At 33.4% G+C, this 144,179-nt stretch overlaps 2 protein-coding genes and 1 non-coding gene across 3 annotated transcripts; 1 reads left to right on the forward strand and 2 right to left on the reverse strand.

The window, feature by feature from the left end:
• Window positions 1-22,601: 22,601 nt before the first annotated feature.
• On the reverse strand, window positions 22,602-115,543 carry LOC127122094 (uncharacterized). The gene is made up of 2 exons (XM_051052499.1): window positions 113,669-115,543; window positions 22,602-22,760 (listed from the first exon to the last, which is right to left on the reverse strand). Exons 1-2 carry the CDS (start codon window positions 115,541-115,543, stop codon window positions 22,602-22,604), a joined length of 2,034 nt encoding a protein of 677 aa, XP_050908456.1.
• Window positions 39,520-39,626, forward strand: LOC127125088 (small nucleolar RNA R71). Its single transcript, XR_007804549.1, has one exon. It is a non-coding gene; the product is annotated as a small nucleolar RNA R71 (small nucleolar RNA).
• Window positions 115,544-115,645: 102 nt separating the features above from the next.
• Window positions 115,646-116,482, reverse strand: LOC127122095 (uncharacterized). Its single transcript, XM_051052500.1, has one exon. It carries the CDS (start codon window positions 116,480-116,482, stop codon window positions 115,646-115,648), a length of 837 nt encoding a protein of 278 aa, XP_050908457.1.
• Window positions 116,483-144,179: the final 27,697 nt, after the last annotated feature.

Raw genomic sequence — 144,179 nt, forward strand, 5'->3', positions numbered from 1 at the left:
CCCTGGCTGAAAAGATTCGTGCGATGGAATGTCAAAATTCCCTTGGGTTTGATGTGACCAATATGGGGTTGGTTGAAGGTTTGAGAATCCAATACAAGTTCAAAGCACCGTCCTTCGACAAGTACAATGGTACTTCTTGCCCTCGCACTCACATGCAGGCTTACTATCGGAAGATCTCTGCGTATACTGACGACGAAAAGATGTGGATGTACTTTTTCCAAGATAGTCTATCTGGGGCTTCTTTGGACTGGTACATGGAATTGAAGAGAGATTCGATCCGCTGTTGGAGGGATCTGGGAGAGGCCTTCTTGAGGCAGTACAAGCATAACATGGACATGGCGCCTAGCCGGACTCAGCTGCAGAGTCTATGTCAGAAATCTAATGAGAGCTTCAAGGAGTACGCCTAGAGGTGGCGTGAACTGGCTGCGAGAGTTCAACCCCCTATGCTGGAGAGGGAGTTGACAGATATGTTTATCGGCACACTTCAAGGAGTATTCATGGACCGGATGGGAAGCTGCCCATTCAGTAGCTTTTTCTGATGTTGTCATATGTGGAGAGAGAACTGAGAGTTTGATCAAGGTTGGAAATATCAATGATGCTAGTTCCTCGTCTTCCAAGAAACCTTTCTCTGGGGCACCTCGCCGAAGAGAGGGTGAGACTAATGCTGTTCAACACCGACGGGTTCAGAACAGAAATCAGTACCGTCAGGTTGCTGCAGTGACCATTCCTGCACCTCAACAACGTCAACCTCCGCAACAACCGAGAGTACAACAACAACAACAACAGCAACAACGTCCGTATCAGCCGAGGCAACGGATGCCTGATAGACGTTTTGATCCCTTGCCAATGACCTACGCTGAGTTACTGCCTGAGTTGCTCAGACTAGGATTTGTTAAATTGAGAACTATGGCTCCGCCAACAATATTGCCTCCTGGGTACGATGCCAATGCCCGTTGTGATTTTCACTCTGGGGCACCAGGACACCATACTGAGAAGTGTTGGGCTTTCCAGCACAAAGTCCAAGATTTGATCGATGCCAAGACGATCAACTTCGCTCCAGTGCCTAACGTCGTGAACAATCCTATGCCTCAGCATGGTGGGCATAGGGTGAACTGTGTTGAAGGGGTTGAAGCTGAAGATCTGGTTGTCAGGATTGATGAGATTCAGACTTCTCTGCTTGTGGTAAAGGGCCGTTTGTTGAGTGGTGGTGTGCACCCGGGCTGTGATGAAGATTTTTTGGGCTGTGCTGAAGAAGATAATGGTTGTGATCAGTTGCGGGCTGGTATTCAGAAGCTGATAGACGAGGGTTGTGTCCAGTTTGTTCGGGCTGATAATAGAGATCGTGGGGCAGTGTCAATTGTCACCATATATTTCAAACCATCTGAAGGACGTGGGCCGAGGACTGTTGGTAGTGCGCCTACAACAAGTGGTAATCCAGTTACCATATCTGCACCAGTTACTGCTAGTAATCCAACAACGATCGTCACTCCGGTCAAAAGGGCTGTGGATAGCAGGGTCGTGCCCTTGAAATATGATAATGCCTACCGTAGCAATAGAAGGGTTGAGAATCGGGTCAGGCCATCGAATCAAGCGCCTGTGACAATTGGTGTCCTAGTTAGTAGAACTCCTGTGGTTGTGAGTCTCGTCGTGGACAATGTTGGTGGTCCAGGAGGTTTTACCCGAGGTGGACGACTGTTTGCTCCTCAACCATTGAGAGATGCTAATGCTGAGGCTTCTGCTAAGTCGAAGGGCAAACAGGCTGTGGTTGACGAGGAACCGGCTCAGAAGGATGTGCCTGGGGGTTCGTTTGAAAAGGACGTGGAAGAATTCATGAGAATCATAAAGAAGAGTGACTACAAGATCGTAGATCAACTCAACCAAACTCCATCCAAAATTTCAATTCTCTTTTTGCTGTTGTTCTCTGAGGCACATCGCAACGCTTTGCTGAAGATGTTGAATATGGCGTATGTACCTCAAGAGATTTCCGTCAACTAACTGGAGGGCGTGATTGCCAATGTGAGTACCAGACACGGCTTGGGGTTCACTGATCTTGATTTGACGCTTGAAGGGCGAAACCATAACAAGGCCTTGCATATCACGATGGAGTGCAAGGGGGCTGTGTTGTCACACGTGTTGGTCGACACCGGTTCTTCTCTGAATGTCTTGCTGAAGCAAATCCTGAAGAAGATATCTGTTGAAGGGGTTGTGCTTACTCCTAGTGACCTGATAGTTCGTGCATTCGACGGATCCAAACGTTCTGTGTTTGGAGAAGTCACTTTGCCTGTGAAGATAGGTCCGGAGGTGTTCGACATTATCTTCTATGTCATGGACATTCAGCCAGCCTACAGTTGTTTGTTGGGGCGTCCATGGATTCATGCAGCAGGGGCAGTCTCGTCGACTCTCCACCAGAAGCTCAAGTATGTCTGGAACGGTCAGATTGTGACCGTGTGTGGCGAAGAGGATATCTTGGTGAGTCACCTATCCTCGTTCAAGTATGTCGAGGTGGATGGCGAGATCCACGAAACTTTGTGCCAGGAATTTGAGACTGTGGCTCTTGAGAAGGTGGCATATGCTGATCAGAGGAAGCCAGGTGCTTCGATCGCTTCATACAAGCAGGCTAAAGAGGTTGTTGACTCTGGCAAGGCTGAAGGCTGGGGCAAGATGGTGGATTTGCCTGTCAAAGAAGACAAGTTCGGTATTGGCTATCAACCGTTGCAAGCAGAGCAGGGTGGTCAAGCAGGTCCGAGTACCTTTACCAGCGCTGGGCTGATGAATCACGGTGACGTCTTTGCAGCTGATGTTGAAGATGGTGACAGTGATTGTGATCTCGACTGCTGGGTTCGCCCTAGTGCACCAGGGGAAGTGATCAGCAATTGGACAACAGAGGATGTAGTCCAAGTTACTCTTCAAACAGAGTAATTTTCTTTTGTTTTTTTTCATTCTGCACAAAACCCTACGTTCTGCCCAAGGCATAGTGGTTCATTATAGGCCACATCATGTTTTACAAATGATTATCATCAATAAAGGACGTTTTGCAAACAATTTTGTGATCCATGTCTTTCTATTTTTGTTTTTTCATTTTTCAAAAAAAAACAAAAAAACAAAAAAAAAACAAAAAAATGGCAATGTTTTTGTTTTTGTGACTTTATTGAACTCTTTTTCTAAAACAAAGCATTAAACATGCAGAAGTGATATCACGACATCTACTATGAACAGTTCTGTTATGGCTCAGCATGATTTCAATAATCCCATATACCAAGCTGAAGAGGAGAGTGAGGAAGACAGTGAACTCTCTAAAGAATTGGTTAGATTGTTGAAGCAAGAGGAAAGGGTCATCCAACCTCATCAGGAGGAGTTGGAGATTGTGAATCTTGGTACTGAGGACGCCAGAAGAGATATCAAGATCGGGGTTGCTTTGAAGACAGAGGTCAAGAGCAGGTTGATCGAGATGCTGAGAGAGTTTGTGGAGATATTCGCCTGGTCTTATCAAGATATGCCTGGGTTGGATACCGACATTGTGGTGCATATACTACCTCTCAGAGATGATTGTCCTTCGGTTAAACAGATGCTTCGGAGAACGAGTCCTGATATGGCAGTAAAGATCAAGGAAGAGGTTCAAAAGCAGTTTGATGCGGGTTTCTTGTCAGTGACAACGTACCCACCGTGGGTGGCCAACATCGTTCCAGTGTCGAAGAAGGATGGCAAAGTCAGAATGTGTGTCGATTACCGGGATTTGAACAGGGCGAGCCCGAAAGATGATTTTCCATTACCTCACATTGATGTATTGGTTAATAATACGGCTCAATCCTCGGTATTCTCTTTCATCGATGGTTTCTCGGGCTATAACCAGATCAAGATGGCGCTAGAGGACATAGAAAAGACGACATTCATTACACCTTGGGGCACGTTCTGCTATAAGGTGATGCCATTTGGGCTGAAGAATGCCGGTGCTACCTATCAGAGGGCTATGACGACTCTCTTTCATGACATGATGCACAAAGAGATTGAAGTGTACGTGGATGACATGATTGCGAAGTCACAGACAGAAGAGGAGCACCTGGTTAATTTGAAGAAGTTGTTTGACAGGTTGGTAAAGTTCAAATTGAGGCTGAATCCGAACAAGTGTACGTTTGGTGTGAGATCTAGGAAGCTGTTAGGCTTCATTGTCAGCGAGAAAGGGATTGAGGTTGATCCAGCAAAAGTCAAAGCTATTCAAGAGATGCCTGAACCGAAAACAGAAAAGCAGGTTCGTGGGTTTTTAGGGAGATTGAACTACATTGCAAGGTTTGTATCTCACCTAACTGCCACTTGTGAACCGATATTCAAATTGTTGAGAAAGAATCAAGCAATCAGGTGGAACGATGATTGTCAGAAAGCTTTTGACAAGATAAAAGAGTATTTGCAGAAACCTCCAATCCTGATTCCTCCAGTTCCAGGGAGACCATTGATAATGTACCTGTCAGTGACTGAGAACTCGATGGGGTGTGTATTGGGACAGCATGACGAGTCTGGTCGAAAAGAGTATGCCATATACTACCTTAGCAAAAAGTTTACCGACTGTGAAATCAAATATTCACAGCTTGAGAAAACTTTTTGTGCTTTGGCCTGGGCTGCTCGCCGACTGAGGCAGTATATGTTGAACCATACTACCTTATTGATTTCTAAGATGGATCCAGTAAAGTACATCTTTGAGAAGCCGGCTCTCACCGGACGTGTTGCCTGTTGGCAGATGATTTTAACTGAGTATGATATTCAGTACACGTCGTAGAAGGCCATCAAAGGTAGTGTTCTGTCAGACTATCTCGCCGAACAACCGATAGACGATTATCAGCCTATGATGTTTGAATTCCCTGATGAAGACATCATGTATCTTAAGATGAAGGATTGTGAAGAGCCTCTTGTCGAGGAAGTACCGGATCCTGATGACAAGTGGACATTGATGTTTGATGGGGCTGTGAATGTGAATGGTAACGGTGTTGGTGCAGTGCTGATCAATCCTAAAGGTGCTCATATACCTTTTTTTGCCAGATTGACTTTTGACGTCACCAACAACGAAGCTGAGTATGAGGCTTGTATCATGGGGATAGAAGAAGCCATTGATTTGAGAATCAAAACGCTTGACATTTTTGGAGATTCCGCTCTAGTGATCAATCAGATCAATGGAGATTGGAATACGAACCAGCCACATTTGATTCCATATAGAGATTACACCAGAAGAATACTGACATTCTTCAAGAAGGTGAAGTTGTATCATGTCCCCCGGGATGAGAATCAGATGACTGATGCCTTGGCTACTTTGTCTTCTATGATCAAAGTTCATTGGTGGAATCATGTGCCATATGTTGCGGTGAATCGACTCGAGAGGCCTGCGTATGTGTTTGCAGCCGAGTCTGTTGTGATTGATGAGAAGCCGTGATACTATGATATCAAGAACTTCCTCAAAAGCCAGGAGTATCCTGAAGGTGCGTCGAAGAATGACAAGAAAACCCTAAGAAGGCTAGCTGGAAGCTTTTACTTGAATCAGGATGATGTGCTGTATAAGAGAAACTTTGACATGGTTCTGCTCAGATGCGTGGATAGACACGAAGTAGACATGTTAATGCAAGAAGTGCATGAGGGTTCGTTTGGTACCCATGCTGGTGGTCATGCAATGTCGAAGAAGTTGTTGAGAGCCGGTTATTACTGGATGACTATGGAGTCCGATTGTTTCAAGTACGCTCGGAAGTGCCATAGGTGTCAAATTTATGCTGATAAGGTGCATGTACCACCAAGCCCACTGAATGTCATGAATTCGCCTTGGCCGTTTGCCATGTGGGGGGTTGATATGATTGGGAAGATTGAGCCTACTGCTTCGAATGGACATCGCTTCATCTTGGTTGCGATTGATTACTTCACCAAGTGGGTGGAAGCAGCTTCCTATGCTAATGTTACCAAACAAGTGGTTGCCCGGTTCATCAAGAAAGAAATCATCTGTCGTTATGGAGTTCCTAAGAGAATCATCACTGACAATGGTTCGAATCTCAATAACAAGATGATGAAAGAGCTTTGTAGAGATTTCAAGATTGAACATCACAATTCTTCTCCTTACAAACCGAAGATGAATGGTGCTATAGAGGCGGCAAACAAGAATATCAAGAAGATTGTGCAGAAGATGGTCGTGACGTACAAGGACTGGCATGAGATGTTGCCTTTCGCTTTGCATGGGTACCGTACCTCCGTACGTACATCGACCGGGGCAACCCCGTACTCCCTTGTGTATGGTATGGAAGCAGTCCTACCTGTCGAAGTGGAGATCCCTTCTCTGAGAGTGTTGTTAGATGTCAAGCTGGACGAAGCCGAGTGGATTCGAACAAGGTTTAACGAGGTGAGCCTTATCGAAGAGAGACGGCTAGCAGTTGTGTGCCATGGGCAGTTGTATCAGAGAAGGATGAAAAGAGCCTTTGATCAGAAAGTGCGTCCTCGGAGCTATCAGACTGGTGATCTAGTTCTGAAGAGGATCCTTCCTCCCGGTACAGATAACAGGGGTAAGTGGACTCCTAATTATGAAGGTCCATATGTTGTGAAGAAGGTTTTCTCCGGTGGAGCCTTGATGCTTACAACTATGGGTGGTGAGGATTTTCCGTCCCCTGTTAACTCAGATGTAGTCAAAAAATACTTCGCATAAATTGACCCGCTGGACAAAAAGAATAAAAGAGTCCAGGCTAAAAAGGGCATCCCGGCGAACCAAAAAACAGAAAGAAAAGGTTCGGGCAAAAATTAGGGATAAAATGAAAAGAATTTGTACACCCGGTAAGTCGAAAACCCGCAAGGGCGGCTTAGGCAAAAATGGGTATCCCGGTGGATTGAAAACCCGAAAGGGCGATCCAGCCAAAAGAGGGACTAAAGCGAAGACTACAGTATGAGTTATCTGTACTTCATCGCGCTTCGTCGTCTGCCATCTTGAAAGATGTGATCGGTCCAGTCATTCTTCTCAGAAAGCAAGGAGTTGGGAGGAAAAGCTGATGATCTGTGGGTTATAACAGAATTGGGAAATAGTGGATGCCGTGTTCACATTGCCATCAGGATAGATTTTTCCTTTTGTGCGCAATTACCTCTTTCTAGGAATTGCTTCCCATGTATTCGCCTTTTCAGGCACATTTTCAATCAATAAAAGTCGTTATTCAGATAAATAGCTCTCTTGTTTTTATTTTACTGTTTGTTTGCAAAAACGTCCGAATTTTTGATAAACATTGCATATAAAAACATGAAGGCTTAACAATAACTTGCAGAAAGATGAAACATTTGAAAATCATTTTGAATGTTGAGGACACTTGAGCGTATCTTGTCCATGTATCCCCTGGGGGCATTTTGTTGTGCTGTTTACAGGTTGTTATCTGTGAGGATGTTTCCCAGCAGATGTTTCTAAGCATGTTGAGAGCTATCAGAGTTATGTTCCCCTACAGAGATGTCTGTGGATGGTGCCTTCTTTCCTCAGCGGATCTAAGGATTGCCTATCCCCAGCAGGTCTGGAAGTTGGTTATTCCCCAGCAGACATTTCCCCAGTTGAGTTCCCCATTGAGTTGGAAGGATGTTGTATTCCCGGCAGAGTTGCCCGTGGAGCGTTGTTCCCCAGCAGTCGGGTTTGAAGTATTGATATCCCCAGCGTGGTCGTGAGCGCTCATTCCCAGCAAGGTTGTGGATTTCTTTCCCCAGCACAGAGTCTGGTATATTACTTTCCACCAGAGTTATGCTCTTCCTCAGCAGAGTTGGTGTGTTATCCCCAACAGAATTGCTTTCCCTAGCAGATCTCCCTAGCAGAGATTGGTGTTGATAATTTTCCTCAGCGAGCCCCCGAGTGGAGCGGGTTCAAAGAAATTTATCTCCAGCAGCTATCCTACCTGTGGATTGGATGAGTTCCCCGTAGCGGAATGATGTTTGCATCCCCCAGCTGAGTCTATCCTACCTGTGGATTGGAAGGGTCGTCCCTAGCGGAGTAGCATTTATTTCCCAAAGCAGAGTTTATCTTACTTGTGGATTGGTTGGCTCTCCCCAGTGAAGTCGCCTGGTTATCCCTAGCAAATTGCTTTGTTACTCCCCAGCGAGTGGCTTCATTACTCCCTAGAGAGTTGCTTTGTCTTTCCCCAGTGGAGTAATATTAATGGTTCCTCAGCGCGGTTGCTGTTGGGTAGTCCTCAGCAAGTGGTGTTAGTTGCTTCCCAAGCGGAGTCCCCGAGTGGATTGGGTCCTTTGAAGGATGTCCCCAGCGAAATCTATCCTTTTCCCCAGCAACAGTGTTATTTCTCCAGCATGAGTGAGAAGTCTGTGAGCATCTCTCCGCAGAGTATTCCTCAATCAGAGTCTCCCCACAGAGTTGGAGTATCTAATCTTTGGGCTCCCTAGCCGGAGTTCATCATTTTGCATTTTGCATATAGTGATCATTCCATCTTCAAAATGCGTAGCATTTCCATTTACATGGAGCATTACGCCATAGAAAAATTCAAACATATGCATTCATGTGTTCAAAACCGTTCAGACTATATCCCCGACAGAGGCGGATCTTTGTTCAAACATCTGTACGGCACGTTTACTACAGTTGCTCCTGACAGCATTCAGGATTGATACTCCCCAGAGAGGTTTATTTCCTCATCTGTTGGTGACAGGAAAGATTGTTTCTCCCTAGTGAGATCCCCAGCAAGTGTGTTAGCCTTGCCCTGACATATGTAGATGTCATCTTGTGATACTGGTCAGTGTCATGTCAGCACCCGGGTGTGTTGTTTCTTTGGTGTCGGTAAACACCATCTTTCGGTGTCGGTAAACATCGAGTCACATTCCCCAATCATTCATTAATGTCTGGTCGTCTTTCTTTGGTGTCAGTAAACACCATCTTTCGGTGTCGGTAAACATGGAGTCGTATTTCCCAATCATTCGTTAATGTCTGGTCGTCTTTCTTTGGTGTCGGTAAACACCATCTTTCGGTGTCGGTAAACATCGAGTCTCACCCCAGTCATCGGTTAATGTTTGGTCTTCTTTTGATGTCGGTAAACATCATCTTTCGATGTTCGTAACGTCGTCCTCTTTCCCTAGTGAAGAGCATTCCTCCTCTCCGTTGGTGTCGATAAACGTCGAGTTTTTCCCAATTGTCCGTTGACGGTTGGTTGTGTTCATTTTCCCCAGAAGATTCACCTCTTCGTTGGTGTCGATAAACGTCGAGTTTTTCCTATGCGTCCGATGACGTATAGTTGCTTGTTCCCCACAGATCATTCGTTAATGACTGTTGATTCCCCTCAGAGTTACCTCTCCGTTGGTTTCGATAAACGTCGAGTTTTTCCTATTCGTCCGATGACGTCTAGTTGTACCCTTCCCCATGCAGAGTTACCTCTTCGTTGGTTTCGATAAACGTTGAGTTTTTCTCATTCGTCCCTTGATGTCTGATTGTATATCCTATTCCCCAGTCATTCGTTAATGTCTGGTTGCTTCCCGACCCAGAATCCCCAGTAGAGTCGTCGGTGGACGTCCTATTTGGTTTCCGGTTGATGTATCCCTTCCTTAGTGAAGAGTTCTCCGTCTCCGTTGGTGTCGATAAACGTCGAGCTTCTCCCGTTCGTCCATTGACGTCTGGTCGAGTTTTCTCCTTCTCCGTTGGTGTCGATAAACGTCGAGCTTCTCCCTTTCGTCCGTTGACGTCTGGTCAAGTCTTCCTATTCATCCGTTGATGTCTGGTTACCTCTCCGTTGGTCTTGGTAAACGTCGAGTTTTTCCTGGTCGTCCCCAGTAGAGTTACCTCTCCGTTGGTTTTGGTAAACGATGAGTTTTTCCCCCTACGTCCGTTGACGTATGGTTGTATCTCTTCCAGTCATTCATTAATGTCTGGTTACCTCTCCGTTGGTCTCGGTAAACGTTGAGTTTTTCCTAGTTGTCCGTTGGCATCTAGTTGTGATTTCTGTTCTCGTTCGTCGTCTTCCGATGTCTGGATGTGATTGTATCCTTGGAAGAGAAAACATCAAAATCTCCAGTAATAAATAAGCAGCAGATCCCAGTGGATGTTTCCGTTGGTGGATCCCTGCATTGTGCAAATTTCTACGGTTCTTCGGTATTCAATCCCTGTTTACCCTGAAAGTCTGACAACCATTGCTCTCATCCGTTCGGGTTCCTAGTTGATTGAATAGGGGCAGCTGTAGCACCTCAAATTTGCACCTACCATTTTGTACATTCATTTTCATATTAGGTCATTAACATTACATTGTCCATTGCCTAACATTGCATTGTCCACTGCATAGCATTGCATTATCCATTTGCCCAAGTGCAAGTCATCAGACAAGATTAGGTCAACTGGTTAGGAGAATCAGTCAAGCAAGCAAGCATGTGCAATTTCTATTGAAGCAAAGCCCTATAGTTGGTTCAACAAGTTCATATGATCTGGGGATCATTTTGAAGTGTTCTGGCCAAGGATTGGATGATCAAAGCTCAACAGTCAAGCTGAATTTCATCTGAAGGTGGGAGATGGTTTGAAAGGCCTCATTCATGTCCATACAAGTCTCATTTGACATTTCAAAGATCAACATTGAGGAATTTGAGGTCAGAGGAAAAGTTTCCAAAAATAGTAAGTGACCTGTAATTTCAAACTGCCAAAAATGGAAAGGTCTTCTCCTCAAATTTACATCATCATACAAGCTTCAAATGAAATTTTGTCCAACATGAAAGTTGAATATATTGCTCTCACCTTTCCAAAAAGTCCAAGAACATCCATTTCTCATGTGTGGTTGGCAAGTTATGATCAAATCATTGTCAAGGAATTTTGAACTTCAACAAGGCATAACTTTTGCATCAAATGGCCAATTCATGTGGTTCTTTTTGGAGCAATTTTCTCTTGATCCCTACTATCATAATCATGCATCATATTTCACAAATTATCATCACAAAAAAATGGCATTTTCCGTGTGATTTGAATTTGAATTTGGAGGGAAAAAGGTGAATTTGAAAATTAAGCATTTTGCACACTTCCAAGCTTCACATTTGGCTACTACATGATATTTGGAGTGTGTTTGGCTCATTTTTCGTGCATTGTAGCAAGGCATTTCATGCATGCAAGGTTACTTTGGCCATTTAGCATAAAAACTCATTTCACTAATTACCAAGGCATTTGGCTAATTGTGATTAGCATCTTCATTAATCCATGGTATATATTACAAATCCTAACAGAATTGGTGATTAACATTCATTCATCTCAGATCTAGATCGAAAATTGCAAATTCTCTCAACTTTTTCTCTCCATTGTTCTGGGAATTTTTCCATAGACCTTGCCTAGTTCTTCATTGTGCCATCATCCACAAGCAATATTGAAGGTGGTGGAAGCAAGCATTCAAGGTTTTCATGCTGTTTCAAGGACTGTTACATCAAGCTCCATCAATGGCAGTTGCATTTTTGAGCTACATCAAGCATCATTGAGCATTGGATCTTCACTCATTCATCTACTGGAGTTTTGAGGATCATCTGTTTCAACATTCCAAAGCCAGAAAACCACGATTACACTACTGCTCTTCAAACCAGGTCAGAATTCGATGCTCTTGATTCATGTAATTGTGATGTGCATTCTGTAGATCTTGCATCCATGAGTATTCTGAGCTTTGTACTTTTGATTTTCGTTGAGAAACAAGAAAGATATGCTGATTTTAAGTTTGTTGTTCAAAACTTATTTCGACCGATCCTTCCATGTTAGTAAGAATTAGAGGAAATAGATGCTGGATTGATGATGTAGGCTAAGAGATGAATCGAATGGTGTATCGTTTGTGTATTTCTGTGACCAAAAGTTCATGATGATGATGAACATGATGAATGCGTGAAGAACCCTAACATTTCCAATTTCCAGATGCGTTAGATCTTGCTGAGTTCATTTTGCATGATTTTCATTGTTTTTGTCCCATGCCACCAATAGAAGCACGCCACCTCACTTAATGAAATGGCGCGTTTCATTAAGTGAGCGCTGAATTTGAAAACACACGGAGTTCGATCCTCCGCTCCAGCATCTCATATATTGGCTTTGCATTTTTTCTTCATTAAGCTTCACATGTTCACATGCCATTGTTCATGTTTTTTTATTTTTTCCTTACATTAGAAAATTCATATCTCAATGATGGTTTGTCCAATTGATGTGAGATTTTTTGTGCCATGATTCTTGCCATGTCTACTATTTTATGGTGATTTTTTCAAAAATTGTGCACGCCTGGATTTTAAAATTGCTTAGGGAATGTTCACACATGTCATTTGTTGCACCTTGCTTGCCATTTCTTTTATGAAATCATGATGCTTAATCCAATGGAATTTAAATTTTGTATGCGTAAACTAGACACCTTTAGGAGCATTTTGGTATAGTGTTTGTGATTTTTGCATTCCTGGTTTGGGAGATATGATCTGATCATTGGAGGTGTGAAAATGTGTGTCACACCATTTCTTGTCCAACTTGTGGATTTTCATTACCATGCCATATGAACTCAAAATGATCTAAATTTTTGCATGTGGACTCTTCTGGAGGTTAAGTTTGATCATGAATGTTTGTGGATTTTTTGAGTGCATTTCCAATTTGTTTGAGAATTTCCTTTCTGTTTGACCAATTGTGGAGCTTTTGTGAGTCATGATCTTATTGGATTTGTGAAATTCTTGTTGTTTATTGGATGGACCTGAAATTTTACACATGTATTTTAGACATCTTGAAGTGTGCCATGGCTTTGGTTTGATGTCCATATCATGTTTGGTTTCTGTTTTGTGCTTGCTTGAAGTTGATACATGATTTGGTGCCTTGTATGAGCTTGTTTGAACATGTTTTGACTTTTGGAATTTAATTGACTTGCTTCCCTTGGTCCAAATGACTTGAAATTTGGTGTGTGGATCATGTTATGAATGCTGTTTAGCCATGAATTGTTTGGGGATTTATTGAATTGTTTGTGAGTTGATTTGAATTGAATCATTCTGTTTGCTTCTCTGAGCTTCAAATTGCATGCTTTGTACTCTTTGCCTCATGAAATGATCTTGGTGAATGATATGAACATGAGACCACTTGGATTTGTTTCTTATTTGATTGATCTTGGTTTTTGATAATTTTCATGTTCTGTTTTGGTTTATTGCTCCCATTTTGACCCTAGGCCATGTCCTAGTGGTTAGTGCTTAATGTTTGAGCTTTGTTTCAGGTCAAAGAGCACAATTGCTTATACTTGATGATGTGCACTCAATTGGAGTTGGTTTATGGGTTGTTTATGACTAACCTTGAGTTTGTTTTGTAGGCTCTGAGACTTGTACTTAGGCCTTATGTACAGTTAACTGTTGACCATTGTCTGTTTGGCTTCTGTTTGAGTTGTGTACTGATTGTGCTGGATTGTTTTCAGGTACCTTAGTTGCTATAGTTCCTTTGTGAACTTGCTTTTTCTTTGCTTGCTAGCTTGAGCATTGAGGTATAATGACTCTAACTCCATGTAGTCTAGAAGACCTGGCCTGTTACTTGGCCAGGCACCTGTCTGAAGTCCTCCTTAAGAGGCAATGCTTGTGCTTGTTTATTTTTGTCCCCAAGTAGGAAAAGACCTTTGATAAGGCAATTGGCAGAACACAAGAGATGTGTAATCCATCTCCTGCTATTCAGTTGAGTCATCCCTTTGCTCACACCACTGTGTTGATGCATTGTGGATAGTAACCCAAGATCCTTGTACAATTGTACAGTTGAGTCAGTGTCATAAGTGTAGAAGGGTTCCGACTTTCTGGACCCACACTTCATTGTCTAAAGCTCTCCCAGGCCAGGGATAAGAGCTGTGAAGTCTCATCTTCACTCACCTTTCATCTGCTTCACCCTAACTCTCAATGTTATGGTTAAAAGCTAACATCACCCTGATACAGTTGGCTTGCTTCTGCAGCCTAACCCTTGTTTGAGCCCCACTTTGTGTGTATATAGTGTGTGCTATCTGTGATTGTTTTGTTGTGCCTGTTTTGATTAGGATAGCTTGCTCCCTGTGCAAGTTAGATAGCAACCTTGACTTAGGGATGATTTGCATGATAACATCTAGGCCCGAGTTAGTCTCCCTAGTTGTGTCTCCCTCTGTTATTTGGTTAGGCTAGTCATGTGTCCCTTCGTAGGGGAACTACGTCGCCCTGATCCTCATACCAGATGAGGTACGTAGGTAGGAGATGAGCTGATCTCTCCGGGCGCCCGTTTTTGTTTTGTCTTTGTGTGTGTCAGGAGATGGATGTAAGCCCAGTGATTGGCATTCCGTATCCTCTTGTTGTGTGCTTGGATTCCGGTATAAGTCCATCAAGTGGCATCTGGTTTCCAGTGTGGGTGTGTTTTGGTTCGGAATCTGATGTAAGTCCAGCGATTGGCATTCGGATTCCACGTTTGCCTGTGTCTGTTGTGTTTGTGTGTGTTAGCCGAGCTTCGGATGCTCTGATTCTTCTTAGTCCAAGAAGATACGTATGCATAGGATGTGATATCCTAGCGAGCATGTGTTGTTTCCCCAGTCCGAACTACTTCGACTCTGATGTCTATGCTTGATAGACTAAGTAGGCCCAGGATGCGATATCCTGCCGAGTTAGTTTCTGTTTGTTTTCTTGTGTCTCTTTCAGCCAGTGTGTTTGTTTATGAGCAGTGTTTTAGCAACCATTTTCCTTCCTTTTGTGCGTGGATCCCGTCGAGTACGACGGATGCGTAGGGGTGCTAATACCTTCCCTTCGCATAACCGACTCCCGATCCCATTCTCTTTGGTCGCGAGACCATGTCTTTCCCAGGTTTATTCTGAGCGTTTCCTTTCCCTCTTTTGGGATAAATAACGCACGGTGGCGGCTCTGTTGTTTTGTTTTCCCGCCGGTTTTTCGCGTAATGCGACATTCACATAGAGCATCTGAAGAGAACTTCAGTTTAGGTACACCTCTGACTAACTCGAGTTTATTTAGCTGAGATAGTTTTCTCATGCTAATGTGGCCCAAGCGTCTATGCCATACCCATTGCTCTTCGGGAACAGACATCAGACATTTTACATTTTGTTCTTTTAAATCAGAAAGATTAATTTTATAAATATTGTTTTTCCTCTTGCCTGTGAATAGGACAGAACCATTGTTTTGATTTATGGCTTTACATGTTTTTTGATTAAAGATTACATCATAACCGTTATCACTTAATTGACTTATGGATAACAAATTATGCATTAATCCTTCTACGTAAAGGACATCAGATATAGAGGGAAGAGTACCATTACCAATAGTTCCGGAGCCTCTGATCCTTCCTTTCTGATCTCCTCTGAAGCCTACGAATCCAGCGTCTTTAAGTTCCAGGCTTTGGAACATAGACTTTCTTCCCGTCATGTGTCGCGAGCCTCCAGAGTCCAGGTACCATGACTGGTGTTTAAACTTTGCTGCATAGGATATCTGCAACATAAACAATCTTATCTTTTGGTACCCAGAGTCTCTTGGGTCCTTTCTGATTAGTTTTCCCAGAGTTTCTTATAACTTTGGGTTTTCTAGCATTTTCAAATTCTTGTTCTTGTGTGTGTGTATAGTGATATGAAAATGGAGATTTAAGTTGATCACCAGTAGAAGTTTTATCTTCCTTAGGATCATACCCAATTCCTTTTCTATTATTCTGACTGACTCCATAAATCATGGATGCCATTACACTCCTTCCTATCCCATTTTTCAGAAATTATTGAAAGGCTTCTTCATATTTATAAATTATCGTAATTGAAGTCTGTGGAGCTTGAGATAACGCTTCTTCCAGTTCTAAACGATTTTTATTTGCTGCATCTCTTTGTAATGTTAAAGATCTGATTTCATCTTCTCGTTTTAGAATTGTCATCTCAAGTTTGCCACATTCTTCAAATGTTTCTTTAAGACAACCTTTTATATCTTAAAACTTTCGTTTTAATTTCTGATATGAGCTAAGAGTTTCTGACAAGCATGATTCTAGATCAGATCGAGAGAGTTCAGAAAATACCTCTTCAGATTTTTCATCTGAACTGTTCCTGGATGTGGTAGCCATGAATGCCACATTGGCCTGTTCATCAGAGTCAGATTCTGATGAGTCAGATTCGCTATCATCCCAGGTAGCCATTAATCCTTTCTTTGTCCTGAAGGTATTTTTCTTGAAACTTTCTTTTCTGGAAATGTCTTTCTTTAGCTTGGGGCATTCATTTCTGTAGTGACCTGTTTCTTTACATTCATAACAAGTAATATCTTTGTTAGTTTTACCTTTTGAGGTTGATTCTGATCGATCCCCTCTGGGTCTTGGTCTTCTGAAGTTGTTGTTCCTCTTTTTCCAGAGTTGTTTAACTCTTCTGGTTAGGAGGGACAATTCTTCTTCATCATCAGAATCTTCCGGTTCAGAGTCATCAGCATCTTCTGTTTCGGCCTGGAATGCTTTGGTTCTGTCAGATTTGCGTCTTTCAGATCTGGACTTTAATGCTACAGACTTGTTCTTCTTCTGAGGCTCATCTTCCTCTAGTTCTATCTCATGGCTTATGAGGGAACTGACAAGCTCTTCAAGGCTGATATTGTTCAAATCCTTAGACAACTTCAGAGCAGTGACCATGGGTCTCCACTTCTTTGGCAAGCTTCTGACTATCTTTTTGACGTGGTCTGCAGTTGTGTACCCTTTGTCTAGAACTTTGAGACCTGCAATAAGAGTTTGGAATCTAGAGAACATTACCTCTATGGCTTCGTCATCCTCCATTTTGAAAGCTTCATATTTCTGGATAAGCGCCAGAGCCTTTGTCTCTTTGACTTGAGAGTTTCCTTCATGAGTCATCCTCAGAGAGTCAAGTATGTCCTTGGTTGTTTCTCTGTTGGTGATCTTTTCATACTCGTTGTAAGATATAGCATTGAGAAGTATGGTTCTGGCCTTGTGATGATTTTTGAAAACACGCTTCTGATCATCTGACATCTTACTTCTGGGAACTTCAACTCCATCCTCTGTGACAGGAGGTTTGTATCCATCTGTGACAATGTCCCAGAGATCAGCATCATAGCCTAGAAAGAAGCTCTCAATCCTATCTTTCCAGTAGTCGAATTTTTCTCATCAAAGACAGGAGGCTTAGCATTGTAACTGTCTCTTTCATTTGTGTGGGCCATGGTTTTTCTCATTCTGGATCTCTCTACACTATTAAGTGTTTGATTAGAAAATCAATAACAGAGCCGAAGCTCTGATACCAATTGAAGGTGAGAAAAACAAGAAATGGGGGTTTGAATTATTTTGGAAAATAAGCGCTTTTTCAAACAAAGACCACACAAGGAATTTATACTGGTTCGCTTATAACACAAAGCTACTCCAGTCCACCCGGCCAAGGTGATTTCGCCTTCAACACGGACTTAATCCACTAATCTTGAAAGATTGTTTACAACCAACGTCTAAGAGAAGGATCTCTTAGTACTCTCAAGTATACAGACTGCGCAGATTCACTTGAGGAAATAAAGCAATAGATAAAAAAAGACTTTATAATCTAGAGTGCTTCTAGGATAAAGCAAATATTACAACAGTAAGAACAAAAGAATGTTTCACATTCTAAGCAAGAGCTTCGTGAAAGATTGAGAGAGAGAGGAAAAAGTTTATGTGCGTTCGGTGTCTCTCAATGTTGTTTGCTGTCCTTTATATAGAGGTGAAAGGACCGTTGAACTTGATGGCAGATAATGTAGTCTTGATTAGGAATTAATGCCATAACTTCTGTTGTTTCTTGCCAAAACAACTTTGTCTCCCTGAATAACTTCTTTCCAATAATAGATTCTTTCCACTTGGATTTGAAGTTGCCGTTACTCATTCTGAATAAGGAAATCCATTATTAGAGTCTGAGTTGCTCTGTTAATCCGAGATTCTTAGAGAGGTGACTTTAGAGCTTCTGATAGTCTGATATCCCGTTGCTCAGAGTCAGAACTTCTAGAGCGCGCTTCTTCTTCAGATGCTTCTGATATTCTGATCCGCGGTTGCTTTGACTTCAGAACTTCTAGAGCGCGTTTCCACTTCAGATGCTTCTGATCTTCTGGAAATTTGTATATGATTGGATTCTGTATCTGATGACGTCATCAGATTCCTTTCTTCTTGTTTAGAATCCTGCACATTTTAGAACTTTTCGTTATAGTGCTATTTATGGTTTCATCCTTTGTTATCATCAAAATCCTGGAATCTATTTGTAGAACTATTTTTGTTCTTACATATGGTGCTAAAACAGATACTGATGTTTCGCAAAGTTCTCCCAAGTCACCGTATCCTTACTCAAAACATGTCCTTAAAACCTGAAAACTTTCGGAATAACACTATTTTCTTTTGCAATTTTTTTTTCCGGTGGGGCTAAAGATCTACTGTATTTGGTGACTCGTCAGACTCATGCATTATACTAAAAAGCAAAATAAACAACTACAAGGAAATAAACTATCTAAAAACAGCAAAGAAAAAGCGATAAAGGAAAATAAAGAAACTGTAGAATAGTGTCAGCGGTCCTCACCTCTCGAAGGTTACCTATAATGGAACCTTGAGTGGCTTCAATTAGAGCCATGTGTCTATGGTGGTAGTTTTGTTGACGGGATTGTGTATCTGTGATCGTTTGCAGAGACTGTAGAACAGTGTCATAGGACCTGTCTGTCCTCCAGTGCGATTCTCGCATGAAGTTAATGTTATCCGTCATTTGTTGCTGGATGGTAGATAGTAGGTCGTCACGCCTTTGCTCTCTAGCCATGTGGTCACGCCACATCTCCTTTGTAATATAGAAGCCAGGAGTGGTACCTGTAGAAGAAGAAGATGGTGCAGTGTGTGGTGGTGAAGGATGATGGGGGGACACATGTGGTACGGGAGATCTCTCTCTACGATCATATTCATCATTAGTGTCATGTCCCGCCTCATCAGGAATGTTAGGAGGAAGAGGACCTAAAACAGGTGGAGCGTCTAAATCGTAGGTCCAATTCCTTTCATCTCGTACATCTGTACGTCTAGTGCACGGTAATACAACAGATGGGATGGCTAAACCATGAACCATAAGCACATAGCCTCCTTCTCTCCTCGAGCGGCACAATTTCATGTCTCTCAGAAATTTTAGGTTAATTGTGCGAGGAGGTAAGGGGTCTAGGGTAGCCATCTCATCTTTCAGGTTAAGTGCCCGAGCAATAGATGTAATCAATCCACCAAAAGAAATCGGTCCCGCTTTATTCACAGTTAAAATCATTTGAGCAAGCATGAATGGGACCGAATTAATACGTCTATTTGTGAGACTTCCTTGTAATAATAGAAGCTCTCTAGCATTAACCTTATTTGGATTCTCCCGGCCAAATTTAGTGCATGCCAACAGATATCTAAAAACTCTGATGGCCGGGTTATGGATAGTTGAGGCAAGAACTCCTTCAAAAGAGTTTATGGAAGTGTTTGATAAACCCTCACAGAAGGAAAATACCTCAACAGACCATTCGGAATCCAAATGGGCCTCACAAATAGTACCGTCCCCATGAGGGATTCCTAACAAGATGGCTAGTTCTTCGGTACTGAATTGGTATTCAACAGCAAACATTCTAAATTTGACAGTACCAACTGTGCTAGCAATGTTAGGGTTGACAATATAAATTAAGGAACTCAAAAATTCAATTGTCAACCGCTCATAGGTAGGTTCTTTATTGGAAAAGAAATTATGCAAACCTAAATTATCTAATAAATAAAATATGTTATGATAGATACCTAAAGTGTAGAGACAGTCTTCGTTAACATACCTTGTCGGAGGATTTCCCAATTTTGCAACCGTTCAATAATTTTTCTTTGTCGATCCCCCGGTTTCCCTCCTCGAAGAATGAATCCATTAAGCTCCATTTGAATGCTCTTGAAAAGTGATGAAGAAGATGAAGTGGTTTGTGAAAAGGTTGGATTTTTATAAAATTCGACGGATGAAATCAAAAATGGAAAGTGGAATACTGATTTGTGTGGTGTGGTGGTTAGAAAAGTATGAGCTTTTTGTGGGTTCAAGGATGTTTTTCCAAGGTGAAAAAATGGGTTTGGGAGGTTGTAAGTTGCAAAAATGGTGAAGAAAGGGGTTCTGCCCCGACCATTTATAGGCGCTGTGGCGGGCGCCAAAGATCCTATGGCGGGTGCCACAAGGCAAAATCTGGCTGGGCCAGATTTTGGTCCTTTGGTTTGGGCTTCTCTTGTCTTTTGGCTTTGAGGGGTCTGGATAGCATTTGTCTTGTGATTCTCCTAGTAACTTTGACTTGCATAATTTTTATAAAAGTAAAAACAAAAAGTGAAACTGAAACAAAAACAAAAACAAAAATTAAATATGTAGGTGTTTAATTGGCTGCATTGTATGGTAAAACACTAGCTGGATTCTAATGTCATGACTGATGTCATGACATGGTGTGAAGGTGTTTGTGTAACTGCATTGTAGGTTAGAATATCTAACTGTACTCTGATGTCTTGACTAATGTCATGACATACGTGAGTAGTTTACTGCAGGATTAGCTAATACAGGATTTGTTGAATGCCAAATTGGATGTGGTGACATTCATCCCTGTCAGCAGATACTGAGGAATAGAACATTTGGTGTTCTGTTAGAACACAGTATTTATTTCCAGTCTGGTTATCAAGGAAATACCAGACCTGGCATAAGGCCTACTGTCTGAATATCAAACTGGATGTTATGACATTCATCATTGACAGCATATACTGAACAATAGACAGAGTGGTGTTCTGCTACACTTCAGTATGTTTCTTAGTCTGTTCTTCAAGAGGAAAACAGAACTGACTTAAGGCTAAATGTGTAAATGTCAAATTGGATGTTTTGACATTTATTAATGTAAGTTGTTACTGTAGAATGGATAGTTTGGTCCTGTACAGTTCAGCAAATTTTGTACACTCTGTTTTCAGGAAAAACAGACTTAGCATATGGTCCTTGATGTCAAGCTGAATGTTGTGACATTCATTCCTGACAGCATATGGTATATTGTAGGTTGTTTAGTTTTCTGTTTCATCTTTTTCTCAGGCTATTCTTCAGGGATTCAACAGCTGAGAGAAAATCCAGGAAATCAACAACAAAGCTACATTTAATGAACCTAACAAATAGCCTATTTGTTAGTAACCTAGATGTGGAATTTAGTGGAACTCGCGTGACCTTAAATTCAAGAGAATACAAGTGCAAAGGCCCAAGTACTGCAATATAAAAGGAAGTCGTTCCTTCATTCAGAACTGGGGATTTTGAGGCTTGAAGATTTAGTGTGTCCATCATACTTCACTGCTGTATTTTTGTGAGTCTTGTATTAGACATATCTTGTAAGCCAAGCCATTATCACGTAGATGATTGCATTGGCATAAGGTGATCATTGAGTTGTAAGTGTTGTGTCGCTCAAAGCTTTTAAGCGTGAGTGTTGTGTATCTTGATTAAAGCTGTTAAGCACAATCAAGAGTTGTTTGAAGTGTGACTTCAAAATTGTCTTTAATATTGATTAAAGGTAGTGTCATACCCCAATTTTGTCCGGGCATATTTAAATTTTCACAGAATTAATTTCATTTTTATTTTTGCATCATATACATACCATTGCATACATTGCATCATGAATAATACCTAAAATGTCAGTCAAAATGAATTTATTTGAGAATACAGACAAATCGGTTGAATCGTTAAAATTTGAGGAAAGACTGTATTTTTTAATAAGTATATTTTGTCCTGACAATTTTAGTATGACCAGTTCAATTTTTTTGAACAAATTTGTACTCGATTTCTATTTTTAATGGGTCATTATTTTTTGTTTAGATATTTAATTAAAATAATTAGATTGTGTTTAAATTAAATATTAGTTAATTTTTTATGATTTATTATTTAAGCAAATAATAATTATAAAAAAATTGTGTGCATTGGATTCCCTTCTTACACAAAAAAACAAAATAATAAAAAAGAGGAATCCAAAGGAGATCCACTCCCACCGGTCTGCAACGTCTCTCTCCACTCACTCTCCACTCACAACAACTTCACACGCACCTCACATTCTCTCACAAAAAAAAAATCTCTCAGAATCTTTCAAATACCTCTCTTTCATCCACTCAGTAGCGGACTCCCTCATTTTATCACCTCACAACTCACTCTCTAAAACTACTTTCAATATCACCCTCTTGACACCTCTCACTCTCGACATCTCTCTCTCACAATTCCCCCATTCACTCTCAGCTCACACAAAAAACCCTACCGCCGCCGCTCTCACTCACATCTCTCTCTCACAAATCCTTCACTCCACTTCAAAAACCCTAGCCGTCACTCTCGTTCATCACCTTCTTCGAACCTTCCATCTTCTTCAATCACCGCCGTCACAAATCCCCTTCATTCGCCGGTTCTTCCCCCGTTTCCACCATCACCCAATCGCTCCTCAAACGACCAATCTCCCACCAATAACCCTCTATTTCCGCCGCTACCGTATCAAAATTCACATTTTCGAATCAAACTCTGTTTTTCCGCTTCCAAATATGTGAAGCTTGTGCTGCTTTATGTCGGATTTGTCTGTTTTTTTTTATGCAGGTTATGCGCTTGTTTCAATTGGAATTGGATTTTGGTTGATTGTGGTATCGAAGGGTTCCATTCGGTTCTTGGTTAAAACGCAGATTGACGACACGAACCGGCAACCATACCGACGAGATTCGTGATTCAGATTAGAGCTGAAGCGGAGTTGAACACAGAGCCAAAGTTTAAGCACGATTCGGGGTCATCGGTTCCTAAGAAAAGGGCGAGCTGACGCTGTAGATACGGTTGGATTTTCCTTTGAACTTCATCTCTTGATTCGGTTTTAATGGTTGGTTTATTCTGCTGCATTTCGATATGAGTATATTAAATGTATTTTGGTGTTTGATAATTCATCTGGTCGCGAACTGGTTTGAGGTTCTGATTGATTTCCTTTCTATGAGAGTATGTCCACTGTTAGGATGTTTATGATTATTTCCATATGATTACAGGATGTGCTTTCGATATTATGAGTTTTAATTCATTTCGATTTTGTTTCATGAGACTAGGTTGGATTTTTTAAAACTAGGAATCATTTTTATTCATGTTAGATTTGTGAATGCAACATATGAGTGAACGCATGATTGGGTGATGTTTCGATTTCGATTTTCCATTTGATTGAGATTATGAAGTTTGTGGTATAAGTGTTATTTCTGTTATTATGCTTTATCATGACCGGGGTAGTATGTGTATGTTTGCTGGATTGTAAAAAAGGGGTTGTTTCCTTGCATATTCTATTTTAAAATCTGGGTCTGTAATTTGTTAAGTTTAGATATCAATATTTGGTTTTTTTAGCATTAGGCCCATTAAGAAATTTTTATGTTTGTTATCCATCTTTTAAACCCGACTAATTAAATGGATTCAGCAATCCCATGCCGACATTCCACCAAATTCCATAAATCAATAATATGATATATCACCGAGTTATGATTTTGCGAATAATATCAATAATTGTTATCTCGCTCAAATCGGTTCCGTGCTCATATTCATAATTCATCGTCATACACCGATTAAATCATCGTTAATACCCATGTGTCTTTTCTTCTCTTTGAACTTAATTAATTGATTAAAATCTTTAATTAGTTTAATTTTTATTAATCGATTTTAATTAACTTAATTATTTAATTTAATTAAATAATTTTGATAATTAATTTTAATTAATTTAATTAATTAATTTAATAAAATTTTAATAAATTAATTTTGTTAAAAAGGAATTTGATTAACTACTTCCAATCATAAACTTCACATTATTTCAAACAAAATTATTTCATGTCATCATCATTTTGTAAACCATTTCCAATTTTATTTCAATTTCAATTCATCATCCAACACAAACCAATTTCAAAAAACACAAATCACAATTCTCGATCTAAATATCGAGCCCATTTTCAAAATACACCCTTGTAAGTCGATTGCTCTTAGCATCGCCATCTACCTCACATAGCTTACTCTTGGGCTTTCTTACAATGAAACCTACTTGGTTATTGATTAATCGAGTAGATGAAATAATACACTAAAACAAAATTCATTTCCTTCATAAGCACAAATTCAAATCATTTTTTCAAACCATCCAACTTCAAAAGTTTTTTCTCTTGAACATAAACTTGGGATGAAAAGGAGATAGGAAGCGTACGCTTCATTATTTCTCAAGTACTCGAATAATTGGCGTACGCCATATTGCGCGAGTTCTTGTCACCCGATTAAACTTAATTCACACAATTTCAAATCATTTTTCAAATCAAATATAACTTCTAAAGAATTTTCGCTTTTAAAATAAATTTGGGATGAAAAGGAGATAGGAAGCGTACGCTTCACTATTTCTCAAGCACTTGAACAATTGGCGCACGCCATATTGCGTGAGTTCTTGTCACCCGATTGAACCCTAATAATCATACAATTTCAAATCAAATTTTCAAATTAATATAATTTCTAAACTCAAATCAATTTTCAAACCATTCAATTTCAAAAGAATTTTCTCTTTCAAACATAAACTTGGGTCGAAAAGGAGATAGGAAGCGTACGCTTCACTATTTCTCAAGCACTTGAATAATTGGCGTACGCCATATTGCGCAAGTTCTTGTCATCCGATTAACACTTCAAATCATAATATTTCAAAACATTTCTACAAATTCCAAATCCTTGTAATTCCATATTTCAGATGAAAAGAGGATAGGAGGCGTACGCCTCGCTATCTTTCGATTATTCGAATAATTGGCGTACGCCACATTGCTCGAATCTTCGTCATCAAATCAAAACCTACCAATTCAAATACAAACTATTTTCACAAATCCAATGCGACATCTCAAGACATATCTTTTACAATTTAAACCTCGGATGATAAAAGATGAGAGGCGTACGCCTCGCCATCTCTCGATTATTTGAATGATTGGCGTACGCCATATTGCACAAATTATCGACTTCCGATTAAAATACGCTAAATAAACTTGGATAAGGGAATAGGAGGCGCACGCCTCATTACTCCTTGAATAAGCAAGTAGGGGGCGTACGCCACACTACCGTGCATATTCAACATCCGCAAACAAACTTTCGATAAATAATTCGAACGAAAAGGGACTAGAAGGCGAACGCCTTATTACTCCTCGAAAGAATTGGACGATTGGTGTACACCACATTGCTCAATCTTTCGTCGTTCTTCCAAAACACCTTAACAAATCAACCTAACTTCTCGCCCCCGAGCGATCGAAACCAATCAAACCCAAACACATCAATTCAACTCGTCACCCCGCGTGACCAAAACCTTCCAAAAGAACACTGTTAATCCTTTCTAATGCGCATAACAAACCAGTGCTAGAGCCTCCCCCGAGAGTATACATGCCAGCGTTTAGCCGTTAGAACGCCGACCTACACAGTCGTTCATCCAATTAAAACACACCCGAAACCGTAGTTGCCCGAACTACGAATGCTCTGATTTCCTTATTATACCATAAGGATACGTAGGCAGGAGATTGCTGTATCTTCGCGAGCACACTAATAAAAAACCTCCCCTTTTCCCTCCTGAGGTCTTCATCCATATTTATTATCAATTTTAAATTACTCAAAGAAAACAAACAACATTAACTAACATTCAAATAGCAAATTAGACTAAAAGGTTCCCGTTGAGTACAACGGACGTGAGGGGTGCTAATACCTTCCCCTCGCGTAATCGACTCCCGAACCCGAATACGGTTGCGACGACCATTATTCTATTTTTCTTAAAGGTTTTATCGATATTTTCCTATTCCTTCATTGGGATAAATAAAGTTCGGTGGCGACTCTGTTCGAACTAAATTTTTCCGCGACCATCGCGAGGAATCGTATTTTTCGAGATGCGACAGGTAGTAATCACTGAGGTGATTGAGGGGGAGTGAGTAGGAACTCTGGTCTTAGTGTAAGATTGAAATTGCATTGGGTAGGGATTAAGTGAAGAGTTGTAAACGGGTGAGTTTAGCTTTGAATTAATACTACTAATAGTGGATTTCCTCCCTGGCTTGGTAGCCCCTAGACGTAGGTCATGTTGGACTGAACTGGGTAAACAATTACTTGTGTTATTTACTGTATTTACTTTTAAGTTCTGCATAATTCTTGTCTGTGAAGAATTGGATGTGATAACAACCCGTGTGACATCTAAAGTCTGGTAACTAGAATTTCAATTGGTATCAGAGCAGGCACCCTGCCTGTTAATTTCTGGGTGAGATCTAGGGAAGTTACTTTCTAGTACCATGGATAAGGATATAGGACACTCAAATAGACCACCCATGTTGGATGGCTCCAACTATGATGACTGGAAGCCTCGTATGATAGCCTTCTTAAGGTCTCTAGATAGCAAAGTCTGGAGAGCTATCAACAAAGGATGGGAACATCCAACGAAGACAAGTGAAGATGGAGTCAGTGTGCAAATTCCTGAAGAAGAGTGGGACAAGGAGCAAGAGGCATTAGCCCTTGGAAATTCTAAGGCCTTGAATGCATTGTTCAATGGAATCAGTAAGAACATCTTTAGGCTGGTGCACCACTGTGAGCTAGCTAAGGAAGTTTGGGATACCCTCAAGATAACCCATGAAGGTACTTCCAAGGTGAAGATGTCCAAACTTCAGATGCTGACCACCAAGTTTGAAAATCTGAGGATGAGAGAGGATGAGACTATTCATGACTTTCACATGAATATTCTTGAAATTGCAAACACCTCTGGTGGACTAGGTGAGAAAATGGCTGAAGAGAAACTTGTAAGAAAGATTCTCAGGTCCTTGCCTAAGAGATTTGCTATGAAGGTCACATCCATAGAGGAGGCTCAAGACATCTGCAATATGAAGGTGGATGAGCTCATTGGTTCTCTCCAAACCTTTGAAATGGGCTTGTGTGAGAATGCTGAAAAGAAGAACAAAAGCGTAGCTTTTGTATCCAATGCTGAAGAGGAGTCAGAAGCAGGATATACTGGAGTTGATGAAAGCATCTCAGAAGCCATAGCCATGCTTGGGAGACAATTCAACAAGTTCGTAAAGAAGATTGATCAAAGGGGTAGACCTAATGTCAAGAACATCTCTTCTGACATCAGGAAAAGATCAACTTCTGAAGAAAAGGTAAACCAAGGCAAGGGAATCCAGTGTCATGGTTGTGAAGGGTATGGACACATTAGAGCTGAATGCCCTACTTACCTCAAGATGCAAAAGAAGGGGCTAGCTATCACATGGTCTGAGGGAGATTCTGAAAGTGAATCTGAAGGAGAATCTGCTAAACATGTCACTGCACTAACAGGTGTTTGTGCCACTGATGATGACTCAAGTGCAGATGAACTGACCTTTGATGAACTTGTTGCAGCTTATAAGAAGCTATGTGTCACCAGTGCAGAAGTGCGTGTACAAGGAGAAAAGCAGAAGAAACTCATCAAGGAGCTGGAAGATGAGAGACAGAAGCATCTGAAGGTCATAGAGGGTCTAAATGGTGAGATAATCATGCTGACCTCCAAGCTGGATCAAATGACTAAATCCATCAGAATGTTGAATAAAGGAACTGACACCTTGGAAGAGATCCTAAAGGTGGGACAGAAGTCTGGAGCCACATCTGGTTTAGGCTTTGTGAAAAAATCCTCAGCTGAACTCAAATGCCCAAGGCTAAAGTTCAGAAATTCAAGTGGAGGTCACATCCAAAGTCTCAACATCGGGGAACCAGGATGAATAATCATCAGAAGAGGAAATTCCAGAAATGGAGATGTCACCACTGTGGTAGGCTTGGGCATATAAAAGCCTTCTGCTACAGGCTTCATGGTTACCCTAACTAAGCCCCTCATGTCAGGCCTAAGCATAAGACATATAAGCACTATGTCCCCATCAAGAAGCGACAATGGTATGCTAGGTTAGCTCACACAGCTCTAAGGGCTTCTACCAGAGAAGACTGGTATTTTGACAGTGGATGCTCAAGACATATGACTGGTATGGAAAATCTATTGGTGGATATTCAACCTCACACTACCAGCTATGTAACCTTTGGTGATGGTGCCAAAGGAAAAATAAAAGGTGTGGGTAAGTTGGACTGCTCTGGAGTTCCAAAAGTGAATAACGTGCTGTTAGTAAGAGGACTAACTGCAAACCTCATCAGCATAAGCCAGCTATGTGATCAAGGGTTCTATGTTCAGTTTACTAAGGAGCTATGTATTGTGACAAATGGTGACAATCAGGAAGTTATGAGAGGATCTAGGTCCAAAGATAACTGTTATCTGTGGGAACCTAAAGTCTCTAACTTCTCCACAATATGCTCCTCAGCCAAGGAAGAACAGGAGGTGAAGTTGTGGCAAGACGCCTTGGACATCTCCACTTACGGGGAATGAAGAAGATCATATCCAAGGAAGCAGTCAGAGGAATTCCAAAGCTGCTTATTGATGAAGGAAGAGTCTGTGGAGAATGCCAGGTGGGCAAGCAAACCAAGATGTCACATCCGAAGCTGGGACATCCTACAACTTCCAGAGTTCTAGAACTGCTGCACATGGACTTAATGGGACCTATGCAGGTTGAAAGTCTGGGTGGGAAGAGGTATGCTTACGTGGTGGTTGATGACCATTCCAAATACACGTGGATAAGCTTTATCAGAGAGAATTCAGATACATTTGATGTCTTCAAAGACCTGCATCAGACTCCAAAGGGAAAAGGACAGTTGTGTTGTCCGAATTAGGAGTGATCATGGTACGGAGTTCAAGAATTCCAAGTTTGATGAGTTTTGCTCGTCTGAAGGAATAAGTCATGAGTTCTCCTCCCCTATAACTCCTCAGCAGAATGGGATAGTTGAAAGGAAAAATAGAACTATTCAAGAATCTGCCAGAGCTATGATTCATGCAAAGAAGCTCCCTATGCACTTTTGGGCTGAAGCTATGAATACCGCGTGCTATGTCCACAACAGAGTCACCTTGAGAAAAGGAACCTCCTCCACTTTGTATGAAATATGGAAAGGCAGAAAACCCACTGTGAAGTACTTTCATATCTTTGGATGTAAATGCTACATTCTCACAGATCGTGAATAAAGAAGGAAACTGGATCCCAAAAGTGATGAGGGTATATTTCTAGGATACTCCACTAACAGCAGAGCGTACAGAGTGTTCAACTACAGGACCAATGTCCTGATGGAATCCATAAATGTTATTGTGGATGATAAAGAGGAAGGAATCGATGTCATAGAGGATGTTGAAACATTCCTTGACATTTCAACAGACGTTCCAGGTAAGTCTGAAGAAGTACAGGAACCTCCTCCTAAATGTGAAGTAGATGCAACCACCAAAATGTCATCTATCAGAATTCAGAAAGACCACCCTAAGGATCTTATCATAGGGGATCCCAATAGTGGTGTGACTACCAGGTCAAGGGGAATAAGTTCAAATTCCTGTTTTGTATCCAAGGTAGAACCAAAGAATGTGAAAGAAGCCCTGACTGACGAATACTGGATCAATGCCATGCAAGAGGAACTTGAGCAATTTAAAAGGAATGAAGTATGGGAGCTAGTTCCAAGACCTGAAGGGACCAACATCATTGGTACCAAATGGATCTACAAAAACAAGTCTGATGAGAAAGGAGTAATTACTAGGAATAAAGCAAGACTAGTAGCTCAAGGATACACTCAAGTTGAAGGGGTTGATTTTGATGAGACGTTTGCTTCTGTGGCTAGGCTTGAGTCCATCATATTGCTGTTAGGTGTAGCATGCATTCTGAAGTTTAAACTGTTCCAAATGGATGTGAAGAGTGCATTCTTGAATGGCTACTTGAATGAAGAAGTCTATGTGGAACAACCTAAAGGGTTCTGTGATCATAACCAACCTAAGCATGTATACAAGTTGAGGAAAGCCTTGTATGGGTTGAAGCAAGCACCTAGAGCATGGTATGAAAGGTTGACTGAAATTCTGGCCTCAAATGGATACAGAAAAGGTGGGATAGATAAAACCTTGTTTGTGAAGGATGAAGACGGCAAAATCATGATTGCTCAAATCTATGTGGATGATATAGTCTTTGGTGGTATGTCAGAACAAATGGTAACACATTTTGTTCAACAAATGCAATCTGAGTTTGAAATGAGTCTGGTTGGGGAACTGACTTATTTTCTTGGAATGCAAGTCAACCAAATGGAGGACTCTATGTTTCTCTCCCAAAGCAAGTATGCAAAAAACATAGTTAAGAAGTTTGGTATGGATAATGCTAGGCACAAGAGGACTCCTGCACCTACTCATCTAAAGTTAACCAAAGATGATGGAGGGCCTAGTGTTGATCAATGCTTGTACAGAAGCATGATAGGCAGTCTACTATACCTAACTGCAAGTAGACCTGACATTTCTTATGCAGTTGGAGTGTGTGCTAGATACCAAGCAGAGCCTAAAGTGAGCCACTTGAATCAAGTCAAAAGGATTCTCAAGTACATCAATGGGACTTGTGACTATGGGATGCTGTACTCACATGGGTCTGAACCTGTCCTATCTGGGTACTGTGATGCTGACTGGGCTGGGAGTGCTGATGACAGAAAAAGCACATCAGGAGGATGTTTCTTCTTGGGAGACAATTTCATATCTTGGTTCAGCAAGAAGCAGAGTTGTGTGTCTCTGTCCACTATAGAGGCTGAATACATAGCTGCTGGAAGCAGTTGTTCCCAACTGGTTTGGATGAAACAGATGCTCACTGAGTACAATGTCACTCAAAATGTCATGACATTGTTCTGTGATAATCTCAGTGCCATCAATATTTCCAAGAATCCCATCCAACACAGCAGGACCAAACATATTGACATTAGACATCACTTCATCAGAGATCTGGTGGAAGACAAGGTGGTTACCTTGGAACATGTAGCCATTGAACTTCAACTGGCTGACATATTTACAAAGGCTCTGGATGCTACTCAGTTTGAAAACTTAAGGGGCAAACTGGGAATATGTCTCTCTGAGAACTTATAACAACCAATGATGTTTGGGATGTATTGTTTAATATATCTGCCTATTAAACAATTGGAACTATGCTCTGATTGGTCAACAGATCATAGCTATGCCACTTGTAACAAGTGTGGCAACAAGAGGGTAAGGAGATACCCGAACGTGAGGCGGCCTATGCACCTGCAGGAGTTCAAGGACGCTGTTCATGCAAGAGTGGTTCTGGATGTCAGAAACAAAGTCATGGCATCTGATATGGTTGTACCTACTGTTAAGCTAAAGTGGGTGATTACTTGATCAAAGCTTTGAAGCAAGATCAAGTGGGTGCTAACTTGGTTGAAACTGTGAAGTAAAACCAAGTCTGTAACTCTGTCATTTTTTTTTAATTCTGTTTATGTTGTTGGTTTGTAATTTAAAGTGTTGCTTTGGCAACATTTTTGACAAAAAGAGGGAGTAACAGATAATACCCCAGGACAACAGGTTTTTTCTTAAAACAGATATTCATGACAGATTCAAGATTCCCTCCCCTGCAGCTGATGTGTGATGAAGTTTTTATTTAACTTCTGTATGTGTGCTGCAATTAGAAGTTTTTATTTAACTTCTGTATGTGTGCTGTTATGTGAAGTTTTTATTTAACTTCCATGTGTGTGAGTGTACTGCCACTCTGATTGTATTAGCTAGGTTTATTTCCTGCTAGATGTGTGATTTCCGCTGCTATGAACTCTGTTGTGGGGATCAAAGTGTTTTAGCCAAAAATTTGCCAAAGAGGGAGTTTGTAGGTGTTTAATTGGCTGCATTGTATGGTAAAACACTAGCTGAATTCTAATGTCTTGACTGATGTCATGACATGGTGTGAAGGTGTTTGTGTAACTGCATTGTAGGTTAGAATATCTAACTGTACTCTGATGTCTTGACTAATGTCATGACATACGTGAGTAGTTTACTGCAGGATTAGCTAATACAGGATTTGTTGAATTTCAAATTGGATGTGGTGACATTCATCCCTGTCAGCAGATACTGAGGAATAGAACAGTTGGTGTTCTGTTAGAACTCAGTATTTATTTCCAGTCTGGTTATCAAGGAAATACCAGACCTGGCATAAGGCCTACTGTCTCAATGTCAAACTGGATGTTATGACATTCATCATTGACAGCATATACTGAACAAAAGACAGAGTGGTGTTCTGCTACACTTCAGTATGTTTCTTAGTCTTTTCTTCAAGAGGAAAACAGAACTGACTTAAGCCTAAATGTGTAAATGTCAAATTGGATGCTTTGACATTTATTAATGTAAGCTTTTACTGTAGAATGGACAGTTTGGTCCTGTACAGTTCAACAAATTTTGTACAATCTGTTTTCAGGAAAAACAGACTTAGCATATGGTCCTTTATGTCAATCTGAATGTTGTGACATTCATTCCTGACAGCATACGCTATATTGTAGGTTGTTTAGTTTTCTGTTTCAGCTTTTTCTCAGGCTATTCTTCAGGGATTCAACAGCTGAGAGAAAATCCAGGAAATCAACAACCAAGCTACATTTAATGAACCTAACAAATAGCCTATTTGTTAGTAACCTAGATGTGGAATTTAGTGGAACTCGCGTGACCTTAAATTCAAGAGAATACAAGTGCAAAGGCCCAAGTACTGCAATATAAAAGGAAGTCGTTCCTTCATTCAAAACTGGGGATTTTGAGGCTTGAGGATTTAGTGTGTCCATCATACTTCACTGCTGTATTTTTGTGAGTCTTGTATTAGACATATCTTGTAAGCCAAGCCATTATCACGTAGATGATTGCATTGGCATAGGGTGTTCATTGAGTTGTAAGTGTTGTGTCGCTCAAAGCTTTTAAGCGTGAGTGATGTGTATCTTGATTAAAGCTGTTAAGCACAATCAAGAGTTCTTTGAAGTGTGACTTCAAAATTGTCTTTAATATTGATTAAAGGTAGTAATCACTGAGGTGATTGAGGGGGAGTGAGTAGGAACTCTGGTCTTAATATAAGATTGAAATTGCATTGGGTAGGGATTAAGTGAAGAGTTGTAAACGGGTGAGTTTAGCTTTGAATTAATACTACTAATAGTGGATTTCCTCCCTGGCTTGGTAGCCCCCAGACGTAGGTCATGTTGGACTGAACTGGGTAAACAATTACTTGTGTTATTTACTGCACTTACTTTTAAGTTCTGCATAATTCTTGTCTGTGCAGAATTGGATGTCATAACAACCTGTGTGACATCTAAAGTATGGTAACTAGAATTTCAAAATATAAATAAATAAATAACTAAAAAATTAAAATGCAAATAAAATAAATATAAAACATATATAGATAAAAATAGAAATACTAATGTATAGATGTATATTATATAATATTCCAAATGCGATAATATAAGATGAGTTATGTAAATACCAGAAATATAAAAAAAATGAGATAAAATGGTGAGATCATGTAGTGGGGATGTCATCTTCCTGAGTGGAACCACGAAGCATGGCTACTTCTTGCTTGAGCTCTGCGATCTCCTGATATAGAAAGTCAACTTCAGTGGCGTGGGTGAAATCAGACACTCCCATCTGTAAAGTAAGGTCAGCCACCTCCTGTCTAAGCGCTGCGATCTCTCTACGACACACAACAATCTGAGAGCGGATGTCGGGTGTCTGCAATGAAAGATTATTAGAGAAAACAGTGATTCTGGGAGATGGTGGTGTATGTGTGTATTCAGCAATGGGTGGCGATCTCGGCTCCTCAACGATCTCTCCCTGGCCCTCTTGAGCATAACTCTAATTCGCTGGATCATGCACACTGGTCATCATAGGGTCTGGCAGTGTGAAGTAATGGATGGCCTCGTTGTCGACTAGCAATCAGAACTGACATGGGTGGAAAGAGGCTCTCCTCATCAATTCTCTGGTCAAACAAAAATTGATGTCCATGGTCGTGTACCCACAGTAGTTCCGAAGATGTAACAACTTGCGAGACAGGCCCAAAGCGACAGCAATCTGCGTGATGATTCCGCCAACATGGATGACTCCTTCGGTAGATCTAGAGATACCGATGAGACTGTATAACAAGAAATTCCCACATGCTACTGGGCGAGACTGGGATGCACAAAATAGTAGGAAGATCTCCTCTTCACTCAGTAGTGTCTCTGCATCCGACCTTCCCGAGAAGGAATGTGCTAATATCATCTGAAAGTATCTGAAGGCGGGGTTATGTATGACATGAGACAGCTGCATAGATGGATCCTGGCTTCCGCCACCTGATATGTCACTCCAAAACTTCTCAACCTCCTTACCCAGGAAATATCACATAGGTGTCTCCGGGATAGCATCAGGAGTAGTCTGGAAACCCAATAAGTCGCCGAACTCTTTCTGGATGAAAGAGTACTCAACTCCGAAAAGCCTGAAAGCAGCATACCCATCTGGTCCAAAATATGGGTCATAGTCGAATGAACTCAGGAACTCCAAAGTCAGGTTCCTATATGTGTTACTCAAATCATCAGCAAACTCGTCCCAGTGAAGCTGGTGGCTAAGGAATCGGATACTAGGTTCGATACCCAGTGCCTCCATACATTGCTGGTCAGGATAACGTGTGGGTGCCATAGGGCGCTGATACAAAGCGATGTAACGCTCCCTCTGAGCATTATCTCTATAGGCCACATGCATGTCATCAAAATCCTGCATCCTGGTAAAAGTTAAGAAAGTGATCCTGAAAATACAAACCATTCAAATCTTAGTCTTAATGCAAAATATGATAAAATAAAATAAAATAAAAATAAAAATAAATGTGAAAAAGTGAAATGAAAGAAAAACCATGGGTTGCCTCCCACGCAACGATTGTTTAACGTCATTAGCTTGACGATTAGAATTTATACACCTGTAGTAGTAGGAATTGGTGGATCAGTCAGGATGTGGGTCGAGTAGTATGCTAGAATGTCTCCTCCTTCGTAGAGCTTCAGTCTTTGTCCATTCACAATGAATGGACTACAGGTATCGTTCTTGATTTCTACGGCTCCAGATCTTAGAATCTTGGATACTTCGAAAGGACCAGTCCATCTTGAACGTAGCTTTCCAGGGAAGAGTCGTAACCTAGTGTTGAAAAGGAGAACACAATCGCCTATATTGAAGTTTTTCTTTACTATTCTTTTGTCGTGATAGGCTTTTGTCCTCTCTTTATATATTTTTGCATTTTCATAAGCAGATTTCCTAAGCTCTTCTAATTTATAAATGTCTAGGGTACGCTTTTCTCTAGCGGCTAGGTAGTCTAAATTCAAAGTTTTAATGGCTCAATAGGCCTTATGCTCTAACTCGAATGGTATGTGACATGATTTTCCATAAACTAGTTGATAAGGAGTAATTCCTATAGGGGTTTTTAAAGCGGTTCTATAGGCCCATAATGCTTCTTGAAGATTTTGAGACCAGTCTCTCCTAGAAATAGAAACAGTTTTCTCTAGGATTTTTTTTATCTCCCTATTAGATACTTCTACTTGGCCACTAGTCTGTGGGTGGTACGGTGTTGCTACTCTATGCCTAACTCCATATTTTCTTAAAAGTTTGTCAAATATTCTCGATATAAAGTGTGATCCTCCATCGCTTATGACTAAACGTGGTGTTCCAAATCTAGGGAATATATAGTTTTTAAAGAGTTTGATTACGACCCTAGCGTCGTTTGTCGGTGTGGCTATAGCTTCAATCCACTTAGACACATAGTCTACAGCTACTAAGATATACTTATTTCCTAAGGATGGTGGAAAAGGTCCCATGAAATCTATACCCCATACGTCAAAAAGTTCTACTTCCTGAATGTTTCTTAAGGGCATTTCATCACGTCTTGAAATGTTTCCAGTGCATTGGCATCTATCACACTTGACAATGCAAGCATAAACATCACGCCACATGGTAGGCCAGAATAGGCCAGCTTGAAGAATCTTGGCGTATGTCTTAGAGGTGCTCGCGTGTCCACCATAAGGTGTAGAATGACAATGCTTGATAATACTATTTACCTCTTCTTCTGGAACGCAACGGCGAAAAATGCCATCTTTACCCCTTTTGAAAAGGAGCGGTTCGTCCCAATAGAAGTTTCTCACATCGTGGAAGAATTTCTTCTTGCGGTGGTAGTCTAGATCAGGGGGTATTATATCAGCAACTAGGTAATTAACGAAATCTACATACCAGGGTACGTTACTTATTGCTAAGGAATTTTGGGAATGCTCATAAGGATCTTGGTTATTATCTTCAATGGTTTCTACTCTAGCGATCAGTCTATCATAGGCGAAATCATCATTTATGGGTATTAGTTCAGGTTTTAGATGTTCTAGCCTAGAAAGGTGATCGACTACTACATTTTCAGTGCCTTTTTTGTCTCTTATATTTAAATCAAATTCTTTTAGTAATAGAATCCATCGGAGTAATCTAGGCTTGGTATCTTTTTTACTTAATAGGTAACGAATGGCAGCATGATCGGTGTAAACAATAATTTTTGCTCCTACTAGATAAGATCTAAATTTGTCTATAGCGAAAACTACAGCGAGTAATTCTTTTTCAGTTGTTGCGTAGTTAAGTTGGGCAGCATCTAGGGTTCTACTGGCATAATAAATGGCATGTAATTTTTTATCTTTTCTTTGTCCTAGAATGGCTCCAACTGCGTGATCACTAGCATCGCACATTATCTCAAACGGTTCTGACCAAATAGGTGGTTTCATAATGGGTGCAAATACTAATGCTTGCTTTAAAAGATTAAATGCGTCATTACATTTTTCATCAAAAATGAATTCAACATCTTTCATTGAAAGTCCAGTTAAAGGTTTAGTTATTTTGGAGAAATCCTTAATGAAACGCCAGTAAAATCCAACGTGTCCAAGAAAGTTTCAGACTTCTCTGATGGTTTTAGGGGGTTTTAGGTTTTCTATAACTTCTATTTAAGCTTTATCTACCTCTATACCTTTTTCAGAAACTATATGTCCTAAAACTATTCCTTCGGTTACTATGAAATGACATTTTTCCCAATTTAGCACGAGGTTCACCTCCATGCATCTCTCCGGGATTTTCTCAAGGTTAGAAAGACAATTGTGGAAATCAAATCCGCAAACCGAGAAATCATCCATAAACACTTCCATGATACCATCTAGGTAATCTGTAAAGATTGATATCATGCAGCATTGGAAAGTAGCTGGGGCATTACAGAGGCCGAACGACATTCGTCTGTAGGCAAAAGTTCCATAAGGGCATGTAAAGGTAGTTTTTTCTTGATCTTCGGGGTGGATAGGTATTTGGAAGAATCCAGAGTATCCATCTAGATAGCAGAAGTAAGAGTGTTTGGCTAGACGCTCCAACATTTGGTCTATAAATGGTAAAGGGAAATGATCCTTCCTAGTTGCTTTATTTAATTTTCTATAATCTATACACATCCGCCATCCTCCTTCTAAACGTTTTGCTACATGTTTGCCTTTATCGTTTTGCACGACTGTGATGCCTCCCTTTTTAGGTACTACATGCACAAGGCTCACCCACTTACTATCCGAGATCTGGTAGATTATACCTGCCTCAAGTAACTTAAGAACTTCCTTCTTAACTACATCACTCATTATAGGGTTTATTCTTCTCTGATGTTCCCTATAGGGTTTTGAATCTTCTTCGAGCGAAATATGATGCATGCATACGGATGGGCTTATAGCTATCAGGTCAGAGATATTATATCCTAAGGCTGAGGGATATCTTCGTAAAACGTCTAAAACTTGGTTCGTCTCCTCTTGGCTCAAGGTAGCACTAACTATAACTGAACGATTCATCTTTTCATCGAGGAACTCGTATCTCAGGTTCTTAGGTAGTTACTTAAGTTCTAAGGTTGGTTTCTTAAGGCATGGCATAGGATCTGGGGTAAGGGATAAACATTCGTAAAGGTTATCATCGATGTAAGGTTTCTTAAAGTCATTATCTTCCCTTATGAGAGTTTATAGTAACTTAATTGTTTTTATAATTTCGTTTTGTTCTAATTCTCTAACACATTCATCAATGATATCTAAGGCATAACACGAGTCTCCCATCACAGGTGCCATAAGAATTTTCGAAAGTATAAATTCTATTTTCTCGTCACCTACCTCAAATGTCAACTTTCCTTTATTGACATCTATTATGGCTCCTGCAGTCGATAAGAAGGGTCTACCTAGAAGGATTGGTATATCATTGTCCTCTTTGATGTCCATGACAACAAAATCAGTAGGGATAAATAACTGACCTGTCCTAATAGGAACATCTTCTAAAATGCCTATCGGATATTTAACAGATCTATCGGCTAACTGAAGTGACATCTTAGTGGGCTGTAATTCTCCTATGTTTAACCTCTCACAAACCGCTAAAGGCATTAAGCTTACACTAGCTCCTAAGTCCAGAAAAGCTTTTTGGATGAGATGATTACCCAAAAGGAAAGGAATGGAGAAATTTCCAGGATCCTTATCTTTCTTTGCTAATTTGTCCTCGGAAATAGCCTTACATTCCAATGGTTTCGGATCGTCAAGTCTATGTTTGTTGGTAAGGATCGTCAAGTCAACGTTTGTTGGTAAGCCTACTTTTGTTGGTTTCGGATCGTCAAGTCTACGTTTGTTGGTTAGGGATTTCTACATGAAGTTTTTCTATAACTTCAATAAATTTTTGATATTGTTTATTGATCTGGTGTTGCTTGAGTCTTTGCGGATATGGTATAGGTGGTTTATATGGCAGGGGTGGTACGTAAGTTTTATCTTTAGGTTCTTCTCCTTTATCTCGACTTTCCTGGTTTTCCGATTCCTCTGGTTCCTTTACTTCATCCGGGGGTTTGGTACATTCCTTAGAAGTTTTGGGTTCACTCAATCTAGGGTTCGGTGGCTCATCATAAGCGTTCCCACTTCGTAGGGTAATGGCATTGGCTTGTCCTCTCGGATTTTGTTGAGGTTGTCCAGGGAATTGTCCTCCAGGTGTAGTCTGAGGGGCTTGGTTTAAAGCTACCTGAGAGATATGGGTTTCAAGCATCTTGGTATGAGTAACTATTTGGTCCACCTTGGTTCCTAACTGAGTAATCAATTCGTTAACATGAATGTTTTGGTTCATGAACTCCTTGTTTTGTTGGGTTTGAGCGGTGATAAAATTTTCCATAATTTTCTCAAGGCTCGGCTTTGATGGTACAGGTTGCATATGTTGATTTGATCTTGGGGCTTGATAACTAGGTCTCGGGGGTGCATATTTTGAATAGGGTTATTGTTTTTATAGGAGAAGTTCGGGTGATTCCTCCATCCAGGGTTATAGGTATTCGAATATGGGTTCCCTTGGGTGTAGTTCACTTGCTCAGAGTGGGTTTCGTTTAATAGACTGCATTCTGCAGATTGGTGTCCTTTGGTTTCACATATCTCACAATCCGACAAAACTGCGGCTACAGTATTCGGGTTTACACACATATGCTCGACTTTGAGGGCTAAGGCGTCCATTCTAGCTTGCATCATGTCTATAGAGCTTAGTTCATGCACTCCTCCTTGGGCTTCCTTCTTCTCAACTGTCGCTCGTTCGACTCCCCATGATTGATGGTTTTGAGCCATATCTTCGATGAGGGCACTAGCTTCAGAATAAGGTTTGTTCATCAGAGCACCGCCTGCGGCAGCGTCGATGGTCATCTTTGTGTTGTAATGAAGTCCATTATAGAAGGTTTGAATGATTAACCAATTTTTTAAGCCATGATGTGGGCATGCTCGTAACAACTCTTTATATCTCTCCCAAGCTTCGAACAACGATTCTCCTTGGTTTTGGGTAAATCTAGTTATATGGTTTCGAAGAACGGCGGTTTTACTCGAACCGGGGTTTTGAGGAAATATTTTTAAATGTTGGTTTGGGTTCTCGGTATAGAGATCGGCGTATTGTCTATGTTGCACTAGTTGCAATAGGGATGGTTTAAGTTCAAAATTATTAGTTGGGATGGTTGGGTTTACTATACTAGAACTAGGTTCTTCATTAGATGGTTGAGCGTAGTCCTTAAGAGGTCTTTGGTTTTGATCTGCAGCCATATCTCTCTTAATTCTATGAAAGAATAAACGTGCGCGAGCGTAACGTTCAGGTTCTGCCAGAGGGTATACTAAGCTTAAACTTCCGGTGCTACGAGTTCTTCGCATTGACCGGCGGGAAATAGCCTAAGTCTAAACGATATAACAACAGGAAAATGAAATTTGATGAAATTGGTCCACGACAACGGCGCCAAAAACTTGATGCGTGCTTTTCGCAAGTATACGAACGCGTCAGAGTAATATAAAAGATTGTCGAATCCACAAAGACCAAATGTCAATCTATGGTTATCTATTGTTATGGTGTTTATCAAAGGCAGTCAAAATAGGTGTTTTTGTAGTGTGCAATTTAAAAGTAAAAGTTGAAATAAAGATTAATTAATAAAGACAGGGTCGAATGTAAATCACGTAATTAATTGATAATCCAAGTACTTGCTAGTAGAGCTACTTATGGGCAGTGTTTCCTACTTTGAAAAGAACTAATTTAACAGGAACTGTCGCTTTCGCGTATTCAGAACCGAGTTGTACTCCCTAATCAAACCCTCTTATTGTCACTTATAAAAAGGCGCGCATTGCGTTAGAGTAGTAAACCTATTTTTAAGAAATATAGTATCTTAACTAAGTTGAAAAGTATTATAACCTGGATATCTTAACCAAAAGAGGTTTTCACGAACCAGACACTAAACTTATAAACGCGTCCGAAAATAGTTTTAAAATCTCTTTTCTTCTTTATGTTAAAATCTCCTAATGAACTAAACAAAGCGCTTTCGCTGTTTTTGAAATAGTTAAAAACAACAAAGTTTAAAAAGACGTTGGACGACTTTCGATCTTACCCAACGGAATTGAAGTGCGGGAAAACTTAAATTGAAAGTTAAAATAGCCCTTAATTATTTCTATGAACAGTTGTACGGATTACTGGTTCAATTACGATCCTTACATTCTAACCTTATAAATTTAGCTAGACATGGTAAAGTAAAAGTGCATTAAAGTAAAATAAAAGTAGTGCGAGTGCGGGAGATAAATAAAAGTAAAAGCGAGTGCAAGGAAACAAATAAAGTAAAAGCGAGTGCAAGGAAATAAATAAAGTAAAAGCGAGTGCAAGGAAATAAATAAAGTAAAAGCGAGTGCGAGGAAATAAATAAAGTAAAAGCGAGTGCGAAGAAATAAATAACGTAAAAGCGAGTGCGAGGAAATAAATAAAGTAAAAGCGAGTGCGGAAAATAAATAAAGTAAAAGCGAGTGCGGAAAATAAATAAAGTAAAAGCGAGTGCGGAAAATAAATAAGATAAAGACAAGTATTAAAAACCTGCTCCAATCGGAAGGTTGAATAAATTGCAATGCGGAAATGAAAATGGAGGCAGGATTAACTTCCTTCCAAAGTGATCCAAACTCGATTGCAGACTTTATCACAGACTCTATTACACGATCGTGGTAACACTCCAATGCGAAGCGATTACCAGTTTATAAAACTGAATATATGCCTAAGTGAAACAAAGTTGCTTCTGAGTTTTCCTATGCTCTAAGTTTGGATGGTTGTAAAAGTCAATTCGAGTTTCTATTTATAAGCAAGTAAAAAGATGGAAATGACTTGGATGCCCTTCAACTTGAAAATGGAGGGAAACTGTTTTCCTCTTGTGGCGCCCGCCACAAGGCCATGGCGCCCGCCACAAGGCCAAAGTGAGGCGCCTTAGTGGATGAAGTGGAGAACGTGGGAGTTGAGGGAAGTTGAGCTTGGACACGTCATGACTTGGTCTGTGGCGCCCGCCATTGGGTAGGCCATAAGAAAAAATGCTGAATTTTAGGGTTTTTGGCTCTTTTTCGCTCCTTTTCTCGATTGGGGCTCCGATTAAAGTAAAAACCTGAAAACAGAGAAAAGCATAGCAATAACACAACAAAATGATCATAAAACAACTAGAATGCATGTGAAATCGGAGTCGAAAATACGGTAAATTTCAGTGTGATCAACGACATCTCAACCCATTAATTGTTGCATTATAGCTAATTATTTCCTATATAAAAGCTACAACAAATAGCAGATTTTCTAAGGAACATTTACCTTGACGAATTCTTTCATCGACGTAAAATTTGTTCTCTTAGGTGCATTTCTTTAATTTTATTTTTTTAAGCTACTTTTTTCCTCAATCGATGTTACCATCTATGGGTAAAGGTCCCTGAGGGACAGACTTCGAATCTCGATGTAAACAATTTTATGTTTTATTCATTATAAAAGTGGTGTCTTCCCTTTATTTTTATTTTTAAATTAAAACTAAAAAACTTATCGCATCAGTCGTATTTAACTTCCATGAGAAAATGTCCCTCAGAGAGACACTTTGAAGCATGTCCTTGAGGGACATTTCCCCATGGTTATTAAACACGTTCAAGGTGAAAAGTTATCATACTCCTTTTTTATTTATATTAAAACAAATTACATATATAACCAAACCTTATCTCCCTTCAGAACAAAACACGCCCCTAATAAAACCCTATCTCCATAAACGTTCAAAAAACCATTTCTTCAGTATCATCTGTCATGTCTTCTCCAACTCGTACTGAACAAGGAAAATAATTACGAAACTTATAAAAAGGAAACACAAAACTCATTTCTTTGACTTTATCATCACATTTTCGGTATGTAAAACATTCCAACCATTTATGTTATTATAATGTTGTTGTTGTTTTATGTTCAAACTATTTTTCCTTTAGGGTTTTTTGTTGTTCTTGTTATTTAGACCCTAAACCCCATATGTTTAATTTTGTTATTACCGTTAATATTGACATTGAAGTTTTTATGTTATTGTTGTTTCTAAGATGAGATTAAAGGTTATATGTTGTTGTTTTTGCTGAGATATGTAAAGGTTTTAGCGTTCTTTTTTATGTTGTTATGATGATATTATAGGTATTTGTTTTTATTATTTAGATTGAAGGTTTTATTTTGTTGTTGAGATTAAAGGTTTAATATAGTTGTTGTCCACTTCAGCATTTTGTTAGAAAAATATGTTTTAGTTCTAGAACGATCAAAAGATTAAATTTGGAAGAAGATTGTTAATCCAATTTAATTTGGAAAATATTTTATTAAATCATAATCCATAATGGTTGAACAATATTTAATTGCGTATGATTTTATTAAAATATTTGGATTTTATTTAATCATAGAAGATTTGATTGGATTTTCTATGCAAAAAAGATTTAATTAGATATGTTTTGAAGGAATATTTGGTTATGTTTTATTTAATTCAAGATTGTGTTGAAATTGATCTCATGTGAATTTTGGAGGATCATGGGTATTCAAGATGAAAACCTTACAAGGCTTTGTAGTTGTACTTTTGTTCTATATAAAGAGGAAATCTCCTTTGTGAAGACTCCGAACTTTATAGAAATATCTACTCTATAGGAGATGTTTTAGTTGAGTCTTTTATTCATTGTAATACTCTATTTTTGAGTTTCTTTCCTATATTAATGAATAGAGTATTTGACTTGCAATTTTTTGTCATCATTCTTATACTTTTGTAACTATCCAAGCAATTGGAAGAATGTTTAACTGGAAGTGAGAGGTGTCTCAAATTTAGGGGGAGCCCTGATAGGATCTTCACGGGAGGTATTGGGAAAGCATCACTGGATGAAGTGAGTTCAAATAAGACCAATTTTACTTCTGACTATTAGGAGTAGAGTTATTTCTATAATGATTCTTAAATATAAATTCACAAGTAGTATTAGGAAAAGCAACAGTCAATTAGGAGAGTTCAAACCAGACCAATTTTTACTTCTGACTATTAAGACTGTATTTTCTTTCTTAGGTTAACACCCTCCAAATATAGGTAATTTTGCAACAAACATTGTTACAATTTCAAGTGTCATTTATATTTTTCATTTATTCAGTCTATTCAGCCTATAACTTATCATAAACATTATTACAATATTTTGTATGGCATCTTGTCATATGAGGAACACAATTTTAGTGTTTGTGTTTTCATATAAACAAATGGAAGATATTTGTACTCAACCCCATCCCAAATAAGACTTCTATTTTATAATAATTGAGTTAGGAGTTTTAAATCAATCATGCATGGATTAATCTGTTAAGTACTTCTTCTGCTTATTCTTCTTCTTCCCTTTCTCACTATGATATTTTTGTTCTTTGTGTTATTTATATCTTTTTCTTCTTCTATTTTCTCATTTTTGAAAATGACAAAGTACTCAATTTCTTTTCATATATATCTTGAATTAATTAGATTATAATCTCTTTATTTATAAGCGGGAGTTAACTTTTCCATTCATTTTCATCTATATCATTATGTTTACCAGCTGCATGAGAGATGAGTTACCGTCATCAAAAATGGAAAGAATGTGGTTCTATGTGTTGTGCATGATAAAGTCTTCTAAAGTTTTTAGTAATGAAAATTGGGCAAGAAAATGTTAAATCACAAGTATCAATAGCTAAGAAGCAAGCACAAAGCAAAGATTCCAAGTTTCTCGATAAAGAGCTGAAAAGAGTCAAATCAATCAAATAGAAGGAGCTGACGATGTGAAATCTTGTTACATCTGGAGCTTAGTATTTTTATATTGTATTTGATCAGATACATGTAAATTAAGCTATAGGTTGTCTTGAAGTGATATGGCGATGTACACACTGGCTACTTTTTTTAAACTCTTCTAAAAAAACAAACCTCGAAAGTGGGTAAACAATAGAGAAGCAATTCTGATCAATTAGAAATGCTAAACTCATTGTCTAATTGGTTATATATTTCATCTAATTAATTAAGAAGCAAATTTGGATCTTAATTGGTTAGGAAAGCCTTTAATCGATTACGATATGTAACAAATTAGGGTTTATTTTTCTAGATTAGTCTAATGGATTAGCTTTTAGTTTTTGATCATTCAGACAACATCTTAACCCATTAATTGTTGCATTATAACTAATTATTTCCTATATAAAAGCTACAACAAATAGAAGATTTTCTAAGGAACATTTACCTTGACGAATTCTTTCATCGACGTAAAATTTGTTCTCTTAGGTCCATTTCTTTAATTTTATTTTTTTAAGCTACTATTTTCCTCAATCGATGTTACCATCTATGGGTAAAGGTCCCTGAGGGACAGACTTCGAATCTCGATGTAAACAATTTTATGTTTTATTCATTATAAAAGTGGTGTCTTCCCTTTATTTGTATTTTTATTTTTCTATTAAAACTGAAAAACTTATCACATCAGTCATATTTAACTTCCATGAGAAAATGTCCCTCAGAGAGACGCTTTGAAGCATGTCCCTGAGGGACATTTCCCCATGGTTAATAAACATGTTCAAGGTGAAAATTTATCATACTCCTTTTTTATTTATATTAAAACAAATTACATATATAACCGAACCTTATCTCCCTCCAGAACAAAACACGCCCCTAACAAAACCCTATCTCCATAAATATTCAAATAACCATTTCTTCAGTATCCTCCGTCATGTCTTCTCCAACTCGTACTGAACAAGGAAAATAATTACGAAACTTATAAAAAGGAATCACAAAACTCATTTCTTTGACTTTATCGTCACATTTTCGGTATGTAAAACATTCCAACCATTTATGTTATTATAATGTTGTTGTTGTTTTATGTTCAAACTACTTTTCCTTTAGGGTTTCTTGTTGTTCTTGTTATTTAGACCCTAAACCCCATATGTTTAATTTTTTTGTTACCGTTAATATTGACATTGAAGTTCTTATGTTATTAATGTTTCTAAGATGAGATTAAAGGTTATATGTCGTTGTTTTTGCTGAGATATGTAAATGTTTTAGCGTTCTTTTTTATGTTGTTATGATGATATTATAGGTTATTTGCTTTTATTATTTAGATTGAAGGTTTTATTTTGTTGTTGAGATTAAAGGTTTAATATAGTTGTTGTCCACTTCATCATTTTGTTAGAGAAATATGTTTTAGTTCTAGTACGATCAAAAGATTACATTTGGAAGAAGTTTGTTAATCCAATTTAACTTGGAATAAGATTTTATTAAATCATAATCCATAATGGTTTCACAATATTTAATTGCGTATGATTTTATTAAAATATTTGGATTTGATTTAATCATAGAATATTTGATTGGATTTTCTATGCAGAAAAGATTTAATTAGATATGTTTTGAAGGAATATTTGGTTATGTTTTATTTAATTCAAGATTGTGCTGAAATTGATGTCATGTGAATTTTTGAGGATCATGGATATTCAAGATGAAAACCTTACAAGGCTTTGTAGTTGTACTTTTGTTCTATATAAAGAGGAAATCTCATTTGTGAAGACTCCGAACTTTATAGAAATATCTACTCTATAGGAGATTTTTTAGTTGAGTCTTTTATTCGTTGTAATACTCTATTTTTGAGTTTCTTTCCTATATTAAAGAATAGACTATTTGACTTGCAATTTTTTGTCATCATTCTTATGCTTTTGTAACTATCCAAGGACTTGGAAGAATGTTTAACTGGAAGTGAGAGGTCTCTCAAATTTAGGGGGAGCCCTTATAGGATCTTCACGGGAGGTATTGGGAAAGCATCAATGGATGAAGTGAGTTCAAATAAGACCAATTTTACTTCTGACTATTAGGAGTAGAGTTATTTCTATAATGATTCTTAAATATAAATTCACAAGTAGTATTAGGAAAAGCAGCATTGAACTAGGAGAGTTCAAACCAGACCAATTTTTACTTCTGACTATTAAGACTATATTTTCTTTTTTGGGTTAACACCCTCCAAATATAGGTGATTTTTTAACAAACATTGTTACCATTTCAAGTGTTATTTATAGTTTTCATTTATTGAGTCTATTCATCCTATAACTTGTCATACACGTTATTACAATATTTTGTATGGCATCTTGTCATATGAGGAACACAATTTTAGTGTTTGTGTTTTCATCTAAACACATAGAAGATATTTGTACTCAAACCCATCCCAAATAAGACTTCTATTTTATAATAATTGAGTTAGGAGTTTTAAATCAATCATGCATGTATTAATCTATTAAGTACTTCTTCTCGTTATTCTTCTTCTTCCCTTTCTCACTATGATATTTTTGTTCTTTGTGTTATTTATATCTTTTTCTTCTTCTATTTTCTCATTTTCGAAAATGACAAAGTACTCAATTTCTTTTCATATATATCTTGAATTAATTAGATTATAATCTCTTTATCTATAAGCAGGAGTTAACTTTTCCATTCATTTTCATCTATATCATTATGTTTACCACCTGCATGAGAGATGAGTTTCCGTCATCAAAAATGGAAAGAATGTGGTTCTATGTGTTGTGCATGATAAAGTCTTCTAAAGTTTTTAATAATGAAAATTGGGCAAGAAAAAGTTAAATCACAAGTATCAATAGCTAAGAAGCAAGCACAAAGCAAAGATTCCAAGTTTCTCGATAAAGAACTCAAAAGAGTCAAATCAATCAAATAGAAGGAGCTAAAGATGTAAAATCTTGTGTCATCTGGAGCTTAGTATTTTTATATTGTATTTGATCAGATACATGTAAATTAAGCTATAGGTTGTCTTGAAGTGATATGGCGATGTACACACTAACTACTTTTTTTAAACTCTTCTAAAAAAACAAACCTCGAAAGTGGTTAAACAATAGAGAAGCAATTCTGATCAATTAGAAATGCTAAACTCATTGTCTAATTGGTTATATATTTCATCTAATTAATTAAGAAGCAAATTTGGATCTTAATTGTTTAGGAAAGCCTTTAATCGATTAAGATATGTAACAAATTAGGGTTTATTTTTCTAGATTAGTCTAATGGATTAGCTTTTAGTTTTTAATCATTCAGACAACATCTAAACCCATTAACTGTTGCATTATAGCTAAATACTTCCTATATAAAAGCTACAACAAATAGGAGATTTTCTAAGGAACATTTACCTTGACGAATTCTTTCATCGACGTAAAATTTGTTCTCTTAGGTCCATTTCTTTAATTTTATTTTTTTTAAGCTACTTTTTTCTTCAATCGATGTTACCATCTATGAGTGAAGGTCCCTGAGGGACAGACTTCGAATCTCGATGTAAACAATTTTATGTTTTATTCATTATAAAAGTGGTGTCTTCCCTTTATTTGTATTTTTATTTTTCTATTAAAACTGAAAAACTTATCACATCAGTCGTATTTAACTTCCATGAGAAAATGTCCCTCAGAGAGACGCTTTGAAGCATGTCCTTGAGGGACATTTCCCCATGGTTATTAAACACGTTCAAGGTGAAAAGTTATCATACTACTTTTTTATTTATATTAAAACAAATTACATATTTAACCGAACCTTATCTCCCTCCAAAACAAAACACGCCCCTAACAAAACCCTATCTCCATAAATATTCAAATAACCATTTCTTCAGTATCCTCCGTCATGTCTTCTCCAACTCGTACTGAACAAGGAAAATAATTACAAAACTTATAAAAAGGAAACACAAAACTCATTTCTTTGACTTTATCATCACATTTTCGGTATGTAAAACATTCCAACCATTTATGTTATTATAATGTTGTTGTTGTTTTATTTTCAAACAGTTTTTCCTTTAGGGTTTTTTGTTGTTCTTGTTATTTAGACCCTAAATCCCATATGTTTAATTTTTTTATTACCGTTAATATTGACATTGAAGTGTTTATGTTATTGTTGTTTCTAAGATGTGATTAAAGGTTATATGTTGTTGTTTTTGCTGAGATATGTAAATGTTTTAGCGTTCTTTTTTATGTTGTTATGATGATATTATAGGTTATTTGTTTTTATTATTTAGATTGAAGGTTTTATTTTGTTGTTGAGATTAAAGGTTTAATATAGTTGTTGTCCACTTCATCATTTTCTTAGAAAAATAGGTTTTAGTTCTAGTACGATCAAAAGATTACATTTGGAAGAAGTTTGTTAATCCAATTTAACTTGGAAAAAGATTTTATTAAATCATAATCCATAATGGTTTCACAATATTTAATTGCATATGATTTTATTAAAATATTTGGATTTGATTTAATCATAGAAGATTTGATTGGATTTTCTATACAGAAAAGATTTAATTAGATATGTTTTGAAGGAATATTTGGTTATGTTTTATTTAATTCAAGATTGTGCTGAAATTGATCTCATGTTAATTTTGGAGGATCATGGGTACTCAAGATGAAAACCTTACAAGGCTTTATAGTTGTACTTTTGTTCTATATAAAGAGGAAATCTCCTTTGTGAAGACTCCGAACTTTATAGAAATATCTACTCTATAGAAGATTTTTTAGTTGAGTCTTTTATTCGTTGTAATACTCTATTTTTGAGTTTCTTTCCTATATTAAAGAATAGACTATTTGACTTGCAATTTTTTGTCATCATTCTTATGCTTTTGTAACTATCAAGCACTTGGAAGAATGTTTAACTGGAAGTGAGAGGTCTCTCAAAGTTAGGGGGAGCCCTGATAGGATCTTCACGGGAGGTATTGGGAAAGCATCAATGGATGAAGTGAGTTCAAATAAGACCAATTTTACTTCTGACTATTAGGAGTAGAGTTATTTCTATAATGATTCTTAAATATAAATTCACAAGTAGTATTAGGAAAAGCAGCATTGAACTAGGAGAGTTCAAACCAGACCAATTTTTACTTCTGACTATTAAGACTCTATTTTATTTTTTGGGTTAACACACTCCAAATATAGGTGATTTTTTAACAAACATTGTTACCATTTCAAGTGTTATTTATATTTTTCATTTATTGAGTCTATTCAGCCTATAACTTGTCATACACGTTATTACAATATTTTGTATGGCATCTTGTCATATGAGGAACACAATTTTAGTGTTTGTGTTTTCATCTAACACATGGAAGATATTTGTACTCAACCCCATCCCAAATAAGACTTCTATTTTATAATAATTGAGTTACGAGTTTTAAATCAATCATGCGTGGATTAATCTATTAAGTACTTCTTCTCCTTCTTCTTCTACTTCCCTTTCTCACTATGATATTTGTTTTCTTTGTGTTATTTATATCTTTTTCTTCTTCTATTTTCTCGTTTTCGAAAATGACAAAGTACTCAATTTCTTTTCATATATATCTTGAATTAATAAGATTATAATCTCTTTATCTATAAGCAGGAGTTAACTTTTCCATTCATTTTCATCTATATCGTTATGTTTACCACCTGCATGAGAGATGAGTTGCCGTCACCAAAAATGGAAAGAATGTGGTTCTATGTGTTGTGAATGATAAAGTCTTCTAAAGCTTTTAATAATGAAAATTGGGCAAGAAAAAGTTAAATCACAAGTATCAATAGCTAAGAAGCAAGCACAAAGCAAAGATTCCAAGTTTCTCGATAAAGAGCTCAAAAGAGTCAAATCAATCAAATAGAAGGAGCTAAAGATGTAAAATCTTGTGTCATCTGGAGCTTAGTATTTTTATATTGTATTTGATCAGATACATGTAAATTAAGCTATAGGTTGTCTTAAACTGATATGGCGATGTACACACTAACTACTTTTTTTAAACTCTTCTAAAAAAACAAACCTCGAAAGTGGTTAAACAATAGAGAAGCAATTCTGATCAATTAGAAATGCTAAACTCATTGTCTAATTGGTTATATATTTCATCTAATTAATTAAGAAGCAAATTTGGATCTTAATTGTTTAGGAAAGCCTTTAATGGATTAAGATATGTAACAAATTAGGGTTTATTTTTCTAGATTAGTCTAATGGATTAGCTTTTAGTTTTTAATCATTCAGACAACATCTAAACCCATTAACTGTTGCATTATAGCTAAATACTTCCTATATAAAAGCTACAACAAATAGGAGATTTTCTAAGAAACATTTACCTTGACGAATTCTTTCATCGACATAAAATTTGTTCTCTTAGGTCCATTTCTTTAATTTTATTTTTTTTAAGCTACTTTTTTCTTCAATCGATGTTACCATCTATGGGTGAAGGTCCCTGAGGGACAGACTTCGAATCTCGATGTATACAATTTTATGTTTTATTCATTATAAAAGTGGTGTCTTCCCTTTATTTTTATTTTTATTTTTCTATTAAAACTGAAAAACATATCACATCAGTCGTATTTAACTTCCATGAGAAAATGTCCCTTAGAGAGACGCTTTGAAGCATGTCCTTGAGGAACATTTCCCCATGGTTATTAAACACGTTCAAGGTGAAAAGTTATCATACTACTTTTTTATTTATATTAAAACAAATTACATATATAACCGAACCATATCTCCCTTCAGAACAAAACACGCCACTAACAAAACCCTATCTCCAGAAATATTCAAAGAACCATTTCTTCAGTATCCTCCGTCATGTCTTCTCCAACTCGTACTGAACAAGGAAAATAATTACAAAACTTATAAAAAGGAAACACAAAACTCATTTCTTTGACTTTATCATCACATTTTGGGTATGTAAAACATTCCAACCATTTATGTTATTATAATGTTGTTGTTGTTTTATTTTCAAACAGTTTTTCCTTTAGGGTTTTTTGTTGTTCTTGTTATTTAGACCCTAAATCCCATATGTTTAATTTTTTTATCACCGTTAATATTGACATTGAAGTGTTTATGTTATTGTTGTTTCTAAGATGTGATTAAAGGTTATATGTTGTTGTTTTTGCTGAGATATGTAAATGTTTTAGCGTTCTTTTTTATGTTGTTATGATGATATTATAGGTTATTTGTTTTTATTATTTAGATTGAAGGTTTTATTTTGTTTTTGAGATTAAAGGTTTAATATAGTTGTTGTCCACTTCATCATTTTCTTAGAAAAATATGTTTTAGTTCTAGTACGATCAAAAGATTACATTTGGAAGAAGTATGTTAATCCAATTTAACTTGGAAAAAGATTGTATTAAATCATAATCCATAATGGTTTCACAATATTTAATTGCATATGATTTTATTAAAATATATGGATTTGATTTAATCATAGAAGATTTAATTGGATTTTCTATGCAGAAAATTAATTTATTAGGTATTTTTGAAGGAATATTTGGTTATGTTTTATTTAATTCAAGATTGTGCTGAAATTGATCTCATGTGAATTTTGGAGGATCATGGGTACTCAAGATGAAAACCTTACAAGGCTTTATAGTTGTACTTTTGTTCTATATAAAGAGGAAATCTCCTTTGTGAAGACTCCGAACTTTATAGAAATATCTACTCTATAGAAGATTTTTTAGTTGAGTCTTTTATTCATTGTAATACTCTATTTTGAGTTTCTTTCCTATATTAAAGAATAGACTATTTGACTTGCAATTTTTGTCATCATTCTTATGCTTTTGTAACTATCAAGCACTTGGAAGAATGTTTAACTGGAAGTGAGAGGTCTCTCAAAGTTAGGGGAGCCCTGATAGGATCTTCACGGGAGGTATTGGGAAAGCATCAATGGATGAAGTGAGTTCAAATAAGACCAATTTTACTTCTGACTATTAGGAGTAGAGTTATTTCTATAATGATTCTTAAATATAAATTCACAAGTAGTATTAGGAAAAGTAGCATTGAACTAGTAGAGTTCAAACCAGACCAATTTTTACTTCTGACTATTAAGACTCTATTTTCTTTTTTGGGTTAACACCCTCCAAATATAGGTGATTTTGCAACAAACATTGTTACCAATTCAAGTGTTATTTATATTTTTCATTTATTGAGTCTATTCAGCCTATAACTCGTCATACACGTTATTACAATATTTTGTATGGCATCTTGTCATATGAGGAACACAATTTTAGTGTTTGTGTTTTCATCTAAACACATGGAAGATATTTGTACTCAACCCCATCCCAAATAAGACTTCTATTTTATAATAATTGAGTTACGAGTTTTAAATCAATCATGCATGGATTAATCAATTAAGTACTTCTTCTCGTTATTCTTCTTCTTCCCTTTCTCACTAAGATATTTTTGTTCTTTTTGTTATATATATCTTTTTCTTCTTCTATTTTCTCGTTTTCGAAAATGACAAAGTACTCAATTTCTTTTCATATATATCTTGAATTAATAAGATTATAATCTCTTTATCTATAAGCAGGAGTTAACTTTTCCATTCATTTTCATCTATATCGTTATGTTTACCACCTGCATGAGAGATGAGTTGCCGTCATCAAAAATGGAAAGAATGTGGTTCTATGTGTTGTGAATGATAAAGTCTTCTAAAGCTTTTAATAATGAAAATTGGGCAAGAAAAAGTTAAATCACAAGTATCAATAGCTAAGAAGCAAGCACAAAGCAAAGATTCCAAGTTTCTCGATAAAGAGCTCAAAAGAGTCAAATCAATCAAATAGAAGGAGCAAAAGATGTAAAATCTTGTGTCATCTGGAGCTTAGTATTTTTATATTGTATTTGATCAGATACATGTAAATTAAGCTATAGGTTGTCTTAAACTGATATGGCGATGTACACACTAACTACTTTTTTTTAAACTCTTCTAAAAAAAAAAAACAAACCTCGAAAGTGTTAAACAATAGAGAAGCAATTCTGATCAATTAGAAATGCTAAACTCATTGTCTAATTGGTTATATATTTCATCTAATAATTAAGAAGCAATATTGGATCTTAATTGTTAGGAAAGCCTTAATAGATTAAGATATGTAACAAATTAGGTTTATTTTTCTAGATTATTCTAATGGATTAGCTTTTAGTTTTAATCATTCAGACAACATCTAAACCCATTACTGTTGCATTATAGCTAAATACTTCCTATATAAAAGCTACAACAAATAGGAGATTTTCTAAGAAACATTTACCTTGACGAATTCTTTCATCAGCGACATAAAATTTGTTCTCTTAGGTCCATTTCTTAATTTTATTTTTTTTAAGCTACTTTTTTCTCAATCGATGTTACCATCTATGGGTGAAGGTCCCTGAGGGACAGACTTCATCATCTGTATGTACAATTTTATGTTTTATTCATTATAAAAGTGGTGTCTTCCCTTATTTTTATTTTTATTTTTATTATTAAACTGAAAAACATATCACATCAGTCGTATTTAACTTCCATGAGAAATGTCCCTTAGAGAGACGCTTTGAAGCATGTCCTTGAGGAACATTTCCCCATGGTTATTAAACACGTTCAAGGTGAAAAGTTATCATACTACTACTTTTTTTATTTATATTAAAACAAATTACATATATAACCGAACCATATCTCCCTTCAGAACAAAACACGCCACTAACAAAAACCCTATCTCCAGAAATGTTCAAAGAACCATTTCTTCAGTATCCTCCGTCATGTCTTCTCCAACTCGTACTGAACAAGGAAAATAATTACAAAACTTATAAAAGGAAACACAAACTCATTTCTTTGACTTTATCATCACATTTTGGGTATGTAAAACATTCCAACCATTTATGTTATTATAATGTTGTTGTTGTTTTATTTTCAAACAGTTTTTCCTTTAGGGTTTTTGTTGTTCTTGTTATTTAGACCCTAAATCCCATATGTTTAATTTTTTATCACCGTTAATATTGACATTGAAGTGTTTATGTTATTGTTGTTTCTAAGATGATTAAAGGTTATATGTTGTTGTTTTTGCTGAGATATGTAAATGTGTTTTAGCGTTCTTTTTTATGTTGTTATGATGATATTATAGGTTATTTTTTTTTATTATTTAGATTGAAGGTTTATTTTGTTTTGAGATTAAAGTTTAATATAGTTTTGTCCACTTCATCATTTTCTTAGAAAAATATGTTTTAGTTCTAGTACGATCAAAAGATTACATTTGGAAGAAGTATGTTAATCCAATTTAACTTGGAAAAAGATTGTATTAAATCATAATCCATAATGGTTTCACAATATTTAATTGCATATGATTTTATTAAAATATATGGATTTGATTTAATCATAGAAGATTTAATTGGATTTTCTATGCAGAAAAGATTTAATTAGATATGTTTTGAAGGAATATTTGGTTATGTTTTATTTAATTCAAGATTGTGCTGAAATTGATCTCATGTGAATTTGGAGGATCGTGGGTACTCAAGATGAAAACCTTACAAGGCTTTATAGTTGTACTTTTGTTCTATATAAAGAGGAAATCTCCTTTGTGAAGACTCCGAACTTTATAGAAATATCTACTCTATAGAAGATTTTTTAGTTGAGTCTTTTATTCATTGTAATACTCTATTTTTGAGTTTCTTTCCTATATTAAAGAATAGACTATTTGACTTGCAATTTTTTGTCATCATTCTTATGCTTTTGTAACTATCAAGCACTTGGAAGAATGTTTAACTGGAAGTGAGAGGTCTCTCAAAGTTAGGGGAGCCCTGATAGGATCTTCACGGGAGGTATTGGGAAAGCATCAATGGATGAAGTGAGTTAAAATAAGACCAATTTTACTTCTGACTATTAGGAGTAGAGTTATTTCTATAATGATTCTTAAATATAAATTCACAAGTAGTATTAGGAAAAGCAGCATTGAACTAGGAGAGTTCAAACCAGACCAATTTTTACTTCTGACTATTAAGACTCTATTTTCTTTTTTGGGTTAACACCCTCCAAATATAGGTGATTTTGCAACAAACATTGTTACCAATTCAAGTGTTATTTATATTTTTCATTTATTGAGTCTATTCAGCCTATAACTCGTCATACACGTTATTACAATATTTTGTATGGCATCTTGTCATATGAGGAACACAATTTAGTGTTTGTGTTTTCATCTAAACACATGGAAGATATTTGTACTCAACCCCATCCCAAATAAGACTTCTATTTTATAATAATTGAGTTACGAGTTTTAAATCAATCATGCATGGATTAATCAATTAAGTACTTCTTCTCGTTATTCTTCTTCTTCCCTTTCTCACTAAGATATTTTTGTTCTTTTTGTTATATATATCTTTTCTTCTTCTATTTTCTCATTTTCGAAAATGACAAAGTACTCAATTTCTTTTCATATATATATCTTGAATTAATAAGATTATAATCTCTTTATCTATAAGGAGGAGTTAACTTTTCCATTCATTTTCATCTATATCATTATGTTTACCACCTGCATGAGAGATGAGTTACCGTCATCAAAAATGGAAAGAATGTGGTTCTATGTGTTGTGCATGATAAAGTCTTCTAAAGTTTTTAATAATGAAAATTGGGCAAGAAAAAGTTAAATCACAAGTATCAATAGCTAAGAAGCAAGCACAAAGCAAAGATTCCAAGTTTCTCGATAAAGAGCTCAAAAGAGTCAAATCAATCAAATAGAAGGAGCTAAAGATGTAAAATCTTGTGTCATCTGGAGCTTAGTATTTTTATATTGTATTTGATCAGATACATGTAAATTAAGCTATAGGTTGTCTTGAAGTGATATGGCGATGTACACACTGGCTACTTTTTTAAACTCTTCTAAAAAAAAACAAACCTCGAAAGTGGGTAAACAATAGAGAAGCAATTCTGATCAATTAGAAATGTAAACTCATTGTCTAATTGGTTATATATTTCATCTATTTAATTAAGAAGCAAATTTGGATCTTAATTGGTTAGAAAGCCTTTAATCGATTTCGATATGTAACAAATTAGGGTTTATTTTTCTAGATTAGTCTAATGGATTAGCTTTTAGTTTTTAATCATTCAGACAACATCTAAACCCATTAATTGTTGCATTATAGCTAATTATTTCCTATATAAAAGCTACAAAAAATAGGAGATTTTCTAAGGAACATTACCTTGACGAATTCTTTCATCGACGTAAAATTTGTTCTCTTAGGTCCATTTCTTTAATTTTATTTTTTAAGCTACTTTTCCTCAATCGATGTTACCATCTATGGGTAAAGGTCCCTGAGGGACAGACTTCGAATCTCGATGTAAACAATTTTATGTTTTATTCATTATAAAAGTGGTGTCTTCCCTTTATTTTTATTTTTATTTTTAAATTAAAACTAAAAAACTTATCACATCAGTCGTATATAACTTCCATGAGAAAATGTCCCTCAGAGAGACACTTTGAAGCATGTCCCTGAGGGACATTTCCCCATGGTTATTAAACACGTTCAAGGTGAAAAGTTATATCATACTCCTTTTTTATTTATATTAAAACAAATTACATATATAACCGAACCTTATCTCCCTTCAGAACAAAACAAGCCCCTAACAAACCCTATCTCCATAAATGTTCAAAGAACCATTTATTCAGTATCCTCCGTCATGTCTTCTCCAACTCGTACTGAACAAGGAAAATAATTACGAAACTTATAAAAAGGAACACAAAACTCATTTCTTTGACTTTATCGTCACATTTTCGGTATGTAAAACATTCCAACCATTTATGTTATTATAATGTTGTTGTTTTGTTTTATGTTCAAACTACTTTTCCTTTAGGGTTTCTTGTTGTTCTTGTTATTTAGACCCTAAACCCCATATGTTTAATTTTGTTATTACCGTTATATTGACATTGAAGGTTTTATTTTGTTGTTGAGATTAAAGGTTTAATATAGTTTTTGTCCACTTCATCATTTTGTTAGAAAATATGTTTTAGTTCTAGTACGATCAAAAGATTACATTTGGAAGAAGTTTGTTAATCCAATTTAACTTGGAAAAAGATTTTTATAATCATAATCCATAATGGTTTCACATATTTAATTGCGTATGATTTATTAAAATATTTGGATTTGATTTAATCATAGAAGATTTGATTGGATTTTCTATGCAGAAAATATTTAATTAGATATGTTTTTAAGGAATATTTGGTTATGTTTTATTTAATTCAAGATTGTGCTGAAATTGATCTCATGTGAATTTTGGAGGATCATGGATATTCAAGATGAAAACCTTACAAGGCTTTGTAGTTGTACTTTTGTTCTATATAAAGAGGAAATCTCTTTGTGAAGACTCCGAACTTTATAGAAATATCTACTCTATAGGAGATTTTTTAGTTGAGTCTTTTATTCGTTGTAATACTCTATTTTTGAGTTTCTTTCCTATATTAAAGAATAGACTATTTGACTTGCAATTTTTTGTCATCATTCTTATGCTTTTGTAACTATCCAAGCACTTGGAAGAATGCTTAACTGGAAGTGAAAGGTCTCTCAAATTTAGGGGGAGCCTGATAGGATCTTCACGAGAGGTATTGGGAAAGCATCAATGGATGAAGTGAGTTCAAATAAGACCAATTTTACTTCTGACTATTAGGAGTAGAGTTATTTCTATAATGATTCTTAATTTAAATTCACAAGTAGTATTAGGAAAAGCAGCATTGAACTAGGAGAGTTCAAACCAGACCAATTTTACTTCTGACTATTAAGACTCTATTTTCTTTTTTGGGTTAACACCCTCCAAATATAGGTGATTTTGCAACAAACATTGTTACCAATTCAAGTGTTATTTATATTTTTCATTTATTGAGTCTATTCAGCCTATAACTTGTCATGCACATTATTATATATTTCGTATGGCATCTTGTCATATGAGGAACACAATTTTAGTGTTTGTGTTTTCATCTAAACACATGGAAGATATTTGTACTCAACCCCATCCAAAATAAGACTTCTATTTTATAATAATTGAGTTAGGAGTTTTAAATCATTCATGCATGGATTAATCTATTAAGTACTTCTTCTCCTTATTCTTCTTCTTCCCTTTCTCACTATGATATTTTTGTTCTTTTTGTCATATATACCTTTTTCTTCTTCTATTTTCTCATTTTCGAAAATGACAAAGTACTCAATTTCTTTTCATATATATCTTAAAATTAATTAGATTATAATCTCTTTATCTATATGTAGGAGTTAACTTTTCCATTCATTTTCATCTATATCATTATGTTTACCACCTGCATGAGAGATGAGTTGCCGTCATCAAAAATGGAAAGAATGTGGTTCTATGTGTTGTGCATGATAAAGTCTTCTAAAGTTTTTAATAATGAAAATTGGGCAAGAAAAATTTAAATCACAAGTATCAATAGCTAAGAAGCAAGCACAAAGCAAAGATTCCAAGTTTCTCGATAAAGAGCTCAAAAGAGTCAAATCAATCAAATAGAAGGAGCTAAAGATGTAAAATCTTGTGTCATCTGGAGCTTAGTATTTTTATATTGTATTTGATCAGATACATGTAAATTAAGCTATAGGCTTTCTTGAAGTGATATGGCGATGTACACACTGGCTACTTTTTTTAAACTCTTCTAAAAAAACAAACCTCGAAAGTGGGTAAACAATAGAGAAGCAATTCTGATCAATTAGAAATGCTAAACTCATTGTCTAATTGGTTATATATTTCATCTAATTAATTAAGAAGCAAATTTGGATCTTAATTGGTTAGGAAAGCCTTTAATCGATTAAGATATGTAACAAATTAGGGTTTATTTTTCTAGATTAGTCTAATGGGTAGCTTTTAGTTTTTAATCATTCAGACAACATCTAAACCCATTAATTGCATTTGCATTATAACTACAACAAATAGGAGATTTTCTAAGGAACATTTACCTTGACGAATTCTTTCATCGACGTAAAATTTGTTCTCTTAGGTCCATTTCTTTAATTTTATTTATTTAAGCTACTTTTTTCCTCAATCGATGTTACCATCTATGGGTAAAAGTCCCTGAGGGACAGACTTCGAATCTCGATGTAAACAATTTTATGTTTTATTCATTATAAAAGTGGTGTCTTCCCTTTATTTTTATTTTTATTTTTCAATTAAAACTGAAAAACTTATCACATCAGTCGTATTTAACTTCCATGAGAAAATGTCCCTCAGAGAGACGCTTTGAAGCATGTCCTTGAGGGCCATTTCCCCATGGTTATTAAACGCGTTCAAGGTGAAAATTATCATACTCCTTATTTATTTATATTAAAACAAATTACATATATAACCAAACCTTATCTCCCTTCAGAACAAAACACGCCCCTAACAAAACCCTATCTCCATAAATGTTCAAAGAACCATTTATTCAGTATCCTCCGTCATGTCTTCTCCAACTCTTACTGAACAAGGAAAATAATTACGAAACTTATAAAAAGGAAACACAAAACTCATTTCTTTGACTTTATCGTCACATTTTCGGTATGTAAAACATTCCAACCATTTATGTTATTATAATGTTGTTGTTGTTTTATGTTCAAACTACTTTTCCTTTAGGGTTTCTTGTTGTTCTTGTTATTTAGACCCTAAACCCCATATGTTTAATTTTGTTATTACCGTTAATATTGACATTGAAGTTTTTATGTTATTAATGTTTCTAAGATGAGATTAAAGGTTATATGTTGTTGTTTTTGCTGAGATATGTAAATGTTTTAGCGTTCTTTTTTATGTTGTTATGATGATATTATAGGTTATTTGCTTTTATTATTTAGATTGAAGGTTTTATTTTGTTGTTGAGATTAAAGGTTTAATATAGTTGTTGTCCACTTCATCATTTTGTTAGAAAAATATGTTTTAGTTCTAGTACGATCAAAAGATTACATTTGGAAGAAGTTTGTTAATCCAATTTAACTTGGAAAAAGATTTTATTAAATCATAATCCATAATGGTGTCATAATATTTAATTGCGTATGATTTTATTAAAATATTTGGATTTGATTTAATCATAGAAGATTTGATTGGATTTTCTATGTAGAAAAGATTTAATTAAATATGTTTTGAAGGAATATTTGGTTATGTTTTATTTAATTCAAGATTGTGCTGAAATTGATCTCATGTGAATTTTGGAGGATCATGGATATTCAAGATGAAAACCTTACAAGGCTTTGTAGTTGTACTTTTGTTCTATATAAAGAGGAAATCTCCTTTGTGAAGACTCCGAACTTTATAGAAATATCTACTCTATAGGAGATTTTTTAGTTGAGTCTTTTATTCGTTATAATACTCTATTTTTGAGTTTCTTTCCTATATTAAATAATAGACTATTTGACTTGCAATTTTTTGTCATCATTCTTATGCTTTTGTAACTATCCAAGCACTTGGAAGAATGCTTAACTGGAAGTGAAAGGTCTCTCAAATTTAGGGGGAGCCCTGATAGGATCTTCACGGGAGGTATTGGGAAAGCATCAATGGATGAAGTGAGTTCAAATAAGACCAATTTTACTTCTGACTATTAGGAGTAGAGTTATTTCTATAATGATTCTTAAATTTAAATTCACAAGTAGTATTAGGAAAAGCAGCATTGAACTAGGAGAGTTCAAACCAGACCAATTTTTACTTCTGACTATTAAGACTCTATTTTCTTTTTTGGGTTAACACCCTCCAAATATAGGTGATTTTGCAACAAACATTGTTACCAATTCAAGTGTTATTTATATTTTTCATTTATTGAGTCTATTCAGCCTATAACTTGTCATGCACATTATTATAATATTTCGTATGGCATCTTGTCATATGAGGAACACAATTTTAGTGTTTGTGTTTTCATCTAAACACATGGAAGATATTTGTACTCAACCCCATCCAAAATAAGACTTCTATTTTATAATAATTGAGTTAGGAGTTTTAAATCAATCATGCATGGATTAATCTATTAAGTACTTCTTCTCGTTATTCTTCTTCTTCCCTTTCTCACTATGATATTTTTGTTCTTTTTGTTATATATATCTTTTTCTTCTTCTATTTTCTCATTTTCGAAAATGACAAAGTACTCAATTTCTTTTCATATATATCTTGAATTAATTAGATTATAATCTCTTTATCTATATGTAGGAGTTAACTTTTCCATTCATTTTCATCTATATCATTATGTTTACCACCTGCATGAGAGATGAGTTGCCGTCATCAAAAATGGAAAGAATGTGGTTCTATGTGTTGTGCATGATAAAGTCTTCTAAAGTTTTTAATAATGAAAATTGGGCAAGAAAAATTTAAATCACAAGTATCAATAGCTAAGAAGCAAGCACAAAGCAAAGATTCCAAGTTTCTCGATAAAGAGCTCAAAAGAGTCAAATCAATCAAATAGAAGGAGCTAAAGATGTAAAATCTTGTGTCATCTGGAGCTTAGTATTTTTATATTGTATTTGATCAGATACATGTAAATTAAGCTATAGGTTTTCTTGAAGTGATATGGCGATGTACACACTGGCTACTTTTTTAAACTCTTCTAAAAAAACAAACCTCGAAAGTGGGTAAACAATAGAGAAGCAATTCTGATCAATTAGAAATGCTAAACTCATTGTCTAATTGGTTATATATTTCATCTAATTAATTAAGAAGCAAATTTGGATCTTAATTGGTTAGGAAAGCCTTTAATCGATTAAGATATGTAACAAATTAGGGTTTATTTTTCTAGATTAGTCTAATGGATTAGCTTTTAGTTTTTAATCATTCAGACAACATCTAACCCATTAATTGTTGCATTATAGCTACAACAAATAGGAGATTTTCTAAGGAACATTTACCTTGACGAATTCTTTCATCGACGTAAAATTTGTTCTCTTAGGTCCATTTCTTTAATTTTATTTTTTAAGCTACTTTTTTCCTCAATCGATGTTACCATCTATGGGTAAAAGTCCCTGAGGGACAGACTTCGAATCTCGATGTAAACAATTTTATGTTTTATTCATTATAAAAGTGGTGTCTTCCCTTTATTTTTTTTTTTATTTTCAATTAAAACTGAAAAACTTATCACATCAGTCGTATTTAACTTCCATGAGAAAATGTCCCTCAGAGAGACACTTTGAAGCATGTCCTTGAGGGCCATTTCCCCATGGTTATTAAACGCGTTCAAGGTGAAAATTTATCATACTCCTTATTTATTTATATTAAAACAAATTACATATATAACCAAACCTTATCTCCCTTCAGAACAAAACACGCCCCTAACAAAACCCTATCTCCATAAATGTTCAAAGAACCATTTATTCAGTATCCTCCGTCATGTCTTCTCCAACTCGTACTGAACAAGGAAAATAATTACGAAACTTATAAAAAGGAAACACAAAACTCATTTCTTTGACTTTATCGTCACATTTTCGGTATGTAAAACATTCCAACCATTTATGTTATTATAATGTTGTTGTTGTTTTATGTTCAAACTACTTTTCCTTTAGGGTTTCTTGTTGTTCTTGTTATTTAGACCCTAAACCCCATATGTTTAATTTTGTTATTACCGTTAATATTGACATTGAAGTTTTAATGTTATTAACGTTTCTAAGATGAGATTAAAGGTTATATGTTGTTGTTTTTGCTGAGATATGTAAATGTTTTAGCGTTCTTTTTTATGTTGTTATGATGATATTATAGGTTATTTGCTTTTATTATTTAGATTGAAGGTTTTATTTTGTTGTTGAGATTAAAGGTTTAATATAGTTGTTGTCCACTTCATCATTTTGTTAGAAAAATATGTTTTAGTTCTAGTACGATCAAAAGATTACATTTGGAAGAAGTTTGTTAATCCAATTTAACTTGGAAAAAGATTTTATTAAATCATAATCCATAATGGTGTCACAAAATTTAATTGCGTATGATTTTATTAAAATATTTGGATTTGATTTAATCATAGAAGATTTGATTGGATTTTCTATGTAGAAAAGATTTAATTAAATATGTTTTGAAGGAATATTTGGTTATGTTTTATTTAATTCAAGATTGTGCTGAAATTGATCTCATGTGAATTTTGGAGGATCATGGATATTCAAGATGAAAACCTTACAAGGCTTTGTAGTTGTACTTTTGTTCTATATAAAGAGGAAATCTCATTTGTGAAGACTCCGAACTATATAGAAATATCTACTCTATAGGAGATTTTTTAGTTGAGTCTTTTATTCGTTGTAATACTCTATTTTTGAGTTTCTTTCCTATATTAAATAATAGACTATTTGACTTGCAATTTTTTGTCATCATTCTTATGCTTTTGTAACTATCCAAGCACTTGGAAGAATGCTTAACTGGAAGTGAAAGGTCTCTCAAATTTAGGGGGAGCCCTGATAGGATCTTCACGGGAGGTATTGGGAAAGCATCAATGGATGAAGTGAGTTCAAATAAGACCAATTTTACTTCTGACTATTAGGAGTAGAGTTATTTCTATAATGATTCTTAAATTAAATTCACAAGTAGTATTAGGAAAAGCAGCATTGAACTAGGAGAGTTCAAACCAGACCAATTTTTACTTCTGACTATTAAGACTCTATTTTCTTTTTTGGGTTAACACCCTCCAAATATAGGTGATTTTGCAACAAACATTGTTACCAATTCAAGTGTTATTTATATTTTTCATTTATTGAGTCTATTCAGCCTATAACTTGTCATGCACATTATTATAATATTTCGTATGGCATCTTGTCATATGAGGAACACAATTTTAGTGTTTGTGTTTTCATCTAAACACATGGAAGATATTTGTACTCAACCCCATCCAAAATAAGACTTCTATTTTATAATAATTGAGTTAGGAGTTTTAAATCAATCATGCATGGATTAATCTATTAAGTACTTCTTCTCGTTATTCTTCTTCTTCCCTTTCTCACTATGATATTTTTGTTCTTTGTGTTATTTATATCTTTTTCTTCTCCTATTTTCTCATTTTCGAAAATGAAAAAGTACTCAATTTCTTTTCATATATATATCTTGAATTAATAAGATTATAATCTCTTTATCTATAAGGAGGAGTTAACTTTTCCATTCATTTTCATCTATATCATTATGTTTACCACCTGCATGAGAGATGAGTTACCGTCATCAAAAATGGAAAGAATGTGGTTCTATGTGTTGTGCATGATAAAGTCTTCTAAAGTTTTTAATAATGAAAATTGGGCAAGAAAAAGTTAAATCACAAGTATCCATAGCTAAGAAGCAAGCACAAAGCAAAGATTCCAAGTTTCTCGATAAAGAGCTCAAAAGAGTCAAATCAATCAAATAGAAGGAGCTAAAGATGTAAAATCTTGTGTCATCTGGAGCTTAGTATTTTTATATTGTATTTGATCAGATACATGTAAATTAAGCTATAGGTTGTCTTGAAGTGATATGGCGATGTACACACTGGCTACTTTTTTTAAACTCTTCTAAAAAAACAAACCTCGAAAGTGGGTAAACAATAGAGAAGCAATTCTGATCAATTAGAAATGCTAAACTCATTGTCTAATTGGTTATATATTTCATCTAATTAATTCAGAAGCAAATTTGGATCTTAATTGGTTAGGAAAGCCTTTAATCGATTTCGATATGTAACAAATTAGGGTTTATTTTTCTAGATTAGTCTAATGGATTAGCTTTTAGTTTTTAATCATTCAGACAACATCTTAACCCATTAATTAGTGCATTAAAACTAATTATTTCCTATATAAAAGCTACAACAAATAGAATATTTTTTAAGGAACATTTACCTTGACGAATTCTTTCATCGACGTAAAATTTGTTCTCTTAGGTCCATTTCTTTAATTTTATTTTTTTAAGCTACTATTTTCCTCAATCGATGTTACCATCTATGGGTAAAGGTCCCTGAGGGACAGACTTTGAATCTCGATGTAAACAATTTTATGTTTTATTCATTATAAAAGTGGTGTCTTCCCTTTATTTTTATTTTTATTTTTAAATTAAAACTAAAAAACTTATCACATCAGTCGTATTTAACTTCCATGAGAAAATGTCCCTCAGAGAGACACTTTGAAGCATGTCCCTGAGGGACATTTCCCCATGGTTATTAAACACGTTCAAGGTGAAAAGTTATCATACTCCTTTTTTATTTATATTAAAACAAATTACATATATAACCGAACCTTATCTCCCTTCAGAACAAAACAAGCCCCTAACAAAACCCTATCTCCATAAATGTTCAAAGAACCATTTATTCAGTATCCTCCGTCATGTCTTCTCCAACTCGTACTGAACAAGGAAAATAATTACGAAACTTATAAAAAGGAAACACAAAACTCATTTCTTTGACTTTATCGTCACATTTTCGGTATGTAAAACATTCCAACCATTTATGTTATTATAATGTTGTTGTTGTTTTATGTTCAAACTACTTTTCCTTTAGGGTTTCTTGTTGTTCTTGTTATTTAGACCCTAAACCCCATATGTTTAATTTTGTTATTACCGTTAATATTGACATTGAAGGTTTTATTTTGTTGTTGAGATTAAAGGTTTAATATAGTTGTTGTCCACTTCATCATTTTGTTAGAAAAATATGTTTTAGTTCTAGTACGATCAAAAGATTACATTTGGAAGAAGTTTGTTAATCCAATTTAACTTGGAAAAAGATTTTTATAAATCATAATCCATAATGGTTTCAGAATATTTAATTGCGTATGATTTTATTAAAATATTTGGATTTGATTTAATCATAGAAGATTTGATTGGATTTTCTATGCAGAAAATATTTAATTAGATATGTTTTTAAGGAATATTTGGTTATGTTTTATTTAATTCAAGATTGTGCTGAAATTGATCTCATGTGAATTTTGGAGGATCATGGATATTCAAGATGAAAACCTTACAAGGCTTTGTAGTTGTACTTTTGTTCTATATAAAGAGGAAATCTCCTTTGTGAAGACTCCGAACTTTATAGAAATATCTACTCTATAGGAGATTTTTTAGTTGAGTCTTTTATTCGTTGTAATACTCTATTTTTGAGTTTCTTTCCTATATTAAAGAATAGACTATTTGACTTGCAATTTTTTGTCATCATTCTTATGCTTTTGTAACTATCCAAGCACTTGGAAGAATGCTTAACTGGAAGTGAAAGGTCTCTCAAATTTAGGGGGAGCCCTGATAGGATCTTCACGGGAGGTATTGGGAAAGCATCAATGGATGAAGTGAGTTCAAATAAGACCAATTTTACTTCTGACTATTAGGAGTAGAGTTATTTCTATAATGATTCTTAAATTTAAATTCACAAGTAGTATTAGGAAAAGCAGCATTGAACTAGGAGAGTTCAAACCAGACCAATTTTTACTTCTGACTATTAAGACTCTATTTTCTTTTTTGGGTTAACACCCTCCAAATATAGGTGATTTTGCAACAAACATTGTTACCAATTCAAGTGTTATTTATATTTTTCATTTATTGAGTCTATTCAGCCTATAACTTGTCATGCACATTATTATAATATTTCGTATGGCATCTTGTCATATGAGGAACACAATTTTAGTGTTTGTGTTTTCATCTAAACACATGGAAGATATTTGTACTCAACCCCATCCAAAATAAGACTTCTATTTTATAATAATTGAGTTAGGAGTTTTAAATCATTCATGCATGGATTAATCTATTAAGTACTTCTTCTCCTTATTCTTCTTCTTCCCTTTCTCACTATGATATTTTTGTTCTTTTTGTCATATATATCTTTTTCTTCTTCTATTTTCTCATTTTCGAAAATGACAAAGTACTCAATTTCTTTTCATATATATCTTAATTAATTAGATTATAATCTCTTTATCTATATGTAGGAGTTAACTTTTCCATTCATTTTCATCTATATCATTATGTTTACCACCTGCATGAGAGATGAGTTGCCGTCATCAAAAATGGAAAGAATGTGGTTCTATGTGTTGTGCATGATAAAGTCTTCTAAAGTTTTTAATAATGAAAATTGGGCAAGAAAAATTTAAATCACAAGTATCAATAGCTAAGAAGCAAGCACAAAGCAAAGATTCCAAGTTTCTCGATAAAGAGCTCAAAAGAGTCAAATCAATCAAATAGAAGGAGCTAAAGATGTAAAATCTTGTGTCATCTGGAGCTTAGTATTTTTATATTGTATTTGATCAGATACATGTAAATTAAGCTATAGGCTTTCTTGAAGTGATATGGCGATGTACACACTGGCTACTTTTTTTAAATTCTTCTAAAAAAACAAACTTCGAAAGTGGGTAAACAATAGAGAAGCAATTCTGATCAATTAGAAATGCTAAACTCATTGTCTAATTGGTTATATATTTCATCTAATTAATTAAGAAGCAAATTTGGATCTTAATTGGTTAGGAAAGCCTTTAATCGATTAAGATATGTAACAAATTAGGGTTTATTTTTCTAGATTAGTCTAATGGGTAGCTTTTAGTTTTTAATCATTCAGACAACATCTAAACCCATTAATTGTTGCATTATAACTACAACAAATAGGAGATTTTCTAAGGAACATTTACCTTGACGAATTCTTTCATCGACGTAAAATTTGTTCTCTTAGGTCCATTTCTTTAATTTTATTTATTTAAGCTACTTTTTTCCTCAATCGATGTTACCATCTATGGGTAAAAGTCCCTGAGGGACAGACTTCGAATCTCGATGTAAACAATTTTATGTTTTATTCATTATAAAAGTGGTGTCTTCCCTTTATTTTTATTTTTATTTTTCAATTAAAACTGAAAAACTTATCACATCAGTCGTATTTAACTTCCATGAGAAAATGTCCCTCAGAGAGACGCTTTGAAGCATGTCCTTGAGGGCCATTTCCCCATGGTTATTAAACGCGTTCAAGGTGAAAACTTATCATACTCCTTATTTATTTATATTAAAACAAATTACATATATAACCAAACCTTATCTCCCTTCAGAACAAAACACGCCCCTAACAAAACCCTATCTCCATAAATGTTCAAAGAACCATTTATTCAGTATCCTCCGTCATGTCTTCTCCAACTCTTACTGAACAAGGAAAATAATTACGAAACTTATAAAAAGGAAACACAAAACTCATTTCTTTGACTTTATCGTCACATTTTCGGTATGTAAAACATTCCAACCATTTATGTTATTATAATGTTGTTGTTGTTTTATGTTCAAACTACTTTTCCTTTAGGGTTTCTTGTTGTTCTTGTTATTTAGACCCTAAACCCCATATGTTTAATTTTGTTATTACCGTTAATATTGACATTGAAGTTTTAATGTTATTAACGTTTCTAAGATGAGATTAAAGGTTATATGTTGTTGTTTTTGCTGAGATATGTAAATGTTTTAGCGTTCTTTTTTATGTTGTTATGATGATATTATAGGTTATTTGCTTTTATTATTTAGATTGAAGGTTTTATTTTGTTGTTGAGATTAAAGGTTTAATATAGTTGTTGTCCACTTCATCATTTTGTTAGAAAAATATGTTTTAGTTCTAGTACGATCAAAAGATTACATTTGGAAGAAGTTTGTTAATCCAATTTAACTTGGAAAAAGATTTTATTAAATCATAATCCATAATGGTGTCACAAAATTTAATTGCGTATGATTTTATTAAAATATTTGGATTTGATTTAATCATAGAAGATTTGATTGGATTTTCTATGTAGAAAAGATTTAATTAAATATGTTTTGAAGGAATATTTGGTTATGTTTTATTTAATTCAAGATTGTGCTGAAATTGATCTCATGTGAATTTTGGAGGATCATGGATATTCAAGATGAAAACCTTACAAGGCTTTGTAGTTGTACTTTTGTTCTATATAAAGAGGAAATCTCATTTGTGAAGACTCCGAACTATATAGAAATATCTACTCTATAGGAGATTTTTTAGTTGAGTCTTTTATTCGTTATAATACTCTATTTTTGAGTTTCTTTCCTATATTAAATAATAGACTATTTGACTTGCAATTTTTTGTCATCATTCTTATGCTTTTGTAACTATCCAAGCACTTGGAAGAATGCTTAACTGGAAGTGAAAGGTCTCTCAAATTTAGGGGGAGCCCTGATAGGATCTTCACGGGAGGTATTGGGAAAGCATCAATGGATGAAGTGAGTTCAAATAAGACCAATTTTACTTCTGACTATTAGGAGTAGAGTTATTTCTATAATGATTCTTAAATTTAAATTCACAAGTAGTATTAGGAAAAGCAGCATTGAACTAGGAGAGTTCAAACCAGACCAATTTTTACTTCTGACTATTAAGACTCTATTTTCTTTTTTGGGTTAACACCCTCCAAATATAGGTGATTTTGCAACAAACATTGTTACCAATTCAAGTGTTATTTATATTTTTCATTTATTGAGTCTATTCAGCCTATAACTTGTCATGCACATTATTATAATATTTCGTATGGCATCTTGTCATATGAGGAACACAATTTTAGTGTTTGTGTTTTCATCTAAACACATGGAAGATATTTGTACTCAACCCCATCCAAAATAAGACTTCTATTTTATAATAATTGAGTTAGGAGTTTTAAATCAATCATGCATGGATTAATCTATTAAGTACTTCTTCTCGTTATTCTTCTTCTTCCCTTTCTCACTATGATATTTTTGTTCTTTTGTTATATATATCTTTTCTTCTTCTATTTTCTCATTTTCGAAAATGACAAAGTACTCAATTTCTTTTCATATATATCTTAAATTAATTAGATTATAATCTCTTTATCTATATGTAGGAGTTAACTTTTCCATTCATTTTCATCTATATCATTATGTTTACCACCTGCATGAGAGATGAGTTGCCGTCATCAAAAATGGAAAGAATGTGGTTCTATGTGTTGTGCATGATAAAGTCTTCTAAAGTTTTTAATAATGAAAATTGGGCAAGAAAAATTTAAATCACAAGTATCAATAGCTAAGAAGCAAGCACAAAGCAAAGATTCCAAGTTTCTCGATAAAGAGCTCAAAAGAGTCAAATCAATCAAATAGAAGGAGCTAAAGATGTAAAATCTTGTGTCATCTGGAGCTTAGTATTTTTATATTGTATTTGATCAGATACATGTAAATTAAGCTATAGGTTTCTTGAAGTGATATGGCGATGTACACACTGGCTACTTTTTTTAAACTCTTCTAAAAAAACAAACCTCGAAAGTGGGTAAACAATAGAGAAGCAATTCTGATCAATTAGAAATGCTAAACTCATTGTCTAATTGGTTATATATTTCATCTAATTAATTAAGAAGCAAATTTGGATCTTAATTGGTTAGGAAAGCCTTTAATCGATTAAGATATGTAACAAATTAGGGTTTATTTTTCTAGATTAGTCTAATGGGTAGCTTTTAGTTTTTAATCATTCAGACAACATCTAAACCCATTAATTGTTGCATTATAGCTACAACAAATAGGAGATTTTCTAAGGAACATTTACCTTGACGAATTCTTTCATCGACGTAAAATTTGTTCTCTTAGGTCCATTTCTTTAATTTTATTTATTTAAGCTACTTTTTTCCTCAATCGATGTTACCATCTATGGGTAAAGTCCCTGAGGGACAGACTTCGAATCTCGATGTAAACAATTTTATGTTTTATTCATTATAAAAGTGGTGTCTTCCCTTTATTTATTTTTTTATTTTTCAATTAAAACTGAAAAACTTATCACATCAGTCGTATTTAACTTCCATGAGAAAATGTCCCTCAGAGAGACGCTTTGAAGCATGTCCTTGAGGGCCATTTCCCCATGGTTATTAAACGCGTTCAAGGTGAAAATTTATCATACTCCTTATTTATTTATATTAAAACAAATTACATATATAACCAAACCTTATCTCCCTTCAGAACAAAACACGCCCCTAACAAAACCCTATCTCCATAAATGTTCAAAGAACCATTTATTCAGTATCCTCCGTCATGTCTTCTCCAACTCGTACTGAACAAGGAAAATAATTACGAAACTTATAAAAAGGAAACACAAAACTCATTTCTTTGACTTTATCGTCACATTTTCGGTATGTAAAACATTCCAACCATTTATGTTATTATAATGTTGTTGTTGTTTTATGTTCAAACTACTTTTCCTTTAGGGTTTCTTGTTGTTCTTGTTATTTAGACCCTAAACCCCATATGTTTAATTTTGTTATTACCGTTAATATTGACATTGAAGTTTTTATGTTATTAATGTTTCTAAGATGAGATTAAAGGTTATATGTTGTTGTTTTTGCTGAGATATGTAAATGTTTTAGCGTTCTTTTTTATGTTGTTATGATGATATTATAGGTTATTTGCTTTTATTATTTAGATTGAAGGTTTTATTTTGTTGTTGAGATTAAAGGTTTAATATAGTTGTTGTCCACTTCATCATTTTGTTAGAAAAATATGTTTTAGTTCTAGTACGATCAAAAGATTACATTTGGAAGAAGTTTGTTAATCCAATTTAACTTGGAAAAAGATTTTATTAAATCATAATCCATAATGGTGTCATAATATTTAATTGCGTATGATTTTATTAAAATATTTGGATTTGATTTAATCATAGAAGATTTGATTGGATTTTCTATGTAGAAAAGATTTAATTAAATATGTTTTGAAGGAATATTTGGTTATGTTTTATTTAATTCAAGATTGTGCTGAAATTGATCTCATGTGAATTTTGGAGGATCATGGATATTCAAGATGAAAACCTTACAAGGCTTTGTAGTTGTACTTTTGTTCTATATAAAGAGGAAATCTCCTTTGTGAAGACTCCGAACTATATAGAAATATCTACTCTATAGGAGATTTTTTAGTTGAGTCTTTTATTCGTTGTAATACTCTATTTTTGAGTTTCTTTCCTATATTAAATAATAGACTATTTGACTTGCAATTTTTTGTCATCATTCTTATGCTTTTGTAACTATCCAAGCACTTGGAAGAATGCTTAACTGGAAGTGAAAGGTCTCTCAAATTTAGGGGGAGCCCTGATAGGATCTTCACGGGAGGTATTGGGAAAGCATCAATGGATGAAGTGAGTTCAAATAAGACCAATTTTACTTCTGACTATTAGGAGTAGAGTTATTTCTATAATGATTCTTAAATTTAAATTCACAAGTAGTATTAGGAAAAGCAGCATTGAACTAGGAGAGTTCAAACCAGACCAATTTTTACTTCTGACTATTAAGACTCTATTTTCTTTTTTGGGTTAACACCCTCCAAATATAGGTGATTTTGCAACAAACATTGTTACCAATTCAAGTGTTATTTATATTTTTCATTTATTGAGTCTATTCAGCCTATAACTTGTCATGCACATTATTATAATATTTCGTATGGCATCTTGTCATATGAGGAACACAATTTTAGTGTTTGTGTTTTCATCTAAACACATGGAAGATATTTGTACTAAACCCCATCCCAAATAAGACTTCTATTTTATAATAATTGAGTTACGAGTTTTAAATCAATCATGCATGGATTAATCAATTAAGTACTTCTTCTCGTTATTCTTCTTCTTCCCTTTCTCACTAAGATATTTTTGTTCTTTTTGTTATATATATCTTTTTCTTCTTCTATTTTCTCATTTTTGAAAATGACAAAGTACTCAATTTCTTTTCATATATATCTTAAATTAATTAGATTATAATCTCTTTATCTATAAGCAGGAGTTAACTTTTCCATTCATTTTCATCTATATCATTATGTTTACCACCTGCATGAGAGATGAGTTGCCGTCATCAAAAATGGAAAGAATGTGGTTCTATGTGTTGTGCATGATAAAGTCTTCTAAAGTTTTTAATAATGAAAATTGGGCAAGAAAAAGTTAAATCACAAGTATCAATAGCTAAGGAGCAAGCACAAAGCAAAGATTCCAAGTTTCTCGATAAAGAGCTCAAAAGAGTCAAATCAATCAAATAGAAGGAGCTAAAGATGTAAAATCTTGTGTCATCTGGAGCTTAGTATTTTTATATTGTATTTGATCAGATACATGTAAATTAAGCTATAGGTTTCTTGAAGTGATATGGCGATGTACACACTGGCTACTTTTTTTAAACTCTTCTAAAAAAACAAACCTCGAAAGTGGGTAAACAATAGAGAAGCAATTCTGATCAATTAGAAATGCTAAACTCATTGTCTAATTGGTTATATATTTCATCTAATTAATTAAGAAGCAAATTTGGATCTTAATTGGTTAGGAAAGCCTTTAATCGATTAAGATATGTAACAAATTAGGGTTTATTTTTCTAGATTAGTCTAATGGGTAGCTTTTAGTTTTTAATCATTCAGACAACATCTAAACCCATTAATTGTTGCATTATAGCTACAACAAATAGGAGATTTTCTAAGGAACATTTACCTTGACGAATTCTTTCATCGACGTAAAATTTGTTCTCTTAGGTCCATTTCTTTAATTTTAGTTTTTTAAGCTACTTTTTTCCTCAATCGATGTTACCATCTATGGGTAAAGGTCCCTGAGGGACAGACTTCGAATCTCGATGTAAACAATTTTATGTTTTATTCATTATAAAAGTGGTGTCTTCCCTTTATTTTTTTTTTATTTTTCAATTAAAACTGAAAAACTTATCACATCAGTCGTATTTAACTTCCATGAGAAAATGTCCCTCAGAGAGACGCTTTGAAGCATGTCCTTGAGGGCCATTTCCCCATGGTTATTAAACGCGTTCAAGGTGAAAATTTATCATACTCCTTATTTATTTATATTAAAACAAATTACATATATAACCAAACCTTATCTCCCTTCAGAACAAAACACGCCCCTAACAAAACCCTATCTCCATAAATGTTCAAAGAACCATTTATTCAGTATCCTCCGTCATGTCTTCTCCAACTCGTACTGAACAAGGAAAATAATTACGAAACTTATAAAAAGGAAACACAAAACTCATTTCTTTGACTTTATCGTCACATTTTCGGTATGTAAAACATTCCAACCATTTATGTTATTATAATGTTGTTGTTGTTTTATGTTCAAACTACTTTTCCTTTAGGGTTTCTTGTTGTTCTTGTTATTTAGACCCTAAACCCCATATGTTTAATTTTGTTATTACCGTTAATATTGACATTGAAGTTTTAATGTTATTAACGTTTCTAAGATGAGATTAAAGGTTATATGTTGTTGTTTTTGCTGAGATATGTAAATGTTTTAGCGTTCTTTTTTATGTTGTTATGATGATATTATAGGTTATTTGCTTTTATTATTTAGATTGAAGGTTTTATTTTGTTGTTGAGATTAAAGGTTTAATATAGTTGTTGTCCACTTCATCATTTTGTTAGAAAAATATGTTTTAGTTCTAGTACGATCAAAAGATTACATTTGGAAGAAGTTTGTTAATCCAATTTAACTTGGAAAAAGATTTTATTAAATCATAATCCATAATGGTGTCACAAAATTTAATTGCGTATGATTTTATTAAAATATTTGGATTTGATTTAATCATAGAAGATTTGATTGGATTTTCTATGCAGAAAAGATTTAATTAGATATGTTTTTAAGGAATATTTGGTTATGTTTTATTTAATTCAAGATTGTGCTGAAATTGATCTCATGTGAATTTTGGAGGATCATGGATATTCAAGATGAAAACCTTACAAGGCTTTGTAGTTGTACTTTTGTTCTATATAAAGAGGAAATCTCCTTTGTGAAGACTCCGAACTTTATAGAAATATCTACTCTATAGGAGATTTTTTAGTTGAGTCTTTTATTCGTTGTAATACTCTATTTTTGAGTTTCTTTCCTATATTAAATAATAGACTATTTGACTTGCAATTTTTTGTCATCATTCTTATGCTTTTGTAACTATCCAAGCACTTGGAAGAATGCTTAACTGGAAGTGAAAGGTCTCTCAAATTTAGGGGGAGCCCTGATAGGATCTTCACGGGAGGTATTGGGAAAGCATCAATGGATGAAGTGAGTTCAAATAAGACCAATTTTACTTCTGACTATTAGGAGTAGAGTTATTTCTATAATGATTCTTAAATTTAAATTCACAAGTAGTATTAGGAAAAGCAGCATTGAACTAGGAGAGTTCAAACCAGACCAATTTTTACTTCTGACTATTAAGACTCTATTTTCTTTTTTGGGTTAACACCCTCCAAATATAGGTGATTTTGCAACAAACATTGTTACCAATTCAAGTGTTATTTATATTTTTCATTTATTGAGTCTATTCAGCCTATAACTTGTCATGCACATTATTATAATATTTCGTATGGCATCTTGTCATATGAGGAACACAATTTTAGTGTTTGTGTTTTCATCTAAACACATGGAAGATATTTGTACTCAACCCCATCCAAAATAAGACTTCTATTTTATAATAATTGAGTTAGGAGTTTTAAATCAATCATGCATGGATTAATCTATTAAGTACTTCTTCTCGTTATTCTTCTTCTTCCCTTTCTCACTATGATATTTTTGTTCTTTTTGTATATATATCTTTTTCTTCTTCTATTTTCTCATTTTCGAAAATGACAAAGTACTCAATTTCTTTTCATATATATCTTAAATTAATTAGATTATAATCTCTTTATCTATATGTAGGAGTTAACTTTTCCATTCATTTTCATCTATATCATTATGTTTACCACCTGCATGAGAGATGAGTTGCCGTCATCAAAAATGGAAAGAATGTGGTTCTATGTGTTGTGCATGATAAAGTCTTCTAAAGTTTTTAATAATGAAAATTGGGCAAGAAAAATTTAAATCACAAGTATCAATAGCTAAGAAGCAAGCACAAAGCAAAGATTCCAAGTTTCTCGATAAAGAGCTCAAAAGAGTCAAATCAATCAAATAGAAGGAGCTAAAGATGTAAAATCTTGTGTCATCTGGAGCTTAGTATTTTTATATTGTATTTGATCAGATACATGTAAATTAAGCTATAGGCTTTCTTGAAGTGATATGGCGATGTACACACTGGCTACTTTTTTTAAACTCTTCTAAAAAAACAAACCTCGAAAGTGGGTAAACAATAGAGAAGCAATTCTGATCAATTAGAAATGCTAAACTCATTGTCTAATTGGTTATATATTTCATCTAATTAATTAAGAAGCAAATTTGGATCTTAATTGGTTAGGAAAGCCTTTAATCGATTAAGATATGTAACAAATTAGGGTTTATTTTTCTAGATTAGTCTAATGGGTAGCTTTTAGTTTTTAATCATTCAGACAACATCTAAACCCATTAATTGTTGCATTATAGCTACAACAAATAGGAGATTTTCTAAGGAACATTTACCTTGACGAATTCTTTCATCGACGTAAAATTTGTTCTCTTAGGTCCATTTCTTTAATTTTTTTTAAGCTACTTTTTTCCTCAATCGATGTTACCATCTATGGGTAAAAGTCCCTGAGGGACAGACTTCGAATCTCGATGTAAACAATTTTATGTTTTATTCATTATAAAAGTGGTGTCTTCCCTTTATTTATTTTTTTATTTTTCAATTAAAACTGAAAAACTTATCACATCAGTCGTATTTAACTTCCATGAGAAAATGTCCCTCAGAGAGACGCTTTGAAGCATGTCCTTGAGGGCCATTTCCCCATGGTTATTAAACGCGTTCAAGGTGAAAATTTATCATACTCCTTATTTATTTATATTAAAACAAATTACATATATAACCAAACCTTATCTCCCTTCAGAACAAAACACGCCCCTAACAAAACCCTATCTCCATAAATGTTCAAAGAACCATTTATTCAGTATCCTCCGTCATGTCTTCTCCAACTCTTACTGAACAAGGAAAATAATTACGAAACTTATAAAAAGGAAACACAAAACTCATTTCTTTGACTTTATCGTCACATTTTCGGTATGTAAAACATTCCAACCATTTATGTTATTATAATGTTGTTGTTGTTTTATGTTCAAACTACTTTTCCTTTAGGGTTTCTTGTTGTTCTTGTTATTTAGACCCTAAACCCCATATGTTTAATTTTGTTATTACCGTTAATATTGACATTGAAGTTTTAATGTTATTAACGTTTCTAAGATGAGATTAAAGGTTATATGTTGTTGTTTTTGCTGAGATATGTAAATGTTTTAGCGTTCTTTTTTATGTTGTTATGATGATATTATAGGTTATTTGCTTTTATTATTTAGATTGAAGGTTTTATTTTGTTGTTGAGATTAAAGGTTTAATATAGTTGTTGTCCACTTCATCATTTTGTTAGAAAAATATGTTTTAGTTCTAGTACGATCAAAAGATTACATTTGGAAGAAGTTTGTTAATCCAATTTAACTTGGAAAAAGATTTTATTAAATCATAATCCATAATGGTGTCACAAAATTTAATTGCGTATGATTTTATTAAAATATTTGGATTTGATTTAATCATAGAAGATTTGATTGGATTTTCTATGTAGAAAAGATTTAATTAAATATGTTTTGAAGGAATATTTGGTTATGTTTTATTTAATTCAAGATTGTGCTGAAATTGATCTCATGTGAATTTTGGAGGATCATGGATATTCAAGATGAAAACCTTACAAGGCTTTGTAGTTGTACTTTTGTTCTATATAAAGAGGAAATCTCATTTGTGAAGACTCCGAACTATATAGAAATATCTACTCTATAGGAGATTTTTTAGTTGAGTCTTTTATTCGTTATAATACTCTATTTTTGAGTTTCTTTCCTATATTAAATAATAGACTATTTGACTTGCAATTTTTTGTCATCATTCTTATGCTTTTGTAACTATCCAAGCACTTGGAAGAATGCTTAACTGGAAGTGAAAGGTCTCTCAAATTTAGGGGGAGCCCTGATAGGATCTTCACGGGAGGTATTGGGAAAGCATCAATGGATGAAGTGAGTTCAAATAAGACCAATTTTACTTCTGACTATTAGGAGTAGAGTTATTTCTATAATGATTCTTAAATTTAAATTCACAAGTAGTATTAGGAAAAGCAGCATTGAACTAGGAGAGTTCAAACCAGACCAATTTTTACTTCTGACTATTAAGACTCTATTTTCTTTTTTGGGTTAACACCCTCCAAATATAGGTGATTTTGCAACAAACATTGTTACCAATTCAAGTGTTATTTATATTTTTCATTTATTGAGTCTATTCAGCCTATAACTTGTCATGCACATTATTATAATATTTCGTATGGCATCTTGTCATATGAGGAACACAATTTTAGTGTTTGTGTTTTCATCTAAACACATGGAAGATATTTGTACTCAACCCCATCCAAAATAAGACTTCTATTTTATAATAATTGAGTTAGGAGTTTTAAATCAATCATGCATGGATTAATCTATTAAGTACTTCTTCTCGTTATTCTTCTTCTTCCCTTTCTCACTATGATATTTTTGTTCTTTTTGTTATATATATCTTTTTCTTCTTCTATTTTCTCATTTTCGAAAATGACAAAGTACTCAATTTCTTTTCATATATATCTTAAATTAATTAGATTATAATCTCTTTATCTATATGTAGGAGTTAACTTTTCCATTCATTTTCATCTATATCATTATGTTTACCACCTGCATGAGAGATGAGTTGCCGTCATCAAAAATGGAAAGAATGTGGTTCTATGTGTTGTGCATGATAAAGTCTTCTAAAGTTTTTAATAATGAAAATTGGGCAAGAAAAATTTAAATCACAAGTATCAATAGCTAAGAAGCAAGCACAAAGCAAAGATTCCAAGTTTCTCGATAAAGAGCTCAAAAGAGTCAAATCAATCAAATAGAAGGAGCTAAAGATGTAAAATCTTGTGTCATCTGGAGCTTAGTATTTTTATATTGTATTTGATCAGATACATGTAAATTAAGCTATAGGTTTCTTGAAGTGATATGGCGATGTACACACTGGCTACTTTTTTTAAACTCTTCTAAAAAAACAAACCTCGAAAGTGGGTAAACAATAGAGAAGCAATTCTGATCAATTAGAAATGCTAAACTCATTGTCTAATTGGTTATATATTTCATCTAATTAATTAAGAAGCAAATTTGGATCTTAATTGGTTAGGAAAGCCTTTAATCGATTAAGATATGTAACAAATTAGGGTTTATTTTTCTAGATTAGTCTAATGGGTAGCTTTTAGTTTTTAATCATTCAGACAACATCTAAACCCATTAATTGTTGCATTATAGCTACAACAAATAGGAGATTTTCTAAGGAACATTTACCTTGACGAATTCTTTCATCGACGTAAAATTTGTTCTCTTAGGTCCATTTCTTTATTTTATTTTTTAAGCTACTTTTTTCCTCAATCGATGTTACCATCTATGGGTAAAGTCCCTGAGGGACAGACTTCGAATCTCGATGTAAACAATTTTATGTTTTATTCATTATAAAAGTGGTGTCTTCCCTTTATTTATTTTTTTATTTTTCAATTAAAACTGAAAAACTTATCACATCAGTCGTATTTAACTTCCATGAGAAAATGTCCCTCAGAGAGACGCTTTGAAGCATGTCCTTGAGGGCCATTTCCCCATGGTTATTAAACGCGTTCAAGGTGAAAATTTATCATACTCCTTATTTATTTATATTAAAACAAATTACATATATAACCAAACCTTATCTCCCTTCAGAACAAAACACGCCCCTAACAAAACCCTATCTCCATAAATGTTCAAAGAACCATTTATTCAGTATCCTCCGTCATGTCTTCTCCAACTCGTACTGAACAAGGAAAATAATTACGAAACTTATAAAAAGGAAACACAAAACTCATTTCTTTGACTTTATCGTCACATTTTCGGTATGTAAAACATTCCAACCATTTATGTTATTATAATGTTGTTGTTGTTTTATGTTCAAACTACTTTTCCTTTAGGGTTTTTTGTTGTTCTTGTTATTTAGACCCTAAACCCCATATGTTTAATTTTGTTATTACCGTTAATATTGACATTGAAGTTTTTATGTTATTAATGTTTCTAAGATGAGATTAAAGGTTATATGTTGTTGTTTTTGCTGAGATATGTAAATGTTTTAGCGTTCTTTTTTATGTTGTTATGATGATATTATAGGTTATTTGCTTTTATTATTTAGATTGAAGGTTTTATTTTGTTGTTGAGATTAAAGGTTTAATATAGTTGTTGTCCACTTCATCATTTTGTTAGAAAAATATGTTTTAGTTCTAGTACGATCAAAAGATTACATTTGGAAGAAGTTTGTTAATCCAATTTAACTTGGAAAAAGATTTTATTAAATCATAATCCATAATGGTGTCACAAATTTAATTGCGTATGATTTTATTAAAATATTTGGATTTGATTTAATCATAGAAGATTTGATTGGATTTTCTATGTAGAAAAGATTTAATTAATATGTTTTGAAGGAATATTTGGTTACGTTTTATTTATTTCAAGATTGTGCTGAAATTGATCTCATGTGAATTTTGGAGGATCATGGATATTCAAGATGAAAACCTTACAAGGCTTTGTAGTTGTACTTTTGTTCTATATAAAGAGGAAATCTCCTTTGTGAAGACTCCGAACTATATAGAAATATCTACTCTATAGGAGATTTTTTAGTTGAGTCTTTTATTCGTTGTAATACTCTATTTTTGAGTTTCTTTCCTATATTAAAGAATAGACTATTTGACTTGCAATTTTTTGTCATCATTCTTATGCTTTTGTAACTATCCAAGCACTTGGAAGAATGTTTAACTGGAAGTGAAAGGTCTCTCAAATTTAGGGGGAGCCCTGATAGGATCTTCACGGGAGGTATTGGGAAAGCATCAATGGATGAAGTGAGTTCAAATAAGACCAATTTTACTTCTGACTATTAGGAGTAGAGTTATTTCTATAATGATTCTTAAATTTAAATTCACAAGTAGTATTAGGAAAAGCAGCATTGAACTAGGAGAGTTCAAACCAGACCAATTTTTACTTCTGACTATTAAGACTCTATTTTCTTTTTTGGGTTAACACCCTCCAAATATAGGTGATTTTGCAACAAACATTGTTACCAATTCAAGTGTTATTTATATTTTTCATTTATTGAGTCTATTCAGCCTATAACTTGTCATGCACATTATTATAATATTTCGTATGGCATCTTGTCATATGAGGAACACAATTTTAGTGTTTGTGTTTTCATCTAAACACATGGAAGATATTTGTACTCAACCCCATCCAAATAAGACTTCTATTTTATAATAATTGAGTTAGGAGTTTTAAATCAATCATGCATGGATTAATCTATTAAGTACTTCTTCTCGTTATTCTTCTTCTTCCCTTTCTCACTATGATATTTTTGTTCTTTTTGTTATATATATCTTTTTCTTCTTCTATTTTCTCATTTTCGAAAATGACAAAGTACTCAATTTCTTTTCATATATATCTTGAATTAATTAGATTATAATCTCTTTATCTATATGTAGGAGTTAACTTTTCCATTCATTTTCATCTATATCATTATGTTTACCACCTGCATGAGAGATGAGTTGCCGTCATCAAAAATGGAAAGAATGTGGTTCTATGTGTTGTGCATGATAAAGTCTTCTAAAGTTTTTAATAATGAAAATTGGGCAAGAAAAATTTAAATCACAAGTATCAATAGCTAAGAAGCAAGCACAAAGCAAAGATTCCAAGTTTCTCGATAAAGAGCTCAAAAGAGTCAAATCAATCAAATAGAAGGAGCTAAAGATGTAAAATCTTGTGTCATCTGGAGCTTAGTATTTTTATATTGTATTTGATCAGATACATGTAAATTAAGCTATAGGTTTCTTGAAGTGATATGGCGATGTACACACTGGCTACTTTTTTTAAACTCTTCTAAAAAAACAAACCTCGAAAGTGGGTAAACAATAGAGAAGCAATTCTGATCAATTAGAAATGCTAAACTCATTGTCTAATTGGTTATATAATTCATCTAATTAATTAAGAAGCAAATTTGGATCTTAATTGGTTAGGAAAGCCTTTAATCGATTAAGATATGTAACAAATTAGGGATTATTTTTCTAGATTAGTCTAATGGATTAGCTTTTAGTTTTTAATCATTCAGACAACATCTAAACCCATTAATTGTTGCATTATAGCTACAACAAATAGGAGATTTTCTAAGGAACATTTACCTTGACGAATTCTTTCATCGACGTAAAATTTGTTCTCTTAGGTCCATTTCTTTAATTTTTTTTAAGCTACTTTTTTCCTCAATCGATGTTACCATCTATGGGTAAAAGTCCCTGAGGGACAGACTTCGAATCTCGATGTAAACAATTTTATGTTTTATTCATTATAAAAGTGGTGTCTTCCCTTTATTTTTATTTTTATTTTTCAATTAAAACTGAAAAACTTATCACATCAGTCGTATTTAACTTCCATGAGAAAATGTCCCTCAGAGAGACGCTTTGAAGCATGTCCTTGAGGGCCATTTCCCCATGGTTATTAAACGCGTTCAAGGTGAAAATTTATCATACTCCTTATTTATTTATATTAAAACAAATTACATATATAACCAAACCTTATCTCCCTTCAGAACAAAACACGCCCCTAACAAAACCCTATCTCCATAAATGTTCAAAGAACCATTTCTTCAGTATCCTCCGTCATGTCTTCTCCAACTCGTACTGAACAAGGAAAATAATTACGAAACATATAAAAAGGAAACACAAAACTCATTTCTTTGACTTTATCATCACATTTTCGGTATGTAAAACATTCCAACCATTTATGTTATTATAATGTTGTTGTTGTTTTATGTTCAAACTATTTTTCCTTTAGGGTTTTTTGTTGTTCTTGTTATTTAGACCCTAAATCCCATATGTTTAATTTTTTTATTACCGTTAATATTGACATTGAAGTTTTTATGTTATTAACGTTTCTAAGATGAGATTAAAGGTTATATGTTGTTGTTTTTGCTGAGATATGTAAATGTTTTAGCGTTCTTTTTTATGTTGTTATGATGATATTATAGGTTATTTGTTTTTATTATTTAGATTGAAGGTTTTATTTTGTTGTTGAGATTAAAGGTTTAATATAGTTGTTGTCCACTTCATCATTTTGTTAGAAAAATATGTTTTAGTTCTAGTACGATCAAAAGATTACATTTGGAAGAAGTTTGTTAATCCAATTTAACTTGGAAAAAGATTTTATTAAATCATAATCCATAATGGTTTCACAATATTTAATTGCGTATGATTTTATTAAAATATTTGGATTTGATTTAATCATAGAAGATTTGATTGGATTTTCTATGCAGAAAAGATTTAATTAGATATGTTTTGAAGGAATATTTGGTTATGTTTTATTTAATTCAAGATTGTGCTGAAATTGATCTCATGTGAATTTTGGAGGATCATGGGTATTCAAGATGAAAACCTTACAAGGCTTTGTAGTTGTACTTTTGTTCTATATAAAGAGGAAATCTCCTTTGTGAAGACTCCGAACTTTATAGAAATATCTACTCTATAGGAGATTTTTTAGTTGAGTCTTTTATTCGTTGTAATACTCTATTTTTGAGTTTCTTTCCTATATTAAAGAATAGACTATTTGACTTGCAATTTTTTGTCATCATTCTTATGCTTTTGTAACTATCCAAGCACTTGGAAGAATGTTTAACTGGAAGTGAAAGGTCTCTCAAATTTAGGGGGAGCCCTGATAGGATCTTCACGGGAGGTATTGGGAAAGCATCAATGGATGAAGTGAGTTCAAATAAGACCAATTTTACTTCTGACTATTAGGAGTAGAGTTATTTCTATAATGATTCTTAAATATAAATTCACAAGTAGTATTAGGAAAAGCAGCATTGAACTAGGAGAGTTCAAACCAGACCAATTTTTACTTCTGACTATTAAGACTCTATTTTCTTTTTTGGGTTAACACCCTCCAAATATAGGTGATTTTGCAACAAACATTGTTACCAATTCAAGTGTTATTTATATTTTTCATTTATTGAGTCTATTCAGCCTATAACTTGTCATGCACATTATTATAATATTTTGTATGGCATCTTGTCATATGAGGAACACAATTTTAGTGTTTGTGTTTTCATCTAAACACATAGAAGATATTTGTACTCAAACCCATCCCAAATAAGACTTCTATTTTATAATAATTGAGTTAGGAGTTTTAAATCAGTCATGCATGGATTAATCTATTAAGTACTTCTTCTCCTTATTCTTCTTCTTCCCTTTCTCACTATGATATTTTGTTCTTTGTGTTATTTATATCGTTTTCTTCTTCTATTTTCTCATTTTCGAAAATGACAAAGTACTCAATTTCTTTTCATATATCTCTTGAATTAATTATATTATAATCTCTTTATCTATAAGCAGGAGTTAACTTTTCCATTCATTTTCATCTATATCATTATGTTTACCACCTGCATGAGAGATGAGTTGTCGTCATCAAAAATGGAAAGAATGTGGTTCTATGTGTTATGCATGATAAAGTCTTCTAAAGTTTTTAATAATGAAAATTGGGCAAGAAAAAGTTAAATCACAAGTATCCATAGCTAAGAAGCAAGCACAAAGCAAAGATTCCAAGTTTCTCGATAAAGAGCTCAAAAGAGTCAAATCAATCAAATAGAAGGAGCTAAAGATGTAAAATCTTGTGTCATCTGGAGCTTAGTATTTTTATATTGTATTTGATCAGATACATGTAAATTAAGCTATAGGTTGTCTTGAAGTGATATGGCGATGTACACACTGGCTACTTTTTTAAACTCTTCTAAAAAAACAAACCTCGAAAGTGGGTAAACAATAGAGAAGCAATTCTGATCAATTAGAAATGCTAAACTCATTGTCTAATTGGTTATATATTTCATCTAATTAATTAAGAAGGAAATTTGGATCTTAATTGGTTAGGAAAGCCTTTAATCGATTAGTATATGTCACAAATTAGGGTTTATTTTTCTAGATTAGTCTAATGGATTAGCTTTTAGTTTTTAATCATTCAGACAACATCTAAACCCATTAATTGTTGCATTATAGCTAATTATTTCCTATATAAAAGCTACAACAAATAGGAGATTTTCTAAGGAACATTACCTTGACGAATTCTTTCATCGACGTAAAATTTGTTCTCTTAGGTCCATTTCTTTAATTTTATTTTTTTAAGCTACTTTTTTCCTCAATCGATGTTACCATCTATGGGTAAAGGTCCCTGAGGGACAGACTTCGAATCTCGATGTAAACAATTTTATGTTTTATTCATTATAAAAGTGGTGTCTTCCCTTTATTTTATTTTTATTTTTAAATTAAAACTGAAAAACTTATCACATCAGTCGTATTTAACTTCCATGAGAAAATGTCCCTCAGAGAGACACTTTGAAGCATGTCCTTGAGGGCCATTTCCCCATGGTTATTAAACGCGTTCAAGGTGAAAATTTATCATACTCCTTATTTATTTATATTAAAACAAATTACATATATAACCAAACCTTATCTCCCTTCAGAACAAAACACGCCCCTAACAAAACCCTATCTCCATAAATGTTCAAAGAACCATTTCTTCAGTATCCTCCGTCATGTCTTCTCCAACTCGTACTGAACAAGGAAAATAATTACGAAACTTATAAAAAGGAAACACAAAACTCATTTCTTTGACTTTATCATCACATTTTCGGTATGTAAAACATTCCGACCATTTATGTTATTATAATGTTGTTGTTGTTTTATGTTCAAACAGTTTTTCCTTTAGGGTTTTTTGTTGTTCTTGTTATTTAGACCCTAAACCCCATATGTTTAATTTTGTTATTACCGTTAATATTGACATTGAAGTTTTTATGTTATTGTTGTTTCTAAGATGAGATTAAAGGTTATATGTTGTTGTTTTTGCTGAGATATGTAAATGTTTTAGCGTTCTTTTTTATGTTGTTATGATGATATTATAGGTTATTTGTTTTTATTATTTAGATTGAAGGTTTTATTTTGTTGTTGAGATTAAAGGTTTAATATAGTTGTTGTCCACTTCATCATTTTGTTAGAAAAATATGTTTTAGTTCTAGTACGATCAAAAGATTACATTTGGAAGAAGTTTGTTAATCCAATTTAACTTGGAAAAAGATTTTATTAAATCATAATCCATAATGGTTTCACAATATTTAATTGCGTATGATTTTATTAAAATATTTGGATTTGATTTAATCATAGAAGATTTGATTGGATTTTCTATGCAGAAAAGATTTAATTAGATATGTTTTGAAGGAATATTTGGTTATGTTTTATTTAATTCAAGATTGTGCTGAAATTGATCTCATGTGAATTTTGGAGGATCATGGGTATTCAAGATGAAAACCTTACAAGGCTTTGTAGTTGTACTTTTGTTCTATATAAAGAGGAAATCTCCTTTGTGAAGACTCCGAACTTTATAGAAATATCTACTCTATAGGAGATTTTTTAGTTGAGTCTTTTATTCGTTGTAATACTCTATTTTTGAGTTTCTTTCCTATATTAAAGAATAGACTATTTGACTTGCAATTTTTTGTCATCATTCTTATGCTTTTGTAACTATCCAAGCACTTGGAAGAATGTTTAACTGGAAGTGAAAGGTCTCTCAAATTTAGGGGGAGCCCTGATAGGATCTTCACGGGAGGTATTGGGAAAGCATCAATGGATGAAGTGAGTTCAAATAAGACCAATTTTACTTCTGACTATTAGGAGTAGAGTTATTTCTATAATGATTCTTAAATATAAATTCACAAGTAGTATTAGGAAAAGCAGCATTGAACTAGGAGAGTTCAAACCAGACCAATTTTTACTTCTGACTATTAAGACTCTATTTCTTTTTTGGGTTAACACCCTCCAAATATAGGTGATTTTGCAACAAACATTGTTACCAATTCAAGTGTTATTTATATTTTTCATTTATTGAGTCTATTCAGCCTATAACTTGTCATACACGTTATTACAATATTTTGTATGGCATCTTGTCATATGAGGAACACAATTTTAGTGTTTGTGTTTTCATCTAAACACATGGAAGATATTTGTACTCAACCCATCCCAAATAAGACTTCTATTTTATAATAATTGAGTTAGGAGTTTTAAATCAATCATGCATGGATTAATCTATTAAGTACTTCTTCTAATTATTCTTCTTCTTCCCTTTCTCACTATGATATTTTTGTTCTTTGTGTTATTTATATCTTTTTCTTCTTCTATTTTCTCATTTTCGAAAATGACAAAGTACTCAATTTCTTTTCATATATATCTTGAATTAATTAGATTATAATCTCTTTATCTATAAGGAGGAGTTAACTTTTCCATTCATTTTCATCTATATCATTATGTTTACCACCTGCATGAGAGATGAGTTGCCGTCATCAAAAATGGAAAGAATGTGGTTCTATGTGTTGTGCATGATAAAGTCTTCTAAAGTTTTTAATAATGAAAATTGGGCAAGAAAAAGTTAAATCACAAGTATCAATAGCTAAGAAGCAAGCACAAAGCAAAGATTCCAAGTTTCTCGATAAAGAGCTCAAAAGAGTCAAATCAATCAAATAGAAGGAGCTAAAGATGTAAAATCTTGTGTCATCTGGAGCTTAGTATTTTTATATTGTATTTGATCAGATACATGTAAATTAAGCTATAGGTTGTCTTGAAGTGATATGGCGATGTACACACTGGCTACTTTTTTTAAACTCTTCTAAAAAAACAAACCTCGAAAGTGGGTAAACAATAGAGAAGCAATTCTGATCAATTAGAAATGCTAAACTCATTGTCTAATTGGTTATATATTTCATCTAATTAATTAAGAAGCAAATTTGGATCTTAATTGGTTAGGAAAGCCTTTAATCGATTATGATATGTCACAAATTAGGGTTTTTTTTTCTAGATTAGTCTAATGGATTAGCTTTTAGTTTTTAATCATTCAGACAACATCTAAACCCATTAATTGTTGCATTATAGCTAATTATTTCCTATATAAAAGCTACAACAAATAGGAGATTTTCTAAGGAACATTACCTTGACGAATTCTTTCATCGACGTAAAATTTGTTCTCTTAGGTCCATTTCTTTAGTTTTTTTTTTTAAGCTACTTTTTTCCTCAATCGATGTTACCATCTATGGGTAAAGGTCCCTGAGGGGCAGACTTCGAATCTCGATGTAAACAATTTTATGTTTTATTCATTATAAAAGTGGTGTCTTCCCTTTATTTTTATTTTTATTTTTAAATTAAAACTGAAAAACTTATCACATCAGTCGTATTTAACTTCCATGAGAAAATGTCCCTCAGAGAGACACTTTGAAGCATGTCCTTGAGGGCCATTTCCCCATGGTTATTAAACGCGTTCAAGGTGAAAATTTATCATACTCCTTATTTATTTATATTAAAACAAATTACATATATAACCAAACCTTATCTCCCTTCAGAACAAAACACGCCCCTAACAAAACCCTATCTCCAAAAATGTTCAAAGAACCATTTCTTCAGTATCCTCCGTCATGTCTTCTCCAACTCGTACTGAACAAGGAAAATAATTACGAAACTTATAAAAAGGAAACACAAAACTCATTTCTTTGACTTTATCATCACATTTTCGGTATGTAAAACATTCCGACCATTTATGTTATTATAATGTTGTTGTTGTTTTATGTTCAAACAGTTTTTCCTTTAGGGTTTTTTGTTGTTCTTGTTATTTAGACCCTAAACCCCATATGTTTAATTTTGTTATTACCGTTAATATTGACATTGAAGTTTTTATGTTATTGTTTTTTCTAAGATGAGATTAAAGGTCATATGTTGTTGTTTTTGCTGAGATAAGTAAATGTTTTAGCGTTCTTTTTTATGTTGTTATGATGATATTATAGGTTATTTGTTTTTATTATTTAGATTGAAGGTTTTATTTTGTTGTTGAGATTAAAGGTTTAATATAGTTGTTGTCCAGTTCATCATTTTGTTAGAAAAATATGTTTTAGTTCTAGTACGATCAAAAGATTACATTTGGAAGAAGTTTGTTAATCCAATTTAACTTGGAAAAAGATTTTATTAAATCATAATCCATAATGGTTTCACAATATTTAATTGCGTATGATTTTATTAAAATATTTGGATTTGATTTAATCATAGAAGATTTGATTGGATTTTCTATGCAGAAAAGATTTAATTAGATATGTTTTGAAGGAATATTTGGTTATGTTTTATTTAATTCAAGATTGTGCTGAAATTGATCTCATGTGAATTTTGGAGGATCATGGGTATTCAAGATGAAAACCTTACAAGGCTTTGTAGTTGTACTTTTGTTCTATATAAAGAGGAAATCTCCTTTGTGAAGACTCCGAACTTTATAGAAATATCTACTCTATAGGAGATTTTTTAGTTGAGTCTTTTATTCGTTGTAATACTCTATTTTTGAGTTTCTTTCCTATATTAAAGAATAGACTATTTGACTTGCAATTTTTTGTCATCATTCTTATGCTTTTGTAACTATCCAAGCACTTAGAAGAATGTTTAACTGGAAGTGAAAGGTCTCTCAAATTTAGGGGGAGCCCTGATAGGATCTTCACGAGAGGTATTGGGAAAGCATCAATGGATGAAGTGACTTCAAATAAGACCAATTTTACTTCTGACTATTAGGAGTAGAGTTATTTCTATAATGATTCTTAAATATAAATTCACAAGTAGTATTAGGAAAAGCAGCATTGAACTAGGAGAGTTCAAACCAGACCAATTTTTACTTCTGACTATTAAGACTCTATTTTCTTTTTTGGGTTAACACCCTCCAAATATAGGTGATTTTTTAACAAACATTGTTACCATTTCAAGTGTTATTTATAGTTTTCATTTATTGAGTCTATTCATCCTATAACTTGTCATACACGTTATTACAAAATTTTGTATGGCATCTTGTCATATGAGGAACACAATTTTAGTGTTTGTGTTTTCATCTAAACACATAGAAGATATTTGTACTCAAACCCATCCCAAATAAGACTTCTATTTTATAATAATTGAGTTAGGAGTTTTAAATCAATCATGCATGGATTAATCTATTAAGTACTTCTTCTAATTATTCTTCTTCTTCCCTTTCTCACTATGATATTTTTGTTCTTTGTGTTATTTATATCTTTTTCTTCTTCTATTTTCTCATTTTCGAAAATGACAAAGTACTCAAATTCTTTTCATATATATATCTTGAATTAATAAGATTATAATCTCTTTATCTATAAGGAGGAGTTAACTTTTCCATTCATTTTCATCTATATCATTATGTTTACCACCTGCATGAGAGATGAGTTACCGTCATCAAAAATGGAAAGAATGTGGTTCTATGTGTTGTGCATGATAAAGTCTTCTAAAGTTTTTAATAATGAAAATTGGGCAAGAAAAAGTTAAATCACAAGTATCAATAGCTAAGAAGCAAGCACAAAGCAAAGATTCCAAGTTTCTCGATAAAGAGCTCAAAAGAGTCAAATCAATCAAATAGAAGGAGCTAAAGATGTAAAATCTTGTGTCATCTGGAGCTTAGTATTTTTATATTGTATTTGATCAGATACATGTAAATTAAGCTATAGGTTGTCTTGAAGTGATATGGCGATGTACACACTGGCTACTTTTTTTAAACTCTTCTAAAAAATAAACCTCGAAAGTGGGTAAACAATAGAGAAGCAATTCTGATCAATTAGAAATGTTAAACTCATTGTCTAATTGGTTATATATTTCATCTAATTAATTAAGAAGGAAATTTGGATCTTAATTGGTTAGGAAAGCCTTTAATCGATTACGATATGTCACAAATTAGGGTTTTTTTTTCTAGATTACTCTAATGGATTAGCTTTTAGTTTTTAATCATTCAGACAACATCTAAACCCATTAATTGTTGCATTATAGCTAATTATTTCCTATATAAAAGCTACAACAAATAGGAGATTTTCTAAGGAACATTACCTTGACGAATTCTTTCATCGACGTAAAATTTGTTCTCTTAGGTCCATTTCTTTAGTTTTCTGTTTTTAAGCTACTTTTTTCCTCAATCGATGTTACCATCTATGGGTAAAGGTCCCTGAGGGGCAGACTTCGAATCTCGATGTAAACAATTTTATGTTTTATTCATTATAAAAGTGGTGTCTTCCCTTTATTTTTTTTTATTTTTAAATTAAAACTGAAAAACTTATCACATCAGTCGTATTTAACTTCCATGAGAAAATGTCCCTCAGAGAGACACTTTGAAGCATGTCCTTGAGGGCCATTTCCCCATGGTTATTAAACGCGTTCAAGGTGAAAATTTATCATACTCCTTATTTATTTATATTAAAACAAATTACATATATAACCAAACCTTATCTCCCTTCAGAACAAAACACGCCCCTAACAAAACCCTATCTCCATAAATGTTCAAAGAACCATTTCTTCAGTATCCTCCGTCATGTCTTCTCCAACTCGTACTGAACAAGGAAAATAATTACGAAACTTATAAAAAGGAAACACAAAACTCATTTCTTTGACTTTATCATCACATTTTCGGTATGTAAAACATTCCGACCATTTATGTTATTATAATGTTGTTGTTGTTTTATGTTCAAACAGTTTTTCCTTTAGGGTTTTTTGTTGTTCTTGTTATTTAGACCCTAAACCCCATATGTTTAATTTTGTTATTACCGTTAATATTGACATTGAAGTTTTTATGTTATTGTTTTTCTAAGATGAGATTAAAGGTTATATGTTGTTGTTTTTGCTGAGATATGTAAATGTTTTAGCGTTCTTTTTTATGTTGTTATGATGATATTATAGGTTATTTTTTTTATTATTTAGATTGAAGGTTTTATTTTGTTGTTGAGATTAAAGGTTTAATATAGTTGTTGTCCACTTCATCATTTTGTTAGAAAAATATGTTTTAGTTCTAGTACGATCAAAAGATTACATTTGGAAGAAGTTTGTTAATCCAATTTAACTTGGAAAAAGATTTTATTAAATCATAATCCATAATGGTTTCACAATATTTAATTGCGTATGATTTTATTAAAATATTTGGATTTGATTTAATCATAGAAGATTTGATTGGATTTTCTATGCAGAAAAGATTTAATTAGATATGTTTTGAAGGAATATTTGGTTATGTTTTATTTAATTCAAGATTGTGCTGAAATTGATCTCATGTGAATTTTGGAGGATCATGGGTATTCAAGATGAAAACCTTACAAGGCTTTGTAGTTGTACTTTTGTTCTATATAAAGAGGAAATCTCCTTTGTGAAGACTCCGAACTTTATAGAAATATCTACTCTATAGGAGATTTTTTAGTTGAGTCTTTTATTCGTTGTAATACTCTATTTTTGAGTTTCTTTCCTATATTAAAGAATAGACTATTTGACTTGCAATTTTTTGTCATCATTCTTATGCTTTTGTAACTATCCAAGCACTTGGAAGAATGTTTAACTGGAAGTGAGAGGTCTCTCAAATTTAGGGGGAGCCCTGATAGGATCTTCACGGGAGGTATTGGGAAAGCATCAATGGATGAAGTGAGTTCAAATAAGACCAATTTTACTTCTGACTATTAGGAGTAGAGTTATTTCTATAATGATTCTTAAATTTAAATTCACAAGTAGTATTAGGAAAAGCAGCATTGAACTAGGAGAGTTCAAACCAGACCAATTTTTACTTCTGACTATTAAGACTCTATTTTCTTTTTTGGGTTAACACCCTCCAAATATAGGTGATTTTGCAACAAACATTGTTACCAATTCAAGTGTTATTTATATTTTTCATTTATTGAGTCTATTCAGCCTATAACTTGTCATACACGTTATTACAATATTTTGTATGGCATCTTGTCATATGAGGAACACAATTTTAGTGTTTGTGTTTTCATCTAAACACATGGAAGATATTTGTACTCAACCCCATCCCAAATAAGACTTCTATTTTATAATAATTGAGTTAGGAGTTTTAAATCAATCATGCATGGATTAATCTATTAAGTACTTCTTCTCCTTATTCTTCTTCTTCCCTTTCTCACTATGATATTTTTGTTCTTTGTGTTATTTATATCTTTTTCTTCTTCTATTTTCTCATTTTCGAAAATGACAAAGTACTCAATTTCTTTTCATATATATCTTGAATTAATTAGATTATAATCTCTTTATCTATAAGCAGGAGTTAACTTTTCCATTCATTTTCATCTATATCATTATGTTTACCACCTGCATGAGAGATGAGTTGCCGTCATCAAAAATGGAAAGAATGTGGTTCTATGTGTTGTGCATGATAAAGTCTTCTAAAGGTTTTAATAATGAAAATTGGGCAAGAAAAAGTTAAATCACAAGTATCAATAGCTAAGAAGCAAGCACAAAGCAAAGATTCCAAGTTTCTCGATAAAGAGCTCAAAAGAGTCAAATCAATCAAATAGAAGGAGCTAAAGATGTAAAATCTTGTGTCATCTGGAGCTTAGTATTTTTATATTGTATTTGATCAGATACATGTAAATTAAGCTATAGGTTGTCTTGAAGTGATATGGCGATGTACACTCTAGCTACTTTTTTTAAACTCTTCGAAAAAAAAAAACCTTGAAAGTGGGTAAACAATAGAGAAGCAAATCTGATCAATTAGAAATGCTAAACTCATTGTCTAATTGGTTATATAATTCATCTAATTCATTAAGAAGAAAATTTGGATCTTAATTGGTTAGGAAAGCCTTTAATCGATTAAGATATGTAACAAATTAGGGATTATTTTTCTAGATTAGTCTAATGGATTAGCTTTTAGTTTTTAATCATTCAGACAACATCTAAACCCATTAATTGTTGCATTATAACTAATTATTTCCTATATAAAAGCTACAACAAAAAGGAGATTTTCTAAGGAACATTTACCTTGACGAATTCTTTCATCGAAGTAAAACATGTTCTCTTAGGTCCATTTCTTTAATTTTAGTTTTTTAAGCTACTTTTTTCCTCAATCGATGTTACCATCTATGGGTAAAGGTCCCTGAGGGACAGACCTCGAATCTCGATGTAAACAATTTTATGTTTCATTCATTATAAAAGTGGTGTCTTCCCTTTATTTTTATTTTTATTTTTCAATTAAAACTGAAAAACTTATCACATCAGTCGTATTTAACTTCCATGAGAAAATGTCCCTCAGAGAGACACTTTGAAGCATGTCCTTGAGGGACATTTCCCCATGGTTATTAAACACGTTCAAGGTGAAAAGTTATCATACTCCTTTTTTATTTATATTAAAACAAATTACATATATAACCGAACCTTATCTCCCTTCAGAACAAAACACGCCCCTAACAAAACCCTATCTCCATAAATGTTCAAAGAACCATTTCTTCAGTATCCTCCGTCATGTCTTCTCCAACTCGTACTGAACAAGGAAAATAATTACGAAACTTATAAAAAGGAAACACAAAACTCATTTCTTTGACTTTATCATCACAGTTTCGGTATGTAAAACACTCCAACCATTTATGTTATTATAATGTTGTTGTTTTATGTTCAAACTATTTTTCCTTTAGGGTTTTTTGTTGTTCTTGTTATTTAGACCCTAAACCCCATATGTTTAATTTCGTTATTACCGTTAATATTGACATTGAGGTTTTTATGTTATTGTTGTTACTAAGATGAGATTAAAGGTTATATATTGTTTTTGCTGAGATATGTAAATGTTTTAGCGTTCTTTTTTATATTGTTATGATGATATTATAGGTTATTTGTTTTTATTATATCGATTGAAGGTTTTATTTTGTTGTTGAGATTAAAGGTGTAATATAGTTGTTGTCCACTTCATCATATTGTTAGAAAAATATGTTTTAGTTCTAGTACGATCAAAAGATTACATTTGGAAGAAGTTTGTTAATCCAATTTAACTTGGAAAAAGATTTTATTAAATCATAATCCATAATGGTTTCAGAATATTGAATTGCGTATGATTTTATTAAAATATTTGGATTTCAATTAATCATAGAAGATTTGATTGGATTTTCTATGCAGAAAAGATTTAATTAGATATGTTTTTAAGGAATATTTGGTTATGTTTTATTTAATTCAAGATTGTGCTGAAATTGATCTCATGTGAATTTTGGAGGATCATGGATATTCAAGATGAAAACCTTACAAGGCTTTGTAGTTGTACTTTTGTTCTATATAAAGAGGAAATCTCCTTTGTGAAGACTCCGAACTTTATAGAAATATCTACTCTATAGAAGATTTTTTAGTTGAGTCTTTTATTCGTTGTAATACTCTATTTTTGAGTTTCTTTCCTATATTAAAGAATAGACTATTTGACTTGCAATTTTTTGTCATCATTCTTATGCTTTTGTAACTATCCAAGCACTTGGAAGAATGTTTAACTGGAAGTGAGAGGTCTCTCAAATTTAGGGGGAGCCCTGATAGGATCTTCACGGGAGGTATTGGGAAAGCATCAATGGATGAAGTGAGTTCAAATAAGACCAATTTTACTTCTGACTATTAGGAGTAGAGTTATTTCTATAATGATTCTTAAATTTAAATTCACAAGTAGTATTAGGAAAAGCAGCATTGAACTAGGAGAGTTCAAACCAGACCAATTTTTACTTCTGACTATTAAGACTCTATTTTCTTTTTGGGTTAACACCCTCCAAATATAGGTGATTTTGCAACAAACATTGTTACCAATTCAAGTGTTATTTATATTTTTCATTTATTGAGTCTATTCAGCCTATAACTTGTCATACACGTTATTACAATATTTTGTATGGCATCTTGTCATATGAGGAACACAATTTTAGTGTTTGTGTTTTCATCTAAACACATGGAAGATATTTGTACTCAACCCCATCCCAAATAAGACTTCTATTTTATAATAATTGAGTTAGGAGTTTTAAATCAATCATGCATGGATTAATCTATTAAGTACTTCTTCTCCTTATTCTTCTTCTTCCCTTTCTCACTATGATATTTTTGTTCTTTGTGTTATTTATATCTTTTTCTTCTTCTATTTTCTCATTTTCGAAAATGACAAAGTACTCAATTTCTTTTCATATATATCTTGAATTAATTAGATTATAATCTCTTTATCTATAAGCAGGAGTTAACTTTTCCATTCATTTTCATCTATATCATTATGTTTACCACCTGCATGAGAGATGAGTTGCCGTCATCAAAAATGGAAAGAATGTGGTTCTATGTGTTGTGCATGATAAAGTCTTCTAAAGTTTTTAATAATGAAAATTGGGCAAGAAAAAGTTAAATCACAAGTATCAATAGCTAAGAAGCAAGCACAAAGCAAAGATTCCAAGTTTCTCGATAAAGAGCTCAAAAGAGTCAAATCAATCAAATAGAAGGAGCTAAAGATGTAAAATCTTGTGTCATCTGGAGCTTAGTATTTTTATATTGTATTTGATCAGATACATGTAAATTAAGCTATAGGTTGTCTTGAAGTGATATGGCGATGTACACACTGGCTACTTTTTTTAAACTCTTCGAAAAAAAAAACCTCGAAAGTGGGTAAACAATAGAGAAGCAATTCTGATCAATTAGAAATGCTAAACTCATTGTCTAATTGGTTATATATTCATCTAATTCATTAAGAAGAAAATTTGGATCTTAATTGGTTAGGAAAGCCTTTAATCGATTAAGATATGTAACAAATTAGGGATTATTTTTCTAGATTAGTCTAATGGATTAGCTTTTAGTTTTTAATCATTCAGACAACATCTAAACCCATTAATTGTTGCATTATAACTAATTATTTCCTATATAAAAGCTACAACAAAAAGGAGATTTTCTAAGGAACATTTACCTTGACGAATTCTTTCATCGACGTAAAACTTGTTCTCTTAGGTCCATTTCTTTAATTTTAGTTTTTTAAGCTACTTTTTTCCTCAATCGATGTTACCATCTATGGGTAAAGGTCCCTGAGGGACAGACCTCGAATCTCGATGTAAACAATTTTATGTTTCATTCATTATAAAAGTGGTGTCTTCCCTTTATTTTTATTTTTATTTTTCAATTAAAACTGAAAAACTTATCACATCAGTCGTATTTAACTTCCATGAGAAAATGTCCCTCAGAGAGACACTTTGAAGCATGTCCTTGAGGGACATTTCCCCATGGTTATTAAACACGTTCAAGGTGACAAGTTATCATACTCCTTTTTTATTTATATTAAAACAAATTACATATATAACCGAACCTTATCTCCCTTCAGAACAAAACACGCCCCTAACAAAACCCTATCTCCATAAATGTTCAAAGAACCATTTCTTCAGTATCCTCCGTCATGTCTTCTCCAACTCGTACTGAACAAGGAAAATAATTACGAAACTTATAAAAAGGAAACACAAAACTCATTTCTTTGACTTTATCATCACAGTTTCGGTATGTAAAACACTCCAACCATTTATGTTATTATAATGTTGTTGTTTTATGTTCAAACTATTTTTCCTTTAGGGTTTTTTTGTTGTTCTTGTTATTTAGACCCTAAACCCCATATGTTTAATTTCGTTATTACCGTTAATATTGACATTGAGGTTTTTACGTTATTGTTGTTACTAAGATGAGATTAAAGGTTATATATTGTTTTTGCTGAGATATGTAAATGTTTTAGCGTTCTTTTTTATATTGTTATGATGATATTATAGGTTATTTGTTTTTATTATATCGATTGAAGGTTTTATTTTGTTGTTGAGATTAAAGGTGTAATATAGTTGTTGTCCACTTCATCATTTTGTTAGAAAAATATGTTTTAGTTCTAGTACGATCAAAAGATTACATTTGGAAGAAGTTTGTTAATCCAATTTAACTTGGAAAAAGATTTTATTATATATATCATAATCCATAATGGTTTCACAATACTTAATTGCGTATGATTTTATTAAAATATTTGGATTTCAATTAATCATAGAAGATTTGATTGGATTTTCTATGCAGAAAAGATTTAATTAGATATGTTTTGAAGGAATATTTGGTTATGTTTTATTTAATTCAAGATTGTGCTAAAATTGATCTCATGTGAATTTTGGAGGATCATGGATATTCAAGATGAAAACCTTACAAGGCTTTGTAGTTGTACTTTTGTTCTATATAAAGAGGAAATCTCCTTTGTGAAGACTCCGAACATTATAGAAATATCTACTCTATAGAAGATTTTTTAGTTGAGTCTTTTATTCGTTGTAATACTCTATTTTTGAGTTTCTTTCCTATATTAAAGAATAGACTATTTGACTTGCAATTTTTTGTCATCATTCTTATGCTTTTGTAACTATCCAAGCACTTGGAAGAATGTTTAACTGGTAGTGAGAGGTGTCTCAAATTTAGGGGGAGCCCTGATAGGATCTTCACGGGAGGTATTGGGAAAGCATCAATAGATGAAGTGAGTTCAAATAAGACCAATTTTACTTCTGACTATTAGGAGTAGAGTTATTTCTATAATGATTCTTAAATTTAAATTCACAAGTAGTATTAGGAAAAGCAGCATTGAACTAGGAGAGTTCAAACCATACCAATTTTTACTTCTGACTATTAAGACTATATTTTCTTTTTTGGGTTAACACCCTCCAAATATAGGTGATTTTGCAACAAACATTGTTACCAATTCAAGTGTTATTTATATTTTTCATTTATTGAGTCTATTCAGCCTATAACTTGTCATACACGTTATTACAATATTTTGTATGGCATCTTGTCATATGAGGAACACAATTTTAGTGTTTGTGTTTTCATCTAAACACATAGAAGATATTTGTACTCAACCCCATCCCAAATAAGACTTCTATTTTATAATAATTGAGTTAGGAGTTTTAAATCAATCATGCATGGATTAATCTATTAAGTACTTCTTCTCCTTATTCTTCTTCTTCCCTTTCTCACTATGATATTTTTGTTCTTTGTGTTATTTATATCTTTTTCTTCTTCTATTTTCTCATTTTCGAAAATGACAAAGTACTGAATTTCTTTTCATATATATCTTGAATTAATTAGATTATAATCTCTTTATCTATAAGCAAGAGTTAACTTTTCCATTCATTTTCATCTATATCATTATGTTTACCACCTGCATGAGAGATGAGTTGCCGTCACCAAAACTGGAAAGAATGTGGTTCTATGTGTTGTGCATGATAAAGTCTTCTAAAGTTTTTAATAATGAAAATTGGGCAAGAAAAAGTTAAATCACAAGTATCAATAGCTAAAAAGCAAGCACAAAGCAAAGATTCCAAGTTTCTCGATAAAGAGCTCAAAAGAGTCAAATCAATCAAATAGAAGGAGCTAAAAATGTAAAATCTTGTGTCATCCGGAGCTTTGTACTTTTATATTGTATTTGATCAGATACATGTAAATTAAGCTATAGGTTGTCTTGAAGTGATACGGCGATGTACACACTGGCTACTTTTTTTAAACTCTTCTAAAAAAATAAGCCTCGAAAGTGGGTAAACAATAGAGAAGCAATTATGATCAATTAGAAATGTTAAACTCATTGTCTAATTGGTTATATATTTCATCTAATTAATTAAGAAGGAAATTTGGATCTTAATTAGTTAGGAAAGCCTTTAATCGATTACGATATGTCACAAATTAGGGTTTATTTTTCTAGATTAGTCTAATGGATTAGCTTTTAGTTTTTAATCATTCAGACAACATCTAAACCCATTAATTGTTGCATTATAGCTAATTATTTCCTATATAAAAGCTACAACAAATAGGAGATTTTCTAAGGAACATTACCTTGACGAATTCTTTCATCGACGTAAAATTTGTTCTCTTAGGTCCATTTCTTTAATTTATTTTTTATTTTTATTTTTAAATGAAAACTAAAAAACTTATCACATCAGTCGTATTTAACTTCCATGAGAAAATGTCCCTCAGAGAGACACTTTGAAGCATGTCCTTGAGGGACATTTTCCCCATGCTTATTAAACACGTTCAAGGTGAAAAGTTATCATACTCCTTATTTATTTATATTAAAACAAATTACGTATATAATCGAACCTTATCTCCCTTCAGAACAAAACACGCCCCTAACAAAACCCTATCTCCATAAATGTTCAAAGAACCATTTCTTCAGTATCCTCCGTCATGTCTTCTCCAACTCGTACTGAACAAGGAAAATAATTACGAAACTTATAAAAAGGAAACACAAAACTCATTTCTTTGACTTTATCATCACATTTTCGGTATGTAAAACATTCCAACCATTTATGTTATTATAATATTGTTGTTGTTTTATGTTCAAACTATTTTTCCTTTAGGGTTTTTTGTTGTTCTTGTTATTTAGACCCTAAACCCCATATGTTTAATTTTGTTATTACCGTTAATATTGACATTGAAGTTTTTATGTTATACTTATTTCTAAGATGAGATTAATGGTTATATGTTGTTGTTTTTGCTGAGATAAGTAAATGTTTTAGCGTTCTTTTTTATGTTATTATGATGATATTATAGGTTATTTGTTTTTATTATTTAGATTGAAGGTTTTATTTTGTTGTTGAGATTAAAGGTTTAATATAGTTGTTGTCCACTTCAGCATTTTGTTAGAAAAATATGTTTTAGTTCTAGTACGGTCAAAAGATTACATTTGGAAGAAATTTGTTAATCCAATTTAACTTGGAAAAAGATTTTATTAAATCATAAACTATAGTGGTTTCACAATATTTAATTGCGTATGATTTTATTAAAATATTTGGTTTGATTTAATCATAGAAGATTTGATTGGACTTTCTATGCAGAAAAGATTTAATTAGATATGTTTTCAAGGAATATTTGGTTATGTTTTATTTAATTCAAGATTGCGCTGAAACTGATCTCATGTGAATTTTGGAGGATCATGGATATTCAAGATGAAAACCTTACAAGGCTTTGTAGTTGTACTTTTGTTCTATATAAAGAGGAAATCTCCTTTGTGAAGACTCCGAACTTTATAGAAATATCTACTCTATAGGAGATTTTTTAGTTGAGTCTTTTATTCGTTGTAATACTCTATTTTTGAGTTCATTTCCTATATTAAAGAATAGAGTATTTTACTTGCAATTTTTTGTCATCATTCTTATACTTTTGTAACTATCCAAGCTGATTGGAATAATGTTTAACTGGAAGTGAGAGGTCTCTCAAATTTAGGGGGAGCCCTGATAGGATCTTCACGGGAGGTATTGGGAAAGCATCAATGGATGAAGTGAGTTCAAATAAGACCAATTTTACTTCTGACTATTAGGAGTAGAGTTATTTCTATAATGATTCTTAAATATAAATTCACAAGTAGTATTAGGAAAAGCAGCATTGAACTAGGAGAGTTCAAACCAGACCAATTTTTACTTCTGATTACTAAGACTCTATTTTCTTTTTTGGGTTAACACCCTCCAAATATAGGTGATTTTGCAAAAAACATTGTTACCAATTCAAGTGTTATTTATATTTTTCATTTATTGAGTCTATTCAGCCTATAACTTGTCATACACATTATTACAATATTTTGTATGGCATCTTGACATATGAGGAACACAATTTTAGTGTTTGTGTTTTCATCTAAACGCATGGAAGATATTTGTACTCAACCCCATCCCAAATAAGACTTCTATTTTATAATAATTGAGTTAGGAGTTTTAAATCAATCATGCATGGATTAATCTATTAAGTACTTCTTCTCCTTATTCTTCTTCTTCCCTTCTCACTATGATATTTTTGTTCTTTGTGTTATTTATATCTTTTTCTTCTTCTATTTTCTCATTTTCTAAATGTCAAAGTACTCAATTTCTTTTCATATATATCTTGAATTAATTAGATTATAATCTCTTTATCTATAAGCAGGAGTTAACTTTTCCATTCATTAGCATCTATATCATTATGTTTACGACCTGCATGAGAGATGAGTTTCCGTCATTAAAAATGGAAATAATGTGGTTCTATGTGTTGTGCATGATAAAGTCTTCTAAAGTTTTTCATAATCAAAATTGGGAAAGAAAAAGTTAAATCACAAGTATCAATAGCTAAGAAGGAAGCACAAAGCAAAGATTCCAAGTTTCTCGATAAAGAGCTCAAAAGAGTCAAATCAATGAAATAGAAGGAGCTAAAGATGTAAAATCTTGTGCATCTGGAGCTTAGTATTTTTATATTGTATTTGATCAGATACATGTAAATTAAGCTATAGGTTTTCTTGAAGTGATATGGCGATGTACACACTGGCTACTTTTTTTAAACTCTTCTAAAAAAATAAACCTCGAAAGTGGGTAAAGAATAGAGAAGCAATTATGATAATTTGAAATGTTAAACTCATTGTCTAATTGGTTATATATTTCATCTAATTAATTAAGAAGCAAATTTGGATCTTAATTGGTTAGGAAAGCCTTTAATCGATTACGATATGTAACAAATTAGGGTTTATTTTTCTAGATTAGTCTAATGGATTAGCTTTTAGTTTTTAATCATTTAGACAACATCTAAACCCATTAATTGTTGCATTATAGCTAATTATTTCCTATATAATAGCTACAACAAATAGGAGATTTTCTAAGGAACATTACCTTGAGGAATTCTTTCATCGACGTAAAATTTGTTCTCTTAGGTCCATTTCTTTAATTTTATTTTTTTAAGCTAATTTTTTCCTCAATCGATGTTACCATCTATGGGTAAGGGTCCCTGAGGGACAGACTTCGAATCTCGATGAAAACAATTTTATGTTTTATTCACTATAAAAGTGGTGTCTTCCTTAGATTTTTATTTTTATTTTTAAATTAAAACTAAAAAACTTATCACATCAGTCGTATTTAACTTCCATGAGAAAATGTCCCTCAGAGAGACACTTTGAAGCATGTCCTTGAGGGACATTTCCCCATGGTTATTAAACATGTTTAAGGTGAAAAGTTATCATACTCCTTATTTATTTATATTAAAACAAATTACATATATAACCGAACCTTATCTCCCTTCAGAACAAAACAAGCCCCTAACAAAACCCTATCTCCATAAAAGTTCAAAGAACCATTTCTTCAGTATCCTCCGTCATATCTTCTCCAACTCGTACTGAACAAGGAAAATAATTACGAAACTTATAAAAAGGAAACACAAAACTCATTTCTTTGACTTTATCATCACATTTTCGGTATGTAAAACATTCCAACCATTTATGTTATTATAATGTTGTTGTTGTTTTATGTTCAAACTATTTTTCCTTTAGGGGTTTTTGTTGTTCTTGTTATTTAGACCCTAAACACCATATGTTTAATTTTGTTATTACCGTTAATATTGACATTGAAGTTTTTACGTTATTGTTGTTTCTAAGATGAGATTAAAGGTTATATGTTGTTGTTTTTGCTGAGATATGTAAATGTTTTAGCGTTCTTTTTTATGTTGTTATGATGATATTATAGGTTATTTGTTTTTATTATTTAGATTTAAGGTTTTATTTTGTTGTTGAGATTAAAGGTTTAATATAGTTGTTGTCCACTTCAGCATTTTGTTAGAAAAATATGTTTTAGTTCTTGTCGTGGCGGGATTTTTCACGAGATTAAGTATTGATTGAACTTAACCCGATTGAAAAATATTTTAAATGCAAGAGTCGCCACCGTCTTTTATTTTATGCAAAAAGAGGAAGGGAAAAATAACGATAAATCCCTTTAGAGTTACGGGTTCGGGGGTTGGTTATGCAAAGGGAAGGTACTAGCACCCTCTACATCTGTGGTACTCCACAGAAACCTTTTTGCTTATGTTTATGTGAATGCTTTGCTTTTTTCGCTTTGATCGTTTGATTGGGGAGATGAGAAAAGAACTTGATTTTATTGTTTTTGGACTCGATAAAGTCGTAGACTTCATGCCTACGTATCTCCAAGGCGCAATGAAGAAATCAGAATCCACGTAGTTCTCCCAAAAGAAAAGGGGAAAGTTTGTTTTGTTGATTTTAGATTTGAACGAGCCTAAACCCTAAAGAAATAAATAAATGGGCTCATTACAGGAAAGCCCAAGAGTAAGCTTATGAGTGTGTGAAAAGGGTTTCTTAAACGGCGACCGTTGGAATCGCATCGAGTTTCTCTTTTTTGGATTTTTCGATTTTTTAACATAAAAGGTGAACAATACGATTAAACGCACAAGACAGGAAATAAAAAAAATGCGAGAAAGTAAATTATTACAACACAGTTAGCTATGAATAGTTAGTATTACGAATAGTTAGTGGAGTTAATCGAGCTGAAACTGAAACGAAACGGTTAGTAACAACATAAACAAATATAAAAAAAAATAATATAAACATTTACTTTAGACAAAATAAACATTTGATATAAATAAACATTAATTAAAATAAACATTTAAACAAATAATTAATTAACTAACATTTAATAAAACATATATGCAAAATAATAATAAAAGATAAACAATATTTAGTAAACAAAAGTAATATATATATATATATATATATATATATATATATATATATATATATATATATATATAGATATATATATATATAATATATATATATATCTATATATATATATATCTATATATATATATATCTATATATATATAAATATATATATATATTATAGTATATATATATATATATATATATATATATATATATTATATCATATATTATATATATATATATATTTATTTATTTTTAGATAAAAAATATATAGTAGACAAAAAAATATATATGTACATTTAGACAAATAATATATAATAGACAAAAATAATATATACACACACACACAATAGATATATATATATATATATATATATATATATATATATCTAATATATATATAGATATATATATATATTATATATATTTATAATATATATATATCTATATATAATATATATAGACAAATAATATATAATAGACAAAGATAATATATATATATATATATATATATATATATATATATATATAATATATATAGACAAATAATATATAATAGACAAAGATAATATATATATATATATATATATATATATATAGATATATATATATATATATATAATATATATTATATATATATTTATTTAGATATATAATAGACAAAAATAATATTATATATATTATATATATATATATATATATATATATATATATATATATAGATAAATAAATATTAAAACACATGTCGGCAAGCCGGAATTTTGCCGATTTCAGAGATAAGTGAAGAATATTACCTTGTGTGAAGAGGATGAACTTCTGATCGTCCAAATGATCGACCGAAAGCTGGAAACCGTCACCGACGCAGTGCTGGCTGCCTTCGTGAGTACCTGACTTCAACGTCGCTTTTGATCGGTGAAACGACGTCGGAATGAAATGAACCTTGGATATTTGTGACCTGGACTCAACGAACTTCAAAGATATGAAATCGGTTTTGTGTTTCGGTGAATAATCGGGACGATTTTGGGTTACCGAAAATGAAGAACAAGTGAAATACGATAATGCTTTTGGAAAAATATTTCTTTTCAATTCTCTGTTTCTCTCACCACACGTTTTTTCCTTACTGATCCCCTCCTCTCCTCTTACTAACAACATCTATATATATATATATATTTAGATTACTTAAACAATAGGAAACCTAAAAAATATCTAACATAAATTAATAATATATATTTAGATTACTTAAACAATAGAAAACCTAAAAAATATCTAACATAAATTAATAATATATATTTAGATTACTTAAACAATAGGAAATCTAAAAAATATCTAACATAAATTAATAATATATATTTAGATTACTTAAACAATAGGAAACCTAAAAAAAAAATATCTAACATAAATTAATAATATAATTTATATATTATATAATAATAATAATAAACTAATATAATATTAATCCTAATTAAATAAACTAATTAACAACTAAACACAATTAATATTAAGCACAAATAATATTAAACGCACACGATTAAAATACGATAAAATCGAGTGACACGAACGCGATAAAAACGATGACAATTTGCACAGCAAAACAGACAAATTGATAAAACCAATAAACTAGTAAACCGGTAAACCAGTAAAATCAACAACACGACTCAAATAGACTCGATTAAATCACACGGCACAACACGTAATTAAATAAACAACCCTAGGCAATAATAAAATCAACACGACATCACGAAAACACTGACAAACACAATCACAAATAATCGGACAATACGAAAACTCTAATATATTCGAAATACAGTCAAAATACCGACAAACAAACAATTAAATAGATAAAAACGCACAAAACCTAATCGAAGCGATGTCACGCACAAAAGAGATAAGCGAGATAAATACGAGGCAACGATATCGGCCAGGTTTTGCTAAAACAACGAAATACAACACGGTAAGCAACGAAAACACACAAAACCTAATCAAACCAGTTGTCACGCGAAGTTTACGAAATTGAGATAAATACGAGACAACGAGATTAGTCAAGATGTGGTCAACAAAGCCAAAGTCAAATTTTGGGGTGCGACAGATTCCCCTATTTAATTAACTTAGGCCAGATAGCCGGAGGCTATCGAATGGCGTAAGGTAATTAAATATGACAAATGCCACAAAATTTGGCCGCAAATGCATGTATGCATGATGCAAAAGACAGACAGACACAGAGACATAGGAGTGCAAACTCTAATGGGGAAGGACATACACCGACTCAATGCATGAAGGTAAACACTGAGAATACTCAGCTGGGGAAGATTCACTACCTATTCATAGGAGGAAAAGAGATATCGACTCAATGTTGACGATACATCACTATCTCATAGATGAAAGTGGGAAAAGATCAATATAACAAGAGTACTGATGTGACAGTACATTACCAACTCAAAGATGGAGGTAACAGAAAAGATGAATACCAACTCAAGGATGAAGGTATAACAAGGGCATAATAAGAATCGAACTGCGTTAACTCATGGTTGACAGCTCACTACCCACTCATTGATGAGGTAAACAGGACATGCCAACTTAAAGTTGAAGGCAAGCTTCAAAAGATTGATAATAACACTGCTGGGGAAATCAAATTCCAACTCATTGATGATGGTGTAGATGAAGAATCAGATCTAAGGATCATTGTGCAGACTTACAGTTGAATGCACACTACCAACTCATTGATGAGGTAGACAGAGAAATGCCGACTCAAAGTTGAAGGCAACCACCGATTCATTGACAAAGGTGTTTAAAAGAATTTAGAACATATTCTCCTGGAGATGTTTATCATTACCGACTCAAAGATGACGGTGGAAGGACAAAATGTACCTAACTCATAGATGAAGGTACTCCATCAACTCAAAGACGAAGATGGAATCAGAAGTTATCTGTGCAGACTCAAAGACGAAAGCACACTATCAGTTCAACAAGGATCAAACATACCCTACTCATAGATGAAGGTACTCCATCAACTCAAAGACGAAGATGGAATCACAGGAAAATGTGCGAACTCAAAGATGAATGCATATTACCAGCTCAAAGTTGCAGGTACTTCACCAACTCAAAGACGAAGGTGGAATCAAAAGGAATCTGTGCTAAACTCAAAGACGAAAGCACGCTACCAGCTCAAAGTTGCAGGTAGAACCATGGAACTTTCTGTGAGGATGTTATCAACTCATAGATGGAGATAGTAATTAATTTATCCGAGGGATAACAAAGGTTACCACTCATGGATGTAGGTAACTCAAGTTTGTAACGGGTACCAACTCAAAGATGAAGGTATAAAGGACTTGGACACAATATATGTCATGTCTGTTTTACTGAATGAGAGTCACAAAGACTATATTGTTGCCTTCTTTTACTTGCAATTTCTGAGCTTTATCTGGAGACACGAGGTTCAAACTAGGATAGAACTAGAAAGAAACGGTCAAACGAGACTTCAACTGAAGAGGGATGAACTCATCAGGATTTACAACTGAAACAACCATCTTCCACGAGGCATAGATCTCTGTGGGGAACATGACCAATAAAAGGTATTTTGCTGCTTATGAGGATACTCTATATGGAGAGATTGACTCAACCCACAATATAAACAAGGAAACAAGGTGCATATGAATGCAAGCATGATATGTCATAGATATGCATGAATATTTAGTAATGAATGCATGATGGACAGACAAAACTAGGAATAACTAAAAATGTTAACAGCTGCATAAGGACTTGCTGGAGATTTGCACTGAGACTCGCTAGGGAGTAGTACAAAGACTTGCTGGGGAATTGGTACAAGAGCACCATATCCAGGTTTCTTTAAAAGTTTGTCTCTGCTGAGGATTCCGTAGAAGAATGGAGATGCCTTCTACTTCAAAAATGCAGGAGATTCCCTGTGGTTCTTGAATTTGTGAGGTATATGAGGATTGGACCTTTCTGAGGACTCCGCTGGGTATACAAGGTGTTATCCTCTGGAAATAAGATGATATTGTAAGAGAAGTCCTGCAATTCTTGAATTTGCTGATAATGCAGAAGGGATTATTCTTCTAGAAGACTCAGCTGGGGATAAAGTCCGCTGGGGATAGGTGGTATCTTTCCAGGGAATAAGAATATAGGGGAAATCTATCCTTGATTTTTTTGCTTTAATTATCATGGAGACTTTCTGTATCTGAAGACTCTGCGGGGGATTATGGTGTCTGATATCTGGTTACGAGATCTTTCCTCTAGGAGACTCTGTCGGGGAATAGTGATGTCTGACCTTTGAATATAAATGAGAATTTCAGGAGAAATCCTGCAATTCTTGAATTTGCTTAAAATGCATAACACACTCTTCTTTTACTACAAAACATTACTGAGGAGGAGACATATCCTTCTATTGAATGGACAGAGAACAACAGAAGATTCCCTATAGTTTCTGAATATCAACTTTCTTCACTCGCTGAGGGATGGAGACCTCTGTATTACTCCTGCTCAGGGAAATCAAATCTTCCTTCTCATCCTCTGTTGGGGACATTGCTGATCCCTCCTTAATAAATTACTGGGGAAATACCTGTAGTAATCCCATAGGCCAAATCTGTAACTTAAAACTTGGATCAAAGTCTTCATGATCAATTAACCGGGGAGTCTTCATGATCAATTAACTGGGGAGTCTTCATGCCCCAAGTGAAGGAATAAACTTCTTGAAATATTTCTTGCATGATCTCTTGAGAAAAACTAGGAAGCATAGCTGGGGATATCCAGAATCACAACCTCTGCTGGAGAAATATTACTGCCAAGACACCTGTGGAGATTTTTTTCATCATATACATATAAGGATAGTAACATGAACATGTCTAGTTGGAATCACATGATTTCAGAATTACTGGGACCACATGTCTCAATCCTTTTATTGATGTCCACAAATCAAAATAAATAATCTTTATATTTTTCAAAAACTGTTTTTAATTCAAAACTTTTGTTTCAAAACATATCTGTCAAAGTAAAAGAACTTTCGTAAATTGAAATGAAAATTAAGAGTGCCAAGAAATATAGATAGGCTCAAATTGATTTGATAGGATGGTAATCAGCCAACAGCGTGATTCCATAGATCTTTACAAATTGGAAAATGGTAATTTCGTGGAAAAAGGGTACGTTGAACTACAATGACATCATTCTCTCTTCCACTTTTGACCTGTATTGCAGCCTTGAGAAAGTTGGAGAACTGTTGAAAATATTCTGATACTTCAATGATCTTATCTCTGTTATGCAGTTACTTGCCTGAAATCCCTAACTTTTGCCTAGATTGCCCTTTCGGGTTTTCAATCTACCGGGATAATATTCTCTTTGTTTTTTTATGTCTCTAATTTCTGCTTGGACCGCCCTTTCAGGTTTTCAGTCCACCGAGACGCTCATTTTTGCCTAAGCCGCCCTTTCGGGTTTTCAACTTAGCGAGTTGTCCTTTTCATTTTTTAGGCAAAGTATTTCTTGACTGCATCTGTATTCACGGGACGTGGAAGCTCTTCACCATCCATGTTTGTAAGAATTAAAGCACCGCCTGAGAAGGCTTTCTTGACAACATAGGGTCCTTCATAGTTAGGAGTCCACTTGCCCCTAGAATCATTGTGAAATAGTATCATCTTCTTGAGCACAAGGTCACCCTCTTTGAATTCTCTCGGCTTAACCTTCCTATCAAATGCCTGCTTCATTCTCTTTTGATATAACTGTCCATGGCACGAGGCAGTCATTCTTTTTTCTTCAATCAAATTCAACTGATCGTATCTGCTTTGACACCATTCAGCCTCTGACAACTGAGTTTCCATTAGTATCCTCATTGATGGAATTTCAACCTCTATCGGTAACACAGCTTCCATACCGTATACAAGTGAAAATGGGGTTGCCCCAGTTGAAGTACGGACTGATGTTCTATATTCGTGTAGTGCAAAAGGCAGCATTTCATGCCAATCTTTGTAGGTAACAACCATCTTTTGAATGATCTTCTTGATATTCTTATTTGCAGCTTCAACTGCCCCATTCATCTTGGGACGGTAAGGAGAAGAGTTGTGATGCTCGATCCTGAAACTTTCACATAATTCATCCATCATTTTGTTGTTCAGATTGGAGCCATTCTCAGTGATGATCTTGTTTGGAATGCCATATCGGCAAATGAGATTATTTTTGATGAATCTGACCACCACTTGCTTTGTCACCTTTGCATACGAAGCTGCTTCCACCCATTTGGTGAAGTAATCAATTGCCACGAGAATGAAACGGTGTCCGTTGGAAGCTTTGGGTTCAATCATACCGATCATGTCAATGCCCCACATTGAGAATGGCCAAGGAGCAGAAATCACATTCAAAAAGGTTGGTGGTACATGAACCTTATCAGCGTAGATCTGACATTTGTGACACTTCTTTACAAATTTGTAGCAATCTGATTCCATGGTCAACCAGTAGTAACCAACTCTCAACATTTTTCTAGACATAGAGTGGCCGTTTGCATGAGTACCAAAGGACCCTTCGTGAACTTCTTTCATCAACATTTCTGCTTCCTTTTTGTCAACACATCTGAGTAAGACCATGTCATAATTCCTTTTATAGAGCACATTCTGATTAAGGAAGAAACTGCCTGACAATCTTCTCAAAGTCTTTTTATCTTTTTCTGTTGCTCCAAGAGGATACTCCTGAGTCTGAAGGAAATGCTTGATATCGTGGTACCATGGTTTATCATCAAAACTGGCCTCAGCTGTAAACACATGTGCTGGTCTATCAAGTCGCTTGATCACAATTTTGGGTACTTCGTTTGGAAAACCCACTTGATACATTGAAGACAACGTAGCTAGAGCATCCGCCATATGATTCTCATCCCGAGGAATGTGATGCAATTCAACCTTGGTGAAGAAATTCAACAATCTTCTTGCATAGTCTTTGTATGGGATCAAGCCAGGGTGGCGTGTTTCCTATTCTCCTTTGATCTGATTGATAACTAACATTGAGTCACCATAAACAGTAAGATTTTTGATGCGGAGGTCAATGGCTTCTTCAAGACCCATGATACAGGTTTCATATTCAGCAATGTTGTTTGTATATTCAAAGCAAATTCTTGCCGTGAAAGGAATATGAGAACCTTCTGGAGTGATAATGACTGCACCTACTCCATGTCCATAAACGTTGGAAGCTCCATCAAATACTAAACCCCATTGAGAATCTGGTTCAGGTCCTTCTTCAGGAAGTGGCTCTTTACAATCTCTGGATTTTAGGAACATGACATCTTCATCAGGAAACTCATCCTCATTATCATCGTGATCTTCAACGGGTTGGTGAGCAAGGTACTCATCCAACACACTGCTCTTGATAGCTTTCTGGGTATGATACTCAATGTCGTATTTTGATAACAGCATCTGCCATCTGGAAATCTTACTAGTGAGTGCAGGCTTCTCAAAAATGTACTTGATTGGATCCATTTTGGATATCAACCAAGTGGTGTGACTTAACATATACTGCCTCAATCTCTTAGCAGCCCAAGCCAATGCACAACATGTCTTCTCGAGTAAGGAGTATCGTGATTCACAGTCAGTAAATTTCTTGCTTAAGTAGTAAATGGCATGTTCTTTCTTTCCAGTTTCGTCTTGTTGACCCAGAATACAGCCCATAGAATTCTCAAGCACTGTCAAATACATAACCAACGGTCTTCCAGCAACAGGTGGTAACAAGATAGGAGGCTCCATGAGGTACTCTTTGATACTGTCAAATGCTTTCTGACAATCCTCTGTCCAAACACAATTCTGACTCTTTCTCAGCAATTTGAAGATAGGTTCACAAGTGGCAGTCATGTGAGAAATACACCGGGATATGTAATTCAATCGTCCTAGAAAACCTCTCACTTGCCTTTCTGTTTTTGGTGCGGGCATCTCTTGGATATCTTTTACTTTATCTGGATCAACTTCAATGCCTTTTTGGCTGACAATGAAGCCCAAGAGTTTACCTGACCTAACGCCAAATGTGCATTTATTCGGATTGAGGCGAAGACGGAACTTCCTCAATCGTTGAAACAGCTTCAATAGATCTACTAAGTGACCTTCTTCTGAACGAGACTTCGCGATCATGTCATCCACATAAACCTCAATCTCTTTGTGCATCATATCGTGAAAGAGCGTTGTCATGGCTCGCTGGTAAGTAGCACCTGCGTTCTTCAACCCAAACGGCATCACTTGATAACAGAATGTTCCCCATGGTGTTATGAATGTAGTTTTTTCCATGTCTTCGAGAGCCATTTTGATCTGGTTATACCCGGAGAATCCGTCCATGAAGGAGAATATGTCAAACTTTGCTGTATTGTCTACCAACATGTCAATGTGAGGCAGGGGGAAATCATCCTTTGGGCTTGCTCTATTTAAGTCACGATAGTCGACACACATTCGTACCTTCCCGTCCTTCTTAGGAACTGGCACAATATTTGCTATCCACTATGGATACACTGAAGTGGCAAGAAAACCAGCATCTATTTGCTTCAGAACTTCTTCTTTAATTTTGACGGCCATATCTGGATGTGTTCTTCTTAATTTCTGTTTGACCGGTGGACATTCTGGCTTCAAAGGTAGCTTGTGCTCTACGATGTCAGTGTCGAGACCAGGCATATCTTGATAAGACCAAGCAAACACATCTACATACTCTTTCAACAGGCTGATCAATTGCTCCTTGACCTGTGGGGATAACAATGCTCCAATTTTGACTTCTTTCACATTTTCTTCCGAACCCAAGTTGACTGTTTCCAAAGGCTCCTTGTATGGACGAATAGTGTCTTCTTCATTTTCAAGCTGGCGGGCGACCTCTTCTGGAATCTCATCCCACTCTTCCTCTTAAACTTCGAATACAGAATGTTCAAAGTTGGGAGAGGGCATGATGTCATCGTGTTCAACGGGTTTAAGTAACCTGTACAAACAATTGTTTTTAGAGGACTGACCATGACATGCAAAAATGTGTTCTTTTTAAGGTTTTTTTTTGTTACCATTTTCCGAAAAAGCTGAAAAGATAAAAGGACACAAGTGTATAGGAACACAAAAGATCTTTTTCATGGATAGTACGTTTTTGACAAAAGTGCCCATTTTACAAAATTAATGCTTCGCGCTTTGGGCTAAAGCGGAAGGTTTTTGAAAACTAAAAAGCCTAATTACTTTGATATGTGGACACAATGTGGGATGTCAACTGCGGTCCAGTTCTTCATAACTACTCCTGGTGTCACAAATCTGGGGCCTTCGTCTTCTGTCTTTCCCTCAAAAGTATCCTCCTCAACTGCTACCATGTTGATAAACCCACCGCTGTGAAAGATATCTTTGAAAGGTCGCACCACTGAAGTCTGCACTTGTTTTCCATCAACAAAGCCTAATCCTGCATGGTTAACGTTTTCTGGAAACTTTATCACCTTGCCCCACATTTCTGTAGGACCTGTCTTGACAATCTGCTGGGCGTCTTTGAATGACGCGATTGAACCTTCACTTTTCTTGTAATCATCGATGGTCAGGGCCTGAAATGGAGTTTGAACAGCCGTCTCGTCTACTTCTATCACACTAAACGATGAAAGGTGGCTAATCAGCATAGCCTGCTCCCCATTAACCGTCACTATTTGCCCATTCTTGACAAACTTTAACTTTTGGTGTAACGTGGATGTAATGGCACCCGCCTCGTGAATCCATGGGCGTCCGAGCAGACAGCTATAAGCTGGCACTATGTCCATAACCTGGAAAGTGATCTGGAATACGTGTGGTCTAATACCAATAGGCAAATCAACTTCTCTAATGACTGTTTTTCTTGATCCATCGAACGCTTTCACAATAATTCCACTGTGCCGCATTTGCCCTCCTTTGTACTTTAGATTTAACAAGGTAGACTTGGGCATGACATTCAGAGATGAACCGGTGTCAATTAGGATATTAGACAAAGAATCCCCTTGACAATTGGCTGAGATATGGAGAGCGAAGTTGTGATTCTTTCCTTCTTCTGGCAGTTCTTCATCACAAAAGCCTAAGCCATTGCACGAAGTGATGCTGCCTACAACATTGTTGAACTGCTCTGCTGTTATATCCTGTTCTACAAAGGCTTGAGCAAGCACCTTCAGTAGTGCTTCTCTGTGGACAGCTGAGTTCAATAATAAGGACAGGATCGAGATTTTTGACGGTGTCTGTAGCAACTGATCTACCACTTTGTAGTCACTGAGCTTGATAATTCTGAGTAGTTCATCTGTTTCTTTGTCAAGGGTTGAATTGCTTGTTTTCCCTTCTGCTTCTCTTGTCACTGGTACAACGACTACTGGATCTTTCTCAACATTTCTACTTGGGATAACCGGCGGAGCGAACACGCGGCCACTGCGCGTCATTCGGCTATTTGCTGCGATATTGGTAACTGAGGCTAAGGTTTTAATCTCGACCTCTTTACCGTTCTCAATAATAGTTGCTGCATAGCGGTAGGGGACCGCTTTATCTGAAGTGTAAGGCATTGGGCCCGGAGGGCAAATTACCACTGGCTCCCTCGGATGATAAGCTATCTCTACTTTCTCTGGAATGTTGAAGCAAGAAATGATGACATTCACCTCTTGTTCTTGTGATTCTGGAGAACTCACTTGTCTAGAAATCTGAATCAAACCCTGATCAAGGACGCCTTGCAAATCATCTTGAATCTTTCTACAACCTCTTGAATTGACTGAACATGTACCACAGATCTGGTGGTCATGTTGGAATAGACCATGAGCACATGAAACAGAATGAATTTCAACCAAAGACTGCCGAATCTCCTCTATCTTCGTAACACGCTGTTCATTGAGACAAACTTCTATATTTTTCACTGATGAAGGACCATGACTTGGCATTGGATTGTCCTTCACATTGGGACCCATGCTCTTGAAGGTCAGGATACCTGCTCTTGTCAACTTCTGTACTTCCAACTTTAAAGCAAAACAGTTGTCTAAGTCATGACCTGGAGCATTCTGATGAAAGGGACAAGATACCTCTGGCTTGTACCACCAAGGTAGCACTTCTCGTACAGGAGGTCGTGGTCGTGGTTGCACAAGGTTTTTAGTGATCAAAGCTGGATACAATTCTGCATATGACATCGGAATTGGATCAAAATTGGTTCTTCTTTGTTGCTGTGGTGGACGTTGTTGTAACTGATGTTGATGTTGTTGAGGTTGATGTTGTTGCTGATACTGAGTATTCTATTGGAAGCGGTTGGTACGCTGCTGAGGGTATTGGTCTTGAACTGGAGCGGAAGTGATTACTGGAGTCACGGCTGCTATATGTTGGTGTTGGGAATGGTAAGGATAATTGATCCTTCTTGGATGATTATAGGACACAGCATTAGTTTCTTCTTCCTTCTTTTTCATAAAACCGCCGTACCTCTTTGCCCCGCTTGAAGATGAACTTCCTTCTCTAACTAGACGCCCTTCTCGAACTGCTTCCTCTAAACGGACTCCCATGTTTACCATGTCAGTAAAGTCTGTAGGAGCGCTTGCAATCATCCTCTCGTAATAAAAAGTATCAAGAGTCTTTAAGAACACTTTCGTCATCTCCTTTTCTTCCATAGGTGGAACAACCTGCGCTGCAATTTCGCGCCACCTTTGCGCGTATTCACGGAATGTCTCCTTTTCTCTTTGTTGCATGGACCTCAACTGATCTCGGTCTGGCACATTGTCCAGGTTGTATTTGAAATGTTTGATAAAGGCCTCACCTAAGTCGTTGAAAGTCTTGATCTGAGAACTGTCTAATCCCATATACCAGCGTAAAGCTGCACCGGTAAGGCTGTCTTGAAAACAATGAATGAGCATCCTTTGGTCGTTGGTGTACATTGACATCTTTCGCACGTACATAACCAAATGGGTCTGTGGACAAGAACTTCCTTTGTACTTTTCAAATTCTGGTAGTTTAAATTTTGCTGGCATCCTTACGTCTGGAACCAAACACATATCATTAACATCTCTGCCAAACAGTTCTTTCCCACGAAGAGCTTTTATCTCTTTTTGTAATTCCGCAAACTGATCCTGGAATTCATCCATTCTATCATTGAGACCAGGATCCTCACTTGGGGTAGGGCCGTGATAGACAGGTTCTCCTAGGTGAGGAGTATAGTGAACAACGGGAGGCACATTAGTGAAGACAGGAGCATTTGGTGGAACGAACTCTTGTTGATATCTATCTTAATTAAGATCCCTGGGTATTTCCCAAGGACGGGATGCTGTGATGGTAATAGGAGTGACTGGGACAGCGTTGATTTCTGAAGCGATGACTGTAGTGACGGGTGCTGCTGTTGTCTGATTTTGAATTTGAGGTTGATTCTGTGCCGAAGTCTGTCCTAAATTATGAACTTGAGCCCTAGCCTGGGCTTCCTATGCTTGTAGACGGGCGGTTAACATTTGGTTGCGCATCTCTGCTGCCTGTGCTTGCGCCTGGATCTGTGCATCTTGTGCTTCGGCAACCTGAGCTTGTGCTGTTTGAAGTTGAGCAGCTTGGGCTGCTTGGTTTGCTATCAATGTCTCGACCATAGCAGAAAGGCGGTCAACCTGAGGTTTCAATTCTCGGTTCTCGTTATCTGTTATCTCCATTCTTCTTTTGTAGTTGGCTCTTGTGTTGTAATTATGCGTCAGCTTGAAATGGATCTGCTGGCGGGAAGCAACTGTTAGAAGACTGGACCAAGACAGACAACCTGTATGCACGTGATGCATAGATATGCAAAATGAATGATTTTCCAAGGAACTCTAAGTGAAGGGAAAGATAGAATTGCAAACATTTTTGATAACAAAACAAAATTTTCCATTTTAAGCATTTTTATCAAAATATACAAAGTTATCAACCCAAAATACAACCAAGAAAACCATTTAAGGACATGTGTCATCAGGACGAGCATAAACAAGTAGGAGTTGTCCTTCAAGTCTCTCAATTCTTTCTTCATAGGCCTTCTGCATAAAAGCTTTCTCCTTCACCAAACTGTCTACAACACCTTTCCATGCACTTGAGGACGGTGGAATCTGGGAGTAATCTGTTGTGCCTGAGGAAAATAAATCCTCTTGCACCCTTGGACGTTTACCTGCACGATCTTCTCCACTCTGCTCCTTTAACTGTCTCTGAAGTTCTTCATTTTCCATTTCGAGTACCTGGGCCTTATCCTTCCAAGCGTCTCTCTCTTTCTCGACCCTCTCCAAGGTGGCTTGGAGTTCTTCTTTGTCATCTAGCGGAAGGTAGGGGGTCTTCAACGGAGCGGGTTTGATAGGATCATGATGTGGGTATGGCATTTTCAACTGTATAGCTCTGGCTCTGATCCACTGGAGGTACGGCTCATAGGAGGTACAATCTTTCTTACCCAATTCAAGTCTCCCTTTGCGACAAACACGATGCCAAGCTCTTACTACTCTCTCTTTCATGGTAGGGTCCTCCTCGTTGTCCCTCAAGAAAATACCTTCTAAAAGAATGTTAGGAGGCTTGTCCTTCATAGGGTAACCGAGTTGTCTCCTAGCAAGTACTGGATTATAAGAAATGATTCCCTTTGTGCCCATGAGGGGCACATTGGGGAACTCCCCGCAACTATCAATGATCTTCACATCATCTAAAACTCTACTATACCATGCAATATCTGACTGGGTAAGAGACATAATCCTCTGTGACCACTGAAGTCCTGACTTGCGATCCCAAAAAGTAGCTGACTTAGGAGGATGAGAGACAAACCATTTGTAGAGTAACGGTATACAGCAGACTATGGTTCCTCCTCCTTTCAAAGTACGGTAATGGATGGAATGATAGGTGTCCCCGAGCAAAGTTGGAACAGGATTACCACTTAGGAAGATGAGTATAACATATGAATCCACAAAACCTTCAATATTAGGAAATAGTAACAAACCGTAGATCAACAAGGCGAACAGATGCTCCACAATAATATCACAACCTTGACTGGCAAAATAAGAAACCTTCCCCATTAAGAACTTGGCAGTGAAACCTGGAAGTCCTCCTTTGGTGGTGAAGTTATTCTTGAATTCTGACTTCTTCATGTACAACACTTTTGCAAGAGAACTGTGCTCGGGTAACTTTTCTGAACCAGAGAAAGGTACTGTATCAGCAACTGGGATGTGAAGCAACTGGGCATACTCTTCCAATGTAGGCATGAGTTGATAGTCTGGGAATGTGAAACAGTGATAGACTGGATCATAGAACTGTACTAATGTCTGCAATAACCCTTCTTCCATCCTAAGTGTCAATAAAGATATAAGTGCCCCATATCTGTCTCTGAAACCAATAGGATCTGCGATCGAAGAAACCAGTTTCTTTAGTTCATCTATCTTTGGATTGATGAGATTGTACTTTTTCACACTTCTCCGTCCAAAATCCATGTTTCCTGCAATATTTGCAATCCTCACTTTAAGTTCCTTGGAAAAAGGTTGAAATGATGGGAATGAATGCATGTCATGCATGAATGCAACAAACACAAACCATACTTTTGGTCCGAAGTGGTCACCGCATCACATCTTAAGTAAGGCCAAGATGGGGTAAAGGTAAACTAAGGTCCTTGGCTTCACGGGCCCGTCGAAAGCAACAATGCCTCACAAATGACTTGTTTAGCACTATCACCCTCAAAGAGGCCTCCACCAAGCGGACAAAGGCTCAAGTCAACTCGGTAAGGATTGTCTCCTATCAAGTCAACCTGAATTATCATCCATCCTATCTCAAATGTGCCCCAAATCCGGGTATAGGATTTATCAAAAGTATCCCCCAAAACCCAAAATAACAAACATTACAAACAATACAATTTAGCAAATATTCACAAATCAAACATATAAACAAGCAAAGATAGGCTAAACCCTCAAATAAATTTAATCATGTTATCCCCAGCAGAGTCGCCATTCTGTCGCGGCGGGATTTTTCACGAGATTAAGTATTGATTGAACTTAACCCGTTTGAAAAATATTTTAAATGCAAGAGTCGCCACCGTCTTTTATTTTATCCAAAAAGAGGAAGGGAAAAATAACGATAAATCCCTTTAGAGTTACGGGTTCGGGGGTTGGTTATGCAAAGGGAAGGTATTAGCACCCTCTACATCTGTGGTACTCCACAGGAACCTTTTTGCTTATGTTTATGTGAATGCTTTGCTTTTTTCGCTTTGATCGTTTGATTGGGGAGATGAGAAAAAAACTTGATTTTATTGTTTTTGGACTCGATAAAGTCGTAGACTTCATGCCTACGTATCTCCAAGGCGCAATGGAGAAATCAGAATCCACGTAGTTCTCCCAAAAGAAAAGGGGAAAGTCTGTTTTGTTGATTTTAGATTTGAACGAGCCTAAACCCTAAAGAAATAAATAAATGGGCTCATTACAGGAAAGCCCAAGAGTAAGCTTATGAGTGTGTGAAAAGGGTTTCTTAAACGGCGACCGTTGGAATCGCATCGGGTTTCTCTTTTTTGGATTTTTCGATTTTTTAACATAAAACGTGAACAATACGATTAAACGCACAATACAGAAAATAAAAAAATACGAGAAAGTAAATTATTACAACACAGTTAGCTATGAATAGTTAGTATTACGAATAGTTAGTGGAGTTAATCGAGCTGAAACTGAAACGAAACGGTTAGTAACAACATAAACAAATATAAAAAAAAAATAATATAAACATTTACTTTGGACAAAATAAACATTTGATGTAAATAAACATTTAATTAAAATATATATGCAAAATAATAATAAAAGATAAACAATATTTAGTAAACAAAAGTAATATATATATATATATATATATATATATATATATATATATATATCTATATATATATATAAATATATATATATGTATATATATATATATATATATATATATATATATATATATATATATATATATATATATATATATATATATTAGACAAATATATATAATAGACAAAGATAATATATATATATATATATATATATATATATATATTTATTTAGATATATAATAGACAAATTAATATATATATATATATATATATATATATATATATATATATTTAGATAAATAATATATTAAAACACATGTCGGCAAGCCGGAACTTTGCCGATTTCAGAGATAAGTGAAGAATATTACCTTGTGTGAAAAGGATGAACTTCTGATCGTCCAAATGATCGACCGAAAGCTGGAAACCGTCACCGACGCAGTGCTGGCTGCCTTCTTGAGTACCTGACTTCAACGTCGCTTTTAATCGGTGAAACGACGCCGGAATGAATTGAAACTTGGATATTTGTGACCTGGACTCAACGAACTTCAAAGATATGAAATCGGTTTTGTGTTTCGGTGAATAATCGGGACGATTTTGGGTTACCGAAAATGAAGAGCAAGTGAAATACGGTAATGCTTTTGGAAAAATATTTCTTTTCAATTCTCTGTTTCTCTCACCACACGTTTTTTCCTTACTGATCCCCTCATCTCCTCTTACTAACAACATCTATATATATATATATATATATATATATATATATATATATATATATATATATATATATATATATTTAGATTACTTAAACAATAGGAAACCTAAAAAATATCTAACATAAATTAATAATATATATTTAGATTACTTAAACAATAGGAAACCTAAAAAATATCTAACATAAATTAATAATATATATTTAGATTACTTAAACAATAGGAAACCTAAAAAATATCTAACATAAATTAATAATATATATTTAGATTACTTAAACAATAGGAAACCTAAAAAAAAATATCTAACATAAATTAATAATATAATTTATATATTATATAATAATAATAATAAACTAATATAATATTAATCCTAATTAAATAAACTAATTAACAACTAAACACAATTAATATTAAGCACAAATAATATTAAACGGCACACGATTAAAATACGATAAAATCGAACGACACGAACGCGATAAAAACGATGACAATTTGCACAGCAAAACAGACAAATTGATAAAACCAATAAACCAGTAAACCGGTAAACCAGTAAAATCAACAACACGACTCAAACAGACTCGATTAAATCACACGGCACAACACGTAATTAAATAAACAACCCTAGGCAATAATAAAATCAACACGACATCACGAAAACGCTGACAAACACAATCACAAATAATCGGAAAATACGAAAACTCTAATATATTCGAAATACAGTCAAAATACCGACAAACAAACAATTAAATAGATAAAAACGCACAAAACCTAATCGAAGCGATGCCACGCACAAAAGAGATAAGCGAGATAAATACGAGGCAACGATATCGGCCAGGTTTTGCTAAAACAACGAAATACAACACGGTAAGCAACGAAAACACACAAAACCTAATCAAACTAGTTGTCACTCGAAGTTTAGGAAATTGAGATAAATACGAGACAACGAGATTAATCAAGATGTGGTCAACAAAGCCAAAGTCAAATTTTGGGGTGCGACAGTTCTAGTACGATCAAAAGATTACATTTGGAAGAAGTTTGTTAATCCAATTTAACTTGGAAAAAGATTTTATTAAATCATAATCCATAATGGTTTCACAATATTTAAATGCGTAAGATTTTATTAAACTATTTGGATTTGATTTAATCATAGAAGATTTGATTGGAATTTCTATGCAGAAAAGATTTAATTAAAGATGTTTTGAAGGAATATTTGGTTATGTTTTATTTAATTCAAGATTGTGTTGAAATTGATCTCATGTGAATTTTGGAGGATCATGGGTATTCAAGATGAAAACCTTACAAGGCTTTGTAGTTGTACTTTTGTTCTATATAAAGAGGAAATCTCCTTTGTGAAGACTCCGAACATTATAGAAATATCTACTCTATAGGAGATTTTTTAGTTGAGTCTTTTATTCATTGTAATACTCTATTTTTGAGTTTCTTTCCTATATTAAAGAATAGACTATTTGACTTGCAATTTTTTGACATCATTCTTATGCTTTTATAACTATCCAAGCACTTGGACAAATGTTTAACTGGAAGTGAGACGTCTCTCAAATTTAGGGGGAGCCCTGATAGGATCTTCACGGGAGGTATTGGGAAAGCATCAATGGATGAAGTGAGTTCAAATAAGACCAATTTTACTTCTGACTATTAGGAGTAGAGTTATTTCTATAATGATTCTTAAATATAAATTCACAAGTAGTATTAGGAAAAGCAGCATTGAACTAGGAGAGTTCAAACCAGGCCAATTTTTACTTCTGACTATTAAGACTCTATTTTCTTTTTTGGGTTAACACCCTCCAAATATAGGTGATTTTGCAACAAACATTGTTACCAATTCAAGTGTTATTTATATTTTTCATTTATTGGGTCTATTCAGCCTATAACTTGTCATACACATTATTACAATATTCTGTATGGCATCTTGTATTATGAGGAACACAATTTTAGTGTTTGTGTTTTCATCTAAACACATGGAAGATATTTGTACTCAACCCTATCCCAAATAAGACTTCTATTTTATAATAATTGAGTTAGGAGTTTTAAATCAATCATGCATGGATTAATCTATTAAGTACTTCTTCTCCTTATTCTTCTTCTTCCCTTTCTCACTATGATATTTTTGTTCTTTGTGTTATTTATATCTTTTTCTTCTTCTATTTTCTCATTTTCGAAAATGAAAAAGTACTCAATTTCTTTTCATATATATATCTTGAATTAATTAGATTATAATCTCTTTATCTATAAGCAGGAGTTAACTTTTCCATTCATTTTCATCTATATCATTATGTTTACCACCTGCATGAGAGATGAGTTTCCGTCATCAAAAATGGAAAGACTTCGAATCTCGATGTTACCAATTTTATGTTTTATTCATTATAAAAGTGGTGTCTTCCCTTAATTTTTATTTTTAAATTAAAACTAAAAAACTTATATTATCAGTCGTATTTAACTTCAAATATGAAAATGTCCCTCAGAGAGACACTTTGAAGCATGTCCTTGAGGGACATTTCCCCATGGTTATTAAACACGTTCAAGGTGAAAAGATATCATACTCCTTTTTTATTTATATTAAAACAAATTACATATATAACCGAACCTTATCTCCCTTCAGAACAAAACACGCCCCTAACAAAACCCTATCTTCGTAAATGTTCAAAGAACCATTTCTTCTGTATCCTCCGTCATGTCTTCTCCAACTCGTACTGAAGAAGGAAAATAATTACGAAACTTATAAAAAGGAAACACAAAACTCATTTTTTTGACTTTATCATCACATTTTTGGTATGTAAAACATTCCAACCATTTATGTTATTATAATGTTGTTGTTGTTTTATGTTCAAACTATTTTTCCTTTAGGATTTTTTGTTGTTCTTGTTATTTAGACCTTAAACCCCATATGTTTAATTTTGTTATTACCGTTAATATTGACATTGAAGTTTTTATGTTATTGTTGTTTCTAAGATGAGATTAAAGGTTATATGTTGTTGTTTTTGCTGAGATAAGTAAATGTTTTAGCGTTCTTTTTTATGTTGTTATGATGATATTATAGGTTATTAGTTTTGATTATTTAGATTGACGGTTTTATTTTGTTGTTGAGATTAAAGGTTTAATATAGTTGTTCTCCACTTAAGCCTTTTGTTAGAAAATATGTTTTAGTTCAAGTACGATCAAAAGATTACATTCGGAAGAATTTTGTTAATCCAATTTAATTTGGAAAATGATTTTATTAAATCATAATCCATAATGGTTTAACAATATTTAATTGCGTATGATTTTATTAAAATATTTGGATTTGATTTAATCATAGAAGATTTGATTGGATTTTCTATGAAGAAAATATTTAATTAGATATGTTTTGAAGGAATATTTGATTATGTTATATTTAATTCAAGATTGTGCTGAAATTGATCTCATGTGAATTTTGGAGGATCATGGGTATTCATGATGAAAACCCTACAAGGCTTTGTAGTTGTACTTTTGTTCTATATAAAGAGGAAATCTCCTTTGTGAAGACTCCGAACTTTATGGAAATATCTACTCTATAGGAGATTTTTCAGTTGAGTCTTTTATTCGTTGTAATACTCTTTTTTTGAGTTTCTTTCCTATATTAAATAATAGAGTATTTGACTTTCAATTTTTTGTCATCATTCTTATACTTTAGTAACTATCCAAGCACTTGGTAGAATGTTCAACTGAAAGTGAGAGGTGTCTCAAATTTAGGGGGAGCCCTGATAGGATCTTCACGGGAGGTATTACGAAAGCATGACTAGATGAAGTGAGTTCAAATAAGACCAATTTTACTTCTGACTATTAGGAATAGAGTTATTTCTATAATGATTCTTAAATATAAATTCACAAGTAGTATTTGGAAAAGCAGCATTGAACTAGGAGAGTTCAACCAGACCAATTTTTACTTCTGACTATTAAGACTGTATTTTCTTTCTTGGGTTAACACCCTCCAAATATAGGTGATTTTGCAAGAAACATTGTTACCAATTCAAGTGTTATTTCTAATTTTCATTTATTCAGTCTATTCAGCCTATAACTTGTCATACACATTATTACAATATTTTGTTTGGCATTTTGTATGGCATCTAAACACATGGAAGATATTTGTACTCAACCCTATCCCAAATAAGACTTCTATTTTATAATAATTGAGTTAGGAGTTTTAAATCAATCATGCATGGATTAATCTATTAAGTACTTCTTCTCCTTATTCTTCTTCTTCCCTTTCTCACTATGATATTTTTGTTCTTTGTGTTATTTATATCTTTTTCTTCTTCTATTTTCTCATTTTCGAAAATGAAAAAGTACTCAATTTCTTTTCATATATATATATCTTGAATTAATTAGATTATAATCTCTTTATCTATAAGCAGGAGTTAACTTTTCCATTCATTTTCATCTATATCATTATGTTTACCACCTGCATGAGAGATGAGTTTCCGTCAACAAAAATGGAAAGAATGTGATTCTATGTGTTGTGCATGATAAAGTCTTCTAAAGTTTTTAATAATAAAAATTGGGCAAGAAAAAGTTAAATCACAAGTATCAATAGCTAAGAAGCAAGCACAAAGCAAAGATTCCAAGTTTCTCGATAAAGAGCTCAAAAGAGTCAAATCAATTAAATAGAAGGAGCTAAAGATGTAAAATCTTGTTTCATCTGGAGCTTAGTATTTTTATATTGTATTTGATCAGATACATGTAAATTAAGCTATAGGTTGTCTTGATGTGATACGGCGATGTACACACTGGCTACTTTTTTTAAACTCTTCCAAAAAAATAAACCTCGAAAGTGGGTAAACAATAGAGAAGCAATTCTGATCAATTAGAAATGTTAAACTCATTGTCTAATTGGTTATATATTTCATCTAATTAATTAAGAAGCAAATTTGGATCTTAATTGGTTAGGAAAGCCTTTAATCGATTACGATATGTCACAAATTAGGGTTTATTTTTCTAGATTAGTCTAATGGATTAGCTTTAAGTTTTTAATCATTTAGACAACATCTAAACCCATTAATTGTTGCATTATAGCTAATTATTTCCTTTATAAAAGCTACAACAAATAGGAGATTTTCTAAGGAACAGTACCTTGACGAATTCTTTCATCGACATAAAATTTGTTCTCTTAGGTCCATTTCTTTAATTTTATTTTCTTAAGCTACTTTTTTCCTCAATCGATGTTACCATCTATGGGTAAAGGTCCCAGAGGGACAGACTTCGAATCTCGATGTAAACAATTTTATGTTTTATTCATTTTAAAAGTGGTGTCTTCCCTTTATTTTTATTTTTATTTTTAAATTAAAACTAAAAAACTTATCACATCAGTCGTATTTAACTTCCATGAGAAAATGTCCTTCAAAGAGACACTTTGAAGCATGTCCTTGAGGGACATTTCCCCATGGTTATTAAACACGTTCAAGGTGAAAAGTTATCATACTCCTTTTTTATTTTAATTAAAACAAATTACATATATAACCGAACCTTATCTCCCTTCAGAACAAAACAAGCCCCTAACAAAACCCTATCACCATAAATGTTCAAAGAACCATCTCTTCAATATCCTCCGTCATGTCTTCTCCAACTCGTACTGAACAAGGAAATAATTACGAAACTTATGAAAAGGAAACACAAAACTCATTTCTTTGACTTTATCATCACATTTTCGGTATGTAAAACATTCCAACCATTTATGTTATTATAATGTTGTTGTTGTTTTATGTTCAAACTATTTTTCCTTTAGGGTTTTTTGTTGTTCTTGTTATTTAGACCCTAAACCCCATATGTTTAATTTTGTTATTACCGTTAATATTGACATTGAAGTTTTTATGTTATTGTTGTTTCTAAGATGAGATTAAAGGTTATATGTTGTTGTTTTTGCTGAGATATGTAAATGTTTTAGCGTTCTTTTTTATGTTGTTATGATGATATTATAGGTTATTTGTTTTTATTATTTAGATTAAAGGTTTTATTTTGTTGTTGAGCTTAAAGGTTTAATATACTTGTTGTCCACTTCAGCATTTTGTTAGAAAAATATGTTTCAGTTCTAGTACGATCAAAAGATTACATTTGGAAGAAGTTTGTTAATCCAATTTAACTTGGAAAAAGATTTTGTTAAATCACAATCCATAATGGTTTCACAATATTTAATTGCGTAAGATTTTATTAAACTATTTGGATTTGATTTAATCATAGAAGATTTGATTGGATTTTCTATGCAGAAAAGATTTAATTAGATATGTTTTGAAGGAATATTTGGTTATGTTTTATTTAATTCAAGATTGTGCTGAAATTGATCTCATGTGAATTTTGGAGGATCATGGGTATTCAAGATGAAAACCTTACAAGGCTTTGTAGTTGTACTTTTGTTCTATATAAAGAGGAAATCTCCTTTGTGAAGACTCCGAACTTGATAGAAATATCTACTCTATAGGAGATTTTTTAGTTGAGTCTTTTATTCGTTGTAATACTCTATTTTTGAGTTTCTTTCCTATATTAAAGAATAGACTATTTGACTTGCAATTTTTTGTCATCATTCTTATGCTTTTGTAACTATCCAAGCACTTGGAAAGAATGTTTAACTGAAAGTGAGAGGTGTCTGAAATTTAGGGGGAGCCCTGATAGGATCTTCACGGGAGGTATTGGGAAAGCATCACTGGATGAAGTGAGTTCAAATAAGACCAATTTTACTTCTGACTATTAGGAGTAGAGTTATTTCTATAATGACTCTTAAATATAAATTCAGAAGTAGTATTAGGAAAAGAAGCATTGAACTAGGAGAGTTCAAACCAGACCAATGTTTACTTCTGACTATTAAGACTGTATTTTCTTTCTTGGGTCAACACCCTCCAAATATAGGTGATTTTGCAACAAACATTGTTACCAATTCAAGTGTTATTTATAATTTTCATTTATTCAGTCTATTCAGCCTATGACTTGTCATACACATTATTACATGATTTTGTATGGCATCTTGTCATATGAGGAACACAATTTTAGTGTTTGTGTTTTCATCTAAACAAATGGAAGATATTTGTACTCAACCCCGTCCCAAAGAAGACTTCTATTTTATAATAATTGAGTTAGGAGTTTTAAATCAATCATGCATGGATTAATCTGTTAAGTACTTCTTCTCCTTATTCTTCTTCTTCCCTTTCTCACTATGATATTTGTGTTCTTTGTGTTATTTACATCTTTTTCTTCTTCTATTTTCTCATTTTTGAAAATGACAAAGTACTCAATTTATTTTCATATATATCTTCAATTAATTAGATTATAATCTCTTTATCTATAAGCAGGAGTTAACTATCCCATTCATTTTCATCTATATCATTGTGTTTACCACCTGCATGAGAGATGCGTTGTCGTCATCAAAAATGGAAAGAATGTGGTTCTATGTGTTGTGCATGATAAAGTCTTCTATAGTTTTTAATAATGAAAGTTGGGCAAGAAAAAGTTAAATCACAAGTATCAATAGCTAAGAAGCAAGCACAAAGCAAATATTCCAAGTTTCTCGATAAAGAGCTCAAAAGAGTCAAATCAATGAAATAGAAGGAGCTAAAGATGTGAAATCTTGTGTCATCTGGAGCTTAGTATTTTTATATTGTATTTGATCAGATACATGTAAATTAAGTTATAGACTGTCTTGAAGTGATATGGCGAAGTACACACTGGCCACTTTTTTTAAACTCTTCTAAAACAAACCTCGAAAGTGGGTAAACAATAGAGAAGCAACTCTGATCAATTAGAAATGCTAAACTCATTGTCTAATTGGTTTTATATTTCATCTAATTAATTAAGAAGCAAATTTGGATCTTAATTGGTTAGGGAAGCCTTTAATCGATTAAGATATGTAACAATTTAGTGTTTATTTTTCTAGATTAGTCTAATGGATTAGCTTTTAGTTTTTAATCATTCAGACAACATCTAAACCCATTAATTGTTGCATTATAGCTAATTATTTCCTATACAAAAGCTACAACAAATAGCAGATTTTCTAAGGAACATTTACCTTGACGAATTCTTTCATCGATGTAAAATTTATTCTCTTAGGTGCATTTCTTTAATTTTATTTTTTTAAGCTACTTTTTTCCTCAATCGATGTTACCATCCATGGGTAAAGGTACCTGAGGGACAGACTTCAAATCTCGATGTCAACAATTTTATGTTTTATTCATTATAAAAGTGGTGTCTTCCCGTTATTTTTATTTTTAAATTAAAACTAAAAAACTTATCACATCAGTCGTATTTAACTTCCATGAGAAAATGTCCCTCAGAGAGACACTTTGAAGCATGTCGTTGAGGGACATTTCCCCATGGTTATTAAACACGTTCAAGGTGAAAAGTTATCATACTCCTTTTTTATTTATATTAAAACAAGTTACATATATAACCGAACCTTATTTCCCTTCAGAACAAAACACGCCCCTAACAAAACCCTATCTCCATAAATGTTCAAAGAACCATTTCTTCAGTATCCTCCATCATGACTTCTCCAACTCGTACTAAACAAGGAAAATAGTTACGAAACTTATAAAAAAGAAAGACAAAACTCATTTCTTTGACTTTATCATCACATTTTTGGTATGTAAAACATTCCAACCATTTATGTTATTATAATATTGTTGTTGTTTTATGTTCAAACTATTTTTCCTTTAGGGTTTTTTGTTGTTCTTGTTATTTAGACCCTAAACCCCATATGTTTAATTTTGTTATTACCGTTAATATTGACATTGAAGTTTTTATGTTATACTTGTTTCTAAGATGAGATTAATGGTTATATGTTGTTGTTTTTGCTGAGATAAGTAAATGTTTTAGCGTTCTTTTTTATGTTGTTATGATGATATTATAGGTTATTTGTTTTTATTATTTAGATTGAAGGTTTTATTTTGTTGTTGAGATTAAAGGTTTAATATAGTTGTTCTCCACTTAAGCATTTTGTTAGAAAAAATGTTTTAGTTCTAGTACGATCAAAAGATTACATTTGGAAGAATATTTTATTAAATAATAATCCATAATGGTTTAACAATATTTAATTGCGTATGATTTTATTAAAATATTTGGATTTGATTTAATCATAGAAGATTTGATTAGATTTTCTATGCAGAAAAGATTTAATTAGATATGTTTTGAAGGAATATTTGGTTATGTTTTATTTAATTCAAGATTGTGCTGAAATTGATCTCATGTGAATTTTGGAAGATCATGGGTATTTAAGATGAAAAACTTAGAAGGCTTTGTAGTTGTACTTTTGTTCTATATAAAGAGGAAATCTCCTTTGTGAAGACTCCGAACTTTATGGAAATATCTACTCTATAGGAGATTTTTCTGTTGAGTCTTTTATTCGTTGTAATACTCTATTTTTGAGTTTCTTTCCTATATTAAATAATAGAGTATTTCACTTTCAATTTTTCGTCATCATTCTTATACTTTAGTAACTATCCAAGCACTTGGGAGAATGTTCAACTGAAAGTGAGAGGTGTCTCAAATTTAGGGGGAGCCCTGATAGGATCTTCACGGGAGGTATTACGAAAGCATCACTGGATGAAGTGAGTTCAAATAAGACCAATTTTACTTCTGACTATTAGGAATAGAGTTATTTCTATAATGATTCTTAAATATAAATTCACAAGTAGTATTTGGAAAAGCAACATTGAACTAGGAGAGTTCAACCAGACCAATTTTTACTTCTGACTATTTAGACTGTATTTTCTTTCTTGGGATAACACCCTCCAAATATAGGTGATTTTGCCAGAAACATTGTTACCAATTCAAGTGTTATTTCTAATTTTCATTTATTCAGTCTATTCAGCCTATAACTTGTCATACACATTATTACAATATTTTGTATGGCATCTTGTCATATGAGGAACACAATTCTAGTGTTTGTGTTTTCATCTAAACAAATGGAAGATATTTGTACTCAACCCCATCCCAAATAAGACTTCTATTTTATAATAATTGAGTTAGGAGTTTTAAATCAATCATGCATCGATTAATCTGTTAAGTTCTTCTTCTCCTTATTCTTCTTCTTCCCTTTCTCACTATGATATTTGTGTTTTTATGTTATTTATATCTTTTTCTTCTTCTATTTTCTCATTTTTGAAAATGACAAAGTAATCAATTTATTTTCATATATATCTTGAATTAATTAGATTATAATCTCTTTATCTATAAGCAGGAGTTAACTATTCCATTTATTTTCATCTATATCATTATGTTTACCACCTGCATGAGAGATGCGTTGCCGTCATCAAAAATGGAAAGAATGTGGTTCTATGTGTTGTGCATGATAGAGTCTTCTAAAGTTTTTAATAAAGAAAATTGGGCAAGAAAAAGTTAAATCACAAGTATCAATAGCTAAGAAGCATGCACAAAGCAAAGATTCTAAGTTTCTCGATAAAGAGCTCAAAACAGTCAAATCAATCAAATAGAAGGAGCTAAAGATGTGAAATCTTGTGTCATCTGGAGCTTAGTATTTTTATATTGTATTTGATTAGATACATGTAAATTAAGTTATAGGTTGTCTTGAAGTGATATGGCGATGTACCCACTGGCTACTTTTTTTAAACTCTTCTAAAAAAAACCTCGAAAGTGGGTAAACAACAGAGAAGCAATTCTGATCAATTAGAAATGCTAAACTCATTGTCTAATTGGTTTTATATTTCATCTAATTAATTAAGAAGCAAATTTGGATCTTAATTGGTTAGGAAAGCTTTTAATCGATTAAGATATGTAACAATTTAGTGTTTATTTTTCTAGATTAGTCTAATGGATTAGCTTTTAGTTTTTAATCATTCAGACAACATCTAAACCCATTAATTGTTGCATTATAGCTAATTATTTCCTATATAAAAGCTACAACAAATAGGAGATTTTCTAAGGAACATTTACCTTGACGAATTCTTTCATCGATGTAAAATTTGTTCTCTTAGGTGCATTTCTTTAATTATATTTTTTTAAGCTACTTTTTTCCTCAATCGATGTTACCATCTATGGGTAAAGGTACCTGAGGGTCAGACTTCGAATCTCGATGTCAAAAATTTTATGTTTTATTCATTATAAAAGTGGTGTCTTCCCTTATTTTTATTTTTAAATTAAAACTAAAAAACTTATATTATCAGTCGTATTTAACTTCAATATGAAAATGTCCCTCAGAGAGACACTTTGAAGCATGTCCTTGAGGGACATTCCCCATGGTTATTAAACACGTTCAAGGTGAAAAGTTATCATACTCCTTTTTTATTTATATTAAAACAAATTACATATATAACCGAACCTTATCTTCCTTCAGAACAAAACACGCCCCTAACAAAACCCTATCTTCGTAAATGTTCAAAGAACCATTTCTTCTGTATCCTCCGTCATGTCTTCTCCAACTCGTACTGAAGAAGGAAAATAATTACGAAAATTATAAAAAGGAAACACAAAACTCATTTTTTTGACTTTATCATCACATTTTTGGTATGTAAAACATTCCAACCATTTATGTTATTATAATGTTGTTGTTGTTTTATGTTCAAACTATTTTTCCTTTAGGGTTTTTTGTTGTTCTTGTTATTTAGACCCTAAACCCCATATGTTTAATTTTGTTATTACCGTTAATATTGACATTGAAGTTTTTATGTTATTGTTGTTTCTAAGATGAGATTAAAGGTTATATGTTGTTGTTTTTGCTGAGATAAGTAAATGTTTTAGCGTTCTTTTTTATGTTTTTATGATGATATTATAGGTTATTTGTTTTTATTATTTAGATTGACGGTTTTATTTTGTTGTTGAGATTAAAGGTTTAATATAGTTGTTCTCCACTTAAGCATTTTGTTAGAAAATATGTTTTAGTTCTAGTACGATCAGAAGATTACATTTGGAAGAATTTTGTTAATCCAATTTAATTTGGAAAATGATTTTATTAAATCATAATCCATAATGGTTTAACAATATTTAATTGCGTATGATTTTATTAAAATATTTGGATTTGATTTAATCATAGAAGATTTGATTGGATTTTCTATGAAGAAAATATTTAATTAGATATGTTTTGAAGGAATATTTGGTTATGTTTTATTTAATTCAAGATTGTGTTGAAATTGATCTCATGTGAATTTTGGAGGATCATGGGTATTCAAGATGAAAACCCTACAAGGCTTTGTAGTTGTACTTTTGTTCTATATAAAGAGGAAATCTCCTTTGTGAAGACTCTGAACTCTATGGAAATATCTACTCTATAGGAGATTTTTCAGTTGAGTCTTTTATTCGTTGTAATACTCTATTTTTGAGTTTCTTTCCTATATTAAATAATAGAGTATTTGACTTTCAATTTTTCGTCATCATTCTTATACTTTAGTAACTATCCAAGCACTTGGGAGAATGTTCAACTGAAAGTGAGAGGTGTCTCAAATTTAGGGGGAGCCCTGATAGGATCTTCACGGGAGGTATTACGAAAGCATCACTGGATGAAGTGAGTTCAAATAAGACCAATTTTACTTCTGACTATTAGGAATAGAGTTATTTCTATAATGATTCTTAAATATAAATTCACAAGTAGTATTTGGAAAAGCAACATTGAACTAGGAGAGTTCAACCAGACCAATTTTTACTTCTGACTATTAAGACTGTATTTTCTTTCTTGGGATAACACCCTCCAAATATAGGTGATTTTGCCAGAAACATTGTTACCAATTCAAGTGTTATTTCTAATTTTCATTTATTCAGTCTATTCAGCCTATAACTTGTCATACACATTATTACAATATTTTGTATGGCATCTTGTCATATGAGGAACACAATTCTAGTGTTTGTGTTTTCATCTAAACAAATGGAAGATATTTGTACTCAACCCCATCCCAAATAAGACTTCTATTTTATAATAATTGAGTTAGGAGTTTTAAATCAATCATGCATCGATTAATCTGTTAAGTTCTTCTTCTCCTTATTCTTCTTCTTCCCTTTCTCACTATGATATTTGTGTTTTTATGTTATTTATATCTTTTTCTTCTTCTATTTTCTCATTTTTGAAAATGACAAAGTAATCAATTTATTTTCATATATATCTTGAATTAATTAGATTATAATCTCTTTATCTATAAGCAGGAGTTAACTATTCCATTTATTTTCATCTATATCATTATGTTTACCACCTGCATGAGAGATGCGTTGCCGTCATCAAAATGGAAAGAATGTGGTTCTATGTGTTGTGCATGATAGAGTCTTCTAAAGTTTTTAATAAAGAAAATTGGGCAAGAAAAAGTTAAATCACAAGTATCAATAGCTAAGAAGCATGCACAAAGCAAAGATTCTAAGTTTCTCGATAAAGAGCTCAAAACAGTCAAATCAATCAAATAGAAGGAGCTAAAGATGTGAAATCTTGTGTCATCTGGAGCTTAGTATTTTTATATTGTATTTGATTAGATACATGTAAATTAAGTTATAGGTTGTCTTGAAGTGATATGGCGATGTACCCACTGGCTACTTTTTTTAAACTCTTCTAAAAAAAACCTCGAAAGTGGGTAAACAACAGAGAAGCAATTCTGATCAATTAGAAATGCTAAACTCATTGTCTAATTGGTTTTATATTTCATCTAATTAATTAAGAAGCAAATTTGGATCTTAATTGGTTAGGAAAGCTTTTAATCGATTAAGATATGTAACAATTTAGTGTTTATTTTTCTAGATTAGTCTAATGGATTAGCTTTTAGTTTTTAATCATTCAGACAACATCTAAACCCATTAATTGTTGCATTATAGCTAATTATTTCCTATATAAAAGCTACAACAAATAGGAGATTTTCTAAGGAACATTTACCTTGACGAATTCTTTCATCGATGTAAAATTTGTTCTCTTAGGTGCATTTCTTTAATTATATTTTTTTAAGCTACTTTTTTCCTCAATCGATGTTACCATCTATGGGTAAAGGTACCTGAGGGTCAGACTTCGAATCTCGATGTCAAAAATTTTATGTTTTATTCATTATAAAAGTGGTGTCTTCCCTTAATTTTTATTTTTAAATTAAAACTAAAAAACTTATATTATCAGTCGTATTTAACTTCAAATATGAAAATGTCCCTCAGAGAGACACTTTGAAGCATGTCCTTGAGGGACATTTCCCCATGGTTATTAAACACGTTCAAGGTGAAAAGTTATCATACTCCTTTTTTATTTATATTAAAACAAATTACATATATAACCGAACCTTATCTTCCTTCAGAACAAAACACGCCCCTAACAAAACCCTATCTTCGTAAATGTTCAAAGAACCATTTCTTCTGTATCCTCCGTCATGTCTTCTCCAACTCGTACTGAAGAAGGAAAATAATTACGAAAATTATAAAAAGGAAACACAAAACTCATTTTTTTGACTTTATCATCACATTTTTGGTATGTAAAACATTCCAACCATTTATGTTATTATAATGTTGTTGTTGTTTTATGTTCAAACTATTTTTCCTTTAGGGTTTTTTGTTGTTCTTGTTATTTAGACCCTAAACCCCATATGTTTAATTTTGTTATTACCGTTAATATTGACATTGAAGTTTTTATGTTATTGTTGTTTCTAAGATGAGATTAAAGGTTATATGTTGTTGTTTTTGCTGAGATAAGTAAATGTTTTAGCGTTCTTTTTTATGTTTTTATGATGATATTATAGGTTATTTGTTTTTATTATTTAGATTGACGGTTTTATTTTGTTGTTGAGATTAAAGGTTTAATATAGTTGTTCTCCACTTAAGCATTTTGTTAGAAAATATGTTTTAGTTCTAGTACGATCAGAAGATTACATTTGGAAGAATTTTGTTAATCCATTTAATTTGGAAAATGATTTTATTAAATCATAATCCATAATGGTTTAACAATATTTAATTGCGTATGATTTTATTAAAATATTTGGATTTGATTTAATCATAGAAGATTTGATTGGATTTTCTATGAAGAAAATATTTAATTAGATATGTTTTGAAGGAATATTTGGTTATGTTTTATTTAATTCAAGATTGTGTTGAAATTGATCTCATGTGAATTTTGGAGGATCATGGGTATTCAAGATGAAAACCCTACAAGGCTTTGTAGTTGTACTTTTGTTCTATATAAAGAGGAAATCTCCTTTGTGAAGACTCTGAACTCTATGGAAATATCTACTCTATAGGAGATTTTTCAGTTGAGTCTTTTATTCGTTGTAATACTCTATTTTTGAGTTTCTTTCCTATATTAAATAATAGAGTATTTGACTTTCAATTTTTTGTCATCATTCTTATACTTTAGTAACTATCCAAGCACTTGGGAGAATGTTCAACTGAAAGTGAGAGGTGTCTCAAATTTAGGGGAGCCCTGATAGGATCTTCACGGGAGGTATTCCGAAAGCATCACTAGATGAAGTGAGTTCAAATAAGACCAATTTTACTTCTGACTATTAGGAATAGAGTTATTTCTATAATGATTCTTAAATATAAATTCACAAGTAGTATTTGGAAAAGCAGCATTGAACTAGGAGAGTTCAACCAGACCAATTTTACTTCTGACTATTAAGACTGTATTTTCTTTCTTGGGTTAACACCCTCCAAATATAGGTGATTTTGCAAGAAACATTGTTACCAATTCAAGTGTTATTTCTAATTTTCATTTATTCAGTCTATTCAGCCTATAACTTGTCATACACATTATTACAATATTTTGTATGGCATCTTGTCATATGAGGAACACAATTCTAGTGTTTGTGTTTTCATCTAAACAAATGGAATATATTTGTACTCAACCCCATCCCAAATAAGACTTCTATTTTATAATAATTGAGTTAGGAGTTTTAAATCAATCATGCACGGATTAATCTGTTAAGTTCTTCTTCTCCTTATTCTTCTTCTTCCCTTTCTCACTATGATATTTGTGTTTTTGTGTTATTTATATCTTTTTCTTCTTCTATTTTCTCATTTTTGAAAATGACAAAGTAATCAATTTGTTTTCATATATATCTTGAATTAATTAGATTATAATCTCTTTATCTATAACCAGGAGTTAACTATTCCATTTATTTTCATCTATATCATTATGTTTACCACCTGCATGAGAGATGCGTTGCCGTCATCAAAAATGGAAAGAATGTGGTTCTATGTGTTGTGCATGATAGAGTCTTCTAAAGTTTTTAATAATTAAAATTGGGCAAGAAAAAGTTAAATCACAAGTATCAATAGCTAAGAAACATGCACAAAGCAAAGATTCCAAGTTTCTCGTTAAGAGCTCAAAAGAGTCAAATCAATCAAATAGAAGGAGCTAAAGATGTGAAATCTTGTGTCATCTGGAGCTTAGTATTTTTATATTGTATTTGATTAGATACATGTATATTAAGTTATAGGTTGTCTTGAAGTGATATGGCGATGTACACACTGGATACTTTTTTTAAACTCTTCTAAAAAAAAAACCTCGAAAGTGGGTAAACAACAGAGAAGCAATTCTGATCAATTAGAAATGCTAAACTCATTGTCTAATTGGTTATATATTTCATCTAATTAATTAAGAAGAAACTTTGGATCTTAATTGGTTAGGAAAGTTTTTAATCGATTAAGATATGTAACAACTTAGGGTTTATTTTTCTAGATTAGTCTAATGGATTAGCTTTTAGTTTTTAATCATTCAGACAACATCTAAACCCATTAATTGTTGCATTATAGCTAATTATTTCCTATATAAAAGCTACAACAAATAGGAGATTTTCTAAGGAACATTTACCTTGACGAATTCTTTCATCGATGTAAAATTTGTTCTCTTAGGTGCATTTCTTTAATTATATTTTTTTAAGCTACTTTTTTCCTCAATCGATGTTACCATCTATGGGTAAAGGTACCTGAGGGTCAGACTTCGAATCTCGATGTCAAAAATTTTATGTTTTATTCATTATAAAAGTGGTGTCTTCCCTTAATTTTTATTTTTAAATTAAAACTAAAAAACTTATATTATCAGTCGTATTTAACTTCAAATATGAAAATGTCCCTCAGAGAGACACTTTGAAGCATGTCCTTGAGGGACATTTCCCCATGGTTATTAAACACGTTCAAGGTGAAAAGTTATCATACTCCTTTTTTATTTATATTAAAACAAATTACATATATAACCGAACCTTATCTTCCTTCAGAACAAAACACGCCCCTAACAAAACCCTATCTTCGTAAATGTTCAAAGAACCATTTCTTCTGTATCCTCCGTCATGTCTTCTCCAACTCGTACTGAAGAAGGAAAATAATTACGAAAATTATAAAAAGGAAACACAAAACTCATTTTTTGACTTTATCATCACATTTTTGGTATGTAAAACATTCCAACCATTTATGTTATTATAATGTTGTTGTTGTTTTATGTTCAAACTATTTTTCCTTTAGGGTTTTTTGTTGTTCTTGTTATTTAGACCCTAAACCCCATATGTTTAATTTTGTTATTACCGTTAATATTGACATTGAAGTTTTTATGTTATTGTTGTTTCTAAGATGAGATTAAAGGTTATATGTTGTTGTTTTTGCTGAGATAAGTAAATGTTTTAGCGTTCTTTTTTATGTTTTTATGATGATATTATAGGTTATTTGTTTTTATTATTTAGATTGACGGTTTTATTTTGTTGTTGAGATTAAAGGTTTAATATAGTTGTTCTCCACTTAAGCATTTTGTTAGAAAATATGTTTTAGTTCTAGTACGATCAGAAGATTACATTTGGAAGAATTTTGTTAATCCAATTTAATTTGGAAAATGATTTTATTAAATCATAATCCATAATGGTTTACAATATTTAATTGCGTATGATTTTATTAAAATATTTGGATTTGATTTAATCATAGAAGATTTGATTGGATTTTCTATGAAGAAAATATTTAATTAGATATGTTTTGAAGGAATATTTGGTTATGTTTTATTTAATTCAAGATTGTGTTGAAATTGATCTCATGTGAATTTTGGAGGATCATGGGTATTCAAGATGAAAACCCTACAAGGCTTTGTAGTTGTACTTTTGTTCTATATAAAGAGGAAATCTCCTTTGTGAAGACTCTGAACTCTATGGAAATATCTACTCTATAGGAGATTTTTCAGTTGAGTCTTTTATTCGTTGTAATACTCTATTTTTGAGTTTCTTTCCTATATTAAATAATAGAGTATTTGACTTTCAATTTTTTGTCATCATTCTTATACTTTAGTAACTATCCAAGCACTTGGGAGAATGTTCAACTGAAAGTGAGAGGTGTCTCAAATTTAGGGGGAGCCCTGATAGGATCTTCACGGGAGGTATTCCGAAAGCATCACTAGATGAAGTGAGTTCAAATAAGACCAATTTTACTTCTGACTATTAGGAATAGAGTTATTTCTATAATGATTCTTAAATATAAATTCACAAGTAGTATTTGGAAAAGCAGCATTGAACTAGGAGAGTTCAACCAGACCAAATTTTACTTCTGACTATTAAGACTGTATTTTCTTTCTTGGGTTAACACCCTCCAAATATAGGTGATTTTGCAAGAAACATTGTTACCAATTCAAGTGTTATTTCTAATTTTCATTTATTCAGTCTATTCAGCCTATAACTTGTCATACACATTATTACAATATTTTGTATGGCATCTTGTCATATGAGGAACACAATTCTAGTGTTTGTGTTTTCATCTAAACAAATGGAATATATTTGTACTCAACCCCATCCCAAATAAGACTTCTATTTTATAATAATTGAGTTAGGAGTTTTAAATCAATCATGCACGGATTAATCTGTTAAGTTCTTCTTCTCCTTATTCTTCTTCTTCCCTTTCTCACTATGATATTTGTGTTTTTGTGTTATTTATATCTTTTTCTTCTTCTATTTTCTCATTTTTGAAAATGACAAAGTAATCAATTTGTTTTCATATATATCTTGAATTAATTAGATTATAATCTCTTTATCTATAACCAGGAGTTAACTATTCCATTTATTTTCATCTATATCATTATGTTTACCACCTGCATGAGAGATGCGTTGCCGTCATCAAAAATGGAAAGAATGTGGTTCTATGTGTTGTGCATGATAGAGTCTTCTAAAGTTTTTAATAATTAAAATTGGGCAAGAAAAAGTTAAATCACAAGTATCAATAGCTAAGAAACATGCACAAAGCAAAGATTCCAAGTTTCTCGTTAAGAGCTCAAAAGAGTCAAATCAATCAAATAGAAGGAGCTAAAGATGTGAAATCTTGTGTCATCTGGAGCTTAGTATTTTTATATTGTATTTGATTAGATACATGTAAATTAAGTTATAGGTTGTCTTGAAGTGATATGGCGATGTACACACTGGATACTTTTTTTAAACTCTTCTAAAAAAAAAACCTCGAAAGTGGGTAAACAACAGAGAAGCAATTCTGATCAATTAGAAATGCTAAACTCATTGTCTAATTGGTTATATATTTCATCTAATTAATTAAGAAGAAACTTTGGATCTTAATTGGTTAGGAAAGTTTTTAATCGATTAAGATATGTAACAACTTAGGGTTTATTTTTCTAGATTAGTCTAATGGATTAGCTTTTAGTTTTTAATCATTCAGACAACATCTAAACCCATTAATTGTTGCATTATAGCTAATTATTTCCTATATAAAAGCTACAACAAATAGGAGATTTTCTAAGGAACATTTACCTTGACGAATTCTTTCATCGATGTAAAATTTGTTTTCTTAGGTGCATTTCTTTAATTATATTTTTTTAAGCTACTTTTTTCCTCAATCGATGTTACCATCTATGGGTAAAGGTACCTAAGGGACAGACTTCGAATCTCGATGTCAACAATTTTATGTTTTATTCATTATAAAAGTGGTGTCTTCCCTTAATTTTTATTTTTAAATTAAAACTAAAAAACTTATATTATCAGTCGTATTTAACTTCAAATATGAAAATGTCCCTCAGAGAGACACTTTGAAGCATGTCCTTGAGGGACATTTCCCCATGGTTATTAAACACGTTCAAGGTGAAAAGTTATCATACTCCTTTTTTATTTATATTAAAACAAATTACATATATAACCGAACCTTATCTCCCTTCACAACAAAACACGCCCCTAACAAAACCCTATCTTCGTAAATGTTCAAAGAACCATTTCTTCTGTATCCTCCGTCATGTCTTCTCCAACTCGTACTGAAGAAGGAAAATAATTACGAAACTTATAAAAAGGAAACACAAAACTCATTTTTTTGACTTTATCATCACATTTTTGGTATGTAAAACATTCCAACCATTTATGTTATTATAATGTTGTTGTTGTTTTATGTTCAAACTATTTTTCCTTTAGGATTTGTTGTTGTTCTTGTTATTTAGACCTTAAACCCCATATGTTTAATTTTGTTATTACCGTTAATATTGACATTGAAGTTTTTATGTTATTGTTGTTTCTAAGATGAGATTAAAGGTTATATGTTGTTGTTTTTGCTGAGATAAGTAAATGTTTTAGCGTTCTTTTTTATGTTGTTATGATGATATTATAGGTTATTAGTTTTGATTATTTAGATTGACGGTTTTATTTTGTTGTTGAGATTAAAGGTTTAATATAGTTGTTCTCCACTTAAGCCTTTTGTTAGAAAATAAGTTTTAGTTCTAGTACGATCAAAAGATTACATTCGGAAGAATTTTGTTAATCCAATTTAATTTGGAAAATGATTTTATTAAATCATAATCCATAATGGTTTAACAATATTTAATTGCGTATGATTTTATTGAAATATTTGGATTTGATTTAATCATAGAAGATTTGATTGGATTTTCTATGAAGAAAATATTTAATTAGATATGTTTTGAAGGAATATTTGATTATGTTATATTTAATTCAAGATTGTGCTGAAATTGATCTCATGTGAATTTTGGAGGATCATGGGTATTCATGATGAAAACCCTACAAGGCTTTGTAGTTGTACTTTTGTTCGATATAAAGAGGAAATCTCCTTTGTGAAGACTCCGAACTTTATGGAAATATCTACTCTATAGGAGATTTTTCAGTTGAGTCTTTTATTCGTTGTAATACTCTATTTTTGAGTTTCTTTCCTATATTAAATAATAGAGTATTTGACTTTCAATTTTTTGTCATCATTCTTATACTTTAGTAACTATCCAAGCACTTGGTAGAATGTTCAACTGAAAGTGAGAGGTGTCTCAAATTTAGGGGGAGCCCTGATAGGATCTTCACGGGAGGTATTACGAAAGCATGACTAGATGAAGTGAGTTCAAATAAGACCAATTTTACTTCTGACTATTAGGAATAGAGTTATTTCTATAATGATTCTTAAATATAAATTCACAAGTAGTATTTGGAAAAGCAGCATTGAACTAGGAGAGTTCAACCAGACCAATTTTTACTTCTGACTATTAAGACTGTATTTTCTTTCTTGGGTTAACACCCTCCAAATATAGGTGATTTTGCAAGAAACATTGTTACAAATTCAAGTGTTATTTCTAATTTTCATTTATTCAGTCTATTCAGCCTATAACTTGTCATACACATTATTACAATATTTTGTATGGCATCTTGTCATATGAGGAACACAATTCTAGTGTTTGTGTTTTCATCTAAACAAATGGAATATATTTGTACTCAACCCCATCCCAAATAAGGCTTCTATTTTATAATAATTGAGTTAGGAGTTTTAAATCAATCATGCATGGATTAATCTGTTAAGTTCTTCTTCTCCTTATTCTTCTTCTTCCCTTTCTCACTATGATATTTGTGTTTTTGTGTTATTTATATCTTTTTCTTCTTCTATTTTCTCATTTTTTAAAATGACAAAGTAATCAATTTATTTTCATATATATCTTGAATTAATTAGATTATAATCTCTTTATCTATAAGCAGGAGTTAACGATTCCATTTATTTTCATCTATATCATTATGTTTACCACCTGCATGAGAGATGCGTTGCCGTCATCAAAAATGGAAAGAATGTGGTTCTATGTGTTAGGCATGATAGAGTCTTCTAAAGTTTTTAATAATGAAAATTGGGAAAGAAAAAGTTAAATCACAAGTATCAATAGCTAAGAAGCATGCACAAAGCAAAGATTCCAAGTTTCTCGATAAAGAGCTCAAAAGAGTCAAATCAATCAAATAGAAGGAGCTAAAGATGTGAAATCTTGTGTCATCTGGAGCTTAGTATTTTTATATTGTATTTGATTAGATACATGTAAATTAAGTTATAGGTTGTCTTGAAGTGATATGGCGATGTACACACTGGCTCTTCAAAGGAGCCAGTGTGTACATCGCCATATCACTTCAACAAAACCTATAGCTTAATTTACATGTATCTGATCAAATACAATATAAAAATACTAAGCTCCAGATGACACAAGATTTCACATCTTTAGCTCCTAACAAAACCCTATCTCCATAAATGTTCAAAGAAACATTTCCCCATTAGCGTTCTTTTTTAAGTTATGATGATATTATAGGTTATTTGTTTTTATTATTTAGATTGAAGGTTTTATCTTGTTGTTGAGATTAAAGGTTTAATATAGTTGTTCTCCACTTAAGCATTTTGTTAGAAAATATGTTTTAGTTCTAGTATGATCAAAAGATTACATTTGGAAGAATTTTGTTAATCCAATTTAATTTGGAAAAAGATTTTATTAAATCATAATCCATAATGGTTTAACAATATTTAATTGCATATAATTTTATTAAAATATTTGGATTTGATTTAATCATAGAAGATTTGATTGGATTTTCTATGCAGAAAAGATTTAATTAGATATGTTTTGAAGGAATATTTGGTTATGTTTTATTTAATTCAAGATTGTGCTGAAATTGATCTCATGTGAATTTTGGAGGATCATGGGTATTCAAGATGAAAACCTTACAAGGATTTGTAGTTGTAGTTTTGTTCTATATAAAGAGGAAATCTCCTTTGTGAAGACTCCGAACTTTATAGAAATATCTACTCTATAGGAGATTTTTTAGTTTAGTCTTTTATTTGTTGTAATACTCTATTTTTTATTTTCTTTCCTATATTAAAGAATAAAGTATTTGACTTGCAATTTTTTGTCATCATTTTTATACTTTTGTAACTATCCAAGCACTTGGGAGAATGTTTAACTAAAAGTGAGAGGTGTCTCAAATTTAGATGGAGCCCTGATAGGATCTTCTCGGGAGGTATTGGGAAAGCATCACTGGATGAAGTGAGTTCAAATAAGACCAATTTTACTTCTGACTATTAGTAGTAGAGTTATTTCTATAATGATTCTTAAATATAAATTCACAACTAGTATTATGAAAAGCATCATTGAACTAGGAGAGTGTCGCATTACGCGAAAAACCGGCGGGAAAACAAGAACAACAG

The sequence above is a fragment of the Lathyrus oleraceus genome, chromosome 2, assembly GCF_024323335.1.
Source record: "Lathyrus oleraceus cultivar Zhongwan6 chromosome 2, CAAS_Psat_ZW6_1.0, whole genome shotgun sequence".
NCBI classification, from domain to species: domain Eukaryota; kingdom Viridiplantae; phylum Streptophyta; class Magnoliopsida; order Fabales; family Fabaceae; genus Lathyrus; species Lathyrus oleraceus.

Coding starts and splice junctions, on each gene's coding strand:
- LOC127122094 (XM_051052499.1), bottom strand. CDS start 115,543: ATGTCATATGCAGAATTGTATCCAGCTTTGATCACTAAAAACCTTGTG. Junction 22,761..113,668: donor CCAGATTTGTGACACCAGGA/GTAGTTATGAAG, acceptor ATCGAAATGCAG/CAGAATAAACCAACCATTAA.
- LOC127122095 (XM_051052500.1), bottom strand. CDS start 116,482: ATGGATGAATTCCAGGATCAGTTTGCGGAATTACAAAAAGAGATAAAA.